We start from the raw sequence: 133,440 nt of genomic DNA, 5'->3' as shown, positions 1-133,440 counted from the left end.
CACTGAGTGAGTGAGTGAGTGAGTGAGTGAGTGCACTGAGTGAGTGAGTGCACTGAGTGAGTGAGTCACTGAGTGCACTGAGTGAGTGAGTCACTGAGTGCACTGAGTGAGTGAGTGAGTGAGTGCACTGAGTGAGTGAGTGAGTCACTGAATGCACTGAGTGAGTGAGTGAGTGAGTGACTGAGTGCAGAGTGAGTGAGTGAGTGAGTGAGTCACTGAGTGCACTGAGTGAGTGAGTGAGTGAGTCACTGAGTGCACTGAGTGAGTGAGTGCACTGAGTGAGTGCACTGAATTTGTGGCTTTCTGCCCCCAGCTGCATGGGTAACAAGGGTCACAAAAATGTACATAACCTCAAATTGAAGGAGAGAGGCAATTTAACCTCATATTCATTGTTTGATTTCAATAGAAATTGTACTATTGTCCAAACACTTACAGACTGCACTGTTGCACAGGGAGTCCAACAGGTATCAAACGTAGGCTATAGTTGATTTAACATTGAACATGTTACGTTCTATGGAAGTGACACTGGAAGTGTCCCCCGCCCCCTTCGTGAGTCAGTCGCCACCCACCCTCCCAGTGAGTCAGTCCCCACCCACCCTCCCAGTGAGGCAGGCCCCACCCACCCTCCCAGTGAGGCAGGCCCCTCCCACCCTCCCAGTGAGGCAGGCCCCTCCCACCCTCCCAGTGAGGCAGGCCCCACCCACCCTCCCAGTGAGGCAGGCCCCACCCACCCTCCCAGTGAGGCAGGCCCCTCCCACCCTCCCAGTGAGGCAGGCCCCTGATCGGAGTGCTAAATGTTACACTCGACTCTCTATGTCATTTTCACGGCATCGGTGCCTCTCTTGAATTCTGCTGGGCAATTGTTGGAATAGAAACAGACTTGACACACCTACTACAGCTGAATGATGACAACCACACCGGGGTCTGCTCCAGAAACCAGCATTTGCTGGTAGTGTAGGAGAATCTCCCTACAAAAAAAAATCTGTACAGTCACTTTTTAAAATCGGGTTTGAATGTCTGCATTTATATAGTGCCTTTTTCCAAAGCACTGTACAATTGATGTGTCTCATTCGCCCATTCACTCACACACACACTCACATTCACACACCAACGGCAATTGGCTGCAATGCAAGGCACCAACTAGCTCGTCAGGAGCAATTGGGGGTTAGGTGTCTTGCTCAGGGACACTTTGACACACCCAGGGAGGGAATCGAACCGGCAACCCTCCGACTGCTCTTACCTTCTGAGCCAATGCCACCCTCTGCAGTAGGTGTTACTGTACTGAAAGCTTGGACATGCATACTGTAGGTATGGTATCACTAGGGGGCGACTTCATATCAATTGGCGTAACTAATACCTCGAATGCCAGCCCCTTGATTTAAATGGAGTGGAAACCATGCCCACCTGGTGCAACCGGTTCACTAGCCGGTGCAGTTTTGAAGCCGACCCAATATTTCTTGTTCACTTGCATTTCTAGTTAAATTTCTCACTGGCCCAGGACTGATAATGAGAATGGAAGCCTTTCACACCAACAGCAAACTGAACATTCCAGGGTAGTTTCTTCTGTGTGAAAGTGGTGTGCGCTTTTGGGTGTATTCCAGGCTTAGATTACACACTATGATAAGACTACCTGTGGTTTGTATCAAGTGTGTCAATTACTGGGCACAGCGACAATGTGCCCACTGACCAATGTATGCACAAAAAAAAGATGGTCAAAAGCTGTAGGTGAATGCTGTAACTTTTAATATGATTAATCAATTTTCAATTGTACAATACAGTTGATTAGAATAAGCAGGGCACAATCCCCCTGGAGCAATGTGGGGTTAAGGGCCTTGCTCAAGGGCCCAACAGCCATACAGATTATCGTGGCTACACTAGGGATTGAACCAACAACCTTCTGGGTCCCAGTCACCTTAGCCACAAAGCCACAAGCTGCCCTTGTGTAAATGTGTACAAATATCTTTAAAAATGTTTTCAAAGTCAGCGAGTCCTCAATGCTACTAAGTCCTACTCTGTTTTCTGGGCAACCAGATAAAAAAAGGGGTCACCATCACAACCCGCCTTTTCTTCTTCTGTTGCAGGCTGGATGTCGACCAACTTAATGGAGAAGCCCTGTCCCTTTACGGTCTCTTCAACCATGCTCTGGGTAAGAACCAGGCAATCAAATCTCTGCTTCCCCACAAAGTAGTATGACTGATTGAGAATACCGGTGAGCATCAGTGTACCCCCAGGTTTGAGGAGTGCCGCTATACTCCCAACAGCACGACGGTATGTTTCCAGATCCTTGCAGGCCGCCTCCAGACAAAGACTAGACGTTATGCAGTCCACCGGTTCCATCATCTCAGGTTGGAAAGGGTTCTCCAGTGTAACGTCACATTTCAGGAACTGCACAATCTTCCTAAGCTTCTGTTCCACCTCTTCTGGTGACCTGCTGCTCCAGAAATGGTGAAAAACACACAAATAACTTTCTCTTAGCACCTAGCCAATATTTATCTATCATCAAATGGCCATCTAAACCAAGGATGGCAAATGATTCACACATTATTAAACATTGCTAAGCATTGATGATCTAACAAAGGTTTAGATGGGACACACTTCCCACAATTACCAGCATACTGTTCTTTTTTTTGCGTCTGACTTCTATAGATTTGTGTCTTGTGATCAGTCAAAAACACACTTTCACTTTCACACACACTTGTTGTAAATAGCAATTTTATTAACTAGGCTATGTATAATGTGCTCTAAATGGCATGCTTTTTTTTTCTTATGATAATTAATATTACTACTACAATTCACAGAGTAGAGTACCTTTTGCCTTCTAGCTCACAGACGAACTTGATGATGGGATGCCAGTCGAAACTGCCTTCGTCGTTTTTCAGCCACTTCTCGATCTCTCTGCGATTTCCGGTGGTGAAGTCGGACAGCACTATTTCTTCAAAGCATTTTCTTGCACTTATTATGATATAGATTGAAGGTCCACTCCCTAAACCAATCAGCTTTTTGCCCTTGAGATCTCCTGGAATAAAAAACAATAATTTACAACAGAACGCAAAAATGTTTGTTAAGGAGAACGCGCGCACCTGTGCTTGTTTTAAGACTATGCTAGATACTTCGGATCAGCAGTAAATGATCGCAAAACACCCTTCTCACCACAAACCAGAAGCTCACTTACCTGTAGAAAATGTATTGTGCAGGTGGCGAAGCACGAAAGGCAAAAATCCATGGCGGGTGCTCGGATCTACGGCAAAGGCCTTTAAGTATTCCCTGCTGTCAAAATGTTTCTCGTAAAACGGGCCATCTGTAAATTTTACCTCCTGTGAATCAACGATAGCTGTCGGCTGTACCGGTCCGAGCGCATTTGGTGCCCTGGGCAAGCTTGACCCCGCCCGACGACAGTAGTACGGTACAGGGGGGTGCATATTGGTGTTGATCGCAGCGTTCGTTCGATTTAACATGCATTTTAAGGCTTGGCATATTATTGGCGTCCCCCTCTTCATGGCTGCCTATGTCGTCTATACCAATGATCGGCTCTGAGTTGTAAGCTTATTGCTTGTTTCTAAGTACCTGTGATAAAATAATAATAATTATAAAAAAACACTGACAGTGATGGTTTGTTCGCAAACTCCGTTGCTCTAATAACGATATGACGCGTTCGTTTCATTTATAGCATCCTGAATCCAGAGGGCTGATACTACAATTCAAAAAGCAGGAAATCATAAGTCCTGCACAATAAATGGGCGAAACGCGCGTCTCAACATTGTTTCGAAACTTGACATTTGAAAAACATCTTCGTTACCCGTCATTATGCAAATCACGTTTCTGGTTTATAGGCTATGCAGCCTATGCAGTACTTTCTATCGTGTTGTTTATAATAGGCTAATCTATGAATCTTAATTATATCATTAATCTGTTTCCCATTACTACCGGGAGCGTAACCCTGCCCCTCCCATTGTCTCCAGTTACTATACAGTATATGCATAGTTTCAACAGAATTTAACTCGCCAAATTAACCGTGTTATGCGGATTATTAACATATATGCGGATTATTTTGGGATCAGTGCATACTGAAATTCCTTAACATGTAAAAAGAAAAAAGAAAAAAACAACCATATCCTTGGTAGTGAGCATATGTTTGGCTGTGGAGAAGACGCTGATTTGTCAAGAAAAAATACGGATCTAGTTTACAAGTGAGCTGATTTACAAGTACGAGTCGAAACTGTGATATTAATTCCAAAAGTTAAAAATGTTGTGAACGTAGGTTTCACCACATGTAGTACTGTAATAAACCTTGTTGCCAATAGGAAGATGTAGAGAGCCAGACCACATAAAGTATTCGGGCTAGAAGCTACAATTACTGGAGGAGAAGGTTCAGGTACAAAGCATTTATCTTTATTATTAAAACACACGCATGGGCTACAGCTCAGACACGACACAGGCATGGGATATTGCGGTGGCTACCTTCCCCACCAGGTCCCCCACAGTACGCCGGAACCACAATAAAGACTCACCCCCTTAGGGCACGGCACACAGGTAGGCTACTCGGCCTCATGCACACTGCACATAATACTACACACAGGTAGGCTACCCACACGGCAACTGCACTGCACACACACCTAAGCTACTTCCACTACAAACCCCCCGTGCGATAATGGGCACACCTGTCAAGAAGCCCCTGGTGGGTGGGGAGCCGACTACTTCCCCCACCCCCGTGCTATGGCTGGGCTGTGCTGGGCTAAAATACGAACACCAATCACACAACAAATAGTGCACAGACATAGGACATAAAACACTTCTTAAAGTCCATTAAAACACTTAACTTGCCCGGGGTTCTAGACCCTCCCACGGGGTCTGGGTTTTGGCACTGGTCCGATCCCCGTCAGTCAACAGCAGCAGGTGACCAGCGCCGCGAGGCGTCTCTACAAACGGCAGGAGAGCCTCTCCACAAGCTGGAGAGCGGACAGGAGCACTCCTATATCCCCGCTATGCTTTCCCCTTTAGCCCTGCCTACCGCAGGAACCTCGCCCTACAACCCGCTAGCTATCTTCAGGCCGGCGGCTCTAGACAGCACGCGAACCTCCCCCCCGTCTATGTGCGAGTGCAATGTTTGTCTTGGTCGGCTGGCTTAGCTCCGTAGCCTCACGTCCTTGCAACACCACTCTCCCGGCCCCCTCTCACGCCCGCTCGGCTCTGATTTATTAGTTCCTCCCCGCTGCAAATCACGTGCAGCTGAGACTCAGGTGAAACCACTAGTCCGTGATTACTGACCCACTCAGAACCACATTCACTACACTCTCCCCCCCCTTAAATGTGACTCGTCCCTGAGTCAACACATCTCGTAGTCTCTGCTCCACACTGGCGGCCTCCTCTGGCGTCCTTGACGTGTCCCTTGCACTGTCTGTTGTCCCCTCGGCCTCTCTCCACCCCCATCCTGTATGGGGGCCGATGTACTCTCCTGGGTTGGTGCTCCTCTGCTCAGTCTCTCTCCTTCCCGGGTGTCCTGGCTGGTGTTCTCCAGGCTCTCTCCTCCTGGATCCGCTGGTTGCTGGACACTCTGCGTCGGGTCCCCAGTCTGTCGCTCTGCTTCCACTCCAACGCAGGGCCTAGGGGGCGTTGTACTCTGTATTGCTTGCTGGGCCTCTCCCTCTCCAGACCTCCCAGCAGGACCTGGGGCTCGCCAACGGACCCAGCCAGTGCTGCCCCTTGCTCCTGGACGTGGGGGCCTGGTCTGACGATTTGGTACACTCTCCTGGCAGCTTGTGTCCGGTACTGGGGAGAGGAAAGGTTTGAGTCTGTTGTAATGCAAAATCACCTCAGGCCATCCCTCCGCTGCCACCAGTGTAATAAACCTTGTTGCCAATAGGAAGATGTAGAGAGCCAGACCACATAAAGTATTCGGGCTAGAAGCTACAATTACTGGAGGAGAAGGTTCAGGTACAAAGCATTTATCTTTATTATTAAAACACACGCATGGGCTACAGCTCAGACACGACACAGGCATGGGATATTGCGGTGGCTACCTTCCCCACCAGGTCCCCCACAGTACGCCGGAACCACAATAAAGACTCACCCCCTTAGGGCACGGCACACAGGTAGGCTACTCGGCCTCATGCACACTGCACATAATACTACACACAGGTAGGCTACCCACACGGCAACTGCACTGCACACACACCTAAGCTACTTCCACTACAAACCCCCCGTGCGATAATGGGCACACCTGTCAAGAAGCCCCTGGTGGGTGGGGAGCCGACTGCTTCCCCCACCCCCGTGCTATGGCTGGGCTGTGCTGGGCTAAAATACGAACACCAATCACACAACAAATAGTGCACAGACATAGGACATAAAACACTTCTTAAAGTCCATTAAAACACTTAACTTGCCCGGGGTTCTAGACCCTCCCACGGGGTCTGGGTTTTGGCACTGGTCCGATCCCCGTCAGTCAACAGCAGCAGGTGACCAGCGCCGCGAGGCGTCTCTACAAACGGCAGGAGAGCCTCTCCACAAGCTGGAGAGCGGACAGGAGCACTCCTATATCCCCGCTATGCTTTCCCCTTTAGCCCTGCCTACCGCAGGAACCTCGCCCTACAACCCGCTAGCTATCTTCAGGCCGGCGGCTCTAGACAGCACGCGAACCTCCCCCCCGTCTATGTGCGAGTGCAATGTTTGTCTTGGTCGGCTGGCTTAGCTCCGTAGCCTCACGTCCTTGCAACACCACTCTCCCGGCCCCCTCTCACGCCCGCTCGGCTCTGATTTATTAGTTCCTCCCCGCTGCAAATCACGTGCAGCTGAGACTCAGGTGAAACCACTAGTCCGTGATTACTGACCCACTCAGAACCACATTCACTACAGTACCATGTAATTCCAATGAAGGGAAGAAGGGGGAAACTGATGTAGGATTAGATGCCATGCATTTTTAAATATGTCGGGTGGTCTTTATTTATTTTTTTTATATGGAAAATTCTACAGGTCCTGGAGCATCTGTTAAGATAGACATTACATTACATTATTGGCATTTGGCAGACGCTCTTATCCAGAGCGACGTACTGTCACGTTTCAGGTCTGTCTCGCCATGTTTTATGTTTATTCATGTTGTCTTAGTCACGTAGTGTCTTATCATGTATTATGTTAGTCTAGGTTCGTCATGTTGTTTAGTTTATTTCTTGTTACGATTTATTTTCTCGTCATGTCTAGTTATGTTTCGTTACGATTATATTACCTTGTTACGTTGAATGGTTATCGTCTTAGTTTCGTTTTGTATTATGTTTTGATTTATGTTTATTGTTTCGTTAACTGGTCGTTGTTATGCATACACTTTTACATGTTTTTCCGCAAACCTTGCGTTCCGCCTTTTCCCTCTCTCTCTCTCTCTCGTTCTGTCCTTCACTCCCCTAGTGTTTCTATTTGTCTATTTACTAAAACTACTAACGCTAGATCAGGATTGGGTAGAAACTAACAAGACTAATCATGTGTTCATGTTACCTTACGTTTCTCGTGCATGTCATTTACTAATTTACTAATGCTAGGGCAGGATAGGTTTATTACTAACGATTACTAATCTCCTTGTTAAACTTGTCATCCATCGCACCTGTTTTCCATTTCCTTGCTACGCTCTAACTATTGTCTACACCTGTCTACACCTGCATTTACAGCCCAGTCGCGCAACTGTTCACTGCGAAATTGTCTGCCTCTGTTTACCACGCAACTCTTGAGCATTATTTACTGTTTGATTACACGTTACGATCCACGCCTGTTTACCGACCATCGATTATTGATTTCTGTTTTGTGACCTTCGTTTGTTTCTTGACTACGTCCCCGCCTACCGTTTTTGTACTTTTGCCCCGCTGATTGTTTCATGGTTTCGACTCCCGCTTCGCCCACGACTACGCCTCTGCCTGCCATCCGCCTGTTCATCTGCCCCGCTGACAGCTCTCCTGCTACCGGACCTCCCTGCACGCCTACCGACTACGAGATTGCCTCTTCCCTCGGCACCGTGCTTTTTGTTTGTTTTGTATTTGTTTGGCTGGATCTTCGTGTATGGACTTTGCTTGTGTTGACTACGCTCCTGGGACTCGTCCCGAATAAAGCCCTAACGGGACTTTATTTTACTATTTACATTTACATTTACATTTTAGTCATTTGGCAGACGCTTTTAATCCAAAGCGATTTACAAGTGCATAGGTTCTACCACAAGTCAAAGCATCACATCCAGAACTAGGAAAATACACCTGGACTGCTGTTCTAAACATATAGTCGTCATCATAAGTGCAATTTATTTATTTATTTATTTTTTGATTTTTTTTTTTGGGGGGGGGTTAGACAGGGATAGGGGTGTCAGAAGGGGGGGGCGGGGTAAATCAGGAGGGGGGACTAAGGTAGAGTTTGAAGAGGTGTGTTTTGAGTCTGCGTCGAAATAGGGGGAGGGATTCTGCTGTCCTGACAGCGGTAGGTAAGTCATTCCACCACTGAGGAACCAGAACGGAAAACAGGCGTGAACGTGCAGCTCGACCGCCAGGTGCCCGTAGAGAGGGAATCGTAAGGCGACCAGAGCTGGCAGACCGGAGTGGTCTAGCTGGGGAGTAGGGAGTGATCAGGGATTGTATGTAATGTGGGGCAGTCCCCTTAGCAGCCTGAAATGCCAACACTAGGGCCTTGAATCGGATGCGTGCGGCAATAGGAAGCCAGTGGAGGCCAATGAGAAGCGGGGTGACATGAGCCGACCTGGGCTGACTGGTGATCAAGCGAGCTGCAGCATTCTGGACCAGCTGGAGGGGCTTGATGGCGCACGCTGGGAGACCGGCTAGGAGGGAGTTGCAGTAATCCAGGCGGGAAATGACGAGCGCCTGGACTAGGAGCTGGGTGGCTTTCTCCGTCAGGAGATGACGGATGCGGCGTATATTAAACAGAAAGAACCTGCAGGTTCTGGCAGTGGAGGCTACTTGTGGAGCCAGGGTGAGGCAGTTATCAAGAGTCACCCCAAGATTCTTTGCCGTGCGGGAGGAGGAAACTACAAAGTCCTCCACAGTCAGTGAGAGGTCGATTGACGGAGAGGACTTAGCAGGGATGTAGAGAAGCTCAGTTTTGGCAAGGTTGAGCTTCAGGTGATGGGAAGTCATCCATGCAGAGATATCAGCCAAGCAGGCAGAGATCTGTGTGGTGATTTGGGTGTCGGGGGGGAAGGAAATGAAGAGTTGGGTGTCATCAGCGTAGGAGTGATAAGAGAAGCCGTGGGAAGAGATAACAGAACCAAGAGACATGGTGTATAGCGAGAAGAGGAGAGGCCCAAGAACCGAGCCCTGCGGGACTCCAGTTCGTAGGGGTTGAGGGTCGGAGAGTGCGCCCCTCCAAGTCACCTGGTAGGAGCGACCAGAGAGGTAGGAGGAAAACCAAGCGAGTGCAGAACCTGTGACACCCATCCCAGACAGCGATGAGAGCAGAATCTCATGGTTGACTGTATCGAAGGCGGCCGACAGGTCGAGGAAGATGAGGACAGAGGAGAGGGATTTTGCTTTAGCAGAGTGGAGTGCCTCAGTGACCGCGAGCAGGGCGGTTTCAGTGGAGTGGCCACTCTTGAAGGCAGACTGGTTGGGGTCATGGAGATTGTTGTGGAGAAGATAAGTGGACAGTTGGGAGCAGACCGCCCGTTCCAGGGTTTTAGCGAGAAAGGGAAGAAGAGAGACAGGCCGGTAGTTGTTCAGGGCAGAGGGATCCAGAGTAGGTTTTTTGAGGAGGGGAGTGACTCTGGCCCTCTTCAGGGAAGAGGGCATGGTGCCGGAAGAGAGGGAGGTGTTGATTAGAGAGGAGAGAAAAGGGAGAATGTCCTCAGATATAGATTGTAGGAGGGGAGAGGGGATGGGGTCAAGAGGACAGGTGGTCGGGCGGTGGGAAGTAAGGAGTTTCAGCGTGTCGGCGTCAGAGAGGGGAGAAAAGGAGGTTAGGGAGTTGGGGAGGGTAGGAGGGTCAGCAGGGGTGGAGGGTTGGGAGAAGGAATTGCGAATAGCATCGACCTTCTTTTCAAAGAAGGAGACAAAGTCATCAGGTGTGAGTGATGAGGGGGGTGGGGGGGGAGGGGGGGCCAGAAGAGAGGAGAAAGTTGAAAACAGTTTGCGGGGATTAGAGGCGGCCGCGTTAATTTTCGAGTGAAAGAAGGAAGATTTAGCTAGAGAGACAGAGGAATGGAAAGATGATAAGAGGGCATGGAAGGAAGCCATATCACTGGGGAGACAGGACCTTTTCCATTTTCTCTCCACCGCCCGCAGTTCGGTTCGGACAGCTCGTAGAGCATCAGAAAGCCAAGGACTGGGGGGGGAGGCCCGAGCTAGTTTGGTGGTGAGGGGACACAGAGAGTCAAAGGAAGATGAGAGGGAGGACATGAGAGTTGTAGCCGCATCATCGGTAGACAGTCGAGAGAAAGACTCCGCAGATGGTAGGGAGGAGAGGATTGTAGATGAGAGGGTGGAGGAAGACAGGTGGCGTAGGTTCCGTCGACAGGTGACAGTGGACGGTGGGAGAGATGGATGGGTGTTAGAGGAGAGTGGAAGAGAGAAAGAGATGAAGGAGTGGTCAGATATATGGAGTGGTGTTACAGAGAGGTTGGTTGTTGTGCAGCTCCTTGTGAAGATGAGGTCAAGAAGGTTGCCTGCTTTGTGGGTGGGAGGGGAAAGAGTGAGGGTAAGGTCAAAAGAAGAGAGGAGGGAGAGAAAGGTAGACTGGGTGGACTCTGAGTTGAGGTTGAAGTCACCCAGGAGGATCAGGGGGGTGTCATTGACAGGTGAGGAGCTGAGGAGGATGTCCATCTCATCCAAAAAGTTCCCCAGAGGACCCGGGGGGCGATAAACAACAATGATAAACAGTTTGCACGGCAGAGTAACAGAAACCGCATGAAATTCAAAAGAGGAGAAGGAGAGGGATGAGGAGAAGACACTAGATCTCCATGAGGATGAGATTAGGAGACCTGTGCCACCTCCTCTGCCAGAGGATCTGGGTGTGTGGGAAAAAGAGAAGGCAGAGGAAAGGGCAGCCGGGGTGGCCGTGTTCTCTGGTGAGAGCCACGTTTCAGTTAAAGCAAGGTTGAGGTGGGAGGCATAGGCAGATATGAAGTCTGCTTTCTGGACGGCGGACTGGCAGTTCCAGAGGCCACCAGCCACACAGAGATCAATACCAGGGGATCTGGGAGGAAAGATGAGGTTAGAGATATTCTGCCCATGTTGGCGGGAGGCGAACCTCCTACCTGACTGGGACCTGGGGAGAGGAGAGAGGACAGGGATGGGAAGGAAACACATGGAGGGAACTAGGGAGGACAAGGGGAATACTACACAGTGGAATGAGGGCAGGCAGCAAAAACAAAATCAAACATCAGGCTCTCAGACAGCCTGGATGGACACCCGCAGATAGACACCCCCGACTTTGTACGCCTGCGACTTCGTACGCCGAGGCAAGTAGCCGAGGCTGCCGCACACAGCTGCCGCTGGTGCGCTACACAACTGCTTAAATAACACTGACGCTGAATACAGAAAATGCAACCAACCCACTGCAGAACAATAATGCACACTGAAGTGAGTTCAGGTGTGCCAGTACTAATAGCCTGAGCAGGGTGCAAAGTATTGGCTCCTCCTACAACAAAAGCTGTGGCCTGCCAGCCAGTAAAACAATAGCCTAACTTAATAGCCTAGCTTACCTGAGAGAAACAAACACCTAACCCAGTTTCACTGAATCTAAATAAACACCACTTGTAATAGCTAACAAACAAACAAGTACACAACAGAACACTATAATGACAACTAAACTGAATTTAGAATCAGCAAGCAAACAAATAATACTTAACTAATCCAGGAGAAAATGCAACCAACCCACTGCAGAACAATAATGCACACTGAAGTGAGTTCAGGTGTGCCAGTACTAATAGCCTGAGCAGGGTGCAAAGTATTGGCTCCTCCTACAACAAAAGCTGTGGCCTGCCAGCCAGTAAAACAATAGCCTAACTTAATAGCCTAGCTTACCTGAGAGAAACAAACACCTAACCCAGTTTCACTGAATCTAAATAAACACCACTTGTAATAGCTAACAAACAAACAAGTACACAACAGAACACTATAATGACAACTAAACTGAATTTAGAATCAGCAAGCAAACAAATAATACTTAACTAATCCAGGAGAAAATGCAACCAACCCACTGCAGAACAATAATGCACACTGAAGTGAGTTCAGGTGTGCCAGTACAGTACAGTACAGTACAGTACTATTGTTTCTGAGTCGTGCATTTTGGGTCCAACCCCCACGCACCCGTCTCACGTACAACAAACCCATACCCATAACCAGGGATAAGTTCGCTGAAAGACCCTAGAGGGAAGTACAATTTCAATTGCTACCTGTACAGCAAAGATAAGGACGAGGGCCCTTTTTTTTTTTTTTTTGAGAACAAAGAAACAAACACAGAGCAAAAGTGACCAAAGTTAACTATCCAAACACTGCTTACCTAGCCAACTAAGAATACCGATACACAAAGCAAGTCACAGAGACAACAATTAAGGTTCACAGGGAGGTAGGGAGGGGTGGGGAGAGGTGCTGCTTGAAGAGGTGTGTCTTCAGCTTGCGCTTGAAGGTGGGGAGAGATTCTACAGTTCTGACCTCAACGGGGAGTTCGTTCCACCACCGTGGAGCCAGAACAGACAGTAGTCGTGAGCGTGATGTGGAGGTTCGGAGAGGGGGAGGTGCCAAGCGGCCTGTGGAGGCTGAACGAAGAGGTCTGGCAGGGGTGTAGGGTCTGATGATTTTTTGTAGATAAGCTGGGGAAGACCCTTTAACTGCTTGGAAGGCTAGCACCAAGACAGAACCATCGCTTGGACCAGGAGCTGGGTCGAGTAGGGGGTGAGAAAGGGGCGGATTCTCCGTATGTTGTATAGGAAGAACCTGCATGACCGGGTCACCGCCACAATGTTCTCGGAGAGGGACAGTCTGCTGTCCATCACCACACCGAGGTTCCTTGCACTGGGTGACGGCGTGAGTGTGGTATCCCCGAGGGAAATGGAGAGATCCAGATGGGGAGAGGTTTTAGCAGGGATGAATATCATTTCAGTCTTGCCTGGGTTGAGCTTTAGATGGTGGTTGTCCATCCAGCTCTGGATGTCCCTCAGGCAAGCAGAGATACGGCTGAAACCTGCGTATCAGACGGCGGGAACGAGACGAAGAGTTGAGTATCGTCTGCATAGCAGTGGTAGGATAGCCCATGTGCAGTGATCACAGGGCCAAGATAGACGTCATCATGAACGCCAGTACTTACCAAGATATTCAAATAACAAAGCAATGGGCTTAATAAAGGGCCTGGGTGCCAGGCCTCAATGGAAGAGACATTTGCACTGAGCACAGCTGCAAAGGTATTAGTCTCCCTGCTAGTTTAGCCTCCCTTTATCCCTAACTGGGAGTATTCTGGTTGAGGCTTAGCTTTTTTTTTTTTGAAGTATTTTTGTTAATTGTTTGAATTTGAGTTGATAAATGGTAAAAAGCTAACCCTTCTTTTGAGCTTGCGTGTCTGTTCACCACGTTAGCCTGAGCCCACTGGTAATTTTCCCAGTTCTGAATGGGTGTGATGTTGGCTTAGGAGGTAAGAGTATTACATTACATTAATGGCATTTGGCAGACGCTTTTATCCAGAGTGACATACAGTTCATTAGACTAAGCAGGAGACAATCATCTCCTGGAGCAGGGGTGTTGCTCAAGGGCCCAACGGCTGTGCAGTTGTCTGGCAGTTGGAGGGTTGCCGGTTCAATCTTTCCCTGGGAGTGCCAAAGTGCCCGCCCCCCCCATGAGTCAGTCCCCACCCACCCACCCGGGGAGTCAGTCCCCACCCACCCACCCGGAGAGTCAGTCCCTACCCACCCAGCCGGAGAGTCAGTCCCCACCCACCCAGCCGGAGAGTCATTCCCCTGATCAGAGTGCTAAATGTTACACTCGACTTGCTTTGTAATTCTCACGGTACTAGCATTGGCATCGGTGCCTCCCTTGAATTCTGCCGGGCAATTGTTGGTATATAAACAGACTTGACACATCTACTACAGCTGAATGATGACTGAGTATCTATTTTTTATTTAGAAATATTTTAGGGAGTCCAACCACGCCCTGGGGTCCACTCCAGAAACCAGCATTTGCAAGTTATCCGGATTTAACTAATCGCAGTGTAGGAGAATCCCCCAACAAAAAATAATCTGTACTGTCACATCGCTTTTCAAAAACAGGTGTTCCTGTGCTGAAACCATAGACATGGATACTGTAGGTGCAATATCACTAGGGAGCATATGAATTGGTGAAATGAATAACTCGAAAGAGTGGAGACCACGGCCACCAAGTGCGATCGGTTCGCTAGCCGGTGCAGTTTTGGAGCCGACCCAATACTTCTTATTCAGTTGCATTTCTTTATTTTTTAAAGATATTTTTTAGGCCTTTTTCAGCTTTATTGGACAGTATAGTATAGAGAGACAGGAAGAATGGGAGCGAGAGAGAGGGGAAGACATGCGACAAATGTCAGATGATCGGATTCGAACCGCCAACATCATGGCTCGCAACGAGCATGCGATCAGTGCTCTACAGGCTGTGCCACCAAGACACCCTCAGTTGCATTTCTAGTTTAATTTCTCAGGGGCCCAGGACTGATAACAATAATTTAACCCTTTCGCACCAATAGCAAACTGAACATTCCAGGATCGTTGCTTCTGTGTGAAAGTGGTGTGCGCTTTTGGGTGTATTCCAGGCTTAGATTACACACTATGATAAGACTACCAGTGGTTTGTATCAATTGTGTCAATTACTGGAAGGCACAGTGTGCCCCCTGCCCAATGTATGCACAAAAAAAGATGGTCAAAAGCTGTAGGTGAATGCTGTAACTTTTAATATGATTCATCAATTTTCAATTGTACATTACAGTTGATTAGAATAATCACATTGCTCCCCCCTGGAGCCACAAGCTGCCCTTTTGTAAAAATCTCGAAAAACAGTTTTCATGGTCATGGGATTTAGGTATTTTTTTTTTACTTGAAGCAATGTATGTTTCATCTCTTGACCCACCCATATAAAGATTCACCCTTAAACAAAATATTTTTGCTTTATTTTTTTTGATTACTAAAATATATATCATTCTGAATCAAGTGAAAGTCGGTAAATGTGTCTTCTTGTAATTTTGTCTGTGCATAGAAAAACCAAATCCTCAATGCAACTAAGTAACTAAGTCCTACTCTGTTTTCTGGGCAACCAGATAAAAAAAGGGGTCACCATCACACCCCACTTTTTCTTCTGGTGTTAAAGGCTGGGTGTCAACCAGCTTAATGGAGAAGCCCTGTCCCTTTACGGTCTCTTCAACCACGCTCTTGGTAAGAACCAGACAATCGAATCTCTGCTTCCCCACAAAGTAGTATGACTGATTGAGAATACCGGTGAGCATCAGTGTACCCCCAGGTTTGAGGAGTGCCGCTATACTCCCAATAGCGCGACGGAATGTTTCCAGGTCCTTGCAGGCCGCCTCCAGACAAAGACTAGACGTTATGCAGTCCACCGGTTCCATCTCAGGTTGGAAAGGGTTCTCCAGTGTAACGTCACATTTCTTAACCTGCACAATCTTCCTAAGCCTCTGTTCCACCTCTTCTGGTGACCTGCTGCTCCAGAAATGGTGAAAAACACACAAATAATATTCTCTTAACACCCAACCAATATTTACTCATTGTCATTTAAACCAAGGACGGCAAATAATTTAATGTAGGTTAGGTTCAAATACAAGCATTGATGATCTAACAGAAAGGTTGAGATGGGACACAGTTTCAACTTACTTCCTCGTGTCTGACCTCTATATATTTGTGTCTCGTAATTAATCAAATACACAACTTTCACTTTCAATGTGCCTGTTGTAAAGAGCACATTTCTTAAATAGGCTATGTATAATTTAAATGTCATGCACAGTTAAGTATGGATTTTTATTCTTTGATACTTAATATTAGTACTCCAATTCACAGAGCAGGCTACCTGTTGTGTTCCAGTTTACAGACGTAGTCGATGATGTGACGCCAGTCAAAACAGCCTTTCTCGTTTTTCAGCCACATCTCGATCTCTTTGCGATTGTCGGTAGTGAAGTCGGACAGCACTATTTCTTCAAAGTTTCTGCTTGCACTTATTATGATGTAGATTGTAGGCCCACTCCCTAAGCCAATCAGCTTTTTGCCCTTGAGGTCTGAAATTAAAATGAAAAACAATAGTAACTTACAACAGAACACAACAATTTATGTTGAGGAGAACGAGCGTATCGCATCTGTGCTTGTTTTAAGACTGTTCTAGATACGGAGCAGCATTAAATGATCATAAAACACTCTTCTCACCACACCTATGACAAGTGTTTGTCTGACAAGGACTTCAGTAGCTCACATACCTGGTGAAAAAGTCTTGTGCAGGTGGTCTAGCACGAAAGTCAAAAATCCATCATGTGCACTCGGATCTACGGAAAAGGACTTCAGGTATTCCCTGCTGTCAAAATGTTTCTCGTAAAACGGACCATCTGTAAATGTCGACTTGACCTGCTGTGAATCAGCCATAGTCTTACTGTGTGTTTATAAATACCTGTGATAAAAAAAACGGCTGATAGTTACGGTTCGTTCGCAAACCACGTTGCTGTAATAACGATACGAAACGTTCGTTTCATTTATAGCATCTGGAATCCAGAGGGCTGGATTACCTTAATTCAAAAAGCAGGAAATGATCATTCCTGCGCCAGAAATGGGCGAATCGCGCCTCAACATTTGTTTCGAAACTAGTGAAGTTTTGACATTTTCAAAACTCCTTCATTACCTGTCATTATGCAAATAACAATCTAGCCTATGCAGTACTTTCTGTCATGTTGTTTATAAAAGGCTAATCTGTTCATTTTAATAATAATATCAATAATCTGTTTCCCATTACCCCCGGGTGTTCGGACCCTCCCACTGTCTCTAGTTACCATACAGTATATGCACTATGGTTTCAAGATAATGTAACTCGCCAAATGTATTGTGTTCCACGTCAGTGATGAGGCATGTGTACCTCCGTCTTGGGACAACAGTTGTTGCTCACATGTTATAATGTAGAATGATTTTACTCAACATACACTCACTGAGCACTTTATTAGGTATTTATTACTCTTTTTTTCTTTTCTTTTTTGAACTTATTGGCCTTCTGTTGCTGTAGCCTATCCACTTAGAGGTTTGACTCGGGTGTTCAGAGATGCACTTCTGTATACTACTGTTGTACTGTCACCTTCCTGTCAGCTTTGACCAGTGTGGCCCTTCTCTTCTGACCTCTCTCATTAACAATGCTTTTCTGTCTGCAGAACTGCTGCTCACTGGATTTAATGGTTGATGTGAACATTAACTGAAGCTCCTGACCCGTATCTGCATTGCACTGCTGCCACACAATTGGCTGATTTGATAATCGCATTAATAAGTAAGTAAGTAAGTAAGTAAGTAAGTAAGTAAGTAAGTAAGTAAATTTTATTTATATCAGCACCTTTCAAGCATAAGAGCACAAGATGCTTCACAAACAGCACACAAAAAGAAAACAAGAATTAGACAAGACTGCAACAATAAAATATAAAATTGATAAAAATACACAAAACATCAAACCTTAAATTTTAAAAGCCATTTTATAAAAGTGAGTCTTGAGCTGGGACTTAAAAGTGGACACGGAGGAAGCTGTTCTGATATCCAAAGGAAGGCTGTTCCAAAGTCTGAGCGCTACGACCGAAAAAGCACGATCACCCTTCGTTTTCAGCCTGGACTTTGGAACAGCCAATAATGCCAAAGAAGATGATCTGAGTGTGCGAGAAGTTTGATATGATGTTAAAAGGTCAATGGTATATTCCGGAGCAATGCCAGCCAGTGCTTTAAAAGTAATAAGTAAAATTTTAAAATTGACTCTAAATTCAATAGGAAGCCAGTGTAACGTCGCTAGAACTGGGGTAATATGGGCCCTTCTATTTGTCCTAGTCAAAAGTCTGACTGCTGCATTCTGCACCACCTGGAGATGGGACATGGATTTATGACTTAGACATGTATATATGGAGTTACAATAGTCCAGACATGAAGAAACAAAAGCATGAATGATTTTTTCTGTATGCTGCAATGATAACATGCATCTGATTTTTGAGATATAAGGTATATAAGATGTAAGTAGGTGTAATAAAGTAAAAATGTTCCTAATAAAGTGCTCGGTGAGTGTATATCTGGATGATGCAGATGCAGGAGGCTGTCTACCCTTTGTCTACGTCTGCTCAAGTTCATTCACATGCCTCCAAAACTCATTGGATGGTGCTTCATCCCACAGCAAGGCAATAATCCCAAACAGACACCGATGCGCCCTTTCTTCTTAATGATGTCCCAAATAGTTTATATTGCTAATCATATTGCTTGGCCTATCTGTCTGTTTTTATTTTATTTTTATTATTTCTCAGAATGGCTTCCTTGCCTTTCATTTGGATATCTTTGGTCCTCGTGTTGACAAGTGCCAATAACAGAATCCACTGGAAATCAAAAGCCTAGAATCAAAATGAGACACTGAAAGATTTGTGTATAAAAAGGGATGCAATTCCTTCACTGATTATTTTATATGGTTGTAAATACCCTCGAATTAAAGGTGACAGTCTGAACTTCATTATTCATGGTATCATTTCAAATCCAATGTGCTGGAGTACAGAGCCAGATGAACATAAATTGTACCACTGTCCAAATACTTACGGACTGCACTGTATGTCGTGTTTTAGACCTGTTATCCTTTAGTGATTCTTGCGAAACTATTGGGCAACCCACAAACTCAGCTCTTCATCCTAACCGCTGAAGAAGAAAAAAAGCTCTTCCTTTAGCTGGCTTGCTAATGTTCCCCGATATGCAGCTTGCACCAGGGAGATTTGTATGTGTGAATCTAAATATAAACCAAGACCACCCATTTCAGAAGAGTAAGCACTGAATCCCTTATTCTCTTGGCGTTCAAGATCGCGGAGTAGTTGGTGAGGGTCGGAGAAAACATTAGTACAGCCTATGCAAATAGTTTTGAATTGATTACAGCAAAATTAAACGTTGCCAAGCTACGCGTTCGGATCACACGAGGAGTATGGAGGTAACGGTCTTCGGTATTTAATTAAGTGAATGGACTGACGTTATGTTCAGTCATTTTCAATGTTTACTTCGGGCACGTCCTGTGACAGGCGGGTACAACTTATGGGGGCTTGTAAACTGTGTTTTTCAGATTGTGCATATAAGCTGGTAGTTTTGGGTACTTCTAAATTGACTCGTGTTCTGCTTTGTTGCAGTAGTTATGCATCTCCTGATTTTCTTGCTTTTTGAAATAACTTCGCTCTGCTCCGCTCTCTCATTTCAAGCCTAGCGAAAATGAATCATGACGCATTTCCTCATAATTATACCGATACAAACAAACAATAAGGCAATGACAGATAAAGTAGCCTACGAAATATTTCAAATGGTAACACAATTTTGGGGTGGTGCCATAGCCTGCTCCCTAAGCATAGCGTGGAAGTGTAATTACAAATAAAACACGCGAAGTTCATAAACCGAAATGTAAGTATTGCCTTATTTATTTATTTGTTTGATTATTTGTTTATGTCTTCATTAAATCCATATCTTACAGCTGCGCTTCGGTAACAGGTATTCTGAATCGGTGTTTCTCGGATTCTGACTCCCGCAAATAACGGTTCATAAAGAAGTAACTTTTTCAGAATGTAATTCAAGTTTATACGTTTATATAAACGTATCCGCGTATAATCTGGTGGCTAGAACAAACAGGAAATAATAAAAACATATTTTACCAAAAACGGCTTAATTTCCGTATTGCGCTGTGGCCAACCACAGTAGCTCTATAGACCAGACCTGGGTCAAATAACAATTGAAACACTTGTTAGACTTGAGTAAAATCCCTGCAGATGATGACAGGTTTGTGTTGGACAATAAGCAACTGGTTAATACCACTCTCACTGTTCTACAAGTTTTAAGACAATATCTCTGCAAAGTCATTAGGTTAACGGTACACTGGGGTAAGGAAGGAAAGATCGAAATCTGGACAATTCTGAATAAAAGATGGCGGGGCGGGGGGGTGAACGTGGTTGTGGTCCGTTAATTGAGTCGACCAGATCATTTCAACCTGAGAGGGTTTCTCCGCTTCCAACATGGCCTCGCCTCGTGTCGTGTTTTTTGCGGAAGATGGTGATGAAACCCCTCAGGGTTCCGGGTGTTTGCTCAGGGTCAGAACTTCTTTACATGTTTTGAGTTATTCTCTTTTTTCCCAGCCTTAACCGTAGAGCTGTGCTGATTGCTGCTGTTTATAATTATGTTTTAACCCTCCTGTTATGTTAAAATTTCATGACACATTTGGGGTGAAATTGAGCCCAACAGTGGAAATAAACACAAAAATATTGTGATAGGAAAAATTTGACACATTGTGTGTCGCCTTCTTATTATCCTATCCCATTTTAGAGCCTTAGGGAACAGTAAGTGAATGTTTGGCACCTGCATGGGAAAGTTCCAGCAGAATAATTCACAAAGAAATCAGAGAAAAAAAAAATACAAATGGTTATATATTTTCTTACATTTTGTACAGTTACAGAGGGCCAGAATAAGACTGCACAACACATTTGTGTGCCAAATTGGTACGAGACTTTGCATAGCATTATGTTTATTGCATTTTTACTATTTAATTCCACCAAATTAGAAAATTAGAAAAATCATACAGTATCAATAGAAAAAAAGGTTTTTTAAGAGATACCAAACACTGAATGGGGTCAAATTGACCCCAAACATCATAGGAGGTTTAAAACATGTCATGGTGTTGCATCTAAATGGTTCTGGAGAGAGCTCAACTAAATCGGATTTTGCATATAGGATAATTTTGGTGAGAAGTGTCAGCTGTAAGAGCAGAACTCCTCTTGAGGGGTTACATAGCTAGCTTCCGCTCCAAACAGCTTCTTTATACTCCAAAAAAAAAATTCTTCCAGATTTTCCCCTTTTTCTCCCAATTTGGTAGCCAATTCTACCCCATCTAATCCAATTAGAGCTAGCATTAGATACACCGCCCACACCCTGTCCCTCAGCAGCCCGAAGGAGAGCAAGACACCTTCTTCAAGCTGTCTCGTCTCATGCTTGTGACCGTTATTCCAAGGCGCCCAAGGTGCTTTATTGTGCGGCGATCTACTAACCCTGCCAAGTCCCTCCCTCTGGAGTAGCGAGCCAATTATGCCATGTGAGCCAGCCAAACTTGGCTTTTGAACCCCGGTCCCTGGTGTGCATCTTAGCCTGTTGCGCCACCGCGGCCCCAGCTTCTTTATACTTAATACTTCCAGAGAAAAAGGCTTGAAAAAGTGTCAAAGTGTCACTGGGGTGGTGTCACTTTTTTGTCACTGTGTTATCTTCCACAGGATAAACATCCTTTGTCATATCTATTTGTATATAAGTTAGTTTGTGTTGGACAACATACTGTCAAGTAGGCTACCTCTAAGGCATAGAGTAGTATTGACATTTGGTTAGTTTGGTGTTATTAAGGAGAGGCCACAACAGCTTCTATATAGAAATTTGTTATTATGGCTGTGGTTTTAAATGTTTGCGTAATTGCACATTACACGTATCATCGCATGTCAGCTCAATTGACAGTGTTTCGTTTTTGTCAAGTTTAGTAAAAATGAAGACATCACTTTACTGGCTGTGCTGCCTGTGTCTGTAGGCCTACATCATCTTGTGAGATGATGCCTCGGAGGATGGAAGTTGCTGCACATCTGACACTGATTGACCTATTGCTGTCTGTGGAGCTAGTTTGAGGTAGATACTGGTTTGACAGCGGGATACACGCTTATGCATGAAGTAGGCTTTAGACTATGTTGTTTTCATTTGACTAGTAGTGGTTCAGACAACGGCGCGTTAGCAAAAAACAAGCAAAATTATCTAGCATAGAAAATAGGTAGGTTAATAGAGCAAACCGTAGAAAGAAAGGGGTGTTTAACCTGCCTCCCAAAGCAGGCCCAGTAAGCAAGTTTGTTTGTTAGCACACTCGTGCTCTCTGGTCTTCGGGAAATTCAGAGCACTGGACGCTCTGAGAGGTAACAATCGAACGTGCCCAACATCTTTGAGCATGCTGCAGTTTGTATTTGTTTTAATTGACCGAGAAGGCTGGAGTAAAAATATGTGACCGGCAGGATTGTAACTAAAAAACGATTGAAAAATCAACATCACATTGTATTGGGCGGCTAGTTGCCATGCATTTTGCTCTTACAAAAACAGCCGGCCTTTACCAGTGCAGTAGTCGGCTATATAGCCGGTGGCCGGCTTTTCTGGAACTCACTGTGAATGCAGTCCATTTCCCAAGCTGACAGGAAGGTGACTCAAATAACCAAATCTTACAACAGTCTTACAATAGTGGTATGCAGAAGAGCGTGTCTGAACGTACAACACTTTGAATGTTGAAATGGATGGGCTACAGCAGTACAAGACCAATAAGTCAAAAAAGAAAAAAAGTAGTTACTGAGTGTATATTCTATGTAATTCCAATAAGGCTAATTTGCATTTGACAGCAACAGAGACAGAAATGGCATGCAGGTGTTTATTGCATAACATGCAGGAAGTTCTAAACCTTACTACTTTCATCAGACATATGTACAGACGAACCACAACTGTTTCTGTCTCTTTTCCAGCCATCACCGCAAAGTTCTGTCAGTTATTTCGCGTGTGGCCGAGATGCACAAATAAGGAGTGAGTGTAAGTCACAGAGATAGTCTTCTAATCCTGGAGTTCTCTGTACACATATCAAAGCCACACTTGATACTGTTATTGATCATTGATTATTTTAACTAAAGATAACTTTAATATGATTGTGTATTTATCCAGATAATCACACAATTCCTCTAAAGAAGGAAGCTTTGTTGTCTCTTCTAAAAACATTCAAAGCCTTCTTATATGTGCCCCACCAAAGACAAACGTTTGTCCTTTATGTAAATCACATATCCTGGAGATATTGGCTACTTGATTCTATCTATGAAAGTAGGACTCATGGTAATTCATATGTAACCGTTCATACTGATTTTGCTTTTTTGTTGTTGTTGAAGTATTATTCAAGGGTCTGAAAAACAGACTTGGTTAGCACTGGGAGACGGGTGGTAACTGGGACCATTTCCTCATAGTTATAAATAAACATGGAGGGGGAATCCATCTTCTGTAGAAAGATTATGCTTTGAAGCTTGGGAACAGTTGTCAGCAAGTTATGGATTGCTTGTGTAACCTCTCAATTAGCCGATGGTGTTCACATTCTGAATCTGAACAGACATGCATTGAAATGGCATGTGTTTTGGATTGAAATACTTTTCTGCATTTGACTAAGCTTGCCCGGTGTATTTGAACAAATGAATTGATCCCAAAAGTGTAAACCCCGCCCATCTCTTCCGCCTTGCATGCTCAAATGCACCAGGCAAGATCAATGGAGCACAGAAAAGTATTTGAATCCAAAAAGAATACCATTTGAACTTGAACCCAGGTCTGGTTCTGAAAGCACTTCTGTTTGGCTTAGATTTGTGCACTGTACTGAAACAACAGTTCACAGCAGTTTTTATGAAACCGAATCTAAAAGGTTAGCCCTGTATATTTGGATTGGGGTGCAGAACCTCTGGGAAGGCCAGGAGGGTATTTAAATGTTCGAACCAAATTCGTCTGCTGACTGGAGTTATGTTTTTTGCTGTAATTTTGTCTAGAAAGCATACTTATACCTTTTTTGGAATGGTTTGTTTTCAGAATTGTAAGTCAGTGTTCTAGAGCTGCTTTCAATTGCCAGTAGTGATTGTGACATCAACATTAGAATGTTCCTGTGAGGACATTCTGATCACATACGTGTGATCGCACACCTTAACAGGTGGTAAAAATGGTAAATGGTTGGCATTTATATCGCGCCTTTATCCAAAGCGCTGTACAATTGATGCTTCTCATTCGCCCATTCATACACACACTCACACACCGACAGTGATTGGCTGCCATGCAAGGCACCGACCAGCTCGTCAGGGGGATCGAACCGGCAACCCTCCGACTGCCAGACAACTGCTCTTACTGCCTGAGCCATGTCGCCCCCAAAAGGTTGAAAGGTTGGCTGCTTGTGTCCGGATAAATAGGGATAAATTGAGCTAAATTAGGGTGGCATGCGTTGGGAATTCAGATTTCCCGTCCGAGGTCAGGGATAAAGATGAGGCCAGTTGAAGGCTGTCAGCCAACTCTCAAATCATACCCAAATCGCCCTGTCTAGCCAGAGGTTCAATTCCCTGGCATGGTACTTCCTGTACTGTGATTCTGCCTCTGTCTACAGCCCTCAATGATTTCCCCCCTTAAATACAATTATTATTAAAATTACATAAAGACGGCAGTCTGTGTGACTGTCTAAGGAAAATTAGCTCAATAGCAAAAGCTTGGCAGATGTACATGGGTGGGCATGTTGAAATGTTGTTCACTGTCCCAAGTTTAATGAACGCCCTGATTAAATTCATTTAAAAAAATCAACACAAACAGACTTACTTGGGACAACAGGCCCCATAAATTGATACTGTGGCTCTGATCAGGGCTAAAAGCAGGCAGGCAGACAGTGGAGAAAACAGAGACGGAGGTGATTACACCCGTTTGTCATGGCCGTGTGATTTACGCGGCGGCTGCGTAATTGAGTTCGCTCCCTGGCCCGCATAGCGCTGGAGGTGCCCGGCCTCCCAGCGATGTGATCTCATTATGTCCCGAATGCCAGCTATGCGCGTCCTCTGCCAGCCCTGACCCCCCGTCCCCCGACAGCTGCAGGGTCCGAGCGCTGCCCCGCTCTGGGCAACAGGAACAGGAAGGTGAGCCAGTCCGGGGGCAGGAGGACAGACGTAAAAACGGCCAGACGTTGACTTTTACAAACGTGTTTATTTTCTACTCGGCGCTGATTCTCTGTCTCTTTCATTCTCGTTTACGGCAGAATGATAATAATCATAATAATGATTTGCATACTAATCATAATCATACTCATAATAATAATAAGCATAGGAATAATCTTCATAATAATGAATCTCATAATAATCGTAATAATAATGACGATAAAAAGCCTCACTGAAATAAAAAAAATCTCTTCAACCGTGTCCTTTCAACAATTACAGCACGTTTTATACATTTTATGCATGACTAGATTCAGCTGTAAATTGTGCTGATACAGTATGCAATACAGTTGTGAACTAAATGGGTCATTCAGGGTCTGAGGTATGAAACTTGCCTCAAACCACTATGCTACCTGTAGATATGTCGGAGACACTACAAGTGTTGTTTCTCCTGAATATTCTCTCCATTGAGTTCAACAGGAAAATTAATCAGGAGAAACCGGCCTTGTTGAATCTACTGCATATCTGGCAACAGCACAATGGTATAAGGCTCATCTGATTCCTTAGATACCTGTATACAAATATCCTTTCAAAACAGGTGGGAATCTGCACTTTGACCACATGTGAATCGTTTTATGTTTTATTTGCTCTCCAATCCTTAATCACTCCCTAATCCCCAGCTAGACCACTCCGGTCTGCCAGCTCTGGTCGCCTTATGGTTCCCTCACTACGAGCACCTGGCGGTCGAGCTGCACGTTCACGCCTGTTTTCCGTTCTGGTTCCTTAGTGATGGAATGACTTGCCTACCACTGTCAGGACAGCAGAATCCCTTCATGTGTATTTTACTAGTTATGGATGTGATGCTTTAAGTTGTGGAAGAACCTATGCATTTGTAAATCGCTTTGGATTAAAAGCGTCTGCCAAATGACTAAAATGTAAATGTAAAATGTACTCTGTTTGTCATGAGTCAGAAAAAAAACAGAAAAGGGCAAGGTGTGTCCTAACATTTTACTGGCACCGTATACAGCACGGTAACATAATAAAACGGCAACTTGTGTAATAACTGACCTCAGAACAAAGTTATTTCGAATGATATAAAATGAGGACATCAAAACCAATGAGGATGAGCGAGAGAAAATAGAGTGCTAAAGGGGAACCAGGCCAAACGGCTCAAAGACACAGCAGGATGTTATGTAACAGGAAAGGCGGAACATGACATCGGACTGCTGTGGTAAAACCTTGTGCTCTTTTCAGCCGGGGAAAAGGTGAATGCAGGCTAGTTAGCATTTTATTATTCTATATTATTATAAATACATATTACATTGGTTTTCTTATTTTTAGATAATATTAGTGTATAATATTAGGGTTGACCAAAACATGTTGCAGTAAAAATATGTAGTGCAGGTTTCAGCATAATAGAATATACACTCAGTGAGAATTTTATTCGGTATTTATTCAACTTTTTTCAACTTCTACTGCAGTAGTCTATCCACGTAGAGTTATGATGCATTATGTACATTATCTACATACCACTGTTGTAATGTGTGGTTATTTGTGTTTTTGTCACCTTCCTGTCAGCTGTGACCAATCTGGCTATTCTCCTCTGATGTCTCTCATTAACAAGGCATTTCTGTCTGCTCACTGGATGTTCTTTTTATTTTTTGCACCATTCTTTGCAAACTCTAGAGACTAATGTGCGTGAAAATCCCTGGAGACCAGCAGTTTCTGAGATACTCAAACCACCCTGTCGGCCACCAACAGTCATTCCACAGTCAAAGTCACTTGGATCACATTTTTCCCCATTCTGATGGTTGATGTGAACATTAACTGAAGCTTCCGACCCGTATCTACATGATTGTATGCATTGCACTGCTGCCACACAATTGGCTGATTAGATAATCGCATGAATACGTAGGTGTAATAAAGTAAAAATGTTCCTAATAAAGTGTATAACTGTAACAATAACAATGTGAGTGGCCTCACTGGTGAATGATAACGTTCCGTAAATAGCCTCTCTGCTGTGTTGTCTGCCGTTTTGAACGCGACCCCCTGTAAATTTGGCTGGATTTTGATTTGCTGTCAGTGAATCCTTCATGCAGCAGGAAAAGATCGCTCTGAAAGTGATGCCAATGACATTGTTTATCACTGTCACTGACATTATACTTGTGGTGTGCACGCCACCATCCATTTTTAAAGCGGAATTTATAGTTATGGGTATAGTTATAGTTCTTGGTGTGGATGAACCTTGAGAAGAGGCAGGATGTTGCTGATTGCCTGCAGAGGCTCTTTGAGAGTGAAACCTCTGATGTGCCCGCTGAGTTTCAAACAACTGGTAGCTGGTTGACCAGTTCAGACCAGCGCCCAGCTTGACATGGTAAATGGCAAATGGTAAATGGCAGGCATTTATATAGCACCTTTATCCAAAGCGCTGTACAATTGATGCTTCTCCATTCACCCATTCATAGACACACTCACCCACCAACGGCAATTGGCTGCCATGCAAGGCCCCGACCAGCTCGTCAGGACATTTGGGGGTTAGGTGTCTTGCTCAGGGACACTTCGACACAGCCCGGGCGGGGGATCGAACCGGCAACCCTCCGACTGCCAGATGACTGCTCTTACTGCCTGAGCCATGTTGCCCCATGGTTCAGCTGGTTGACCAGTTCAGACCAGCACCCAGCTTGACATGGTTCAGCTGGTTGACCAGTTCAGACCAGCTCCCAGCTTGACATGGTTAAGCTGGTTGACCAGTTCAGACCAGCTCCCAGCTTGACATAGTTTAGCTGACAGACCAGTTCAAACGAGCTCCCAGCTTTACATGGTTCAGCTGGTTGACCAGTTCAGACCAGCTCCCAGCTTGACATGGTTTAGCTGTTTGACCAGTTCAGACCAGCTCACAGCTTGACATGGTTTGACCAGCTCAAGCTATGTTTTGAAACAGCTGGTTTTACAGCACTAGCTAGTCGACCAATTCATACCCAGCTAGACCAGCTTATGGCCAGCTTCACCAGCTCAATTTTCAAGCTGGCCAGGCTGGCAAAGCTGGATTTTACAACAGGGCCCAACAAGTGCCCCAGTGGTACAGAATGGTTCAGGAAGGTCTGAAGTTGCCGCGTACAGCTCCCATTTGGACACTTCCCTACAGCTGGACCCCCCCCCAACACCCCCATCTCTTACCCCCCGGGTCAGACAGTCCATCAAGAGTCCAGATTCCTTTCATCACTGTCATGGATGCTCCAGCTTATTGGTCAGAGGGAGGGGTAGCTAGCAGTGTCCGTGTACAGAGCCCTTCAAGTGTGTGTGTGTGTGTGTCTCTTTGTGTGTGTGCACATGTATGCATGCATATATGTGTTTCTGTGTGTGCGTGGCTTTCTCTGGGTGTGTGTTTCTCTGAGCATGTTTGTGTTTTTTGTGTGTGTTTCTGAGTCGTGTGTGTGTGTGAGTTTCTGCTTGTGTGTGTGTTTGTTTCTGTGTGCGTTTCTCTATCTCCCTCTTTCTGTGTGTGTTTCTGTTTCTGTGTGTGGGTGTGTACGTGCATATCTGCATTTGTCTGTCCTGAACTGCTTTAACAGGTTGGTCTTTGTCACTGTGCAAACTGTTGAATTGAGAAGCAAGAGAAGAAAGTGGGATAGAAATGAGATTGCATTAGACAGGAGACAGTTTGCACAAGAGCCACAGAACACTATAGATAGAACGCAATAGAATACCTTCTGAAAGTTTACCACGATCCTTGTTCTTTCATTTTAACCACCGCCTGAGAGGAGAGATCTAACTGATCCAAGTTCAGTCTCTGCCTGTGTGTTTGACTTGTGGTGGACACATTCCATAGCTGCCACACTGCTTACATGCCCTGTTTATGTACAAATAAGTGAGTGGTATATTTGCAAAGGAAAGCTCTAACTGATCCCAGTTCAGTCTCCAGCTGTGTGTTTGACTTGTGGTGGACACATTCCATAGCTGCCACACTGCTTACATGCCCTGTTTATGTACAAATAAGTGAGTGGTATATCTGCTACAGCTACAGACAGGGTGCAAGCAAATGACTGCAGTTATAGAATGACACAGTCCTCAGTCAGGGCCAGCAGAGGCCCTTTAGTGTATTAAAACGCAACACTGTTTATTCTGTTTGTCATTTCCTCTTCCCTGGCAGCCGTTTTATCTCTCTTTCCTGACGCTTATTTTATCCTCCATTTTCTTTCTCTGCCCCGCCTTCCCCCCACAACCTCAACACGAGGCCTTACATTGCAGGCCTGAGTGTTGATGTGTTTGAGGAGGCAAACATGGAACTCTGGGAGATAAACACTCGGCCAAATTTAGAATGCTTACGGTAAATTTAGCATGCTAAGTTTAGACTCTGGAAAAGTGCGATATTAAGATTAGTGTTAGACCATGCGGGTGTCTGTGTGTCTGTGTGTCTGCGTGTGTTTGTGTGTATTTGAATGTGTGTGTGTGTGTGTGTGTGTGTGTCATGGTCTGAAGGGTGGGGAAGTCTGCACTACAGACCTCATATTCTATGCCCAAGTTCCCACACTGCCCAGTACATACAAATCCCAGCTTTTAAAAACGGAACATTCAAAAGGAAAACCACGGGAACAGTGGAATCGCACTCCTCCTCAACATATCTCATAGTTCTCTGGGTCCGTCATTAATACCAAAAGGCCTTTCAAGACTAGTTACGCCTGTACTTTTTATTTTGCAACTTCGCCAGAAAGATCCCAGAGGCAGTCTGCTTTGCCGAATTGTGCAACAAGCTGTTTCACTTCACAGACATGTGGACAATCCCCCGATTTGATAAGAGATGTGTATGGACCCAGCTGTAAATTAAGTGCAAAGTCTCAGAACTATACAAGCCCAGCAGCAAACCCATGACAATGGCCGCCTGTTTTCCTTGTTGCTGGTCTCATAAAGCACATCTTCCACAGCGAGGTTGATGGACTGTGTCACAGCCTGACAAAGAGCCGGTTTGTGGGCTAGTCCAAGGCTCTGAGCAGTCTTTCCTGGGGGTCATCACAAGGTTTTAGCTGACAGTTCGATGACAAGCAGTATCTCTCCCCACCCACACCCATCCCCACCCCACCCCCCCAGGCCCGGCTCAGAGGGACATTACCGGAATATTCCATGGTTCATGTTTAATAGGATTTTTTATGTTCATTAGTATTTTACGGTATGTGGAGGGAGGAGCAGAGAGTGTTATCAGAAATTGCGTAAATACTGCAACAGAATTTATTGCAACAAAGTACTTGGTTCTCATTAAAAAAGCAGACCCAGTTGTAATGTAATAATTCATTTTTAATAACTGTAGTAGTTTTTTTGGCCCTCAGCTTTTGTCAGTATTGTTTTCTTTTATTTGTGTACTTGTTGTTCCTGTGCAGAACCTAGATTAGGCTTAATTTCTAATATTTTAAAGCAGATTGGTAAATTTACACAGTTGAATAATTTACTCTGGTTTCCTATTTAACTGTACATTGAGAGACCATGTAGAGTGACTGCAGTTCAGACACACCTCTCAGTCTCCACCGTATGACTCCCAAATTGTCAGCTGTCAAATGTGCTGTACTGTATATCTGAAAGTTAGTTGCAATAGCTTGATGTTTCATTTCAATATATTGCACTGAATTATATTTCTGTTGTGTTGTGTGCATTTGCCATTGTGTCTAAGTTGTCACATGACTGAAATGACTTCTGAATGCTGAGGTTAGAGTGTTTTAGTGTTTTAGCGCTTTTGCAGAATTGATATCTTCTGCCTCATTATTTCCTCCCTGTGGTGTTTCTTCTGCTCCTCTGTCATAACCAGTAGCAGGGAGCCGGGTGAATTAGGGAGCTTTTCTAATGGGGGAAAAAGTACTCAATTTTCATTTTATTCAGTTTTCCGATTTTCTTCCGTACGCAGACAGCTGCGCGAACTCCCATTGGTCGTCTATTTCTGTCCCTCTTTCCAGGATAGGAATTTGCTCCAGTGGGATGGGAGAGCTGTCTCCCTGGACCGCTCCCCTGAGGGACCACAAACAGAGCCAAATGTTCTGGCTCATTCTAATTGTCCCTGTACTTTTCCTCCGACCGCTAACCCCCAAAAGCAGAGCCGAGCCAAACTGCTCTTATCTCACACCGAGTGCTCTGCTGCTATGCCATGCTCTACACCAGACCGACGGCTTTCCCATCTTCCAGAAAATAGGAAAAGGAGGGGTGGGGTGGGGTAGCAGAGAGCAGGTGCAGTGACATTGCTGGCTGTTACTGTATTTGTTTAGCAAACAGCCTACCCAGATTCAAATTGTGGGTGGAGAGAAGTGAAGCAAGTCAAGGCATCCTGAGAGAAGGAGAGAGACATTTAATTAAGAATTAAGGAAACTAGTGCAGAATATATCTGAGTCAGAAGTGGGCACACATTGTTTAATGTTTAAAGTAGTCTTAATTGATCTAAGAACATCTGCTAAAATGTCAGCGAACGTTGTGTAATGCGGTTGTGTATCAGGGCATGCTGTGCACGCCCTGTTTAGAGCCTGTGAATCCCCTGAGATCTTTAAATAAGTACACTGGTGCTAGTGAGCAACGTCTCTCACAACAGGGCCAGGAAGTGAGCTTCAAAAACAAACCCTTGAGGTCCTGGCTGCTTGAAATGCTCTCAGTTTTACAATTTCTCTTTTTCCATGCTTTAGATGTGACATCATAAATACTATTAAATGAAACGTGGCATTGTAAATAATTTAATAATTACAAATGGCTCCTCCGGTCCGTTGTGCCAAACCACACACATCGAGAACAACATGTCCATCCAGACTTGCTACCTGTCCTGTTCGTGTTCCAGAGACTGTACCTGACTCGTGGAGAGGGTGTGTACTTAGAGGGAGTGCAGGTTTACTTTACCTTTCCCAGATTAGATATCTCAGTTTGATCCATATCCTAGTTGTGTCATGTAATATGACAAATAAGAATGGCTGTTTTTCCTGTTTGACATAATTGTGCTTGAGTAGTTTTGGGGTCAGAAGTTTAGACCTGCTCCCAAAAAAAGGGGAAGTCAGTCAGATAGTTGTGTAGAGAGAGTCTGTATGTCTGATTTTACTTGGTTTTCTTACATTTCTCATGCATTCTGAATTGGCCATGGTAACGCTGTACAATCCTTTTGAGATTACCCATTGATTCTCCTTACAATTCACTCTGAGCATGCAGGCAGCTGATCACTGTTAGTATGCGTCCATAACACAACCCGCAGGTTTCTAGAATGCCTCCATTTTTTAAACATGAAACGGAATGTTCTCTTTTTTTCTTCATTATGTTATATCACAATATCTTGTTTTTCATTGGGGGGGGGGGGGATCTTATGTTTTACTGTCCTCATTATGATGTTATGTGTTGTGAAATAAAAATAAAAAGTAAAATACCAATTATCAATTATATAGTGCAGCCTATGTTGCATGACAGGGACCCTGTAGGGAAGAATACATTTCCTGCTTCATTGTTCTTGGATGGTCACCTAACACCTCAATCTTACTGAATGATCAAGGGGGGTTAGGAAGCCCATACTGAATGATCAAGGGGGGTTCACTGTCTGCTTTGCTGATAATGACAATTTGGTTTCCTTGGTCAGATCATATGCATACAAAATAATGTGTATTCGTCTGCCTGTCCCCCAATCAGGAACAAGTACCTGTATTTTACATCAGGAGGTTTGGGGCATAAAAGCTCATTCCTTTCTAGCATGAGTTTGTAATTGAACTGCCTTGCTTTTACCCGGTATGCTTCATACTGTAATTAAAGTAAAGAGTATTGCTGCTGTATTAATACATTGTTGCTAACCTGAATACCGGACTACTAGTTTTACTTCACAAAGGACCAAATTCCTACAGACCGAGACGTTTGGTTGTTCAAACCCCAGTGTAGCCACAATAAGATCTGTGCAGCTGTTGGGCCCTTGAGCAAGGCCCTTAGCCCTGCATTGCTCCAGCGGGGATTGGCCCCTGCTTAATCAAATTCACTGTAAGTCGCTTTGGATAAATGTGTCAGCTAAATGTAATGTAGTGTGCGTTTCCGTGTGTGTGGGCAGTGTGTGTGTGCTAGAATGCATTGTGCATTCTGTGTGCATTCCTGTGCTTTGCATGTTTGGATGTTCTGTACAATTTGTCTGTACATGCATTCTTACCTACATTATCTTGTTTTCATATCAGAAGAATTCAGTTGGTTCCTCAGCTGCCAACCACACAGGAAACCTGAAAGGTCACAACGTGCTCCCACCCACTGGAACAGAAGAGGTTGTGTTGAAATCTTATGCGCCTCCCCCCGATATCTATCTCTTTCTACTTCTACTTTTATACCTTTGTGATGAACATTTGCATGTGACAAACTTTTTATTTTATTTTTAGTTTCAGATTCACTGGAGTCTGTGTTTATGACTCTCAGTACATATTCACTAGAGTCTGTGTTCATAACTCTCAGTACAGATTCAGTAGAGTGAGTGTTTATGACCCAGTACAGATTCAGTGGAGTGAGTGTTTATGACCCCGAACAGATTCAGTGGAGTGTTTATGATCCAGTACAGATTCAGTGGAGTGAGTGTTTATGATCCAGTACAGATTCAGTGGAGTCTGTGTTTATGACCCAGTACAGATTCAGTGGAGTGAGTGTTTATGGCCCAGTACAGATTCAGTGGAGTGTGTGTGCATGACCCAGTAAAGATTGAGTGGAGTGTGTGTTTATGACCCAGTACAGATTCAGTGGAGTGAGTGTTTATGACCCAGTACAGATTCAGTAGAGTGAGTGTTTATGACCCAATACAGATTCCGTGGAGTGTGTGTTTATGACCCAGTACAGATTCCGTGGAGTATGTGTTTATGACCCAGTACAGATTCCGTGGAGTGTGTGTTTATGGCAGTTACTCTGTCCCAGTGTGTGGGTGCTGTGGATGTGTGTCATGGAGACTGCAGGAGCACCACTAACCTCATCTCCTTTCAGTAGAAGCCTGTGAGGAGGAGACCCCCACGTTCACTCCAGCTGAACATCAAGAGATTTGAGGAGCAGGCAGTTGAAGAGGTGAGCTCCTGTGCTGGCCCCACCTGACTCCTCCCCAGTGCATTATGTAGCAACAACGCTTTACTGGCAAATGCTATGGGACTGATACTGCAACCAGTCAGATGAAGGGCTTCGGAAGGCCAGCATTGCTGGGCTGGATGACCTGTTATCATCGTTATGTGATGTTCTGTTTTGTTATGTTCTGTTTTGTTATGAAATGTCATGGCATGACCTCCAGTTCCTTAATAGTGAGCATTACTGAAGGACTGTCCAATCAAAAAACATTATATATGATATAGTTTAATACTTTGGGATGCAAAGACACCTAAGTAATGACTATAGCAACAAAAAGTCCATAAAGAACTTGAGCATTTACAACCAACAGATGATGACTTTTGTTCATCTGAAAAGAAATGTTCTTCAGGAAGTCATACGCTCAAGTGCCTCAAATGTTTTCACTTCCTGATTCCTTTTCTGTCCTGGTGTTTTTCTTCAGAATCTCTGTCTCTTTCCTTCCCCGCAGAAACCGGCCGTTTCCCCCCGGGTGCTGACAGTGAAGTCCAGGAGCTCCCCCCTCATCGAAAAACTGCAGGTACCCCCCCCCCCCCCCCCCAGACACCCCAAAAATCATTCACAGCTCACTTCCCAAAGTTTCTCTCTTATTTCTCTCCAAAAGTGGTGGTGTGAACAGGGGCTCAGCCAAGGATTTTAAGCCCCAAGTAACACTCTCACATTGGGCCCCACCCCTCCAGGCCACCCTGTCCCTGCAAAATGACTATAAGCATTTTTACACTACACTACGTTACGTTACATTGCATTACATTTTATTTTAACAGACATTTTCATCCAAAGCAACATACAAAACAGGGTCATACAACCGGACATGTCAGATAAGGTACATATCATATGTCATGTCAACCTTTGGGGACTTTAGGGCTGCCATTTTGTCTTCCCTTCTTTTTCTCTTTGACATGGCTGGATGTAGCAGTTACCCAATCTATTCCCGCTCTTTTCTTCCTCTTTTTTTTTTTTTTGGTCTGGAAGGACAGGTTTCAGTTACTTAGTTCCTTGTTCCTTGTTCCTTGTTCATGTTCATGTTCATGTTGTTCATGTTATTGTCTCACATTATTTAAACTGATTAAACCAAACATAAAACTACCCAAAATTACTCAAGTTCAAAGCTATAATATCATAATATAATTATAATTATAATATAACATTTTCTTGTACTTGTTACAGGAGTAGAAAGGGTTTAGTGGCCTGAACAATACAGATTTATTATTTATTTGTTATCCCTGGTGGGTAGTAATCTTTGGCAAACGTAAAAAAGACAGGTCTCTCTCCCGATCAGCTCGATTTGAGCAACCATAAACTGCGCCAAAATTAACCAAACTAAAATGTGTAAAGTGTTTTGGTTGGAATAAATGTCAAGTGTTGCTGATCATTATTAGGAACAACATATTCTCCTTTGTCAGTAAGACTATCACAGTAGGACGTCAGAAAGCTCCCTGTTCAATTCAGTGACATCTCATGAGGAAAAAACAACGGGCCCTTTCATATTGTTTAAAGAGAAATGCTTCCCCCTAGTGGACATACGCGTGGACATACGCAGGAGCTGCATGACTAAATCCCTGGGTCAGTTTATTTCGGGTGGGGGTTGTATCCGCAAACACCTCCGGGATTGGCTCAGGTTAATGAGCTCACCGATAATCGCTCTGCCGTTCTGATGCTAACTCATTAGCCCCAGAGGACACGGTCAGGCGGTTATGGGGCAAAAGGGTTGTCGATTCTCCCTCTTCCTCCTCTCTCCGGTGCAGGTAGGTTTCCCAAAATCTTCTCACTCCTCCACAGCTTCGTGCAGCAGCGATGCAGTGTACAAATGGGGACATTATTTAGCTCGATAAAGAGCGGCAACTGTTTGGGTCACCGGAGGAGAGCGATTATGCCGTTGCTGTTTTTAAAATCCAGGAGATGCGCAGAGCTGACAGCTAATCATAACTCTCAAGTTATTCATGTAAATATATGTGGGAAGCTATCTTTAAGAGGTGTCATATTACTTGTTTCATTAGCTTTCAGTGAGTTTGGACAATAGAAAAAATCTCTACTTTTCAATGTTTGTTTAAAATTGACAGTGGCTAAATCCAAGCCTCTTTGTGTCCATTCAGTCCAGATTACTGCTCTTCTATTGGTTCATCGTGTGAACGGCACAGCTAACCAGCAACAACATTTAACACAGAGCTGTCAGCATAGTGGTTTTGTCAGGCTTAGGTTACAAAACGACAGTACAGTCCGTAAGTATTTGAACAGCGATACTGTATAAAAAGGGCTGCAATTCCTACACAGCTCACACATATGGATGTAAGCACCCGCAAATTAAAGCAGACGGTCTCTACTTTAACCGCATATTGTTTTCACTATTTTGGGTCACGGTCCAAAAACTTGTGCATACACACACAGTTTACTGCTTAACATTGTTAACTACATATTTTACATGTATTCGATTCCCTTTCATACAGAAGACTGTAAGGGTGTATAATGATTAATATTTGTATATATTTTCTCTTTTTCCAGGCTAATCTTGCATTGACCCCTACAGCCCTGCTTCACTCCCCCAAGAGCCCCGAGGTGAACCACCCACCCTCCCCTTTCTCCCCGGGCCCCGCACACAGCCCCCTGCCTCCCCCCAGCCCTGCCCTGGTCAGTGCGGAACAGGCCCCCATCAGCTTTGAGGAACCCCCCGAAGGGGCTGTGCTGCCCAGCATCAACAAGGTGAGGCGCTTACCTCCCCCCGGAACATAAACACATCCCTGCCCAACCCCCCGGAGCAAAAACACATCCCTGCCCAACCCCCCGGAACAAAAACACATCCCTGCCCAACCCCCCGGAACAAAAACACATCCCTGCCCAACCCCCCGGAGCAAAAATACATCCCTGCCCAACCCCCCGGAGTAAAAACACATCCCTGCCCAACCCCCCGGATCAAAAACACATCCTTTCCCAACCCCCCGGAGCAAAAACACATCCCTGCCCAACCCTCCAGGAACAAAAACACATCCCTGCCCAACCTCCCAAGACCAAAAACACATCCCTGCCCAACCCTCCAGGACCAAAAACACATCCCTGCCCAACCCACCAGGACCAAAAACACATCCCTGCCCAACCCCCCAGGACCAAAAACACATCCCTGCCCAACCCACCCGGAACAAAAACAAAAGTGTGTGTGAGTGAGTGTGCGTGTGTGTTTGTCCGTGTGTGTTCCAGGCAGAAAAATCTATCGTTATTTAATGATCTGAATGTGTTTTCCCATCAATGACTTAATTAAGAATTAAGTTTAATATTGGCCACAGGGCCACTGAGCTCTTGCAGGCAACACCAGCAGTATTAATATTTGAATTGTCCTAATGAACCTAATTTAGCTCAATGCATGACTGTCATTCACAGGAGAGTTAACCTAATATTAGCCCAAATCGCACACATAGAGGAGCATACACACTGCGGCTATAGTCACATGGAAATGTGTGTGTGTGTGTGTGTGTGTCTTATACTGCAGGAGCTCAGTAAGCCTGAGGCTATCTCACCGATAATCCCCTTCAGCCATCTTATCCCCCCCCTCTACGCAAGCTTCTCTGTGTCACAGTGCACTCACTGTTACACCCTGCGTTTGAGGCCATTATCGCCATGACCGCTACAACCGCGGGGCTGAGTACGGTGGGAAGAACAGATCCACTCCCAGCGCTTTCAGTTCTAGTTCACTTTTCTGATACACTATTCTGTTACAGCTACCGTGGGAAAATTACGGCTGGCATTAAACTGATGCCGTCAGGCTTTATTTTTGGATGTAATCTGAGACAAAAAATTTGGTTACATTTGAATGAGAAGTTTTTAATATCTAGTATAAAAAACATTCTGCCAAACGCTTGCTTGAACAATCCTAACAGGACGAACTGGTCAGCAGCCCCTGAAAATACTCTAAATAGATCAACTTTGATACATGGAGACATTTAAGTGAGTCAGCAGTGACAGTTGATAATGTAGGGCTGGAGCTGCCCTTGACAGGACAGGCACATCGCCATGACGATAACAGCCTAATCATGTACAGTGCAGTTGCTATCGCCCCGGTAAGCTACATTTAGCCTAACGACCGTGCCTCTGTGCCCCGCCCCACCCCCCCCTCCCCCCCACAGGGCCGAGCGCGGCTATCACTCAAACGTCGGCCGCCCACGAGGCAACACAGGAAGTCGTGCGGCGAGGAGGAGGGGGCCGCGGGGGGGGCAGACGGCCTGCCGCGCAGCGAGGGAGACCAGGACGCGGGCGAGAGCGCGGGCAGGGAGGACGAGGCGCTCGGGGCCAGGAAGCCCTCCGGGAGTGACGCCGGAGGAGAGCGGCCCGCTGGGGCGCCCGGAGCAGATGAGGACAGACAGGAAACGGCGCCTCTCACACAGGAAGTGAGGTCGACTGGAGATAAGGCTGCTGCAGAGCCCGAGGGGGCGGGGCTACCCGGGGAGCCGTGTGCAGGGGACAGGGCCAGAGCCAATCAGAGAGATGGGGCGGAGTCTCAGCCCCAGGAGGAGGAAGAGAAGGAGGGAGAGAGTGCGATTGGCCCAGATGAAGTAACGATCGAATTCTCGGTCAAATGATTCTCCGTAGAGAGATTTGGCTTTATCACGGTGCGAAGTGAAGAACGCCCCAACTCCTCCACGTTGCTGAGATGTATGTTTGGACTTTTTCTTTTTTTTCTATAAAGGCATAACAACCATCAAATAATTCAGAATGAAGGCATTCCTAATGTATGCACCCAAGAGATGACCAGCGACGCTGCAAACGGTCTCCGGCTCATCATCTTATTCCTGTCTGGGGTTCATATATAATTTTGTATGTTGCTAAGTGTATACTGTAATCTATCCGTTGTCCCTTTGAATCTAATCCCAGATAAAAGATAATTTAATAAAATCCTTCACACTGAACTGAGCTTTCCCTTGGTGTAAATGGTAAATGGACTGCATTTATCCAAAGCGCTTCACAATTGATGCCTCTCATTCACACACACGCACACACACACTCACCATCGGCAATACGCCATGCAAGGCACCAATCAGCTTGTTGGGAGCTATTGGAGGTTAGGTGTCTTGCTCAGGGACACTTCAACACACCCAGGGCAGGATCGAACCGAATATTCTGACTCCCAGAGGACTGCTCTTACCTCCTGATGTGACCCCTAGAATTGTGTAATTTAGATTGAAGGTGGGGGGTTTGGGGGGGGGACAGAGACAGGTCAGAGACAGAGTGGCCTGTCTAATCACTGAGCCTGTTTTCCACACAAAAAACATTTTAATGAAGACATCAGCATTTGTCTTTGCTCACTCCACCCCTGCCTGGAGATGGTCAATATGACCCTTCTCTTATTGCGTCATATCATTTCAACACTGCCCCTCCCCACCCTCCTCCTTCCAGAATACTGTGGAACTGCACTGAATTTTCCACTCCCACGTCCAATTCTGAATTCACGTCCAGAATTCCATCAGAACAGTCTAAATGAGATGGTGGGGGGCGGGGGCAGTCTGGAGTTTGTCTCAATAAGATGATGGGGAGGGGGGTTTGGGCATGTACTGTTATCACCGCGAAGCTCGCACCAAGAGCATATGCGTCTGATGCATCCAGAATCGGAAGACGCACATAATTTGACAAACCAAGAATTAAGCTTCATGGACAGGATGCTGTTAAAACACTCCAGCCAACACCTGCAGGCGCTTAGGAAATGCTTTAATGTGTAATGTGCATATTTACAGCATATTTTCAATGGTTAATATTTTGAGTTAGTAGACGAATAGCCTGAAAGCCCTTGGTTTTATTGCTGAAAAGTGGATACCATTTGTTGTACCACTCTGACTCTGACTGTAGTGGGCAGTGGCACCACGTTCGAGATAAATTGGTTGTTGCTTTTATTATTATTATTATTATTATTATTATTATTATTATTATTAGTTGTTGTAGTAGTAGTAGGCGTTGCATATTTAGTTTGTGTCCTGAATACATATGAATAGAAATATACTTACTTTGGATAGTTCCCTTTCTGGGGTATTTTATTGTTTACAGTTTTTGATTGACAGGTTATAGAGTCACAGTCATATAGATTATAGTTGCTTATATATACTAATATATAGTGTTTTTAATTCTAGATCATTACCAAAATGTATAATCAACCATTCTGGTTTGTAAAAACTGAAAATGTTATCATGTACAAAGTATAATTCTCAAATGAGGCCTTTGAGGTTGGGACCTCAAACTTGTCCACAAGAGGGCGACATTGACTGTTTTTAATTGGATTGCAGGGCATATAATATAATTGATGCGGTTGGCCCGATGTTTAAGAACTGTGTTTAATGTTTTAACGTGTGCAAGCTTGTCCCATGGGTGCTACAGCTTAGCTTTACATTTGTGAGTTAACTACCGAGGTATGGAATAGGCTATTGTGGAGAGAACCACATTGTTTGGCTAGTTCTGTTGGTCAGTGAAATGGACTGTAAGCTAGACAGCTTTGACCCTAGTGCAGCGGTTGTTCTCATGTTCTCAAATGAAACTGAACCTGTGGTATTGCATTACATTACATTACATTACATTATTGGCATTTGGCAGACGCGCTTATCCAGAGCGACGTACAACAAAGTGCATACCCATAACCAGGGATAAGTTCGCTGAAAGACCCTAGAGGGAAGTACAATTTGAACTGCTACCTGTACAACAAAGATAAGGACGAGGGCCAATTTGTTTTTTTGTTTGTTTTTTTTTTGAACAAAGAAACAAACAACAGAGCAAAAGTGACCAAAGTTCACTATCCAAACACTGCTTACCTAGCTAACTAAAAATACCGATACACAAAGCAAGTCACAGAGACAACAATTAAGGTTCACAGGGAGGTAGGGGGGGATGGGGAGAGGTGCTGCTTGAAGAGGTGTGTCTTCAGCTTGCGCTTGAAGGTGGGGAGAGATTCTTCAGTTCTGACCTCAACGGCGAGTTCGTTCCACCACCGCGGAGCCAGAACAGACAGTAGTATTGCCTCGCACTTGCGACGTGACGGTCGTGAGTTTTGTGGTAGCACACAACAAACAGCTTCCGTGCCTCGCTCAACAGACAGAATATTCTCATGTAACATTATTGTTATGTAGTTGTCAACGAATTACACTTTATGTGTTTGCACAGTGTTTGTACAGCTTTAGCATTAATTTGTGTCAACAACTACATTGGTTAATGTCAATCACTAGGAAAGCAGACCATTTTTTTATTTTATTTTTTATTTTTACCCTAAAATACTATAAATCTTAATGTATATTTTTTGTGTGTACAAATGAATGGACCATTAAGCGACCTTGGTTTAATTTAGCCATTAATGCATGATAAACAACTAGCTACATTATTTAATGCCACTTTTAATGTAACCTTATTGTAAAGCTTAACCGTTGTTTTGTCTTAAACAGCTGATTTAAGCTACTGCACGAGGCGTTTGGTCTTCTGTGGTTGTCAGCTCCACTGCATTCACGGAGAATACTTGGAAGTCCCCCGCCTAAATATTTTTGGTTCTCCGAATTTCTGGTTCTCATAGGGAAGTTAGGATGCATGGTCTCAGCGCATGTTGGGTGGACCGGGGATGGTTGTCTCACTTGTGATTTACTTAATTTCAGCGCGTAATTTCAACACTAGTGCAACTCACAAAGACAGCCTTTTACTTTGTGACAACCAAACCCATCACAATGTTGATAATTGTTTGAAAATGAATTAATAGCATAGAAGTATAGAAGAAAAACATCAATGAGTTGAAATATTACTTCTTGCTTTTATTATTATTATTATTATTATTATTATTATTATTATTATTATTATTATTATTATTATTATTATTAGTTGTTGTAGTAGTAGTAGGCGTTGCATATTTAGTTTGTGTCCTGAATACATATGAATAGAAATATACTTACTTGGGATAGTTCCCTTTCTGGGGTATTTTATTGTTTACAGTTTTTGATTGACAGGTCATAGAGTCACAGTCATATAGATTATAGTTGCTTATATATACTAATATATAGTGTTTTTAATTCTAGATCATTACCAAAATGTATAATCAACCATTCTGGTTTGTAAAAACTGAAAATGTTATCATGTACAAAGTATAATTCTCAAATGAGGCCTTTGAGGTTGGGACCTCAAACTTGTCCACAAGAGGGCGACATTGACTGTTTTTAATTGGATTGCAGGGCACATAATATAATTGATGCGGTTGGTCCGATGTTTAAGAACTGTGTTTAATGTCGAGTGTGCAAGCTTGTCCCATGGGTGCTACAGCTTAGCTTTACATTTGTGAGTTAACTACCGAGGTATGGAATAGGCTATTGTGGAGAGAACCACATTGTTTGGCTAGTTCTGTTGGTCAGTGAAATGGACTGTAAGCTAGACAGCTTTGACCCTAGTGCAGCGGTTGTTCTCATGTTCTCAAATGAAACTGAACCTGTGGTATTGCATTACATTACATTACATTATATTATTGGCATTTGGCAGACGCGCTTATCCAGAGCGACGTACAACAAAGTGCATACCCATAACCAGGGATAAGTTCGCTGAAAGACCCTAGAGGGAAGTACAATTTGAACTGCTACCTGTACAACAAAGATAAGGACGAGGGCCAATTTTTTTTTTTTTTTTTTTTTTTGAACAAAGAAACAAACAACAGAGCAAAAGTGACCAAAGTTCACTATCCAAACACTGCTTACCTAGCTAACTAAAAATACCGATACACAAAGCAAGTCACAGAGACAACAATTAAGGTTCACAGGGAGGTAGGGAGGGATGGGGAGAGGTGCTGCTTGAAGAGGTGTGTCTTCAGCTTGCGCTTGAAGGTGGGGAGAGATTCTTCAGTTCTGACCTCAACGGGGAGTTCGTTCCACCACCGCGGAGCCAGAACAGACAGTAGTATTGCCTCGCACTTGCGACGTGACGGTCGTGAGTTTTGTGGTAGCACACAACAAACAGCTCCCGTGCCTCGCTCAACAGACAGAATATTCTCATGTAACATTATTGTTATGTAGTTGTCAACGAATTACACTTTATGTGTTTGCACAGTGTTTGTACAGCTTTAGCATTAATTTGTGTCAACAACTACATTGGTTAATGTCAATCACTAGGAAAGCAGACCATTTTTTTTTATTTTATTTTTATTTTTACCCTAAAATACTATAAATCTTAATGTATATTTTTTGTGTGTACAAATTAATGGACCATTAAGCGACCTTGGTTTAATTTAGCCATTAATGCATGATAAACAATTAGCTACATTATTTAATGCCACTTTTAATGTAACCTTATTGTAAAGCTTAACCGTTGTTTTGTCTTAAACAGCTGATTTAAGCTACTGCACGAGGCGTTTGGTCTTCTGTGGTTGTCAGCTCCACTGCATTCACGGAGAATACTTGGAAGTCCCCCGCCTAAATATTTTTGGTTCTCCTAATTTCTGGTTCTCATAGGGAAGTTAGGATGCATGGTCTCAGCGCATGTTGGGTGGACCGGGGATGAGTGTCTCACTTGTGATTTACTTAATTTCAGCGCTTAATTTCAACACTAGTGCAACTCACAAAGACAGCCTTTTACTTTGTGACAACCAAACCCATCACAATGTTGATAATTGTTTGAAAATGAATTAATAGCATAGAAGTATAGAATCAATGAGTTGAAATATTACTTTTTGACATTAAACCCCCCTCACTTCGATAATGTGTGACTTATTCGTGAAATTAATGGGTGGACTCTTACCCAATAACTGAACTTTTTGAGACCAAAAAACAATGCAAGAACGGCCCTTTGAACGTCAGTGATGTGAACTTTATTGATGTTATATCGTGTACAGGCCTCTTATCTCAATACTTACGGTCGTTCATGTGAACCTTTTCAGGAGTTTTACAGATGTTAGTATTTTAGACGGCATTCTGGAAATACATCGAAATGTGTTTGGCAGTAGACTTATTTTTTGTGATTAAATTATAACCATCAGGGATGCTTCCAGTAGGCTAAGTTTGTATGCGATATCACTGGAACATCTTTCTTTGACGTTGACAGAACTTATTTACAGAACTTTTTATATTTTAAGAGCGTTTGGGACATTGTATCATTGTATCATACTTCATAACCACATTTAACATTAAAATCCAAGGTCATACTGTAGTCGCCTCCAGGATCAGATAAGAACAGGATATCTGCGGTTATGGTTAATGGTTAGGTCTATTTGTTCAAAGCAACCGCACATATGTCCTGTTGTCAGTCCATCTGATTGATCATGTTACAGTAATTACGATAGCCACTGCCGAAAAACTGCATCTCCTGTGTCACATCAGACTGTTGCTTCTGTCCTCAGCAAGAAATACACAATCCCAGCGCACAGTTCTGGAAAGACAGTTATGGCGCTGACTGTCGTGTAAAAATAGCAGCAAGCCTACAGGATCTCTGGGTTATCAAATTGCTATTCACCTGTAGGACAATAATCCAGGTAAATCATTTACATTGTAAGGCGTGTTGATAAGGCATACGAAAGGAATGCACCCCCACCCCCCCACCCCCCACCTCCGGGGTTCTGTCTCATGACGGCACAGAAATATGAGAAATAACATTCTTCACAGGAATCGGTTCGGTGTTCCGATGGAAATACAGTAATAAGGGTTTCGCTTTCATTTGTAATAGACTACATTAACAGTCCCTTGAGAGCAACGTTCCCACCAAGTTACGAGGGACACCGCCTTCAGTCCTCTCCGAAGTTTGTGAAACGCCTGTCACCTGGATAGACACAAGAATGAACCCAAAGGCGTATTGTTATTTATATTTTTAACTTATTGGTTGCTGTCCGTCATTGATACGACGCTATTTGTTGTTTTCGTTCCTTGTTTTAAGACATATTTTACGCCGTGACATTTGCGAAGTCATCGTAAGACGCGAAGGATATATTACATGCTTTCTTCCGGGTGCAGGTAGGCTAAACTTGCCAAGTATTGGTGGTTATATTTGAAGTCGACTATATGCAAAAATGACCGAAGACATTGAATTATCAGTCTTAAAAATGAAAATAGAGGAGCCATTTGACATGAAGAATTCACAAAGTGAACATACTGACAGACAACAGGTAAGTTATCTTGCGCCCGCATACCTTTTCATCAGGAGTTCTTTTCATTGGGAGTGGGAGTTGTCATTATCAGCCAAATCTCGATAGAATTATTCTCTTGGATTGCTGAATTATCTTGTTTCTATTAGTGTAAATTAGCCTGCAAGCTGCCAGTCTCACGCCTCGAAAAAGCGTAGTGTTTTTCCATTATTAGAACTGAATATTAATTACACCTGCTAAGTTTTGCTGACGAGTTATACAATTGGCGTCGAACTTTTATGTATGCACCAAACAACATTTAAAATACGTAAAGACAGTTCTTACAGAATGTAACTTACAGTATAGCTATTATTGTTTGTGTAGATTCATAAAATAACCTGTCTCTAAGGACGGAATTAAAACAAAATGAAAGTCAGAAATGCTGGCACAACGAGAGAAAATCACTACATATTTTTATTTATTTTTATTATGGTGTTTCGTAAAACAGGAACGATATTGTAGTTTATGGAATGTCATGCCCGCAAGGAACTGAGAGGTAAATTTAGAGAATGGGATTAACTTCTGTAAAACCCGTTCTATGCAGCAAGTACAGACAGGCCATCTTAAAAAAAAAAAAAAAAGGGATAACAGCGCAGTGCGCTCTACCCTCGTCTCAGCTCGCCGGGCTGCGCATGAATTAGTGGCAATAAGGTTAAGCCAATCCATGTTTCACTTTATTTATGTATTTATGTTCCCCCGAGGAAACGAAAGCCAGGACTGGATTTGGATTTGAGTTAACAATCTCTGCTACACATCCTGAGGAATAAGCAAGCCTCTATGCCCCATTCTTACCTGTCCAGGTGTGTCTCTCCACGCCCCATTCTTACCTGTCCAGGTGTGTTTCTCCATGTCCTATGTCACTGTCTCCCAGGTAACAGCAGAATGTGAGGGCCAGTCCTCTCACGATACAGGTGAAGCAACTGAAGAACATCACCTGCTATCTGCAGAACAGGTGAGGTGTTTTTTTCATTGCCTGCTATTGGAGGTAATCCCTTAAGTCACTCACCAGTTTGTGGAATGTGCACTGCTTTCCTCAGGTGTCCAATCTTATCCCAAAAGGGCCGGCATGGGTGCAGGTTTTTGTTTTAACCCAGCAGTAACACACCTGATTATACTAATGAACTAATCGTGGTCTTTAACAACAACCTGCACACACACCGGCCCTTTCTGGATAAGATTGGACACCCCTGCCTTAAGTAATCACAGCCATTGTGGTATATTTGGCATATTAGTTCATACGACAGCCCTTTGGATATTAGTCTTTCACATTGCTGTGGAGGTATTTTAGTCCACTTTTCTTGGCAGAACTGCTTTCAGACAAATTCATAGGTTCAGTATGTCATGATCAGATCTCCAGAAGAGATGAGAAGAAATGGTTGTTGAAATATATCAGTTTTAAAAGGGTTACAGAGCCATTTCTAAGACATTATTTTACAAATGGAGAACACTTGGAACAGTGGTGAATATTCCCAGGAGTGGCTGGCCAGCCAAAATTCCTCCAAGGGGGACATGCTGGCCTCTCTGGCCTCAGCAATATCCGTGTTCATGACTCAGAAGGAGACTGGGCAAAGTAGGGATTCATGAGAGAGTTGGAAGCCACTACTACATTACATTACATTACGTGGCATTTAGCAGACGCTCTTATCCAGAGCGACGTACAACAAAGAACTACTAACCAAGGGAAACATCAATGCTCACCTCACAATTACAAAAAGTGCCTGGATGATCTCCGAGCCTTTTGAGACAATGGTCTATAGACAGATGAGTCAAAAGTGGGACTTAGGTTCGAATTATGTCTGGCATAAAGCAAATGCAGCATTTCACAAGAAGAACAGCATCAAACATGTGACGTTAATGTGAAGGCATCCATATGCTTTGCTACCTCGGGAGCTAGGAACATGGAATTCAAGCAAGAAACCATGAATTAAGCTCTGTACTGGAAGATTATTAAGGAGAATGTCTGTTTATCTGCCCATGAGCTGAAGCTGAAGTTTAACTGGGTTATGTAACAGGACAATAATCCAAAACACAAAAGCAAGTGCAGTCTCTACTGAAATAAACTCCCAAAACCTCTTTATTAAAGCAGAAGAGTGGGTTACAATTCCTCCACAGTATTGTGAAAAACTATTATGAAAGAATATCAAATAATAGGAATTGTTTGATTGCAATTATTGCTGCAAAACACAAAGCACATTAAAACATGTGTTTTGTGTTCATTCAGGTTCCCTTTGTGTCATATTCCCTTTTGTGTAAAGATCTGAAACCATTCAGTGTGAAAAATATGCAGTAGAATCACGAAGGGGGCAAATACTTTTTCACAGCGCTGTGCGTAAATATACTAACAGGAAGAAGGCGGCAGCCCATTCTGCGTACCATAGCTACCACTATGACTAAAGTGATGAGCTTCCTGTTGTATTGGAATGTGGCTGAACAAAAATAACAGGAAGACGCTCTGACTTATCGGAAATGATGCTGAAGGGAGCATGAACTCATGAACTGGCATAACAAGCACATAATGAGTGGGGCTGTCAGCCATAACACTTGTTTGACCCTTTGAGGTTAAAGTGTGAGGTTATAAATGCATTACGATGCATGACGTAAATGCATGATTAAAATGTTCTTATGCTGATGGAACAATCGCAACCGGCAAATGAAAACAATGAGAGTTCTAGAGTTCTAGAACACTCACCAAAAAAAAACATTCCAACAGAACATACTCTTCAAAGTGAAAAATAAAATGGTTAGCAGTGCAAACGAGGGAGCAACTGATGACATACTATACAGTATCTCCACCCATGGTGATGCCATGATGCCTCATCCTCTCCTCAGCACCTTCAGCGCAGTCTCAGTCATTAGGAACTCAGACCCCGTTCAAGAGCCTGTGTGTGTCTGTATGAATATGCCCCCACAAATATGATGAATCTCCCACAGCCACAGAGCAATGGAGTGCACAGTGTCCAGAAGGTAAGGACTGGATCAAGACGCTACGTTGTGGAAATCACTCTAGAGAAGGACCCACACGTTGCACAGGTAAAGAGGGACCTAACTCTCTTGTGCATGCAATTGATCTAATTCATTACTCAGGAGAAATGAGTAGCAAGGGCACAGATCAATCTAAGTCTAATCACAGGTAATTTGAGAGGTATAAATGAAGAAGTTCTCATTGGTTCTTGCATGCTGCTGTGTTTATATATGTCTCATGTGCTTCTCCTTGGATCTTGCGGTTGTCTCATTCATTTCAGACTAATAAAAAACACTGATGTGAGAGTTAATAAAGAGCACTGTAAGAACGTGTGTTGTTTTCTTAGTGAGACAAGTGAAGGGTTATTTCTCAGGAGCAGAATTTGAGTCATGCTGTAGGAGGGAATGGTCACAATCTCATATTTGGTGTTGAATGCAGCTCATTTTTGTCTGGGGGAAGTAAACGGCATTGGGGAGAGATCTTATATATATATATATTTTTTTCCTCTGGGCAGGAATCCGTAATCCCGCTGCTGGAGAGAAACAACGGGGTAAGTTTCCTTTTTTCCACAGAAAGTGATCGACCATTTTGTTTCTCAGAACATGCTCGGCCATTTTGTTTCTCAGAACATGACTGACGGATCAGTGTGCCTCAGGCCCATTCCTGCCAGGCTGCTGTGAATGCTGGTCTCGCTGGTTACTCAGCACTTAATTGATCAATTAAAACAGTTGATTACAGCTAACTCGCCACACCTCGTTTGAAATGCACTGGCTTCTGATTTTAATGTGGAATGGGTTCACAGCAATAGCAGCATTACTGGCACAAGCAAACCCCACTCTGTAATGTGATTCACTGAATAAATAACTTCCAATGGTTCTGCATGATGGTACCTGTGGAGGCAATAAGCAAAATAAATACAGTTGTGTTCAAGAAAATAGCAGTACAACATCATCAGCAACCTAATGAACCACTGTTATTAGTAGTGATATTCTGTATGGCAAATACTTTACTTGTAGATGTAGTAGTGTAATAAAAAACAACAACAGACCCAACTGTCATGACATGCACGCTGCTTGTTCTGAGTAATTGACTCAATCATTGCTCAGGGCGTGTTCAAAATAATAGCAGTGTGGAGTTTAATTAGAGAAGTAATTCATTCTGTGAAAAAACAGGTGTCATTAATTGTCCTTTATTAAGGAAGAAGGGAAGCAAATGTTTCACATATTGTTATAAACTATATTTTCTACTGAAAGTAAAATGGGCTGTTCCAAACAAGTGCAGCAAATTATAGGATGCTTAGCTAAAATTATCTCAAATGGCAACAAAAACCCAAAACAAGCGGAAGAAAATGAGCAACTACTGTTAAAACAAATTGAAGAATAGTCAGAATGGCAAAGTTTCAGTGTTGGGTTCGTATACCAGGGATCATGGATCAGTTTTAATGCATCAAAATACTTGGAGATTATGTTGCCATATGGGTGTTTCAACAAGACAACAACCCCAAACACATGAGTAAGTGAGCAACAACTTGGTTCCTTTTTTGACAAAAAGGATTGAGGTAATGGAGCGGCCAGCTGAATCCCCTGACGTCGACCCCATTGAAAACTTGTGGGGTGACATTTAAAATGCAGTTTCTGAAACAAAACCCAAAAATTCACAGGAATGTAGTTTGTTCATCCTGGGCTGAAATACCTGTTTCTAGGTGCCAGAAGTTGGTTGATTCAATGCAATGCAGATGCGTAGTAGTCATCAAAAACAATGGTTATGCAGCTAAATATTAGTTCAGTATTTTAAAGTGAAGATAAATCTTGAAAAAATAATTCAGTTTATACAGTTTGAAGAGAAAAATGTTGACTGCCATTTTTTTTGAACAGATTAATATTCCTTTTCTTTGCTTCCTGGAAAAGAATAATGCACACTTGATAAAATTAGCTGGGGCCATGGCCATGGTGGTACAACAGGTTAAGATGCAGCAGACTTGCGGTTGCAGTTCACTGCAGTTGCACACCAGGGACCGGGGTTCGATTCCCGGTCCTACCAAAAGCCAAGTTTGGCTGGCTCATGTGGAGCCGCATAATTGGCTCGCTGCTCCTGAGGGAGTAATCTGATGTTTTGTATTCGCCAATGTTCTCATTGATAACCAGCCTGAAAATAGATGTTCTGATTGGTAGTTCATCTCTAATTAGCGTGTACACCTGGTATGACACTACAGAGTTGGATATTTAAGACTACCATTGGCATTCAACACTGTGCGCCTCTGTTTTTAAAACCAAAGGGTATTATGTTTTAGTCTCTATTTAAGACATATTACTCTCATTTCTTCCTGCGAGTGAAGTACCCATTAATCACCTACCTGAAAATCAGTGTTGGGGCTGGAGGTTAACTTACTATATGTAATTACCAGTTTGCTGGTAGTTCGACTACACTAGAATGTATAAAATGGTTGTCGTAGTTGATTTACTTTGTTGCCATTTTGAGGTATACTTAATGACTAGAACCACCAACTACTTTTGGCCCTAAAATACCTCCATCTTCTCTCACTGATCTCACAGTCAGCTGGTAGTGCTGGTTCTCTGTGTAGTGGTTCTCCCCTTGTGCAAAAAATACTTTTATCCGACATGTCAAGTCTGGGGAGCATGTTGATTATTTAAAAAAAAAATAACACATTTGCACAGTAGCTTGAGCTTTTTTGAGTAATTGTGTTCTCTCAAGCTGCGTTTATTTTTAGGGTAGCTTTGCAATAGTTCATCTGCTTTCAATCTGAATTATTATAGGCCTATTGGTTTGTGCATTCTTTCCATTTAAAAAGCTATTAAAATTCCAAACATATTCACAACGGAAACGTATGGTAGTACGTCACAAACGCACGCATAAGGGATCTTGGAAAATCTCGAAATGTCAAGACGGCAAATTACTTTTCATCTATACACACTTTGTATTTGCACAAAGTTGATTTGTTGATTGTCGGTCACAAGCAAATTAAATAACCAAGAATCTTTTTTTAACCATAGGCTACTTCATTAAATGGGTAATAATGCGGGCAGGCTGGGTTTTGTCATTCACTTTATTTACTGTCAGTTGAAATGATGGCCGGCTTACAAAAGACTACTGTGTACGATATTAAAAATATGTGCTGCCAAATTTGCATACCACACATTGACAACTATGATGTCAATTCAAAGCCAAAAGACCACAGCACACAGTCCAACTGTAGTGAGACCCTATCAGTGTGACAGTTATCCAGCTGAAATCATGATGCTTTGAACATAAAATACACAAACAACTGTAATGGAAATAAGATCTTGGGCTTTATTATGTTTTATACTGTACAAAGATATGATGCCTCCTGGTTGAGGCTGTGCATATATTATTTACTTGTACACGTCATATCTTTTTTATACTGTTAATAAAGAATTTCAATCAAAACCTTCTTTCGGAGGAGATTTTGGATTCTCCTCCAGAGAGTGATTAGGTCATCTGGTGTCATTGACAGACCTTGATGTTGCTTGTTTCCTGCAGGACTGTAATGCTGTTGATGATCCTCCTGATACGCCGGTTCACCATGGTTCTGCAGCCTCCTGTGGGTACAGTCAGGAAGGACCTGGCCAGCAGCCTGTCCAGGAACACGAAGGAAACCACAGCGCCCATCTGGACCAGGGCCCATCTGGCTACCAGGTGGCATTCATGGGGACAGTGCTCAGTCAGGAGCAGGGGCTGGTGCTACTTGTACATGAAGGACATGGTGGGGAGACTCAATTGAGCAGACGTCCGTGATAAGATCTTCTTGCCTGTTTCACTGCAATGATTTGCAATGATTGAAAAAATACCAGAAAATAGTTAATTAGTTAATCAGTTACTCTGATTGATAGTTACATAACATTTTATTTAGCAGACGCTTTTATCCAAAGCAACCTACAAAGCAGTTAAGCTAGTGTTGTTCATGCTACAAAGGCATTAAGGTCATACAACAAACAACACACATAAGATAAGGCACAATTCATATATGAAGTTCCTCCATAATTAACTTGCTCACTTCAAGCTGTAGAGCTTGGTTTATAAGGCCAAGCATCACCAGAAGGCAGTGTCGTCACTAAAGTCTTTAGTCTTATCTTCACAAAAAAGCAGTGCAAGTAACGCAATTACTGAGTTCTTACTTCGAGCTACACACTTCTGTTTTATAATGAAGTAGTATTGTGATCCATTTCTGTTTAATATATTTTACTGGACATGGAGGCTGTTTGTAGTTGTTCTCTAATTAGCTTGTACAGCTGTCGAGTTGCGTGTGTAAAACTGCCATCAGTGTACAGAATTTCACTGAAAGCTGAAATATTTTTAATCTTTTAGTTTCATTTTAACCTAGTCTTAACTGAAACCAGTGAGTGCAAAACTTCCCTGAAAGTAGTTACTGAATTCTTCAGATCTACGGACCGTATATTTTTCTTTGAACCCAAACTCTGTTTAGTGGTGTTGACAAGTTAAATGCATTTCTGATGCAGTGCATGTGCAAGACTGGTGCTCCTGTTCCTCTAGTTCTAGAACTATTGTATCATTACTTGCTTCTTATCGCTGAAGTATGAGCCGTATCTGCAAAAGGCGGAAAGTTCCACAGCCAATCAGCGGGCTCGGTTTCTGTTTGAGCCGATGGCCTATGCCATTACAGTCACCCCTCCTGGTTATCATAATGGCCTGGATGATCAGAAGTGTGGAGATCACTGTAGTCCCACCTGTGTCAGGTTTGCATAATTTCAATCAGTTGTTTAGTTATCTCACCTTACTTGGGTCTGAAGTTGTTGCTGTTTTTTTAAGGTAAACCCATTTTGCCTTTACACCTTGCTGGTCAGCGGTGAATGGTCCGGGTTCCTTTCTTCTGAGAGTTTTTTTCTCACCACCGTTTGGGAGTTTTTCTCCCCACCAGGACGTTGTTTTTGTACCTTATGTGCTATCTGGGGGCTCAGGGCTGGTATTTCTCCCCTTCTGTTGCTCTGTAAAATGTCTTCTGTGAAAAGCGCTATTTGTTCTTTGTTTAACATTCTCTGTGACACATTGAGGTTTGCAATGGTGCTCAGGTACGATAAATCCAAAGAAGAAACAAAAGAATTACGAAAATACAGGCATCAGTTAAAAACTGCCGGTTATACAGATTGAATCGATTTGAAAGTGAAAATAACAACCAGCAGACGATAAGGCCATCCAGGGTGAAAATTGGGTCTACTCCCAGGAGGAAAATGAGGTGTAATCGTAGACCTACTGCAGGTTTGTACCTGGCTTATGTCAGCTGACCCCGGCTGGGAATTTGCAGAATCAGCAGGCAGTGTTGTTTTCATACCAAGGCTTGGGTGGGTTCAGGGTAAAAACTGTAACCTGTTCATCAGGTTATTGCAACATTAGCTCCTAACCAGGCACCTGGGCCTGCAGGTGAGGGCCCCAGTACTTCCTGCCCAGGTGCTAGCTAATGACGGCTGGAAGAAAACCATGCCTTTTTGGTCACAATTTACTATAAGGCTACATGAATTGGCATTAACTAATGTGGTTAACTACAACTGAGAGCACACAAGATGAATATATATATATATATATATATATATATATATATATATATATATATATATATTTTTTTTTTACTTTGGGGGTCAGTACAAAGCAATATTTTCTACTCATAATGTAGGGCTCATTGGCTTAGGTGATAAAAGCAGTTGTCTGGCAGTCGGAGGGTTGCCAGTTTGATCCTGCCCTGGGTGTGTCAAAATGTCCCTGAATAAGACACCAAGCTGGTCGGCGCCTTGCATGGCTGCCAATCGCCATTGGTGTGTGACCGCGTGTATGAATGGGTGAATGAGAAGCAGAAATTGTACAGCGCTCTGGATAAAGGCGTTGTATAAATGCCAACCATTTACCAGAATGTAATCGACATAGATGGTTAGCAACCGTCAAGTCTTTTCAAAGGTCAAACAAGCTGAAAAATTCCCAGAATGATTTCTGGGAATGAGAATAAATATGCAGCTGGCATTATTCCCTGATCCGCCTCTGCTTTGACCAGCCGCCGGTGCGTTGCAGTACACATTGTACTTTCTTGGTCTGGGTGAACAGGGCGGTTTGGGATTACAGAACTGCTGAGGTGCAATAACATTTGCTCACCACTCTTGCAGGATTGTTATTCGCCCATGAGGCCCAAGAGGCAGACATGGGGCTGGGAACGTTTGTAAACACACGTGCAACAAACAATACCTTTGGCCTTCAGCCGTTGTGGATGGTTCAATGACTGGCCAAATGACCAAAATAAACTCATTCTGGTTTTTCAGAATATAGTTGCGTACAGTTAATGACTGCTAAATTTGTCCCTTTTTTATCTGGAAATATGTTTTAAACTTAGCTAAACTTTGTGCCAGAACGTTATTTATGTACTTATTTAATCAATGGTTCTGTGAACCCAACAACCCGTGCATTGAGGTCAAACATTGCCCGTTTTAACGAGTGCCACTCCTAACAATAAATAATTACTTTCTTCTTCAACTACTATAATATGTAAATTCCAGGTTTTTCTAAATAGTAGGTCAGTGTTCTGGAAGTCAGTCAATTGCCGTTCGTGACTGTTAAGTCAGCGTTAGAATGTTCAGTTCTAAAATTGACGCATATCTGTGATCTCACACCGTAAAGGCGTTAGCTGAGTTTTTGTGTTATTAACGCAATCATTTAGCACCTCCATTCAAGCTTTGTGTTCCATTGTTAATGTTACTTATGCCCTCATTGCAAACAGGAAACTGCCATGTGCATACTTGTACCTGACTGGCTCGTCTCTAAATGCCCAGTGTTTTCTAGCTGTGAATGTCCAATGTTTTATAGTTATAGTTATAGTGAGCCTGAAATGAGTAAAATAATATAGCCCTCAGATGGATTCAAAATGAATGTTTTACGTGTGATACCATGTTGTGCTTGTTATTTTAATCTAAGCTGCTTCATAAGTCATGCACCTCAGATCACAGTGCTTTCCTTTATGCATAATAGTAATAATAATAATAATCAAAATTTCAGACTGTATTCATTATGTAATTAGTCTACACAATAGTATGCATACTCAAACACATGCACCAGTGTGTGTCTTTGCTTTTATTTAAGGACAGAAGATTAAGGCCATGATAAACTGCTCCTCGATTGTTAATGTTAATCGTTCTTCTGCATATTTAAATCTGACCACAGGTAATGTTGCCGTTAACATTCCGTGTAATTCCATTGTCACACAGGAATGTTGTAAGTGCCCATTATCATTGAGATAAGTGGGAACAGCTAAAAGCTGGATCATGGCCACTTAAAGCGGTATTTTGTTAAAGCCTGTTAGGTCTCATGATCCCGATTTCACAACCCTCAAATATCATACTAGTGTTTTTTTCTCCATAATGTATTTTTTCTCCATATTGTATATTTACAAAATTCTCTTTATGCTAAAGCTCATAAAACCATATCCAGCAGCTTTCTGTGTTAGGTTTCTTCTGCACAGCACAGGTTTCTTGAGTGGCCTAACATCCTGCAAAAAACAAGCAGACAAGGGTCAAAGTCCCATTTCAACTATATTGGTGGCAGTTGCATTTAAAAAGATGAAGAGGGAAAAGGGACTAACGGAAGCGCATTATCACTCACTCCAGAATGAGAGGAGTTTCTGCCCCTGATTTGTTTGCGGAGCAGCACCTGTTATCCCAGCCGGCTTTTTTTGCATTTTAACAAAAAAGGTTCTGCTATCTCATGCTGTCCCCTCAAACTGGACTGACTGCATACTCTCATACATTCAAATGGAGCCCATAATCTCTCTGTCAGCCCCTACTGTTCTCAAGTGCCAGTATCCACTCCTAACTTTGATGCGAGTGTCCTCTGTAATGACCTTTTGACACCTGCTACTTCTTCTTGAAGAGTATCACTTCTACTTCCGCACTGTCAGTCTGTCACTAGCAGACCAAGCTGCAGTTGATCTTAGATATGGTACGTGCTCTTCTGAACTTTTGCTTTCGGCTTTTCTCTTTCGGAAAATACGGCTTGATCTTTGTCGCAGCCGTGTTTTCTGTGTAGGGTTTTAAAAAAAGCTGTATTTAATTGTAATAGTTTTTTTTAGAATTGGTGGGTAAAAGATGAAATTCCTTTTATTAAGCAAGTCGTGAGTTGAATGAGTGTATCCTTCTTGTCTTTAACTCAGATATACATAGACATGTTTGGACATCAGTGTTTTCTGAATAGTTTTTTTTTTTACATTTATTTTCAGTTATTTTAACACTTTAAGAATTGGTGGCTAAAAAATGTAATGTCTCTTTTAAAGCAAGGTAAGAGTTGGATGAGTGAATCCAACTTGTCTTTAACTGAACAATTTAGATTTGCCATATTCATACTTCGTCTTTGTGTTTTCTATATATTTATAGGATTTTTATTTATTGTTTATTCAATTAATTAGAATTGGTAGTTAAAAAATGAAATGCATCTTATTAAGCAAACAAGTTATGATGTATGAGTGTATGCTTCTGGAGTTTATACGACATCAATGATTAACCGTCTGCTCTTTGACATCACTGTTTCCTGTGTATTATTTTTGAATTATTGTTCCTTTTATTATGTTTAGAATTGGTGGCTAAGAAATTAAATGGTTCATCCAAGTTGTCATACACTCATTCAAGTTATTATTTTGGATGAGCGTATCCTTCTTGTATTAACGCTGAACTCCAGATTTGCCATGTTTATACTATAGCAACAACGGTCAAGTGTCATCTCCCTGACAGCAGTGTTTTCTGTAGATTTATAGGATTTTCTTACTTCTTTACTTTTAAATAAATTCCTCTTATTAAGCAAGCTATGAGTTGGACACATGTATCCATCTTCAACTCAGCAGACTTCAACAGATTTGCCATGTTTATAAAATAGCAACTTCCAGCCTGGTCCGCTGGTGGTCGGAACTGGTTTGAACTGTGTCTTGTCAGCATTTAGCTGATGCTTAGATGCTTAGAGACTTTTATACAGTTTACATTTTTACACAGAATCAGTTTTTGCTGCCAGCTATATGTGCTGAATCAGTTGAGCAGTGACAGTCCCTGTTGTGAGTCACATCTGAATCCTCAGAGTAGCAGGGCAAGCTCCCCTACCACTGTATCACAGCCCCTGCCTGAATTGCACTATTTTTATTGTGTTTCATTGTCCTGTATTTTTATCGTTTACTGTTTTTGCCGCCTGCATTGTGTCAGTGCTCTGTGTTGCATCTGATCCTATATGTACCCAGCCTTATGTGCTTGGTGAATAATGTGGTTCTGACACTGTGTGTGTGTGTATTAAACTCCTAAAACCGTGCCATCTTCCTCGCAGGCCGGGGTGGAGAGCGGGTTGCGGGGAAACGGGTGTCACTCTCGGCTGAAGCGGATGGTCAAACCGTGGATGATCATCGCCCTCGTCCTGCTCCTCATTGTCATCACTGCTGTTACTCTGGGTCTGCTCCTGTGGGCAGGTAATGGGAAGATCCCCTATGTTGCTGGACGTTTAACTTTAAACGCTTTTCGTCACCTTCCTCTTCAGAAAGGGTCCTGGGCGGTGTTTCACCAAGCAGGATTTTTTTTAAAAACTTTTTTCCAGGATTTGGGAGGGTTCTGCGTTTGAGTGGGGCGACATTAGCTCAGGTGCAGTTCAGTCCCCCACCCAGGGTGTGTCAAAAGGTCCCTGAGCAAGACACCTGACCCCCCAACTGTTCCTGACGAGCTGGTCGGTGCCTTTCATGGCAGCCTATTGCCATTGGTGTGAGTGAGTGAGAGAGTGAATGGGTGAATGAGAGGCATTAATTGTAAAGCTCTTTGGATAAAAGCGCTATATAAATGCAAACCACTTAGTGTGGTATGGCTGGGGGGGGGGGGGTATTCATGACTAGTCCATGAAGGTGACTAGGTATTCATGTTATTATTATTAGTCCTAGTCCTTTATATCTGTCAGTAATGTGCATTTGCCTCGTTAAATAAACAAAAAAATATATATTTAAAGAAATAAATGTAATCTATGTATAATGTATTTCTATAAATATATTTATATCAATTAAATATCTTTACATGATATATTTATATATAATCTTCAAGCGCAAACTGAAGACGCACCTCTTCAAGCAGCATCTCTCCCTGTCCCTCCCTACCTCCCTGTGAACCTTAATTGTTGTCTTTCTGTGATTTACTTTCTGTGTATCAGTATTTTTAGTTTGGCTAGCTAAGCAGTGCTTGGCTAGTTAAGGGGTTTGTTCACACTTTTCCATTGTTTGTTTGTTCGTTTCTTTAAAAAAATAAAATAATAATAATAATAATAATAATCAAAAATCTAATAGGCCCTGGTCCTTATCTTTGTTGTACAGGTAGCAGTTGAAATTGTACTTCCCTCTAGGGTCTTTCAGCGCACTTATCCCTGGTTATGGGTATGCACTTTGTTGTACGTCGCTCTGGATAAGAGTGTCTGCCTAATGCCATTAACGTAATGTAAAAAAATGGATTTAACTTACAATATGTTTATATTTAATATTGATTGCAGGTAATCCAGAAATGTGTTGAACACCGTCACATTGCTTGCTGGCAGACTGGAGCCGCTAAGGCTGTTTGTTCCCCTGTGTTACAGCTCTGTACAAGGATGAGGACGACACGTTTCAGCGTGACACGTTCGTGGTTCCGCTCTTCTACAGCGGCTCTCTCCGGCTGGTCAACCTGAACTTCACAGACAACCTGCTCTCCCCCTCCTCCAACCAGAGCCAGGCTCTATCCACACAGCTGGAGGACAAGGTCTGTGCCCTTCTTATATTATTATATATTTTCATACAAAAGCGAAACATGACCTCCTGTATACGTGACTGGTCAAAGGTTTTATTACACAGAGAAAAAAGCCTTTCGCTCTGCAGCAGGATCTAGATCTTAGATTTGTCACAATCAGTTTTTGTAGTAGTAACTGCTCCGCATAATTGGGCGGCCTGTAGCGTAGTGGTTAAGGTAAATGACTGGGACATGCAAGGTCGGTGGTTCTAATCCTGATGTAGCTACAATAAGATCCGCACAGCCGTTGGGCCCTTGAGTAAGGCCCTTAACCCTACATTGCTTCTGGGGAGGATTGTCTCCTGCTTAGTCTAATCAACTGTACGTCGCTCTGGATAAGAGAGTCTGCCAAATGCCAATAATGTAATGTAATGTATTAGCACCCGTTTGGCTGATGACTGTTGTTCATTGCCAGGTTATTTGGTTGGTAGAACCACGCTAGTTTAGGAACATTTGAGCTGGGCATTTATGCACAGCCCCCTTAATTATAAGCACAAGGACATTAACATCATGTCCTGTGTAATGTAAAATCATGTCTGTTCACTTCTTCTCTTGTGCCATTTCTGGTCAGACGTTAAACTGCTTAAAGTTCACTAAAAGCAGAGAACTATAAAGACTTTTGACCTGCATGGCACATGGGTTTCAGAATTGTTAATGTCTCACATTTTGTTACAATGCCTACATTTCTTCTCAGAGACAGCTGAAGCTAGGTGGTACGATAATGTCTCTCTGAGACATTTGAAATTCCACAAAAAATCCTATAAGTGAGTTATGTCCAGGAAAAGAGCAGTTGAAATTGACAGTCAAGCAAATTAACATGCTGAGTCTGTAATAACTTATTATAATACAGGTGTACTTCTTGGAGAGAAAAAAATTGCAGTGGGTGTGCGGATGATATATATCCTTTGGGAGGAAAAGTTATGTGTCATAGTAGCCAACTTTCCTGGAATCTCCCACATGTCTACTGGAGTGTTTGATCAGTGTTTGAACAAGTAGCTCTAACGTGGGACTTGTGTGTGTGCAGTGGGTGTGGGAGGGTCTGTCTGGAATAGAACTGGGAGGCCCTGTTAGAAACCTCAGCCTCTAACCTGCGGTCTGCTCCCAACCCCCAGCTCTCCCACGTCTACAGCACCTCCCCTGCTCTGGGACGCTACTTCTCTGGAGCGGGCCTGTACGCCTTCAGGTGAGAGAAGTTGCAATGTTGTTGTGACCTCAACGTGCTCCCAAATAAAGAATAATTTTTTATCGTGTGGCTCAGGGATGGTTGTGGCCTTAAAATACTGCACAAAGCAGGGCTTTCATTTCAACCCTAATTCGGCTACACCTGATTCTACTAATTAGCAAGGTATTGAGATCTCGAGCTGTTGAGTGAGGTGTACTTTGTTGGGGTTGGAGTGAAAACCTACATGATGGTAGATCTCCAGGAACAGGATTGGGCAGCCCTGCTCTAGCTCAGGCATGTTGTGACGTGTGAGTGTTAGTTTTTACTGTCTGTTTTTACACAGATGACAAGTTCAGCTGTTAAACACTAAAGCCCAACAATTTTCTCAGTGGAGTGAGATTAATGATCACAGAAATCAACTTGTTGTATGATGCTTGTGAAGATTAAAAACAAATTATAAACAAAATCCATGCCTATGAATTTTGTTTGATTGCTTGTGACCAGTGTCTGTGTGTGAATACAGTTTGTGTATAGAGAGTGCATGCCTTGCGTTAGCAAAAATTCGAATTTAGTTTCATTTTCAAGTTTATTTGTCATATGCACAGTAACAGCATACAGTAGCAGCTGCTGACAATGCATAATCTCGGAACACCTCAGCAATTTACATTAAACAAAAGTAAATATGTAATATAATAAAATGAATGTAGACAGTAGGCAACGACTGCATTCGTGAAATAACATAAACAGCGTGACACTAAAAACCGAATGATAGCTCAATCTCTCTTTGCTGTGTTTGGGGAGGATGTGTGGGCGTTAGTAAACTCAATGCCATGTCCCGCTCTCAGAAACGGAAGTGTCACAGCGTACTACTGGCTGAAGTTCCTGATGCCCCTGGACCACGAGCAGCTCTTGCACTTCACGCTGAGTCGTGAGATGGTGTACAACGTGCTCCGTCAGCACCTGTACGACCTGGAGCCTGGGTCCGATCTGCTCTACATTGACCCGTCCGCCATCCACATGCAGGGTAAGGCGCTTGGGTTTCTACAGGTTAAACTGCTGAAGCTAAGCAGCCATATCACCCTGTACCCTTCTCATGGCTAACTGCTGAAGCTAAACAGCCATATGGCTCCCACCTTGTACATGTCTCATGTCAAACTGCTGAAACTAAACAGTCGTTTGCCTACCACCCCGTACACGTCTCATGTTACATCGCTGAAGCTAAGCAGCTATACCAACCTGTACCTGAAACTGCTGAAGCTACGATGTTATTATTGTTTTAATAAGGCTAGGAGTTTTTTTTATTCATGGTTTCCATTGATACATAATACAAAACATTACACTGAACGATGGCTTTTTGGTGTTTTGTTACAGTTGGGAACAGGACATTAATCCGTGACTGAAACCAAGCACAGGTGGGTACACCATTTCAAAGGCTACAGCACAGACTACAATTTTCACATGGTATAGGAAATCAGCTTTTCTATCAGTCTATCAGTAACCGCTCATCAGGCCCAGGAGAGACAGGAGAGTGGGGTGCTTGACTGGGGCCAGTTTGGTCAGGCGGACATAAACTGAAATTAGCAAATTCCTCACAGACATTAGAGAGTGGTCACTGTAATGGTTTGCCAGGACATGTAGTGGGGGTTTTCACGACCATGCTTGATACTATTAGCTTTTAGGCAACTAAGCAGTAGGTACACTTAGGGGTAGGAATGGCGAGCTGAGCTGAATGGCCTGCTCTCAACATTATGTGATGCGATGGTAAATGGTAAATGTTTGGCATTTATATAGCACCTTTATCCAAAGCGCTGTACAATTGATGCTTCTCATTCACCCGTTCACACACCTATGGCGATTGGCTGCCATACAAGGTTATGATATGTGATGTTAGGTACTTTTCTAAATGTATAAGCTAACTTTCACTTTGACTAAGTATACAGCTCAAACCTCTGTACTTTTGTTTTCTGTTTCAGAGAACAGCCCAGGAAGACACTGCCCGGCCAGAACAAACCCATTCTGAGGTGACTCTGACCACTCGACCCACGCACACGGATGGCTTTGTACCCGAGGAGGGGCGGATGGTGTCGCCTGCTGTGCCCTGAATGCCACAGTCTGAGTCACCGGACATGTCCCTAAAATAGGGAGGTATGTGCCAACACCATATTCATTCTGGATTTATCTGGACATGTTGAATTGCTGGAACATTCCGGATGTATGTCCAGGCCTTGATATACATTCCGGATTCATCCGTACACTCCAAACCGTTCAGTTCGTCCTGCACGGGCGGACAAAGCGCAACCAAGTCTTTTGTGAGGCAGCTGGCTTTGTAATGAAGTTAAAGTAAAGCTCCTTTTGTTTACTGCAGCTATAACAATCCACTCCATCAAAACCTGAAATATTTTTTAAACAAAAACAATAAATATACATAGTGTTGGAATCTGTATTGCAGCCTTGTGAATGTAAAATGTAAATATTTATACTCTGTAAACTGAATCATTATTTATTATCCTTTTTTAATGGTTTTATATTGTTTATATTAGATTTGTTTTGTTTCTGCACAGTAACTGCACAATGATTATTTTTGTACTTGACTTTGATAAAGAGTTTTTAATGGTTGTCAGATTGAACAAATTATGAATTTTCACTGTATTTTACACAGTGTGCTTAAGTTTTAAGTAAACTTTTTTTACCCTGAAAACGTGTGAATTATAGATTTAATCTAAAGCAAGGACAAAGCACTGTACGTTACAGTATTCGATTTATGAGGCATTACATGTAGCGTACACTAGAGGGCAAGTTTGCTCTATTTGGTCTCTCCAACCATCATCTGGTCCTGAGCTGAATACGTTATTACAGACAGGGGTTTTATTGCTAAAGCAGAGGATTTAGCAATAATGATATTGATATGAGAAGATTTGTTTTTCACATTTTAACACTTCATACGTGACGATCATTGTCCATTCGTCATGCATGATTTCCTGAGGATATTCTATACTACTGTATGTGTCCACAAAGCACTAATAAAGAGACCAAGCACATTGCTACTGCGGTCACAGGCATTGCATTTCAGGTTGCCATTACACTTCATTACACTCCTTTTTTTTTGTTGCCTTTTGTTTTTATTTTTCCTGTTAAGCTGCAGTCTGCATGAAAGGTGCTATGCAAATAAAGCTATTATTATTATTATTATTATTATTGTTATTGTTATTATTATTATTATTAATAGCTGGCAGATCTAATAACAAAGACCACAATGTTCTATCCTTGACACTCTTTTAATAATCGGGGGAACCATGTATCTGTCCATTTGAAAGTGAATTGTCAAATAAGTTAAACTAAGGGCCTGCAGATTTTGTATTGAAAAATAAACCAAAACCGGCAATCCTTTATGTTACAGCTCACGAATGACCTAGTATTTTGGCAATACTGGGTAAATTCACAGCCACTTGCGTAATTATTAGGTAGCTATTTTGATTTCATTCTAAGTGCCTAAAAAGGTACAAATGCATGTCGCTAGGGCGATACCCTATAGGTACAAAATAATCCCCTAGCCAGCAATACATACGTAATACCTTTTTTGTTTGGAAAATGAACTCATTACTGTACGTTCAGGGTACATTTTGGAAATGTGATTCCTGAAGAAGAACAAAAACTACTTGCACTGTAAATTACATAAATGGCAGTGGAAGTACTATAAAACAGTCAGTAAATACCATGAAACAACTTTCTCGAGCACTATGAAAATAGTACTTACAGCCCGTGTCATAGTACTTACCCCTGAAATGGAAATAGTTCAAATAGCTAGTATTTGTTAAAATGGCTGTAAAAAAATCAGCAACTAGCATGAAAACTAAAAGCCAATTGCAACAAAAATAAACATGTGAATTATGTTCTCATTGAATTAAGATCGTAAGATTTCACATACACGTGATCTGTACAGTGTGAGGTGAAGTTCACGGCCGGGGCGGACATTTTGTCTGGCCTTTGCTTCCGCATTGAAACGGGCTCCCACGTGTAGCTGTTTTTATGGCTGCTCACATTGCGGGTGACTGATTAATTTGTGAAACCTCCAGGAGTTGGACACCATCCCCTGTTTACTTTTCTTCAACAGGCCCAGCAGCCATCCCTCTGCCACCAGCAGTCTCTGTCGTGACTGAGGGCCAAATTTAGGGCACATGTGTACCTTTATCCCTAAAGGTTATACAGTTGTGTAAACTCGGGGCATGCTGTGTGGTGTGTTGTCAAAGCAGCCAATGGTTGCTTTTATATATTTATGGATTTATGCTGAGGGACAAATGATATTCCTGCCCGAATAAAACCAAATAAATATGCCCCAAATAAAGATTCAGAATTCAGTTCAAGAATATAATCCTAGCCATCCACTATATACAGTATGTTCATGGTATGATATGAAAACACTAAAATAAAAGCTCTTAAATGAAATATTGACAAGATACAAGCCTTGGAAATCTGCTCCAATCGATTCACAATTAACCAATAGATCCGTTAGCAGCCTTTTTAAAATAACATAATATTGTATTTGTTTTATGACAAATACAACTATTTTACTTTTAACTTGACTTTGAAGCTGTACTTTTTAAAACTGATCATGGCTTATATACCTTTTGTACAATTTGTACAATTCAAATAATGAAAACTAATACACATCAAGTAACCACTCGTAATATTTAAATATTAATTTAATAAATTCAATATAGTATCTGGTGTAGTCCCAAATGGTGATATTCACACCAAGTTCCAGAAAGTCAAAGTGCAGTTGTATCACTATATATGACACAAATATGGGAGAGTCTATGTACAACAGAAAAGTTACAGAAGGGGATTACTCAGCTCTGGGTTCTATTAAAAGCAAAGCTCCAGTTCTGAGCCTTACGGAAAAAGACACAGCCACATTTCTGTTGACAGAACACTACATTGCAGAGAGTTGTGTAACTTCCTAATTTCTGTGGCCATTACAAAAATAAAAATGAATAAATAAATCACAACGCATTTCATGAATTGAATTTCTATGAAAGCGCGGTTCAGTGTGGAAGCGTAAAAGCTATAGTGATGTCACAAAGGACATTCATCGAGGCTGCGATACGCGGGACTCCCTACTTAGTTTACTGACCGAGTGGAGAGCATTACGACCCTTTATTATCCGAGACGCTCCTGCACTGTATTTATAGTGCTGCTATTCCCGGCACAGGATCACCCTCAGACCGTCTCCAGCTTTGAGCCTATTGACGATGGAATGGCTCTGAGAGCACGCAAGCTTGGTGTTTCCCACCGTCCGGTTTCTCTCAGCACCCGCTGTGAATGAGTGCACTCCCTGCTGAAAAAAAGAAACAACAGCTCAAGCCAGGTTTTCAAACAGCTGGTAGCTTGTTGACCAGTTAGACCAGCTCAAGCTATGTTTTGAAGCAGCTGGTATTTGGTCTTTCAAACTGGTCATAGCTGGACTTTACACCAGGGCTTACTTGGAAAAGTTAGTCTAATAGCAGGTGATCTAAGTTAGTCTAACTTCTACAAAATTCAGTGTCTTCAAACCATTCTAGCAGAGTTAATTTATTTTCAGCTTGCAGTCTACTGTAGCTGTGCGGTGAGCTTGAGTGATTTTAGACCGGTCCAGAAGGTGAGATCTTCCCAATTGTTCTCTGGCAACTGCTCATTTAGTATTTTAGCACGGCACAATTGAAACATGACCTCTGACTTTGCTTAATTATTTGACAGCCTGCTGTGTTAATTTCATCAGCTCCACACACAGAGATGAGGAGCATCTGTCACCAGTAGGTTGCTGGAGGTTCAGGAATGGCACACACTGTGTGCTACTTCAGAAAACTGTCATAAACTCATAACACAGGTTCTTCTCCCCTCAGAAATGCTGACAGTACAATTACACAGAGACAGGGTTTCTGGGAAAAGCCAATCTGTGGCATTTTAAAGCAGACAACGGAATGCAATGAAAGTTCACAGACAAATGAGAACAGATGAAAGGTCCTTGACTGGTTCATGCCAGTCGTTTAAAAAGATGGGTCACATTTGGAAGAGAGCTTGATGGTGTGGATTTAAATGTTTGGGTGAAATCCAGCCAAGGCTTCTCAAAGAGAGTTCACATGAGAACTGAAGCACTCGACAGGATGCATATTTCTTTTGCTGCCATCTGAACACGTAAATATGCTCTGGTTTTGATCTGACTCGTATCCCTCTAAGAATCCCGCTCACATGGGCTGGGGGTGGGGGGGTGGGGGTCTTTGGGGGAGGCGGGGTGAGATGGTTTTAAGAGTGCAGTACAGTATACTAGGTCTTCCGCATGTTCTTTCCTGAAAAATGATCTTGGACTAGAACTCCCATTGATTTCAGTTACAGGAGTAGTGATTGTTACATCAGCATTAGAATGTTCAGTTAAGCACATTCTCATCCAATACTTATTTGTGCTCTTACATTTGAAAAGGTTAAGGAACGGTTAAAGGGGTGTAAGGGTGAGATGGTGGGCCAAAGTCTTTGCAGGAGTGCTACAGCTGAAGGCGGTTTTGGGGTATACGCCGTGAAGGGGACGGGGTTCCTTACATGATCATCACAGTTATTTGCAGCTAACCAGCCAAAGGGGCGGTCTCAAGCGAGTGGACACGTTATCTCATTACGGGGGCTTCTCCTCTGAGTGGTGGAAGCCTTAAGAGGTTTAGAAGCAGAGTGGTGGTCCCTCAGTTGAACGTTCAGAGCAGCCCAGAGCGAGGTCTGTCCCGTGTGGCCGGCAGCTGTCTGAATCCCTGGGCAGGTCAGGAACGCCGGGCCCACGCTAGCAAGCAGCGGCGTTCCCGGAACATTCCCGCCAGGAAGCATGGGAGCGCGGGGCTCCTCCAACCTGGACGACATCCTGTCCGAGGACATGCACCACTGGTACAAGAAGTTCATGAAGGACTCCGCCTCGGGCCTGGTGACGCTGTTTGAGCTGAAGACCATGCTGAGCCTCAATGGCATGACCGAGGAGGCCAACAGCTACGTGGACCAGGTCTTCTTCACCTTCGACATGGACGGGGTAAAGGCCAGCAAGCTTTTCTGCCTACCTCTCTCTCTTTCTGTCTCTCGGTATCTTTCTGTCTCTCTCTTTCTGTATCTCTCACTGTCTCTCTAACTCACTTAATCTCTCTCTCTCCATCATTCTCTCAGTCACTCTCTACCTCTGTCTTTCTGTATCGCTCTCTTTCTGTCTCTCACTTTTTGTGTCTCTCACTCAATCTATCTCTCTCTCTCTATCTCTCTCTCTCTATCTCAAAGAGATTCATTGGCATGACCAAATTAGCATTTGTATTACCTGGCAATATATATTGCATGGCAAGAAAATGGGAAACATCAGAGAACAAAGAATAATAACAGAATAACGTGATTGTATACAGTATATGCATTTACACATACAAACACATGTAAATGCACATACACAGTCATAATAATCTCAACTCATCCACACACTGCAATTATCCAGGACTGGACAAAGATCTAATTGGATCTGTAGAGGTGTATGTATCTAAAGTTTACACACTCTGCAATCATTTCATGCAATGCACAGTAAAGTACTCAGTGTTAATTCAATTGAGATAATTTGAAGGATCTGTACTGTGACAGCAAAATCCAATTCTATCAGAGTTGATTAATACTGAACATTTGAATATGCTGGTGTGAAATGTGTAATATTTTACACTGTAAAATATTACTGGCTCCTGTTGTGCTTGTCCCATGAGCCCGTGGTTCGACCCCTCTGACCAGTTCAGAGGATTACCTTTTTCCTGGAGGAGTTAGCGGGATCAATGAAGCGCTCCCCTCTTCTCGGAACGAAGATACTAAACTGTTCCTCGTACACATCAAACTGGACAACACTATCATCAAGAATATGAAAATGTAAAGGAGGCATATCAATGTTTTTTTTTCTGCAAAAGTCTTTCTAGAATGTTCTATACCCTGCTGAAAAAAACAGCTCAACAGCTGGTAGCTGGTTGACCAGATAGACCACTCTATACTCAACATGGTCTGACCAGCTCAAGCTAGGCTTTGAAAAAGCCTGTAGCTTTTGACCAGTTAGACTAGCTCTATACTCAATATGGTTTCACCAGCTCAAGCTATGTTTTGAAACAGCTGGTCGCTGATATTTGAAGCTGGTCATAGCTGGATTGTACACCGGGGTGTGTATGTTTCTGTGCCTGTGCACGTGCACACTCGCATGCGCACACGCATACACACACACACAAATGCACACACACAAACACCCAAACTCACGCACACAGATGTGGTACTTGCAGAGTTTATCTTCCCTCTTCCTTTCCCCGTTTGGAGACTGTCTTTGTGTTTTTTAATGTTATAGTTCTCATTAACCTTAACATTCACGCCGTTGAAAAATAAGAGAGTTGGGTAGCAGTACTTGTCCTGAATTCAGTCTGTCCCAGACCTGACTGCGACCAGCACCCCCTCATGGCAACATATAATTGCCTCTAGCATCTACCTTCAGCTACAACAGTGTCTCAACAAAGCAGCCGACACCAGGCTTCATTTTTGAAGCTTACTTCCTTGTTGAGAAACATTGCTCACTTGTGCCGATGCGCTGGGCTCCAGTACAGGTGTTTCAGTCACCTGTTCCCATGTCAGTGGTACTAATACGGTGAAAATATGTATCAATATTTTTTTCCGACAAGAAAATGCAGTCACACTAGGTGATTCTTCTTTGTATAATATCTCCCCGTATTTGTTAAGTTATTGTGTTTTTTTGACATTATTTGAATGCTTTGTGGATGAAACAGGGACACTTTATTTCACTGTATCTCACATTCTTAGTGGATGAGTTGCACTGTGCTGAACTTCATGACCATCTTATGTTCTCCCCTTTTCTGGACTGCAGTCTCTGGCTCCAGGAGGTAAACTGTACTTCCACAAAAAAACGCTTTTCACAAGCCAATGGAATGTCAACGGGTGACGGTACATCCGCTTGGTACATATTTCTTATACAGTCTATGGCAGGGATCAGCAACACACAGTCCTTGAGTGCTAAGTTTTCCACCCTCCCTTTACCTGGGAGTCAGGTCCAATCAGTAGCACTTACCAGGGAGAAAATAAAACCAGGGTTGTATTTGGATGTGAGGGCCAGATTTGGTGATATCTGGTCTATGGCCTCAGGATGAATCAGCAAAATGAACACAAAAAAAGAACGCTATTAGATAATTGCACTGATGTACACTTCATACACAGATAAGCTATATATGTCTCTGGAATAATTTTCTCTATATATAATATAAGATATTAGATATATAAATGAAATATATAAGATATAAATGAGGTGAACCCATATCTCCATAATATAGTGCTTGCTGTAATCAGACAGTTCTTGCACATGCTGGGGGGGGGGGGGGGGGGGGACAGCTGGGTGAAATCTGCATCGTCCTGCAGAATTGTAAACTCCAGCTGTAGACATGCCTTTTAATCATTAACAACCAGTGCACAACTGTTTATCTTAAAGTGCTAGTCGTTTAGGGTGTCCTCATGTCGATAACATAAATACTTTGGTCACAACGGTTCGTATTTTATGGATAAGGTTTCCACCTTGTGTAGCCACAATAAGATCAGTGCAGCTGTTGGGCTCTTGAGCAAGGCCCTTTTCTCCAGGGGGGGGGGGAGTGACCCATGCTTAGTCTTATTGACTGTACGTCATTTCACACAAAAGTGTCAGCTAAGTGACTGTAATGTAATGCAAATATAAATAATAAAAAATCCACAGTAGAGTACTATAGGGCCATAGATCAACGGCATACATGGGAATTACTGTAGACTGCCATTATTTGTCTGCCATCAGGATTGCTGCTGTTTTTGTGACTGTTCCTTTCCTATAAATATTGATTATTAAGCACTGATTAAATATTTTCCTCTTCTGTTTCAGGATGGATACATAGACTTTGTGGAATATATTGCAGCACTGAGCCTGATGTTACGAGGGGAAATCAACCAGAAACTGAAGTGGTATTTCAAGCTCTTCGATCAGGATGGGAATGGGAAGATTGACAAAGAGGAAATGGAAACTATATTTCAGGTAACAGTAGGCCAGAAGTAGGCAGGTCTGTCCCTGCCTGGCTGCAATAAATGCAAGAAAAAAAGTCCAGATTTTGTGGAGAGCACTTATTTGTTTATTTGTCTCAGATTTAGTTGTTAATTGCACGGATTAAACACTGTCTTTTGCATTTGAAGCACTTTAGTAAGTCGCACTTAATAAAGGATGTAAATATAAATTGGCATAGCTGATTCCCAGTGAAAGCATGTTTGCCTGGTCAGTGATCTGTATTAAATGTTTCAATAGAGTCTCCCTTCAGAAAGTTGTGTAACTCATTTTACACTGAACACAGAACAGGAATACACTGGCTATGACCATGTCCAAAATAGCAAATCTCATTGAGTACAAATAGTTTTTTTGCAATAAGCTTTCATTTTGAGAGATTATTTCTATTACGTTTGATACGTTTGCCCAAGTGAGCAGTAAATTATGTCATTTTTGTTTTGTCAGTTGTTTTCTATTTCCTTTTACATTAGAGATTTATTTGGTTTGTAGTGTAGATTTATTTATTTATGTATTGAATTAAATTATTTAACAGATTTATTTAATTTACTTGTGTTCCTTTATTCTTGTTAATCACTCTTTTTGTTGATCTCAGAATGTATCATAAATGAGTAAATAATACATAAATAAACGTGCAAGTCCAAAGTACACGACAGACACACTTTCTAAAAATAGGCAGCTGTTTCTGTGATTAGGCCTAAAGTCTAAAAGCAAACTGGAACAGAGCTGATTTTAGACTGGCCACTTAATCAGATCATCTGACTTAGTCCTGCACACAGATCCACTGCTGCACTTTGGTCTGACCCCAGGCACCTACTTGTATGAGGTGCATTGGGTCCTGTTAGATAACAGATTCATATAGGCTACTGCAGAGAGATTGCATGCCCAAAACGTATTTGTATTGCAGGACAATTAGCCAGCATGCTATGTTCACTTCCAAGGCAGATTTGATCGTACATAAATACAGTGCTCTAAATATACATACCACATTTCTATGGGGGCATTCTACAGCATTAGCCAAACTGAAGTGTACAGTATATATATCAGCTTTGACCAGTCAGGCCATTCTCCTATGACATCTCTCATTAACAAAGCATTTCTGTCTGCCGAACTGCTGCTCACTGGATTTTTTTTTCTTCTTTGCACCATTCTTTGCGAACTCTAGAGACTAGTGTGCTTGAAAATCCCGGAGATACTCAAACCACCCTGTCTGCCACCAACAATCATTCCACTGTCAAAGTCACTCAGATCACATTTTTTCCCTGGCACATGATTAGGCATCCCTGCCATAAATTCTATAATCACTTACAGGTAACCAGGAGCAGTGGTCGAAAAAATAATTTGGCATATCTGTTTTCTCCCAGCCATGAGCATCAGGAGGCCACTACATCTATATAATTAGCTAATTATTAACAAATGAGCCACGTGGTTTCTGCCGCAACACAGAAAACGTTTCATTTTGTTTACCTCTGATTGCAGGCGATACAAGACATCACCCGAAGCTATGACGTTCCTCCACAGGATATCGTGTCTCTCATTTATGAAAAGATTGATATCCACGGGGAAGGTAAGAAAGCGAGGCAGTTGAACATGCTTGAAGCAATTCACATATCACATATCACATAGCCAACCGGAAAACAAATGTAACTACCGTAAATCCTCAAATTGTGTCAGGGATTCTATTTGAAGCCAGGCCTCCGATAATAGCCGGGGGCGTGGTCGATTCGGACAAATAAAGGCCGGCCCCCAAATATTGCCTACCAGTCCATGAGCACTAGAAGACATTGTTTCGATTTAACTCAATGAAATAAAAGAGCTCTTCTTAATATTTTATATTGTTGGTTGGTTTAATACTGTTGCCAATGAAAAGTCGTTGCCCTACACCATGGTTCGGGTCTCCAACACGTTGCTCTCAAGCTACCAGTCGCTTGCCGCCCCCTTCTGAGTAGCTTGCCAAAGGCTGAAGCAGTATAAATTTAAACACAATTGTTGACACGAGGCATTCCAGCTTACGAATTTAATAAAAAGTAAATCAGGCAATTTAGGCTACTTGGCTACGCAATAAGGTTTCCATGTATTTACAGCACAGCGCACGTTCAATGAATGAATGAAAGCGGCTGGCTTGGCTCACAATAAACAGACGGGTGGAAATCCCGACACTCTTTCAACTACATAAAGCTTAACACTGAACCATCAAATACCCCCCAGATTTCAGTGCCCAACATTTAGCAATAGAATCAAACAGTCCAAGGGTCTGAGTAAATCCCAAACCAAAGCAAAAATCTTTTGATAGCCTACCGGTATGCTGCTCCAAACAAATCGTATGTCTCACAATAAAACGCACTTTAGGAAAAAAAGATCCTTAAGAATAAAATTCTACAACAGAAGCCTAATAAGAAATAAAGGCCTGCCTCGAATACAAGCCTGCCCCAAATAAAGGCCTGTGCTTTGTGCAGCCTAAGTAAATAAAAGACCCGGGCCACAATTTGAGGATTTACGGAACTCCCAAAATACAGGAATGTGCTACTCACTGGGTATTTTACAACCTCCCCCCTCTCACTAGGTGAGTTAACACTGGAGGAGTTCATCTCTGGAGCAAAGGAGCAGCCAGAAATCATGGAAATGCTGACGAAAATGATGGACCTGACTAACGTACTTGCGATAATCCTCGACGGCCGACGGAACGGCGATTAAGACCTACACGGGAGTGAAGGTGCACAGGACAAGTTACAGATGTGTCGAGAAAAATCCCATTCATGCAATTGGAAGGCTTTCTTTTTGTCTTTCTTTTTTTCAAAGGAACCCTGCCTTAAAATCCAGCTATGACCTGCTCGAAGTGACCAGCTACCAGCTGTTTCAGAATTTACTGTAGCTTGAGCTGGTCAAATCATGTTGAGCGGAGAGCTGGCCAACCAGCTACCAGCTGTTTCAAAACCTAGCTTGAGCTGTTTCTTTTCAGCAGGGAAACATTTGACAAAGACAGTGGAATTTAGCGCACTGCGAGAATTGCGCAATGAATGTGACGGACGATCACGAAATCCCCTTTTCACACGATGACGAAATACAAACATTAAATATCGAAACAAGGCAGTTTTGGCCCGTGTCACCTGAAAGAAGCGTTTTCTACCGGTTGTTTTCTACCTTCTTAGAGGCTTCTCTTTATGTGAAAGCTGTTCTTAATCTGCTCCGCAAAAAGACGAAATGTCTCTTAACAGACCCTGTTTGACCTTACGATCTGGGAAGGTTGTGTAGGTGGTTTCAATCTCACTGAGAGAAAGCATCCATTATGCAAATTATATACACAAACATGATATGCATTCAAACAAGAGAGCCATCGTGGATCACTCTACTTTGCTTTGAGAAGGTTGCTTCTGAAGGTTTCGCAGAATTGTGAGCTGGCTTAAGATGATGACAACTGCATGTCAAATAGACAATTGTTGAAAACAGTGCATTTATACACAGTAAAAAAAGACCAGTGTAAATAAAAATATATCAGTATCAGAGTCCAAAACAAAAAAAATAACACCAGAGTTGATTTAACATTTTGCAGATAAGCTGTCTGCATTCCTATCACTTACAAGAAAGCTGGAGACAAGGCTTTCATTTGACACTAAGTGCAAAGTAGGGTATTTTTGCTTGACCTGTCTCCTTATTGGCTCCTTGACACACCACTCTGCCTCTTAATTTGATGTAATTTGTCGAAATGTGATGCATAGAACTTTCCATGACACTTGTACATACAGTACAGAATAATAATAGTATGGAGGGGGTAAAACAAACTTTCATGGCACTTTTCTTTCTTTTTTTAAATTAAAGTCTCACACCAGGCAATGTATTGTTACTTCTGTTTTGTTGATTTGTTTTGTTCTGTAGAGGTTCTGTGTGTACATAAGTGATTTAAAGTTCTGTGTGTATATAAGTGATTTAAAGTTCTGTGCATACATAAGTGTGTATATGTGTACGTACGTACGTACGTACATATGTATGGGGAAGCACTTACTACAGTATTTTGATTGTAGAGTTGTGAGCTTTTCTTATTTTCTGTCTGAGGGAAAGTTTGTGACAAAATATTTATTTCTGACCCATATGCATTTTCTTTGAAAATGTTTATTTGCTGCCTTATTAATAATGCATATTTTAAACCTCACTGATGTACTGTCCTTTTTAATATTAGTAATTAAACACTGAACAGAACGCACAATTCTACATGAAAGAGTCTGCACCAATCAGTGAGGAGACACTCACGGATTACAACAGGACTCCTAATCCTACACTCTCAGAAATAAACTGACAGTGGAGGTACATTATTGTCCTTCAAGGATCATCAAATTTCCCAAATGTACCCTGGGTACAATTTTATGTACCTATAGGGTACTGCTCCAGCGAGAATCTGTACCTCTTTAGGCACTTTTCAAACCTATATTTCTGAGTGTGGTGCGCTGCTATAAACACCCTATAGAAAGAGTATCCCACTGTACTGTACTCTCCCAATCCTAGAGAATGGAAAACTGGGGCTAGATACTGTAATGTCTAGGCTATTGAGGTCAAGCCCTTACCAGCTGATCCATATTATTGATCCATTTTTGACTTAAAGCCTATTGGGAGTGTTTATGTCAAACACACAAGAATCATGGTAACCTGGGCAGCTTGTAACTTTGCCAGTGCGATCATGGGGTTTCTAATAGAGGACCCAAGGCCCAAGCTCTTTTCACAACTTTATAAATTGATTGTACTGTAATATCTCAATCCAACATTTAGCAGCCAGTGGCATTGGGAAAAGCAATAGGAAATAGTTTCCCACCTAATACACCAAGTATTTATTTTACACCACATATTTACAAAATATTATTGAATTTATATAACCTTTTAACTGTTTGGTTTAATTAATTGGATTTCAATATTTCCTGAACTAGCTCAATATAAATAGAAGTAACCCTATTGCTGACATCCAATGCATATTAAAAATATGTTGATATAATGTACATTACATAATGTTTCCTTGCTAAAGATCTAGGTTAACACTTGGTGCTGCCCTGTTCGTCGTTCCACATAACTTAAGCAACATTAGACGATGATCTTCAGGTCAATTTTATACTCTAGAGCACCCCCTTGTGGTGGTACTGAAACTAACCATCGCGGGATAAACGGATCCTGGGAGACAGAAGATAGAAGATGCTCAGAGATGAAACATGCTCTTTTATTTTGATAATGGAAGTTGCGAAGAGCGTTGCAGAGCATGTAGGTTATGTTTAGCAATTGGGGAAAGCAAAATGGGGGAGGCATTAAAAAACATTAAAGGGGTTTCTAAAGTTAATTTGTGCATTTCTAGTTTAAAGCTCCTTAACGTTTGTGATGCACAAGCAAATAGAAACGTTGTGTTCATTCTTGCAGTCTAATTTTATCTTGCGCAAAGACTGACTCGGCAGATTACTCTTTACTGTTGAATGAACTGTAGTACCCTGTGCCGTGGAAAACGCACCTGACCTTGAACAACAGGTAAATAATACCCCTTGATTATTCTTACTTATAATTTTAGCATTTTTAACTACTTGGTGTGGGCTGTCTGTAATGTTCAGAAAATAAATTTACATTGGAAAATAGATTCAGTGCAGAACCTGCAGTATACACATTATACTTCAGTCAAAAATATTTTTTTTGTTGCCCAGACTGACAGACAGTTAAGATTTTTTTTCACAAACTAATCAAGCGACTTACAAGGGACGTTTGATGAACAGTACAATAATCTAAAGGCCAAATTCCAGTTACAAGGGAAATATACAAATAAAGAGATTGAAATAAAACTTTTTCTTCAAGCTGAGAAAGACAGACTTGCAATCAGCATACAGTGAGGGCAAAGGTGTGCCAGCAGAGCGTTAGCCAGACTCTGAGAGTCTCTGTGTGCTGCCAGGGTGTATGGTGTGATCTGTGCCGATATCTGGTGACCCACCGATTCGCCTCATCGGCCATGCCTCCGCAGTTGCCATGACACCATCAAGGCAAAAAATCAGGGCTTGTGAAAACCAAAGAGCGGAAAGGGCCTTTGTGCCAATCACTGGCAGACACCACGTGCCTGAATGCAAGCGGAGCGCTGTATTGTGCAAACAGGTACGAGCTGAAGCCCCACCCCCCCCACTCCCCTCCCTCCCTGTCCCTCCCCTTGTGTCGGGCCTATAAGGCCTGGAGCATTCCCCCTTGGAGCCCCGCACTGCACCCAGGCAACCTTCCATGAGATCATCCTAAGCTCCCAGCAGCAGCCGTGGAAACGCACCCGGGAAACATGCAGTCTGCCGAGGCCAAGCTGGGCAGGAGCAGCCTGATGGCGGCTCTGTGGCGGTACATCGCGGCAGTGCGCGACATGGAGCAGACCGTCCTGCTGCCCTCCTTGCTGCGCGAGGTTGCCGTGGACGACGACGACGACGACTGCGTCGACGAGGGCCAGGAGGGCAGCGGAGGCAAGGACATGTACGAGTCCTACCTCATGCTGAAGGCCCTCAGGAACACGGCCGAGTCCAGCTTCGCGTCCCACGATGAGCCGAAAGGCCTCGGTCCCCACCACCAGGCCCTGAGCCACACCCTGGAGCCCCTCCTGCAGTCCGACCCCGAGGTCCTCTTCCGCTTCCACCTGCAAGGCATCTTCGCCGTCATGAACAGCCTCGCCAGCAAGTCGCAGAGCGTCACCTCCAAGTACCTGGAGATCGTCGGCGTCGCCAACTAGGAGGGCCAGATGGAGGAGAGCGCCCGGTCCACCATACAGGCAGGGCACGGTGACTCAGGGACCAAGCTTGTGACCGGGAGGTTGCAGGTTTGGTTATGGATCGAACTCTACCATTGTACCCTCAAGGAGTAATAGTAAAACTGATCTTGCTTCAGTATACATCCAGCTATGTAAATCGAGTGTATGTATAAATATAAACCATTGTAAGGTGCTCTGGATAACATCTGTTATTTACCTAAATAGGAAAAAAAAGCAAAACCGCAAAAAAAACAACAAAAAACTGTCTTTGACAGTCATACACTGTTGCTGAATTTAGTGTGTACGGACTTGGGTACAGCATGCGTTCATTAAAAAAACCTGCTGTATGTTGGATTAAAGGTACTTAGTGGAAACTGTGGTACTGTGTGTATTTTCACTGGTTTACTGAAATGTCCTGATGCATGATTACTAGAGGGAATGTGTCATGTGTAATGTGCAAACACCATTCATTTTAACATGCATATAGTGACAGATGAAATACATGCAAGTAAAAATTGATCTGCAATATTCAGCAGTAGTTGGTCTCTGCAGGATGAGCCCAAAACATTTCCCATCAATGTCTCCCTGCATAAGCTTTTCCTGGGTCTGTCTGTCCACCAAACACCCAGGAATAAAGGTCCATGTACTGCAATAAACATTTCAGACTGTTTAATACTTTTACTACTGGCACATACAGTGAGCTCCTGTACAGTCAGGACAAGAGGCTGCGATTATACTTTAACAGCAAGTCAATAATTAGCTTTTTGTTCCAATTCTGCACAAAGATAAATTAGTTATTTACAGGCACACTATTTTCCAAAAGATACAATACTTTTTTGTTCTGATCAATATAAGTATGAAATGATTATGCATTGGCTATTGAACATGACAATGCAACTAGCTTTTGTCAGCTGGATAAGAATTTTGCTGGCGTGCAAATCTGACGGATCATTTGCTTCTGCCCCTGTATTCATGGGGTTACTTGATGAAGTGAATATCAGTTTACTACCCACTTTCCTCTATCGCTCAAACTTACTGTAGGACCGCCTAGATCATTGGTCTCAGTCTTCGGTGTTGGACGTAATGTAATATAAACCTGTCACAAAAATGCAAACCACAGAAGGAGAACAAATATAGTCTACATTTATTACACAATGGGTGCTTGCATTTGTACAGAGAGGTTGCAAGCCTTGATACGATAAGACAGTAAAGGTGCAGACTGAGACGCCCACAGTCACTCTGCACTCTGGCACCAGCTAGTCATTCAGCGAACGGGGTGGAAGTCCTCCAAAACCTCAGCAAATGTCTTCTTTCCTATAATGACAAGAGAGGCAGTGACAGTTATTGGAATACCGCCATTACATTACATTGCAGTTATTTAGTTGACGCTTTTATCCAAAGCAACAGTTGGATAGACTAGACAGGGGCCAGTCCCCCCTGGAGCCATGTGGGGTTAAGGGCCTCAAGGGCCCAGCAGCTGCACTGATCTTATTGTAGCCACACGGGGACTTGAACAACCAACCTTCCGGGTCCCAGTCAAGCAACTTAACCACCATGCTATATACAGCCCACCACACATTAAATGAAAACATTTGATTCTGTACAAAAACTACTGAACACATACAGAATATGATGAAAATGGTATTCATGTTTTTGTAAAGTATCAATTTTGGTTGAAATTGTGTAATATATATTTTTACTGCGAAATCCAATTCAACTTAATCCAAATTCTGTACAGATCATGCATATATTTCACGCGGCTCACCTTGCCCCTGGAATCGCTCGGGATGCGCCCGAATGTATTCGTTCATTTCTCTGTCCGCTTGGGCATAATTATAATTCTCCAATTTTGTAAAGTGATATCCCAGGACCCAGGCAGTGGTGATGTAAAGAAACTGCCGATGAACACCTTGAAGAAAAGTCACAAAAATCAGTCACAGACTAAACAGAGTAGACAAATTTGGTCTACTATAACAAAATGCAGGTAAGGTATCTTACTTACCAATAATGGGACTAACTATTATTTCTAGGGGTTATTTTAACCATTGCCTAAAATGACAATTTCATACACAGTACACCGAGTCGGCAGGTGAACATTTACAGTAGCTAACAGCTAACGTCAAACAAGCTAACTTAGCTATGTGTCGTCAAATTAATACGAGCTACTCGTACTTCTTGTTAATAAAGGTAAACAATATATTTGGAAACATAGCGTTTGTTCTTCGGCTACCTGGGCTAACATTCACGGTGTGTGTTTTTAGCTAACGAGAAGCTTACCAGACATCAATGCGGGTCTGCGGTGCAAAGCATTGCTAATCATTGCCGCGGTCCAGCCACATAACCCGAGCCAAACAGAATTTCTGTTTATTATGCCCGGTGGGGGAAGAACCTTCGCTTCATCGGGTAGCGTCAGTCCCATCTCGACAGGTACAAAACTGGACCAACTCCCTGCATATACGGCTGTATCTCTCTAATTTCACCTCACCTCAACCAAGAGGAAACCACTACACAAGGACGTATCTGTAACCGGAAATAATATGCTGCTGGTTACTTTCCGTGCTGAAAATGCACATTTAATAAACGTTCCGCGTTCAGCGCTGTGTGTTTCTGTTGAATATTTGTTTTCTCACTGTATTTTTGGGACATGCCTTATTGTGTTTTGACTTTCGAGCTCCTCGTGTAAGGGAATAAACGCAAAAAACTCCCACCTTGAGATCTCTTTAATTTTGTCCATTTAAATCAAGAATTCAGGAAGCAACGTTGGAAGTGTGTAACTGCTTTGGATGGAGCTGATTTTAGGATTTTGTTCATGCTGCTGCAGCCGCTACTATTGTTGTTTTTACAACGATGTCTGTAATGGCTTAATATGTGTGTAATTGTGTTTCTTTCTTTCTTTAATAAAATTATATGTAGCCTATGGTTGTGTGTAGCACGTTGATTGTTCGGGTAACTTTACACTGACTGATTTTAAACAGCCTGATTTTCTGTGTGAGTTCTACGACCGTTACACTGAAACTTTTTAAAGTCGTTGCGGATAATAGCATCTGCTAAGTGAATGTAATGGCATTAATATGGTTTAATTTTACCCTTTCAATCATATACTTCTGTTCCCAAACCTTAACCTAAATCTATGAAAAAAATGAATACTGGATTTAGGCATTTTGCCATCTGGTGGAGAAATAAGGTGCTGTTTTTACTTTGGAGCTGCTTAGTCTGGGAGGATATAAGGCTGTGTACATCTGCTCCATCTCTGGTCTCCTTCAAGAAATACACAACTAGAGAAATGTGAAAGGTACAGCACCACAACATTTGTCATATTGCTCCCCACGCTATTATGGAAACATCACTTACACCTGAAGGTAGCCTTTCCTTGATACCTGTACCTATCATTCCTTGATACCTGTAACATAACTCACCTCGTGCAAAATATTTACATGTCTATTCATGCGGTTGTACACTCACTGAGCACTTTATTAAGAACATTCTTACTTTATTACACCTTCTTAATTCAGCCAATTGTGTAGCAGCAGTGCAATGCATACAATCATGTAGATACGGGTCAGGAGCTTCAGTTAATGTACACATCAACCATCAGAATGGGGGAAAATGTGATCTAAGTCACTTTGACTGTGGAATGATCTCCTGGGATTTTCACGCACACAAAGAATGGTGTAAAAACAAAACAAAAATCCAGGGAGCAGCAGTTCTGCAGACAGAAACGCCTTGTTAATGAGAGACGTCAGAGGAGAGAGGCCAGACTGGTCAAAGCTGACAGGAAGGTGACAGTAACGCAAATAAGCACACATTACAATAGTGGTATCCAGAAGAGCATCTCTGAACACACAATGCATCATAACTCTACAGCAGCAGAAGTCTAAAAAATAAGTCTAATGAATGCTTGGTGAGTGTATATTAGGTCATAAGGATGTCTGAAGGCAGCCTGTAGCGTAGTGGTTAAGGCAAATGACTGGTTGAAATCAACCTTTAGGGAAGCCTTAGTTCCTTAGCCACTCCAACAGAATTGGGACACCGGGTTTAGTTTAGTAATGATACTGTATCTATTTTCCATGTGACCTATTCTACACACACAAATAAACAATGAAACTTGTGCATCTAAACTCCCAGCTGTCTTTTCTAAATGGAGCTGAGGGAATTTCTTTATTTGTGGAAGTCAACAGAAAGCAAGGATATTTTAGTCCTACCTCTGACCAAACCAAACATTTTAAATGTGATCCTCAGCTTGCTGCCCTCAATACAATAAACCTTTAATGGCCAGTGCCTGTCCCAGGCACCAAAAGTAAAATTATGAGCCACTGGAATCTATTCTGTCTTCGTATCAAAGTTTTCCCCTTTGACATCCATATCTTCACTAGCCTATACTGTAGATAATGTACAGCAATATATTTGACATTTCAGCAAATTCTTGACATATATGCTTATGGCTTTGCCCCCATTTTTGTTAAAGTCAGCATGATGATGTTCATTAATAAATTAACCTACAAGTTTTCAATTTAACCAATATGGCGTTTAGACACTGAAAGTTTCTGGAAATTAATAATTCACCCCTTTTGTGAGGAAATGTAAGTCGGAAGGCACAATTTGTGGGAATTTGTAACAGACATGCCAATTGTACCATCTGTAGAAGCAACAGGTCTGACTATATTTATTTTGATTTTAGCTAAAGTTACAGTTATAATTCCTTCTTTCAAAAGAAACTAGCATAATGCCACAGAACGAACCAACTTACATTTCATTTTGTAACGATATGTGATGCTTTACTCATGATGATGATGATGATGATGATGCGCAGTGATGCAGCATTGGGATGATCATCGTCAATTATTTTCTGTCAGACCGCAAAAACAGGCTTTTACTCTGAACCACATTACGACGTGGTTCTTGGGGATTGTAGTGCTTAAACGATGCCAATTTTGTGGCGAGTTATTCCAAACATACTATAACTCCCACAATTCCCAGTTTTGCCATTTCTCGGGCACGAGCCCCCAGCAGAAAAAAAGGGGAATGATGTCATTGTTGAAAAGCGGAGGAAACTCCACTGCAATCATTGTGCAACGCTGGAACAAGCCCCTGCGCTGTGATTGAGATGTTGGAGGAAAAGACAAGTTAAATCATTTGTTGCTGCGAATGTCGGTTAGTCAAACAGGTCGAATGAACGAGAAATAATTATTAATCCGGGGATTTCCCCAGTTTTTGGTGAGTGCAATTGAATATGCAATTGAATGTTATAAGCATTTATCCTAGCTTACTTGCTAACTAGCTAGTTATTTTCCGCAGGAAAACATCTGCACATAAGGATGGGAGCTGGGTGGCATAATACTGTTATTTTTTAACGAAATAAATACCGGAAATGTCTGCCTGTTTATGCACCGACATAACGGGAGCCATTATTTAACGCTTTAACGTTACATAAACTAGCAATGGTGTGGATAGCTATCCAACGCTATCTAGATGGCTAAGCATACTAGCTGTTGTCAAGCAAGCAAGCTACGGCAAGCTGTGCCCTCTTCGTATTTAACCAGCCAGTACACAGTTCTTCTTAGCTATCTTTAGTTAAACCTCTGATCATGCTAATGCTTTTAATTACTTGCGTTAAATGGGGCATCTATCCTCTGTACATAATGATCCCAATGCATTTTCGCATTAGCTGTAGAACTCAAATTAGGCTAGACATTTTCCGAAGGAGAATTTCTTCCACCTTCTTCCACAAAATCTTGTGTTCGAATTGAAAGTATGGGATGCTGTATATTAAATCTATTATTTGTGTTCAGTGAAACAAGGTGATGTTGCGGTGTTAGTCGATCTTAATTAAAATGAACTGATTCGTAACCTTGTAGATAGGCTATATTTATGGAGCGAAACCTCAAATCCAAACAAAACCACAACGGTACATTAATACAGAACGATCATTATGTAGAAAAACTGCAGTCCTCCCTATATTTTATGTGAATTTGTTGAATAGGGGGCGTTTTCGCTCCTCGGAAGGGATGCTGTCAGCCATATATCAGTTGACAGCTTTCTTAATCGAAACCGTGCGCAGTAGGATCCTATGTGATAATCTGTTTTATGCCTTCTTTTGACAACTATGTGATTGACAACGAGTTCCTCGAATCACCACCATGTGTGTTTAATTTTACAGTGGAATGTAGTTGAATATATCACCGATCTTTTATTCTCGCCCAGCGAAGCAGCCAGTGTCGGTTCTCTGCGCACTGTAATGTCGCTCTGATTCTTTATGGCAATCCTCACGGCACCTTACGGTGAGCCTTGGCAACGTGAACGCTCACAAAGAGGCCTATACCATAGCAACTTCCCAGGTCCAATAGGAAACTGAACTCTGGATGTCTACTAAAGAAATAGCTTGGGCCTTTTGAACGTGTTAGATAAAGGACAGCACTGGGAAGTAAACACTCACCCCGGGATACAGATTCGAATGTCAGCAGTCGTGTTTTTTGTTCCCTTTGTTAACTTACATGGCGAGGTGTTAATTGAATTTCTGCCTTTAAAAGCTTCTGGTAACATTGCCTCCTTTTTTAATGTGATCTTTGAAAAGAGATGCAGAGGATCCCTGCCTTATTAATATGACATCATCCCTCTGTAGCCGGATGTGTGCTTTTTCTCCAAGCAGCTCTTGGCAGAAAATGGACACGGTTCAGATAAATATCTTAGGCGCACCAAAACGAACTATATGAGTTACATTCACCTCCATCTTCATATAATTGGTTGCACTAAAAAGTATCTGTGGTCACACCTAGTGGAGGCATATCAAATAGTATATTTTTATAACATAACGATTAGCAAAGTGAAATGTGTATGACAATAAACATATTTTAGCAGATCTCAGCAATGTTCCAAACTTTAAGCTGAGGGCCTTTATGTGTGGAGCTTGCATGCTCTCCCTGTGTGGGTTTCCTCCAGGTACTCTGGTTTCCTCACACAGTCCAAGGACATGCAGGTTAGCTTAATTGGGGAGGCTAAATTGTCCTTGCGGTATGAATGCGCAAGCAAATAATGTGTGAGCACTGCAACTGATTGGTGATCTGTCCAGGGTGTATTCCTGCCTCTTCCCAATTGCATGTTGGGATAGGCTCCCGTCCCCCTGAAACTGTTACCAGGGAGTAAGTGGTTTTGAAAATATATGGAAGTACTCATTTTGTTTTAATACAAAAAGTCACCCCATGATTAAGTATTTGGTTTGAATGGAGAAAAGATAGTTCATGCAAGCTGTGTTGACACACAAATGCATAAAGCATGCATCTGCTTAGAACAGAAAATTATGATTTACTGGAAAATCAGAGAGGGTCAGAACAGTTTTATGTTTATCTCATATGGAAAGATCCCCCACTTGTATTACATTGGCATGAATTATAAATGTGAAATCTGTTGTATTCTATATTTAGTTGGTTATTAAATTAATATAATGCATTAATATGAAATTATAATTGAATATCATTTTATTGTTGTTCACATAAAAAAAAAAGGGTGTTGTTTTTTTGCTGTTCTTGTTTTTTGTGGGGGGTTTTTTTTGGTTGGGAAATGGGAAATCCTTGTGCCTGTCATGGAATACCTTAGTTGCAAAAGTAAAAGCAAAAAAACCTAAATTGGATTAGTCAATAAACCATAAACCTCCAACAGTTTTTTTTTCACTTTTTGTTTTGGCATAAAAGGCACGCTGTTAACATTGAATCGACATTGACATTGACATCGTTTATTCGGTTATGTCTAAAGAGCCTTGTTATTCTAATGAGCAAGGTTTCAGCATTCGGGATTCCATTTTGGATTTTCAAGAGCAATCTAGAAGATAGAGGTAGAAAAGTTACGGCATGACTGACATCCCTTCGTCTTCATCTTTTCCTGATTGTCCCCCTGATCTGTTATCTTTCTCTCTTTACAAAGTGAGGATGAGCATGGAAGATTATGACCACCTTTTCAAAATTGTGCTGATTGGAAATGCAGGAGTGGGGAAGACCTGCCTGGTTCGTCGCTTCACTCAGGTTCGTCTGTTTCTCCCGCAGATTCAGTGACCAGTTCAGTGGTTAGGGAACAGGGCTTCTAATCAAAAGTTTGCAGGTTCGAATGCGAGGTGCGATTTTGCCGTCGAACCCTTGAGCAATGCACTTAACCTGACCTGCTTCAGACTTGCTTCAGTATAAATGGTCAATTTATATAACGCCTTTATCCAAAGCGCTGTACAGCTGATGCTTCTCATTCACACACTCACACACCAGTGACGACTGGCTGCCTTGCAAGGCACCAACCAGCTCGTCAGGAGCATGTTGGGGTTTAGGTGTATTGCTCAGGGACACTTCGATACACCCAGGTTGGGATCCAGCTGGCAACCCTCCGACTGCCAGACAACTGCTCTTGCCTCTTGAGCCAATGTCGCCCCATAATACATAAATAAGGAATCTGTTATTTAGCTGAGGCTTTTATCCAAGTGACTTACCGTTGATTAGATGATTAGACTAAGCAGGGAACAATCCCCCCCTGGAGCAAAGCGGGGTCTTTTTTTGTTGTTGACTGCAATATAACTAATCAAGATATTGTACACATCATTTTAAATGTCTCTCCCCCCCCCCCCACTGATTTCACTCTATAATGCCAGGGTCTTTTCCCACCTGGTCAGGGTGCAACTATAGGAGTGGATTTCATGATCAAAACTGTTGAAATCAATGGCGAAAAAGTCAAGGTGAGTTGAGATGTTATTTTTTAAAAATGTAAATCGTTGTCATTCTGGATAAAGGATTCAATTGCATAAAATGTTTGAATAACTCCAGAAATTAGTCACTGCATTGATTCAGTAGATCTGCCAAATATTCGGCTCCGTATCCTTGACAACGAACCCTCTACCGTCCGACTGTTGAAATAATTTCAATTTGAGGCATCCTCTGAAAATTAATTCATGCAGTTTGTCAAAGTACAGCACCGTGAGAGTGGCCATTCCCTACTTTAATGCAGCAGTAGAATCTACAGTTATTAGCTGGAACATTCTGTACATAAGCAGAGAGGGAAGAGGTGTGGAAGACCTGATTATCGGGTGAATTTGTAGAATTCTTGATGACAGTTGATGATGAATGACCTGAAGTCAGATTAAGGCTGCACGGTAAATATACATTTTTCCTAAGTGTAATAAGAATAACTGCCACCACGGTGATCCTTTGTCTTTTTTTATTTCTTTAATCATCTGTTAGTAATCAACCAAATGGCAGAGGCTATATGAAATGCTCCTGGTACTCATCTATTGCATTTGGTGCTCACAAGACCAATCAGCAGCTTCGGTGTGATTAAACAAACAAATCACATGATCACATAGAAGCTGCACAACCTTTCTGCTGGTTGGCTATTCTATCAGTGCCCAGTAGATATCATTCATGTTTTTTTTCCCAGAAGCATTTCACATGGCCTCCGATGTTTGGTTGTTTACTACTACATCAGTTGTGAGTAAATAAAGAAAACAAAAAGCCTTAAAGGTTTTTGTACTTGGTAACTTGCAGAAAAACTTTCAGAGCTTTCTTTTACTGTTGCAGTTTGCATAATTGTTGTCATGGCATTACCGTGCTGTTGTCGTGGCGATACCGTGCCGTTGTCGTGGCGTTACCCTGCCGTTGTCGTGGCGATACCGTGCCGCTGTCGTGGCAATACCGTGCCGTTGTCGTGGCGATACCGTGCCATTGTCGTGATGATACCGTGCCGTTGTCGTGATGATACCGTGCCATTATCGTGGCGATACTGTGCCGTTGTCGTGGCGTTACCCTGCCGTTGTCGTGGCGATACCGTGCCGCTGTCGTGGCAATACCGTGCCGTTGTCGTGGCGATACCGTGCCATTGTCGTGATGATACCGTGCCGTTGTCGTGACGATACCGTGCGGATGTCCCACAGCTGCAGATCTGGGACACGGCCGGACAAGAGCGGTTCCGCTCCATCACCCAGAGTTACTACCGCAGTGCCAACGCCCTCATCCTCACCTACGACATCACCTGCGAGGACTCCTTCCGCTGCCTTCCGGAGTGGCTGAGGGAGATCGAGCAGTATGCCAACAGCAAGGTGGTGACCGTCTTAGTAGGTGAGTGCCTTTTTTTTGGGGGGGGGGGGGGGGTTTAAATTCCCCCATGCGGCAGCACAGACTGACGTTGAAGAGTGCAGATGGATGCATTTGACTACCTCATAAGCAATATAAAAAATCTATATTACACATGATAGTTTTCAGGGTGGGATGGGAGGTATTGGTTCTATAACAAGCAGGGCTTCTCACAAGTATCTCAAACATATTGTAAAATGTTAAATATTGTCAAATGCACTCCATAAATACATTTCTATTCGGTTTATTTGAAAAAGGCATATTATGCAGTACTTATGCAGTCCATAAGTATTTGGACAGTGGATCACCCAATATTAAAGTGGACATTCTAACCTCGTATCCATTGTTTAATTTGTGCTCCAATGTGCTCAAGTACAGAGCCAAAAGAACAAAAATTGTACCCCTGTCCAAATACTGACGGACTGCGCTGTTATCTCGGTGGTGAAGGTAGAGGGGACGAAGGTTTAGATGGTCTCCGCTTATCTTTGACTCGATGGTAACCATTGAAAACGGTCAACGAGGTGGTGGGAGGGGTCAGAAGTGATACAGGTGGCTTTGCCGCCTTTGCTGTCTTGTATGTCTGGCATTAGAAGACCTGTTATTCTTCTTTTAGACTGGAGTGTGAATTAAAGGGTATTCTAACTAATTATTTGTTAAATATGCTGCTTAAATACATTCCACACATTTCAAGCACAATTTGCACATGGGGCGCCAGGCCAAAACAACAGAAATTGTACCGCTGTCCAAATACTTACGGGCTGCACTGTAATGTCTCGGCGACAGGGAATAAGATCGACCTGACGGAGCGGCGGGAGGTCCTCAGGGAGCGGGCGGAGGAGTTCGCGGAGGCCCAGAGCATGCTGTACTTGGAGACCTCCGCCAAGGAGTCGGACAACGTGGAGAAGCTCTTCCTGGACCTGGCCTGCAAGCTGATCCGTGAGGCCAAGCAGAACTCGCTGGTCAACAGCGTGTCCTCGCCCATGCCCGGCGAGGGGAAGACCATCAGCTACTTGAACTGCTGTAGCTAGTCGGGGCCAGGCTACAGCCACAGCGACGGAGGACCACTAGGGGGCGCTCTCCACCGACTAAGGGGGAGGAGGAGGAGGTCTGTGCGCTCCGATTTGCCCGCTCCTTCTCGAGTTCGTAGCGGACAGAGCACCTTCCATGTTCTCGCGGGCCAGTCCCTGTCCCCTCTGGAGCAGAATGTTGTCCGCTCACGTGACTGCTCACGGGGACGGCCACGCCCCTCAGACATAAAGGGAAATGAACCCAGCCTTCGTTTTAATCTCCAGAAGCCAGCAGTGGTGTTGTAACATTAGTTTTTATATTTTATTAACCACTACCAATATTATTACTGTTCATATTATTTTGCAGAGGAGCCACACACATCTATTTATGTGTGGACAGAAACAAAAACTTAAAAAAACAAATAACAATCTTGAGTATGGGAGAATATCCATGACAATGGAGTCATTTCTACACCACAAACACCCCTAGACTTCTGCCCTCCTGGGGACAGTTGTAGCTTAAGCTTAGAATGGCTTATTCTGGTTCCTATATAACAGGAATTAATATTTTAAACCAAGTATTTTGCAAAAAAATTGTTTCTTTAGGTATTGTACAAGTGATAGACCATTAAGTTTTTTAAAATATGTTGTTTCCCCTCCCCTCCCCTCCCTAATTTGTAACACTAAGGCTTCCCATATGAGGATTTATTAGGACCAGCTTTATGCTTACTGTACCTCTGTTTTGTATTGAACGTACTGTAATGTTAACATCAGCAGAGGCAAAGTGACCGCAGTGAGAGGTAACGGCATGCTAAATAATGTGTGCTTTTCAGCTTTCTTATTCAAACGTCAGGCTAGATGGTTTATGCAGGAACCTCGCCTAGGCCTGGCGGCTGTATTTCCCCCTCATATATAAAACTGTCGGAGCTCAGACGTCATGTAAAAGCATCCCTGTCTGTGACTTTGTACACATAAAAAAAAAATCATGACAAACAAGTGCTATAACGCTATATTGAAAGAAGTTAGGATTCAAAATGGAATTCCATCTTTTCTTGTTTGTGAAATATTTTAGTTTGTGTATTCCATGGGTTTTGAATCTTAAAGACGCATATTCGTAACCCCCCACATCTTTTCTGAAAGGGTTGTTTTGATTATGTGATAATTATAACTTTGCATCAGTTCCTAGGCAAGTGTGAGTTCTGTATTGGTGGTGTGCTTGACGATTTACCCCTTTGCTGCGCAGTTGCTTTCATGCAACCTGATCTGCTGTAAAGTTTGTCTTACCCAGAGAGATTGCTTCCCCCCCCTTCCAGTAATGCAAATCCTGATGGGTCAGCTTTCCCTGGGTGAAAATTATTACCCAAACCATTGACCCATGTTAAAAAAAGAAAAAAGAAAAAAAGCTGACTGAAATACAATGCTGCCTCTGGTATTGAATAGTGTTTTTGTAAACAAAAACACTTGGGTTTTGTAGCTATTAGGTTGCCCCAATTTGATTTCATTAATGTATAGCCATTTTCTTTTGTTATGAGGTGGAAAGGCTGGTGATATTTACTTGGTCAGGGTGTGTTTTACGTTTTAGCACGATTTAGCACGTTTTAGCTCAGAAGGAACCAGCTGTCCTTTCCCAGTTTTGTTTACACAAATATGCTTCAGCTGCTTTCGTGCACTGCTTGGACCGGGCCAGACATTTTGAATGTCCAGCTTTATTTTAAATAGCCTTTTTGCATTTAGTATTGTCATACCTATTATTTTATACTAAACCGCTTTGTCATTGTTGGTCCATCTAAAAAAAAAAAAAAAAAATGTTATGTTAAAATAATTTTTTTTGTTGTAACACAATTAATTTACCATTTACTTATTCAGACCTGTTCAGTATTGGGTAAAACCTGTAGTCTTGGAACTCATGTGAATAACTGCTTTACTTTGTGTTGCATCAACCCATTATTTTTAATTGTATTTACGAAATAAGGAAATGTGAATTACCGTAGTTTTCGTTTTAATTTTTGTTCAGTATTTTTCTATTCTAAAATGAGATGCGCAAAAATAAAACCATTCAGAATGTACTTGTCTTTGGGGAGGGAAAGTGAAATAATTTTTTTGTGTACGTTTTTTGTTTGTAATTATTTTACTCAATGCAAAACTGCTTGAATGTGTACAAATAAATGTCATGATAGCCCAAATATACATTAGTACTTACATTAAATATGCTTATTTATTTATTTTTTCCATGTAGTCTTAAACTGTAGCTGTAAACATAAGCATCCTGAAAAAGTCAAGGCCCCTGACTGGCTCATCCAGTAATGGTGGAAACCACAAGAGCAGCTTGGGCCTTGTAGTGATGAGGCCTCTTTAACTGAAATTACTGTGGCCAGGAATCCACGGTAAAACCATCTGTATAAAATCAAGTCCAATAGAGTAGATGTGGTCCCTGTTGTATTATCTCTGTTTGAGTTTATTTAACCCTCAGAATCTTTCTGTATGAAACACCTTTGTTCTCATCCTGTCAACTGGAGGGTGTATTTGAATCTGCTAGGCTTCTTGGGTGACTCAGAGAGTGCCATCAGCTGTCAGAAAGAGAGCCATCTATTCACCAGTCAGCGCTAGCATGTAGCATGTAGCTCTTTCATGTAGCACTGTGTGGGCTGTGCTGCACTAATCACTCTCCTGTAGCGCTGTCTGAGCAGTCCTGGATAAGATGGTCCACTAATCAGTGCTAGCTCTCTCTTGTAACAGTCGGCTGTGCTGGGAATGATAGCCCCCCGATCAGTGCAAGCTCTCTCCTGTAACACTGGGCTGTGCTGGATAAGCAAGCATTCTAATCAGCGCTAGTTCTCTCCTGCATTGTGTGAGCTGTGCTGGGTAGGTTAGCCACAGGTCCTTGGCATGTGCATTATAGGGTGTTTGGGCTCCCGTAATCCTCCTACCATGGCAGTGACTTCCGAAGGCAATGCCAAATCAGCTGAAGAAAAATGGAAATGTAATTTGTTGTATATTTTCTATTGACTTTAAATTTACTGCGAATGTACTTTTTTTGTAACAGCAGACATCGAAAGGAGAGCAGTTGCCACTCTCCAGGTAGAAAGTGCATGCTGTAAGTACACAGCTCTGATTGTGTAACTGCAGCAGGCCTCTCTGCCTGGGAGTTTAATGTATAAAAGAGGGAGCTGCAAGGCAAGCCAGGGCCACCCGAATCTGTCATCTGTAAGAAAGGGCTGTGGCAGCAGTTCTCCCTCGGCAGGAATCTCTCTCTCTCTCTCTCTCTCGCTCTCTCTCTCTCTCTCTCATGCACACACACACTCTCACGCTCTTTCTCTTTTGCTCTCATACATACACACACAGTCTCACACTCCCACATGTACATACACGCACAGACTCATATATGCACTCTCAAGTTCTTTCTCTTTTGCTCTCATACATACACACACACACACAAAGTCTCCTTGTTCTGTAGAGCTGCCCACAGCAGTGAGCTGCTTGCATTGCACAGAACAGTGTATGAAAAGGGAACATTCTGTCAGTATTATTATTACTGAAGTCAACAGACTGATGCAGTGCCTTGATATTCTTAGTTATGTTCCAAGAAACATTTATTTTTTTAAATAACCATTATAACCAAATAACCTTTAGTCAATTTCACTCACTAATGCCCAATAGTATGAAATTAACGATCCTTCACAGCATTCTGTTGGTATCGGCCTAGAATAGCTTACAAGTGTACTGCTATCAGCCGATGAAATAACATTTTGGCCAATATGAATGTGTGAATACGTGGTTGCAGTTAGCATTTGTGCCATAGCCAGCCAAATGGTAGTTATTGCTATTAACCCCATAATTTCAATGTTGTGCAATAAGATAAATATTATCTCATTAAATGTATAATCTTATTAAAATAATCTCTTATATAAATAAAATATGCATGGTCACTGAAATAATACTGTCAGGGCCCAGGGTTTAACTTGCAGCAAGGCTTGTTTAACTTGTGCTGCTTCTAGCATACAAAGCTCGATATTTACAAGTCCCAATACATTTCTCACCGCAAATTCTCACCAATACATTTCTCACTGACAATGTTGTGTTTTCCCTAAGTTTGGGCTTCAGGTCAAGCAGTGGGGACAGTACCCCTTGTGTCAGTAGGATGTGAATGTAATTTTAATTAAATGTGACGGTGCTTTTAGTTTTTAGTCTGTAGGCTTTTAGCGCCTCTGAAGTACAGTCAGGTCCATAAATATTGGGACATCTACACAATTCTCTTTTTTTGGCTCTATACACCACCACAATGGATTTGAAATGAAACAAACAAGATATGCTTTAACTGCAGACTTTCAGCTTTAATTTGAGGGTATTTACATCCAAATCAGGTGAACGGTGTAGGAATTACAACAGTTTCTATATGTGCCTCCCACTTTTCAAGGGAGCAAAAGTAATGGGACAATTGGCTGCTCAGCTGTTCCATGTCCAGGTGTGTGTTATTCCCTCATTATCTCATTTACAAGGAGCAGATAAAAGGTCTAGAGTTCATTTCAAGTGTGCTATTTGCATTTGGAACTGTTGCTGTCAACTCTCAATACGAGATCCAAAGAGCTGTCGTTAGGCTATCAGTGAAGCAAGCCATCATTAGGCTGAAAAATCAAAACAAACCCATCAGAGAGATAGCAAAAACATTAGGTGTGGCCAAATCAACTGTTTGAAACATTCTTTAAAAGAAAGAACGCACCGGTGAGCTCAGCAACACCAAAAAGACCCGGAAGACCACGGAAAACAACTGTGGTGGATGACAGAAGAATTCTTTCCCTGGTGAAGAAAAACCCCTTCACAACAGTTGGCCAGATCAAGAACACTCTCCAGGAGGTAGGTGTATGTGTGTCAAAGTCAAGAATCAAGAGAAGACTTCACCAGAGTGAATACAGAGGGTTCACCACAAGATGTAAACCATTGGTGAGCCTCAAAAACAGGAAGACCAGATTAGAGTTTGCCAAACAACATCTAAAAAAGCCTTTACAGTTCTGGAACAACATCCTATGGACAGATGAGACAAAGATCAACTTGTACCAGAATGATGGGAAGAGAAGAGTATGGAGAAGGAAAGGAACTGCTCCTGATCCAAAACATACCACCTCATCAGTGAAGCATGGTGGTGGTAGTGTCATGGCGTGGGCATGTATGGCTGCCAATGGAACTGGTTCCCTTGTATTTATCGATGATGTGACTGCTGACAAAAGCAGCAGGATGAATTCTGAAGTGTTTCGGGCAATATTATCTGGTCATATTCAGCCAAATGCTTCAGAACTCATTGGACGGCGCTTCACAGTGCAGATGGACAATGACCCGAAGCATACTGCGAAAGCAACCAAAGAGTTTTTTAAGGCAAAGAAGTGGAATATTATGCAATGGCCAAGTCAATCACCTGACCTGAATCCGATTGAACATGCATTTCACTTGCTGAAGACAAAACTGAAGGGAAAATGCCCCAAGAACAAGCAGGAACTGAAGACAGTTGCAGTAGAGGCCTGGCAGAGCATCACCAGGGATGAAACCCAGCGTCCGGTGATGTCTATGCGTTCCAGACTTCAGGCTGTAATTGACTGCAAAGGATTTGTAACCAAGTATTAAAAATTGAAAGTTTGATTTATGATTGTTAGTTTGTCCCATTACTTTTGGGCCCTTAAAAAGTGGGAGGCACATATACAAACTGTTGTAATTCCTACACCGTTCACCTGATTTGGATGTAAATACTCAAATTAAAGCTGAAAGTCTGTAGTTAAAGCACATCTTGTTCGTTTCATTTCAAATCCATTGTGGTGGTGTATAGAGCCAAAATGTCCCAATATTTATGGACCTGACTGTATGTCTGTTTGAAGCTTGGTTAAACGTGGTTAGAGGTGTGAACAGGTGGCTAGACCGCAAGGTTTTATTATTATTACATTAGTTATTTAACTGATGCTTCAAACATGAGAGTTGATTAGACGAGCAGGGGCTTCCACCTGGAGCAATGTTAGGGGCCTTGCTCAAGGGCCCAACAGCTGCACTGATCTTATTGTGGTTACATTGGATCTTGAACCACAAACCTTCCAGGTCCCAGCCATGTACTTTAGCTACGAGGCTTTAGGCAGCCCCATTACTTATTACTTTTAGACCTTTATTTAACCAGGGTGGTCAGTAGAGAACAAATCTGCTGGGTAATGGCTGCCAGTAGCACACGTGAACATGGTCACAGTGGTGAAAGCAGCAGACCATTCATGGACTATAGACCCAATGCTGGTGGTTGCCATGGTGAAATCACATTGGTTTCTGTCTGGGGCTTCACCTCAGTCCCTGCTTTCATTCTGTAGGCCGCCATGTACATCTATTTGAGCCATTAAATGAATTCTGAAACAGGCCAGCTGATATATGAAAATGAGCTCTGTAGAAAGAGATGGCATTAATGTGCCTTTTAAAAGAATATGTGATAGAAGATATCATGTTTATAGAAGATAAAGAAGATTGCCTCCCTGGCTACCTCTGGCACGTTTACAGAAATTTTATTAATGTGCATTTTTCCTGCCAAACAAACAAATAAATTAGATTAGATAAAAAGTTTTTCGGTTCCCAGATGTTAAATCATTTTCAGAATCCAGAGTTCTCCACAGCTCTCGTCCTCCCTTGAATTCCACGATAAGATCAAATGCAAACTATTTTTCTTTCTGGAGAATGCTGACTGTTCATTGTACCAGGATAATTTATTGTATGGAATGACAAAACAAGATGTCCTTGCTAATCTCCTTCAATATTGCTGGTGTATGAAAAGTTGTTTTAAATGGACAATTCCAGTGCACATAATCAGGTACTGTACTGTACTGTAATATGAAATCTTCTCCTTAGACTCCAATGCACATGATCAGGTACTGTACTGTACTGTAATATGAAAGCTTCTCCTTAGACTCCTTAGGCTCTGGATGTAGGTTTTATTTTATTTTTTTATTTTTTTAAACCTACGTACTGCTCTTTGCAAATGTTTTATGCTGCATGACGGACCCGCAAGGTTGGCGGTTCAATCCCTGTAGTAGCCACAACAAGATCCACACAGTTGTTGGGCCCTTAACCCTACATTGGTCCAGGGGGGTTTGTCCTCTGCTTACAATAAATAATGTAATAAAAAGCTACCCAGGCTCAATGGCCAGGAATGAAACAAGACAGTCTGGAGGAACTTCTGGAAATGAATTGCAGCTGACCCTATGACCCCTCACAGTTAACAAACTTCCACTGTAAGTCTATTCCCCCACATTATTTGCAGGATTTGCAGGATAGATGTTTATGAACGGGATGCGGCAAAAAGCCTCGAGCTTCAAACAGACATAAATTCTGTCAACAGAACAGAACTTGAGTAATTAAAAGCGCGAGGATAAGAGGAGCCACATATTTTGTGCCTAACGAGCCCTGCGCTCCTTCTGCAAACTACAACACAGGACTCTAAACGAGCAGAGCATCGCCTCGGGCTGAAACTCTCTGTGCTTTTCATCTGGGGAGAGAGCGTAAATTAATAGCACACTGCTTATTCCTTTCAATTAAAATATTTTAGAGCCAACCAAATGAAATTACTGACACAGTATATTTGTGGTGAAATGCAAAATGTCTCATTATTATAGACCTGTATCTTGCTATTGCAACTTAGTAAAAACCCAGTACTTATTGTCAGCGGCATATTTCTCCATGAGAAGGGGGGAGGGGGGATCTAAAACGTGCAGCTTGCTGCAAATCAGAAAACAACAGAGACAAATCTGCTGTTAAACAAATCACTGCCCTAAACCAGGACAGATTGAAATGGCAAATTACTGATTTACATAATTCTCTATGGAACGTACTGCTCAGTAATTGTTGCTGTAAAAGTGAATCCGAACTGCCAAATGAAGCTCAGCCCGTGATGTCAACTGGTCCAAGCTGCTACAATTACTTCGTGCAGAAATGAGACCTCAGACACCATTTGTGTGTGTCTCTTTAGGGAAATTATGCTCTCTATTTCCGTTTGGATCAGGCAGTGACTTCTGCTGATGGTCATTGTCCATATCCCCATGAGGGATGTACTCATGAAATGTGTTGTTGGTTGCCAATTGTACCCTGTTTATGTCAATCGCCCTTGTTAGTTGAGGAAACAGCGCTACGACTCTTTCCACTGCAGTCCCCCGGCGACTTCCTCAAGCCACATCGTCTCGAGCTCTGGACCATGATTCTGAGGTGATCAGGGCACTTTTTGTATGCACCGAGTTCCTCCCCCATCCTCGGAGCAGCCAATTATGCCTCCCCACATGTGCTGGACAAACTCGGCTTTGGCAGGACCAGGACACGATCCCCAGTCCTCAGTGTGCAACTGCATCGAACTGATGCCTGCACCAAGGTCCGATGCCTTAGCCGTGGGCCACCGCAGCAGGGATGTACTCCTTTTCAATGAGCTGCTGTTGATTACAATCTAAATGTAAAAATGCTGACAGCACACTACAGCATATCGGTTTTTATTAAGACGCACTGATTTTACTGATTTTAGTCACCCCGAACAGCTGTCCTGGCGCTGACTGAACTAACATAGCCCAGGACAAAAAGAAAAAACAGAAAACAACAGAAACAAACTGTGTGTGGCTGTTTCTGCAGTGTCACTTAGGTCTGGATGATGACCGTAAATTTAAACTGTGAATGCGAGCTGACGCTAACAAGCTAAGCTAACATTAGATCATGAACTTAGGTGTTTGTGCAGGTGATCACAGGCAAATGAACTCAACGGTATGGATGCAGCCACTGTAGTACCCCCCAGTGTCCAAGAGAGGGCACTATAGTACACTGTACATCTGTTTCAGATTATTTACTCATAGTAGGATCAACTTTAGGGATCAATACAATATGTTCACAAAAAGTCTGTATTGCGTTTTGTATGTTTGTATGTTTGAAATAATAAAGGGACAAAACCCATACTTCAAATTAAGATCTTAATCAAAGTGAACACAGCCTGTCAGTCAGAAATAAGCAGGAAATGTTTGTGATGTTTCATCCTGTTTTTTTGGAATGTGATATAAATTTTCTGCAGAGACAGAGAGGATGGGAGGCGGAATCTGGAGAACCCGTTTGAGTCCAAGCCCAATGTACAGCAGCTAGGTCTGCTGCACAGAGCATTTCAAAAATCTTAATATTATTCAGCTACTGTCAACATGAGTCACAAAACAGGAAAAAGCCCCAAGATAAACTAAAATAATTACTGTAGAAATGATAAACGTGATGCTTTTTGTCTTTTATTGCCCATTACCTACAATAAGAGTGTCTGCTAAATAATGTAATGTAATGTGTCCATTGTTAAAAGATTGGATAATCAGGAGATGACAAAAAATTGAATATTTGTCATTTGCTGTTATCCGAAGAACGCTTCAGAATAAATCAGAGCTACTCGAGTCTCTTCGGGCCACATTGCTACACCCAAGTGGTCAGGGTTGTCCGTTTAGTCAAACCACCGGTCTGATGCCAAATATATATACATTATGAGGATAGGAAGCTACGGCTACTCATAACGCGTGTTATTTATGTATGTCAGTAGAAACGTGCAGCTTTAAGTGACCGTAGTGTAAACCCAAAGTACATGCTTGACTAAGACTGCCTTAAGGTAAATTCAAACGGGGAGATAGCTAATAGTTGACGTTAGCTCAGCAGTCAGGGGACAACAATGCATACTGCACACAGCGAGTACTGCAGGTTTCCGAAAACCGGTTTGTCCTGACACAAAACGTTGGCAAGGAACACGAACCTCGTGATTTATGTCGGTTATTATGTGTTATGTATAGCATCGCATAGTAGACTAGCTGTCTTTCTAAAGGACTGGCTGATTATGTGGCTTTCATTTCCATTGCTACCTGGCTAGCTAGATTGTAGTTTCCCCGTAAACTAACTTCCTTCCTGGTTGCGTCTTCCCGGATCACGTGAGTCCCTTGAAGTTAGTTCACTGTCGCCCTGCAAAACACCAGGGTCTCGCTTCTTTCACCCGCGCCGCGCATTCAAAACTTATGAGCAGTATGTTCAGCTTTGAATTAAGGACTGCTACAGGACCCTTCATCACGGCCATCGTTTGTGTTGTACTTCTGTTAGGCTCGCTGCATGTGCTTGCCTTGAAGACACAACTGCTGTCTTCACACAGCATAGGTCATGGCATTCCAAACAGCCTGTCTTATAAGACCTACTATTTTGACCAGAAGGTAAGTGCATTTCATGTACAGTAGATTGACAATTCAGCGAATGAAAGACAATTTTACAGCGAACTCACTTAAATTACATCTTCGATATTTTTTTGTGTGAAATAGCTATTAGTTGAACCATCTGTCAGGCCTTTGGTTATTCATTCTGCTTCATTTATGGTGGTCATGTAATGCTTATTTATTTGGTCAGTTCCATATTTTCACAGTTCTCAATTGTATTGTCACATCTTTGTGTGAACCGGCAGTTGAAGATCATTGTGGAAAATGAAGTTGTCACTTAATTCAAACCCTATAGCTGTGTTCTGTTTTCTTTTGCAGAACATAGATAATATCTCAAGATAAGATTTTGTGAATTGCACATAAATATCCAACATAAGCATAATCCACCAGAACCCTCCTATATCTAAAATAATATCTGCTCTCTAAGTGCAATTTTTATTATTATTATATTTTAATATATTCTCCAATAATTGATAATACACCAACTACAGTGCTCACTTCCTGTACCAAATTTATTTGTTTCTGCTGAACTCATTAGTAGACTTCTGGTTTTGAAAGGATTTCCTTAATTTTTCTATATACTGGACCGCGACAGTACTGATTTTGTATTGTCTGCGAAGACGGTCAGGATTTCCTGTTGTACTGTGAGTGGGAAAGCAGCCAAACTGCCTCTCTCCCTGCTCGTAGTATCCCTTCCTCTGTCTGCGGCTTTTACACAGTGTGAAGATTGAGAACAATAAAATAACAACTACTGATCACACACTGCCAGTGGTGGCATGTGGAAAAGGGCTGTCTGCATGTTTATTGAAAGGTCCCATATTGTGTATTTTCCAGTGTTTTATTTTAGGTCATGGTATACATAAGAATGCATTGTGTGGTTTAAAGTACCAAAACGATCTTTACCCAGTTTTAAATGTCCATTCTCTAGCGCCTCTCATGAGCTTTACCAAGAACATGCTGTTTTAGTGACTGTGTCTTTAAGGCTCATTGACATCAATGGACCTCGGTTCTGATTGGCTGGCTAGCTTCAACTAACTGAACGCCGTCTGTGTCGAGCGCTTGGATTTGTTTCGGCTCCAAGGTGGGCTGTGCTGAAGCAAACGAGCGCATAGTTATGATTTCAGTACATCACGAAATTCCAAACAGCTCGTTTAAATGCAAATTTTCTTCATACGGATCGCCTTTATTTATTTGTGGACTGTACGTTATGATACTTTCACAATTTATTCTTTTTTATAGCACCTTCAAATCCTTTATAACCCAAATAGCAAGGGGAATGTCATTTCCCACAATATGGGACCTTTTAAAGGTATAATATGTAATTTCGGACTAACGGTCAAGAGAGGAACATACGCTCAAACCACAACGCTGTTTATCTCACCCCTTCTCTGTGAATGCGCTGTTGAAACGCCATTGGCTGCTGCAATTAGAACCAATTTTCCAACCAATGAGCTTGAATTTATTATTATTGAACTGTGCAGCAATATCAGTATTTTGGGTTTGACAGGTAAAACGGCTAGATGTCTTAAAATGATGTGCATGTCAGCAGAATGAGGAAAAACTAGGCAGTCCACACTCAGAAATAAAGTGACAGAGGAGGAACATTTTTGTTCTTCAAGGATGAAATGTACCCTGAAAGTACTGTAATATTCTTTCTAGGTGCAGAAACAATAATTTGCCATTATTTGGCACTTTTCATACCGTTATTTCTGATTGTATATGTACATGTAAGCCTTATTTTTAGATTTGTGTCTCTAGATTTTAGATTCATCTTCAGCGTAAATGTGGGCCTGCCTGCTTTGTTTCATTCCCTGAGGGAAGGCCTGTTTTTTTTGTTTTGGCTGTAAAGCTGAGTAATCTTAATTACAGCTGAACCTTGGCATGCTCTGCCTAGGCCTTTGTTTTGCAGCAGCACTTCTGCTTGTGCAGGAGCTGAAGAAGAGTGAAGCTCTTTCCTGTCTTTGTGAAGCTCTTCCCCCCCCCCCGTGTTTTTGAACCGCAACCGCAGCAAAAACACAGAATCGCCAGCGAGATGGCTGCCAGCCTTTCCCTTCAGTGATATTCAGACAAAGTGTTACATCTCATTAAAGGCTACGGCTAAATGCAGTCGAGCGAAGAAGAAATTGCATGTTCTCAGGGGTAAATAAGATCTTTTTCACACTTAGGTAAGGAGATTTTGTTTTCTCAAGCATATGATATTACAGGAATTCAGTCATTTTGGATGTGAATGCTGAATAGATTTTCTGGCATATCCTGCTGTCCATTTTTAAACATTTTGGGGGATGTTTCTTTTTTGGGGGGTAATTGCAATTGATCTACCAGTTGTTAAAAGGAGGAAATCCTCTTGGCAACAGACTGCCTTCAAGGCCAAAAGAGAGTGGGAAGTCCCATTGTAGCAGGACTACAAAAGACTAAACCATAACATTTCACCACAAAGATTATTTTGCTTAATTGAATATTATACTCCTTGTGAAAAATGATGTGTTTTCCCCTCTAGCCAGTTACTTATTGTTTATTTTGATCACATTATTCTCAAACCATGCTTTTCATCTTATCTTAAGGTGCATTTTAAAGAAAAACTGAGTATATAATCAGAAATAAAAATAAAAATAAATTTGCCTAGGGAAAAACAGAGAACCTGTCTCATTGCATTATGGGAAATATCGGGGTTTATGGGGTTCTTCTCCCTGCCTAAAACTACAGAGACAGGACTATTAGGCCCTATATGGACAGACTGCCTCAGCTTGTTAAATTCAGTCCTGATTCTGGATTTCCCCTTGGTTTCTACCACATGTCCATGTAGGTTTTCATTTCCTCCTGACACACGGTCTCATGAAGACTGAGCTTTATTTGCATGCTGTGGTGAAAAATACTGTTCAGCTGAAACAAAACCAGAAGGAAGGGAGACGCAAGGGCTGTGAATGCTTTCAGTGGAGCATGATCTGCTCGAAGCGTACGCATGGCTTTTCACTCTGTTTGCCAGCAATGACTCACGCTCTAACCCATTTAAGACATGTTTGTCCGAGTGTACATTACAGATGTTGTAGAAATAGGTAGCCTACAAAAGAAATCAGCAGGAAATATACATTTAAAGTTGTTTTAAGTACGTTGGGTCGACAGATTTTTCCAGTGCACCATTGTAGAGTCTTAACAACATCTGGAACATTTTGGGAGGAATATGACACCCCTCTGAAAAAAGGAAAGTGTGTCAGTTCAGTCTTGGGTTGATAGAAGTGGAACATTTTTGAAGAATGTTCCATAAATGCTCCAGTGGGTTCAGATCTGGTGACTGAGAAGGCCATGACATAATGTGTCATGATCCTCATACTAATGGCGTGACTATTTGTAGGCATAGTCAGGCTCCTATCTGCAGGAATGACTTAATGTGTGGTGAAAACTACTGGGTAACATTTAGCAGTTGTTGACGTTGAGCTCGACTTACAAGAGTACGCCAAACTTTGCCAGGCCAAAAGTGTGCCCACACACCATGACAGAACCACCAGAATTCTTAACGGGTGTTTTTGACTCTGTTTCAAGTCCCTTTAGCGCCCTCTACGGTCTGTTGAAAACATGGACAAGTTGCGGTTTCATTGTTCACCACCAGATGGCACTATTACAGCCCTTTTCAGAACTCTTAGAGGAGGGGTCCTTTGGAAGTTCATTCTCATGATTAGACTACTAAGAAAAGAGTGAACTCTCTCCCTGTTTAATTTGTGGTGATCAGTTTTTTTCTCTTCTGCAAGCCCGATAACAAACACAAATTAATATGTAAATGACATCGTAGCTTAGAGAGAGTAAGCGGAAAGTAATATCTGTGTGTGTTACAGATATAGGAACGGTGTTGTGTAACTTAAGTGTCTTTCAGTATTGATTGTATCATGTGGCAAAATGCATGATCTCACATGTATTCATATGATTTTCACATGACTCTATAGTCTGCTGGCACAAGCAAAAATGAATGTATGCCTAAACAGAGCTTTAGGAAGTATGGGGGGGGGGGGGTATGGATATTACAGTTACAGAAAAGTCACCGGATAAATGTAGCGCAAAGTACAGTGCAATAGAAATCAGTTTACATAATGTCTCTTTCGAGCAGTGCACACTGGTTTCTGTTTGACTCGATTCCAGGGATTGATGCAGCAGGAAGAATGAACACATTCAAAGTTTGAAAATCTTTTTTGTTGTCATTGGCTCATAAAAAAATCTGGCTCTTGAGAAGGGGGTTTGGGGCCTTTCAGTAGAGGCTATTGGGTGGATTTCAAGTGGGGGACGTCTCCTTAGTGCAACACAGCGGTGTCTTTGGGCTCGCCGCTCTGTGAAGTTATCTGTTTTTTTCCCTTCCTTCAGAAAGCCAAGGGGGGAAGATTATTGCGGAAAGGGAAGACACTCGGTAATTTGATGAAAGGATATTACAGAGCTGTTGCTAAAGCGGAACTAATGCGCCTTCCCTCAAACTGGCTCCGGAGTTTTTATACAAATTGAGGCTAATTATCCTCCCGTCCAACCGTGGGGTCGCCCTGACACAATGCGGGCGTGGCGCAGGGCCAGAGGACCAAACACACATTGCGATTGGCTGGATCTCCTGCAGGTTCCCCTGCGATTGGTTGGGTCCCTTGCAGGTTCTCCTATGATTGGCTGGATCACCTGCAGGGTCCCCTTTGATTGGCTGGATCGCTTGCAGGGTCCCCTTTGATTGGCCAGATCACCTTCAGAGTCCCATGCGATTGGCTGGATTCCCTGCGGGTTCCCCTGCAATTGGCCAGATCTCCTGCTAGAAACCACACTCAATGTCAGCGCACAGTAATAGTAAAGTATAGTTGAGTCAAAGAGGCTTGTTTTGGATGCAAAATGTGGCAAGTGAAATATGAGGATGTCAGAAATGTTATCCCCTCAACAGTGGTGTGATGAGTAAAATATGATTAGACTGTAATAGGGTGTAGTTTTCCTTTGAGATAAATCTAATACTTGCTGTACAGATGGCATTGTGAGTAATGAGCCCTGTTATGTCCAATATGAGGAAATACTTGGTGTATTATTGGATAAACAGTCATGTTCGATTGTATTTGCTTTTGTCGGCCACAGTTTATTTAACACAGTAGGCTTTCAGATCAGCCTGTTTGGGCTTGTCTGTCTATCTTGTCATCAGTTAATTAGGTGCTTTTTTGTAAAGTCATGGCAAATTGAATTCAATATACATAAGTCAATGTTCTACATGTGGGAAATAATGTTGAAAAATACTTTTTGTTTATCAAAGCCTTTCAGGTTCAAGTCAATGTGCAGTAGCAGTAAAAAAGGCCAATGGGATGCAGGGATACATAGCCAAGAGTATTTAGTTTAAATCTAAGAAACTTATACTCATCTTATACAATACCTTTATCAGACCACCCTTCAGAGTATTGTGCAGTTCTGGGGACTGTACTATAAGAAAGATATAGAGGCCCTGGAAAAGGTTCAAAGAAGGGCAACCAGATTGATCTCATGAATAAAAGATTATGAGGAAAGATTTAAGATGCTTAATCTCTTTAGGCTTAGTAGAAAGGAGACTTAAGGGAGATTTGATTAAGGCTTTTAAATTCATTAAAGGGATAAAGAAAGTGAACTAAGTGTAAATTAGCAAAGGATAAAGTCTACACAGACCTTAAGTATTTTTTTCAGATGGAGGGTGGTCACTGTATAGGAAAATCTTGTCTTTTCAAGACCAGGGTTGATAAGTCAGTGGTTCGAAGGGGGTTTGATAAAAGCATAGGTATATATATTTTTTTCCAATAAAATATATACCTATGTTTTGAAGAAATCATATTTTATTTTTCCAATTACGAAGGGTTCGGTGAATGCACTGATCAAGCTTGCAGGGTTCAGTACCTCCAATAAGGTTAAGAACCACTGTGCTAGATACTGTATTAGACAAACTATGCAGTAGGTACAGATTTGTGGTAGGACAAGGCAAGCATTGCTGGGCTGAATGGCCTCTTCTCATCATTATGTTATGTTATGTATCGATACATCTATGCTTTGCTCTGCTGTAGATCGACCACTTTGGATTTCTGGGTGATGCCACATTCAAGCAGAGGTATCTCGTCAGCGACCAGCATTGGCACCAGGACAACGGCCCAATCCTGTTCTACACTGGGAACGAGGGGGACATCACATGGTTCTGCAATAACACAGTAATGACCTCCTTCTGTCCTTCAATCACTGAACAAATAGATGTACACGGCTGGGACCCATTCAAGGTCAAATCCAGAGGAAACATTACCTCATGGGGTTCAATAAAGTATATCTTCTTCTTTAATGTGTCCCCTGTTAAAATGGTGGCCTGGGATGCTCATTGGGCTAAAGCACTGTGCTGTGGTGCATGGATGAGCCTCATGGTGTCTGATCTGGCCTGCTTGTGTTCACAGGGCTTCATGTGGGACGTGTCAGAGGAGCTGGGTGCCATGTTGGTGTTCGCTGAGCATCGATACTATGGAGAGTCCCTGCCCTTTGGACAGGAGTCCTACAGCGTAAGTACAGTCACCACGACCATAGAGGTAACATTACAGAAGATTATGTTCACCTCTGTCACAAAGTCATTGACAATAATCTGAAATTCACAAAGGTCTTGTTGTTATTTGCAAATTGTTGCCCAATTCCAGCTAATTTAATTTCTATTTCTTTCTGGATAAGCTTGTGCTAAATCATTACATTTATGTGGAAGGTGTTGGTCTGGGCAGCAGAATTGGGCTGATTAGGGCCTGAGCTAGTTCCCCTGCCCAGACCAGCCATGTCCACAACTACATTTACATGACATTATATGGATTTAACAGAGGCTGTTATGCAGAGTAGTTTATAATATCAGTTCTCTCATTTCTCTTAGAAATTTGTTTTGCTTTAAAGGCAGTTCTCATTTCTCCTAAACATTTGTGTTGCTTTAAGGGCAGTTCTCTCATTTCTCCTAGACATGTGTCTTGCTTTAAAGGTACTTCTCTAATTTCTCCTAGACGTGTGTCTTGCTTTAAAGGCAGTTGTCTCATTTCTCCTCAACGTTTCTGTTGCTTTAAAGGCAGTTGTCTCATTTCTCCTCAACGTTTCTGTTGCTTTAAAGGCAGTTCTCTCATTTCTCCTAGATGTTTCTGTTGCTTTAAAGGCAGTTCTCTCATTTCTCCTAGATGTTTCTGTTGCTTTAAAGGCAGTTCTCTCATTTCTCCTAGATGTTTCTGTTGCTTTAAAGGCAGTTCTTTCATTTCTCCTAGATGTTTCTGTTGCGTTAAAGGCAGTTCTCTCAGTTCTCTGAATCACTGAGTGCTGCTGCATTGTGGGTGTTCTCCTCTTCTCTAGGACGCTAAGCACCTGAACTACCTGACGTCGGAGCAGGCCCTGGCGGATTTCGCGGTGCTGATAAAGGCGCTAAAGGGCACCGTCCCGGGGGCCCGGAACAGTCCGGTGATCGCCATCGGAGGCTCGTACGGCGGGATGCTGTCGGCCTGGATGAGGATGAAATACCCCCACGTCGTCGTTGGGTGAGAAGCCACACCACTGCTGTAATAAACTTCTGCTTCTGCAAGTAAACATCAACCACGTTACATTTAATCATTCACTCTCACATTGACAGCCACCTAAACATGCTCCAATTCATTAGGCTTAAAGATTCTCAGCTTTGTGTTTGTGTTTGTGTTGTGTTCAGTCAGAGTGGTCTTTTCATGTGAAGGCGTTATCGTTCCTGATTATGGGGTGAATAACCGTGGCACATTTTGTTTCAGTGCTCTGGCTGCCTCTGCTCCTATCTGGCAGTTTACAGACATGGTGCCTTGTGGCGCCTTCCACAAGATCGTAACGGATGACTTCCGCAACGGTGGAAAAGGCTGTGAAGAGAGCATCCGAAGATCGTGGAAGGCTATCGACAACGTCACCTCCACAGGTGCGTCGCCCTGGATCATGGGACATTCTGTGGAACTCAAGTTGTCTTGAAATCATTACTTGTGACAGCCATTTAGATTTACTGCATTGTAATTCATCACATTTTAGGGGCAGCCTGTAGCAGGGAGCTGTAGCCTAATGGCTAAGGTACATGACTGGGTAAATCCCTGGTGTAGCCGTGATCAGCTGTGAGCCCTTGAGCAAAGCCCTTAACGCCACATTGCTCCAGGGGGGATTGTTTCCTGCTTAAGTCTAGTCAACTCTAGTCTAGTCTAGTCGCTGTGGAAAAAAGTGTCAGCTAAATAACATGCAATGTAATAATTTAAGAATTTCATTCATATACTATGTTTCTGCCTTTTACTACAAGCAAAATATATATATAATATATATATACTCTGTTTGTTGTCATGAAATATTAACTTCAGCTATGTCATTAGCTATTAGATAATACTAAAAAAGTGTAAACTGATTGTGAACCAGAGTCACTGTCCGGTGAATCTAAAAGTGAACATTCTGAACATTCTGAAGGCATTTGCCCCTGTACTTATATTTGGAAATAGCCCAGTTTCATGGGAATCTTTCTTCCCTAGAAGTAAAAAATAATCCTTGAAAATCTCACCTTGATCCACAAAATATTTTTGGAATGTGATCAAAATGTAAATATGATTTGAGCGGGAACCCTCTGTAACCCTGAGCACTTGGAGTATTCATAGAATTTACTTTCCTTGCCCTGTCAGCGGACCTCAAGTTCATATCTAGGCCAAATATTTAATCTAAAATACTTCATACCCTTTCGACACCAGTACAATCCCTGAAAATTTCTGACAATTCATCTATACCCACAAAATATATAAACTTCGTATTATGATGATATTTTTACATTACATGTTATTTGGCTGACGCTTTTATCCAAAGTGACAATGTGGGGTTTAAGGGCCATGCTCAAGGGCCCAGCAGCTGTGCAGATCTTATTGTGGCTACACCGGGTTGTGTTACCTCCTTGAAAGCTCTTGGGCATCTATGTGGTCCTCAGATGTTAGCATATTTCAGACACACACATACCTGGTCTGTTACCTCTTTCCCTTCCCCCCCCAGCCGAAGGCCTCCAGTGGCTGTCGAGCGAGTTCAGCCTCTGCGTGCCTCTCAAAAACAAGATGGAGGCTGCAGCTTTCAAGGCCTGGCTCCAGGAGACCTGGGTCAATCTGGCCATGGTTGATTACCCGTACGAGGCCAACTTCCTCCAACCTCTTCCCAGGTGGCCCATTAAGGTAAATTAAGCTAGAGCTACACACAGTTTCAATGTGTACACTTTTGTTTATCAAAAAATGTATCATGCTACATAATTATTATTTTTAAAATAAATTTATCATTACATTTTTGAATTATATAATCTAGCATTTCTTAAAGTAAAACTTTTTTGTTGGTGTGAAAAGCCCAATCCTGCTCCAGGGTTGCAGTTTAGGTAAGACACACAGAGGTGTGGTGATTTCGTGCTGTTGGGCTGGGAGTGGAGATACACAGCGGAGTGGTGATTTGGTGCTACTGGGCTGGGAGTGGAGACACACAGCAGAGAGGAGATTTGGAGGTGCCAGCCTGGGAGTGGGTAGTGTATGCAGGCTGATGGGTGGTGTAAGCAGTTTAGGTAGGAGGAGTGTTGATTTGGAGGTGCTGGGAGTGGAGACACAGAGGAGTGGAGATTTGGAGGTGCTGGGAGTGGAGACACACAGAGGAGTGGATTTTGAGGTGCTGGGAGTGGAGACACAGAGGAGTGGTGATTTGGAGGTGCTGTGCTAGGAGTGGAGACACAGAGGAGTGGTGATTTGGAGGTGCTGGGAGTGGAGACAGAGGAGTGGTGATTTGGAGGTGCTGGGAGTGGAGACACAGAGGAGTGGTGATTTGGAGGTGCTGTGCTAGGAGTGGAGACACAGAGAAGTGGTGATTTGGAGGTGCTGGGAGTGGAGACAGAGAGGAGTGGTGATTTGGAGGTGCTGTGCTAGGAGTGGAGACACAGAGGAGTGGTGATTTGGAGGTGCTGGGAGTGGGTAATGAATGCGGCCCGATGGGTGGTGTAAGTGGTTTAGGCCGCGGCGCACAGAGGGGCTTTTTAATGACAAAGCTAATGTGATTATGTGAGTGGCTGAGAGAAGGGGGCAGCGGGGGCTCGGCAGAGGGGATCTGTTGGCTGAGCTGAATGTATGGGGCTTAATCCTGCCTGAAGAGAGGGGGAAGATGCCTCACGGAGCAATGGCTTTTTTTTTTTCACTGAGTAAATCTGGGGTAGGACATGTCTGTAGCTCTCCTCCCCCCTGCTCCCCTCCTCCTCTGCAGGACCTACACAAAAAAAGGGGCTTAGTAACAAATCTCTGTCCTCCCAGAGAGCCACGCCTCGTTCCAGCCAACTGTGAAGAACCGACTCAGCTCTGAAAGACCCCAAAAATCGAGAAACCGCAGCGCATCATATACCATCATGACATTCACAGCTGTAGCCAAAGAATCAACTACACGTCAAATAAACATAATAGTCTAAAGTAAAGTGGTGTAGAGTTTGCCCACATGTATTTTAAATTAAATGGCCCATTCATTCATTAACGTAATCTTTAAGCAAACCTGCCTTGTTCTTTGCCTGATTTCCTTACAACGCGCTTTGCTCAATTCCATTTGCAAATTGTAGTTTGATGTCAGAATCACCTTTATTCGTCAAGGTAAATTACATGTACTCGGAATTTTAATTGGTGTTCTTCGTGCAGCTCAGTACAGTACAATAACTGAACAGAAAACGCCTATAAACAGAATACAGTGTGAAATACAGCAGTGAATGCAAGACGTGCAATACAATATACAATACATATACAATATACAATATACAATAAATACAAAAACACAACATATGTATGTTTGGAATGCCAGGAAATGTGTCGGAAACGGGTTCGAATGTAAACAGCCCGTATCAGCTTCTGCCCGAAAACATTGGACCAGTGTTGTCCAGGCCCGTTTCGGGGATCATGGACATCTGAAAAAGCAACACTCAAATATTTATCAAATGGCGAACATGCGTCGGGTATGGCCAGAGTTAAAGACTCCCTATCGTGACAACACCACTGTCCACAAACCGCCTCCCTAGCAACACCCAACATGGCGATGGCAACAAAGAAGAGTGTATTGTCTCTTGTGTGACATCATACCCAATAGTAAATTGATGAAGTGTCTTCACTATTTAATTTGTAGATGGTCCCCCATTCACCTTTTGGCACAGTTTTCAATCTGGCATTGTTTCTGCCAATAAGATGCAGGCCTGCATGTGCCGACGTGAAGGGGGAGGAGCATAATGAGCTGAAGAGGAGAGGAGAAAGTGGTTGATGAAAAGACGAAAGAAGTCCGATGTGATAAGTGTTTGGAGGGTCACTTAAAGCGCACAAAGGGTCTATTATCCTAAAAGATTAAACTCACGGAATGTATTTGGTTGGACCTACCGTGGGTTTGTAAATCCGCCTCGTGAGGGCCCTCTGCTTTTGTCTGCTTTGTACATCCAATCACTTTCCCTGAGTTTGATGTTTTCCATCATTATGTGTCTGTGGAACATAATGCATGTTTGTTCACACGAGGTCACATTCTGCCAGCGAACATGGTTGTAAAGGGAAAAAGAAACATTTTCATAATTTGAGAAATCAGGCAGTTTCCCTGAGAGAAACTTGCAATCAACCCAGTCCATTACACTCACTAAGCTCATGGCTACTATTATGGGTGTCACCAGGGATTTTAGGCACAATGAAAATTGAGCTCCACCAACCCAGAAAATCCTGTATTTTAATATTTTAAAATTATGTAATATCTAATTTTTTTTTCTCCGGTTTGGGTCCCTAAGCCGATTTATACTTCGTCGCATACCCTTGCGACAAGTGTCATATGATGAAAATTACACATTTTTAACTGAAACCTTTTCTCAGTGTCTTGCACCTGTAGAATCTTGTTATGTCATGGACCCAGTCATACTTTGTCACGCAGCGTTGATTGTACAGCCATCTTGTAGAGACAACAGAGCCCTTATCACCGACCTTCACCAAAGTATAAATGCTAAACGTCCTGCGCCACTTTCAATTTTGTAGTGCGTCACAAGAGCTGTGCAACAAAGTATAAATCAGGCTTTCGAATTATCCTAACTGCCCTCCTCCGTATATAAAAAGTAATTTCATCCAAAGAGACTTACAGTTGATTAGACTAAGCCGGTGTCAGTCCCCCCAGAGCAATGTGGGCTTAAGGGCCATGTTCAAGGGCCCTACAGCTGCACGGATCTAATTGTGGCTACACAGGGGCTTGATATGACCGTGTAGTGCCGTAGGCTGCTTGTGATCCTGTCTGTCTCTACTCGAGTCAATGTAAGGGGTTTTTGGTCTGTGTGTCTGCAGGTGGTGTGCCAACATCTAACTCACCCAACAGCCCCAGAACAGCAGCTTCTGCAGGACATCTCTGGAGCTGCGAAGGTGTACTACAATTACACAGGAGACGCTCAATGCCTCAACATGTCTCAGACAGCCACAGGAAGCCTGGGTTTCAGGGGCTGGTACTACCAGGTATGGTCATCCTTCTGGTGTCTAAACCAGGCAGCGGTTTAGTGCGTATTTGTTTTTGGATTCAAATGTGTTTCTATTCTTTACTGAGCTTATCTGGTGTATTGGAACCTATGATATACTCAAAAAAAAAAGAAAAATGAAATAACTCCTCCTTCTGGTACTCTTAGTTAGCTAAATTGCATCAGGTAAGATCAATCAAGCACAGAAATGAATTTGAATCCAAAATAATTACGTCATTGACCTAGGTTTTTGTTGAATTATGTTTTCAGAAATGATCTTGGACTTTGCCAGGTCAAGTGTGTGTGAGGAAAATGTCTATAAATGGCTGGCCCAGAGTACAGGAGGACCTTTTTTGAAGCGAGGAGAGACAGACCTGTTTTTATTGTCCCGTTTCCAGGCCTGTACGGAGATGGTTATGCCCATGTGCACAGATGGAGTTCACGACATGTTTGAGCCCCAGGGGTGGGATTTCGGAGCGTTCTCCGAGGAATGTCAGGCTCTGTTCGGAGTGAAACCGAGGGCGGACTGGGCTGACACCGTCTATGGGGGAAGAACATCAAGTCTCACAGCAACATCATCTTTAGGTAAGTATCAACTCACAACAACATCTTTAGGTAAGCGTAGACTCACAGCAACATCACCTTTAGATAAACACCCACTCCACTCTGCGATTCTGTAATGAACCGGCTTCACTTCTTTCTTTGTTTACTTCTTAATCTCCCAACAGCATTCTTAGACGTGAAAAAACATGATTATTCAATTATTGGGTTTTTTTTTCTTGTTGAGCTGAAAGTGGTCGTGCTCCTTTACTGAATTAACTGCCTCCTTTGGAAACTTAGTTTGCTTTTATGTGCTCACCTTGTTCTGAATGAACAATTTTATGCAAATGTATTCAAAAGCACTTCCGTTTACGTGCTTCAGTTTACAGACTTATTCCTCTCTGGATAAAAGATGGATCAACTGGGTGTGGGGACTCTGAAAATATTCCTGAAACGACAAAAGCCTTTAAAAAAAAAGATGAAAAAGATCCTTTAAAAAGCAGAGATTTTCTTTTGTGAATGTGGGAACGTAAAGGGGCGGGTCTTGGCACGCCTGCGCGTTTGATTGGCCCAGAGCCCGAGGCTCTTTTTTGCTGGGGTTTGTTTTTTGGCTCTTTCAAGCACAGCGGGAATGATGCTTCATGTTAGCGGGTCTGTGTTGACATTCAAAAGGCTTTCTCCATCGCACAGAGGAAGCTAAAACGCTTAAAGGGCGCCGTATTAAAAAAATATGAACGCTTCGGAGACTTTGCAGAGACTCAAAGCTTCCCTGAAATTAGAAGACAAAGAAGTTTTTTTACATTCTCACCTCTCACATCACTAATTTGAAGAGAAAATGTGGAACAAAACTAAACTTCATTGTTAAATGGGTGTATGAGCTGACTAAGTCTGCCTGGGTTTAGTGCTTGCATATGAGGGTATTTTGAAAACAAATTCTGATATTGTTGCCTGGAATATCTTCAGCAGAGAACATTTTACACTGACAAAACACCTTTCCCCCAGTTTGGGCTCATAAATTCAGTTACAGTTCAAGTAACACTGAAGGTATTATTGCTGGTTTAAATGTATTAGGTTTAAATGTAACTGAAACTAAAATTGCTGCTTGCATTTTGTACATTTTTTATTATCCCACAAGAGGTGTTTTTACTTCCTTGTGAGACAGAAAGCCAAACTTGCCCATTATGCATAATAAAAATATAAAGAAATCCCCACTCTGCGATCGCTTCTCCTCCCACAACCCACGCCCCATCCATTCATGATTAGGGGCGACATGGCTCAGGCAGTAAGAGCAGTCGTCTTGGCAGTCGGAGGGTTGCCTGTTCGATCCCCCGCCTGGGCTGTGTCGAAGTGTCCCTGAGCAAGACACCTAACCCCTAAATGCTCCTGACGAGCTGGTCGGTGCATTGCATGGCAGCCAATCGCCGTTGGTGTGTGTGTGTGTGTGTGTATGAATGGGTGAATGAGAAGCATTAATTGTACAGCGCTTTGGATAACGGCGCTATATAAATGCCAACCATTTACCATTTTACCATTTACCATTACATTCGCCTCAGTCTGGGATCAGTAACCTAGTGGCTAAGGTACATGACTGGAACCTGGAAGGTTGGTGGTTCAAGCTCCGGTGTAGCCACAATAAGATCTGCACAGCTGTTGGGCCCATGAGCAAGGCCCTTAACCCCACATTGCTCCTGGTGGGATTGTCCCCTTGCTTAGTCGAATCAATTGTAAGTCGCTCTGGATAAAAGCGTCAACTAAATAAGAAATAAAACCCTGGAGCCAAGCCAAACTTCTCTTACATATTATGACCCATGATGCTCTAGGTGGACGTCGATGCTAATGCAGGTCGAGTTGCTTTTCCTTGACGGCGACTCTGCTTAATCACTCCCCATCTGGTCCTGATGTAAAGGAGAGTCGCTGGCTTGTTAGCGCCCGTTAGCTCCCGTTAGCGCCAGCAGGTGCTCCCCTGCTGCGTGGGGTGTGAGACCCCAAGCGCGTGCCTCCTGTTCGCCTCACCTCTCCGCTAATTAGTTATTAGCCACATTTACATTGGGCCATTCCGCAGCTGCTCTGTCGCAGCTACGTTTGTTTTACATGTAATCTTTTTAATTTTTATGCAGCTGGGTATTTTACTGACACTTTTTAGCTCAACTAGCTCACTCAAGGGTACATGGCTAGTGTTTCTGCTGCAGGCATGAGCTGTATTTAATCAAGCGTATATTTGAAATATGTATTTGCATGTCTGCAATATGGATTGCTGTCCTCGTTTTTGTATTGTTTCATTTACTCCTGTGATGGTAGTATATAGGTACATTTTTGGAGATGTTTTTTAACAAAATACTTTGTTTGTCATCCCTGCCCAGCTCAGAATTGGCCACTTTTTGAAAGAGTTTTCATCAAAATCCTACATCAGTATTTTGAATGGAATAGAATAGAATAGAATCCCACTGCTTTCAAATACCAGTAGTGGCTGTTACATCAGCATGAGAGCATTCAGTCAAGAACATTCTTGTGAGCTCACACCTTAAAGAGTTAAACCTGCAACCTCTTAGGCACAAAGCCAGTTCCCTAACCACAAAACTGCTCTGCCAACTGCGTATCCTAGCAACGGCGGCCTGGACCCTTGGTCGGGTGGTGGAGTAACCAAAAGCCTGTCGGACTCCCTGGTGGCCATCTTGATTCCGGATGGGGCCCATCACTTGGACCTGCGATACAACACAAACTACGACCCCCAGTCCGTCCTGGATGCCAGGGCCCTGGAGGTGAAGTACATGAAACTGTGGATCAAGCAGGCCGCAAACTCACCGTGAAATCATCCCTCTAATCATTGGATCACTCCTATCACTGCTCCCTGCTATCATAACCCCTCCCCCCAAACCCTGAAGCGACTTTCACCACCCCTCCCTGCGACCATAACCCCGCCTCCATGACACTGAGGCCACTCCCACCAACCCTCCCAGCCACTTGACCCAGCCTCCCACGTGCGGCCACACCCACCACCCCTCCCATCTACCATAACCCCACCCCCCTGACATTGAGGCCACACCCACCACCCCTCCCATCTACCATAACTCCACCCCCCCGACACTGAGGCCACGCCCACCACCCCTCCCATCTACCATAACCCCACCCCCCTGACAGTGAGGTCACACCCACCACCCCTCCCATCTACCATAACCCCACCCCCCTGACATTGAGGCCACACCCACCACCCCTCCCATCTACCATAACTCCACCCCCCCGACACTGAGGCCACGCCCACCACCCCTCCCATCTACCATAACCCCACCCCCCTGACTCTGAGGCCACTCCTACACCAACTATAGAATCAAATCTCGATTGTCAGGCTCCAAACCTTCCCTTCCCCTACTCTGAGCCTGACCAGACCTGGGTTACACTTTGATATGAATCGCTAATGTCCAAATCTCGGGGATGTGCTTTGCTAATAAACTAGCGGTCAGTTCATTCTTCTTATGAAATGGGATCTTGATGGTGTCGTTGGAAGCTGCAATACAAGTTAATCACAAAAGCTGTCTAAAATGTGGTCGAACCAATCAGTGTTTTATGATCCGCATCACATCTCATGTTTTATTGGTATTGCTTACAGGATGGTTTCTCTTGGCTCTTTCCTTGCTCTGTAGATTTCCGCATGATCTATTGACTCATTGGAACAGATGCGATGAGTCATCGATGATGTCAGATTTATTTACAGTTGGCTAGTGTAATAGCTAGCTTAATTTTCCCTCTGTTTTTACTTTTGTTTTAACATTTTACTTTTGGAATCTTTGCACATTTTTGAATTGCACTAGGGTTAATGAAGTAAGAATATTATCATATACTGTACATAATGGTTTTTGGATTTATCCTTATTTTATATTGTTGCAAATTTATTTTCATTTTCAGTGAAATTTTTACCTCTAAAATGGTAGTATTCTCAAAATTACTTTATTTTGATTTTAGTTTTTGTTTTTCCCCACTTCAGTATATGTTGACATGCTGAAATGTATGCATGATGCAAATCCATGTTTGTCATCTTCTTAATGCATAGTTTACATTTGAATTGTAACCATGTCAAATACAATTGAAAACTTCAGGGATTTTGGAAAAAACTAAATCAACGAGTATTACAGTTACAGTAAGACAGTTGTAACACATATTTGTCGCTTTTAGATGTGTAGATTCTGTTCTTTGTAAATTGTGTGAATTTAGTCATTTGAGATTCTGAGAGCTACCAGAAATGTTCTGTTCTGTGAGTCTGTATCTTTCTCAATGATCTTCAAATTAATGTGCTGTTTATATATATGAGCATTTCTGCTCTGGGGCTGGACCCAAAACATTTTTTTTACACTCTTTGGCAATAATGAAGTAATTTGTTATTCTGACAGATGTGATTAAAAGAACCATCTTTCCTCTCTCGTTCGCTTGTTTTAATGCATTTGTTAGAGATTGGTGTATTTAGACTTCAGTGTGAAATTAACCTGCTAATTCTAGTTAATTACCTTAAAATGACTGTTGTTCTAATGCCTGTCCTCTGCACACTTGATAATTTTATCTTCAGGTTAACAACACTTTTCTTCTCTTCTTGCTTTTGGGGATTTTGTTCCTCGTCTGCTGATGTTTTGTGTTTGCTTTTGGGGATTTTGTTCCTCATTTTGTGTTCTTCATCGCCCTTAACAATAGGAGTGTGGAAAACAAAGCATTGTGTGTGTGTGTGTGTGTGTGTGTGGCATTTTGATTTTGCTAGCCACCGCGTGCGCACTGCGAGCATTCTCCATGGCGATGGTCGTGGCGGTGAAGTGGAAGAGGGGTTTTTCCCGCTGATAAGCGGAGATAAAGCGGCACTAACATTGGGATGCGCTAATTGTGCTAAATGGTTTTGTGAGCCTATTGAAGCCCGGACAAAGGGGTGTCGCCCGTCTCTCGGGAATAACTTTTCACTGCTTCCCCACCCCCTTTGTTCCCGGGATAATGACTCGGCCCGGCGCAAACACAAATGTGCGGGCCCGCCATTTTAAACCATTAACCCATTATTCTGGGAGCCCCCATGGCATTTGAATATGGTATGTCATGTTTTTTTTTTTAGTTTTTGAAATACATTACATTTCAGAATAATACAATCCATTATGAAAAAGTAAAAATATATCAGTGCAATGTTTATGTATTGGACATTCTAGCCTTGGCCAAGAGTTAAATTCTGATCCAGAAAACCTTCTCTGCTGAAGAGTTTTCAATTTTCCAGGAGAGCCACCAACTCCCCATATCCACCTTTTTCTTCCAAAATGGGAGTTTTAAATAGTTTAGCTGGCTGTGATTCATCACGGGCTGAATTGAAATGTCTTATTGGGCCACTGAGTCCAGCTGTCTGCCTTCCTGGAGCTGTCACACAGCTCTAATATACAGGGTGAGGCCTGTCCTCCCCAGGGAACAGAGGTACTCACTGACCAGCTTATTCATCCCTTTACTTCCTTGTCCAGGCCTTGGGGTCATGTGCTGTTTCATTATTAGGGGAGAGGGTCACATGACCATGCCCATCGTCGGGGCAACCCCCGCCCATGGAGGGCGGCTCGGCCAACCACAGGTGATGTGCATATTCTGCTTCGCAGGCAGCTTTTACTTAATGTTTTTTTGATCAAATATATCTGTATCTACGTCACCGCGCAAGCTAGTTTGCTAAATCCATCGCGATTTGTTTTCTAGTTCTACACCCTGGTGCAAAATCCAACTACGACCAGCTTGAAATGACCAGCTACTAGCTGTTTCAAAACCTAGCTTGAGCAGTATTTTTTTTTTTTTTTCTTCCGGGCTTCACTGAGGGAGGGACGGTGCCGGGGCGGGGGTGCAGGAGCGACGCCCTCGGGCGAGGAAGCGGAGGCGCTTTTAGCGAGAGCGCCTCTGACCTCCCGTGTCCTTCCGAGGTTAGACTTAGTGCACGGCCCCTCCCACCCTTCTTGTGACTACAGCAGAAACAGGGTTCTGCGGAACAAGCGGGCGCGCTGCACAAAAGGGCCCATTGTTCGGCTGAAAAAAGCGGAGGAGTTCTGCTGCGTGTTCGAAAAGAAAAGTTGACTCCGGCAGCCTGGCAAACGCATATGTTACTGAGAGGAGTACGCAGCAACAACATGTTCATGGGACAACCTCGTTAATATTTAGGATTTTATTTATATTCCAAAGTTTTAAGGAACAGCATTCCATCACATCTACTTAGATAATAACTTTATCGCTATGTTATGTAAAGCACTTTACAGTAATTTTAAAAGAATGTGAAATAATAAGGCAAAACAAATACAATATATTCATCATAGAAAACACGAGTGGAGGATAAGAAATGGATGAGAAAACATTTCAGCCACGGCTCTCCTAAAAACAACAACCCAGATAACAAAATGTCTCTTGCGGGAACACTCACGTGAGAACGGCAGTGGCCCTGCAGAAACGTGTCTGCTCTCATGTTCCCCGGGCTCATTCACAAACCGTTTGTGATTTAATAAAAAGCCAATCGTAGAGGAGCAATAAAGAGACTAGTGGGAGGTGAGTGCAGTAAAGCGGCTGTGTCAGTGTGCCTGTGGATAGCCTGCGGGGGACCGCAGTCCTGCGCTCCTCCACTGACAGCCGTGAAGCCCCTAAATCGCGCTACCTAGACAGCCAGCGCTCAGTGATTTGGACCCCCTGCTACTATTGTTATTAATACCATAGACTGGGGGGGGTGGGGGGCTCGGCTGGGTTATGGCTCGTAGACGCAGGCTTGAAGTGTGAGAGGACTGGATAAAGTCCCCTAGATTTTGCGGCTGTAGATTTCTATAGACTGGGTGAAGTCTCATAGATTTTGCTGCTGCAGTTTTGGTGTTTGGAGTTTGTATGTGTTTGTTTTGTGCATTTGTTTTGCAGGTGTTTAGGTATGGCTAATAGAGGGATAACCCAGGATTCCTTCTGTAGTTACAGTAATTGGATGTTGTTGTTGATTCACATACATACATCCTCATTTTCATTCATTATTTGGTGGGAAAAAATAATGCAAAGCGGAAAACAAGAACCTGTATCGATATGATTAGTTATTTTTGTTTGTTCCTTTTCTCATAAATGACTGAAATTACTGCTGAAAGATGCACTCGGGCAGTCTCTCTCTCTCTCTCCATTGTCAGTTACGCACTCTCCCCTGTGGATGTGCCTCATAACGCTTCATATCAAAATGGTGTGTGAGGGAGGGAGGGGGGGTTGGGGTTTGGGGGCTGGAGGTTGAGGGGGGGCGCCCCTAGTCTGCCCTCTCTCCCTAACATTTCTCAGGACTTTGAGAAGTCATTCATTTTGTCACCATCAGCCCCCCTCCCCCGCCCAATTCCACCCTGCCATCAATCTAGTTTGTTAGTGGTATTGGGGGTGACCCTGGGGACCTGTGTGTGTGTGTGTGGGGAGCTGCCTATGTGACAGTGCTCACACACACAGACCACACACTACTGGGAAGAGATTACGCCTCGCCAAGTGTCACATCGCGTTCGTCCAGGACAGGGAGCGAGCATTGTGGGATTTCTTTTTTGGTTTTCGGGGGGGTGTGGGTTTGTGGTTTTGGGTATGCTCAAGGGTGATGCAGGGGTGTGTGGTTTGTAACTTCCCGCCATAGAGGGTGTGTGGGGGATTGTGAATTCTCTCATAGGGGTAGAGATAGGCTCTGTGGTGAATAATAGATAGTAATAAATCCATGATGAATTTGATGGGTGTTTGTCTGTTCAATTGATGATGCACTGACTAGCAGTGCTGGTAATCACTTACCAAAGATAAAATGTTTGTGAAATGAAACTACATCCTTACATTACATTACATTATTGGCATTTGGCAGACGCTCTTATCCAGAGCGACGTACAACAAAGTAGTGGCTGAACTCAGTTAATCAGTTTGACCAGTGAAAGGTCATCCACACCTTATTATGTTTGGTTCATAAAAAAAAAGAAGAAGTAAGTATTGGCTTTTACCGATTACCTTCAATGATTGAGAAAATGACAGAGGACCTAAATGCGAGTGTTGCAAGAATAAAGCAACACTATGAATACAAGTCCGTTTCTTCAGTTTAACAGGACTTTAGACAGGACTGCTATGTGAAATCTACGAGTTTGGGTGTGTCAAAATGGGCACTCTCACTTTAATGTGACGCGCCCCCCCCCCCCCCCCCGCCCGCTCATAGACTTGTTTCCGGAATCTGGTCATCAGACCCTTTAATTGGAAATGAGCACAAGCTACAATAGCCCAGCGTCTGGGTGTGAGGCAGGGAGAATATCAGATATTTCCCTGATGATGTCACTTTTCCAGAGAAGGGGACATACGTGGGGTTTGTTTTTCTCCAGGGTGACGAGACCGAGTGGCAGTCACCAGTCCTGATCAGTGCCCCAGAGACCATCTTCACTTATACTTTACACACTGATATTTATTATGTATTATGTATTTAGAAATTGCTATGCTAAACAGCATCCCTTTTGCACATTGAAATGTCTATTCAGACCAGGCTTTGTTTTAGCAAATTTTATGATCGTGTGTTATGCATTTAAAGCAGTATTTCTTAAAGTGAACATAATGAATCAAATATGGGCCGTTAATGAAGATAAATGGGTCAACTTGTTAAAGGTGATAAACGACTGATGTTTATTTTTATCTCTCCTTTGTGAAAAGGAATTCCTTGTTAAATATAGGCCTTAAAAGAAGTGAAATAGGAGGGGAAGCTATCAATATTTCTTCTGCTCTTTCTCCTGTTCTGCTGGGGAAGAAGGCAGTAAAAAGAGCTGGGAAAAGCTTGTTTTTGCGCTGTTGCTACGTTGCGTATTGTTGTGCGACTGTTTATTGTGCGGCCCTGGCAGTGGTTCTGGGGTCTTTTTCAGGGCAGGGGCTTGTATTGGGCTACAGATAATTAGATCAGTGCTATCACTTTCACTGTCCCCTTTCTCTCTGTCCATTTACATGACAATGACAGGCTCTGACGGTCCCCTCTTTCTCTTTAAAGCGCTTATACTCCACCCCCCACCCCCCACACCCCAAAACCACCACCTCCCAGCGCTAAATGATTCACTGCCTCACCTTGAAATGCACTTTTAAGGAAGAAAGAAGATTCCTTGGGAAAACTGTCAGAGCCCTGTAAAAAGAATCTGCTTCTCTCTCCCTCGCTCTCTGACTCTCTCTCCCTCTCTCTCTTCTTACCCTCTCTCTCCCTCTCCCTCTCTCCCTCTCTCTCTCACACACACACTTGCACTCCCTTGAATCGCAGACAAACATGGCGTCCAAGTACATTGGCTCACCCAGCATAATTAAGAGCACTTGACTATTGCCCAGTTCTGTGTTCAGAATTTTAAAAACAAATATAATTTACTGTGTCATCCCAACCGTGTTGGTTCAGGGGGGAGAGATATTTGGACAACTTCAGCAGTTTCTAGAGAGATTTTCAAAGATGGAGCTGCTAGCAAACAGCTAATTCCTCTAGCGTCACGGTTGTGGCTTTAGGTACAGGCGACGCCATTCTCCGTTGGGTCGTGTTCTTTCTTTATAAAAGAACGAGTGATCGAGATGAAAGTTACTGCCGTCCTTTTTCTGTCTTCTTGACTTTTTTCCCAGAAACTGGCAAAGAGGAACCCAGTCCTCAGAACATTACGTAGTCAGATGGCTGGGTTTGTGTGCTCCACTTCAGAGAATTGTTAAGAAAGGGATTTTTCTTCGATATTTGCAGCGAAAATGAACTTTTGGTCTTTTTGTGAGGATTATCTGCATCAAACACTTTGGATAGTTTATGACCCAGACTAAAATCTGTACACAAATACTGCTTATTGCAGATGCGGTGATATTCATGCTGTTGAACACAGCCAGCCACAATCTTATTAGCATAATGTCAAACACACTTTCTGTTGTACATATTGCGCACACACACACACACACACACACACACACACACACACGCATATTTGTTTTGTCTGCAGGCTAATATTATGTATTTTAGTTATACAGATACACTGTGATAGTAGTTATTTAAGATATTAAATATATTAACCAAAATATTAATTACTACACTAAAGTTTAAAGGCAGTATAGTTTGAATAGATTTAAATAAAAAGAGGCCCTTTTCTTAAATGATTTTCTCAAATAAAAATAAAATTAATTTGTTGATTTGTCCTTGCTCTTCGCCTCACATCAGTTACTGGAGGTATTAGTCATGGTTTTGAAAATGTCCTGACAAACATTCTAAAACTACATTTAATAGTGGCACGAGAGCAATTTACAGTTCCTGAGGGAGCGCTGTGGAATCTCTGCTAAAGTTTCTGCAAACATTTCTCCTGCACCAAACGCATCCTGAAATAGATATGTTGTTTCTGGGTGCCTTTTCCCGAAACGAAACGGGGGTAATCCGCAGCTCCGCAGACCGTCCCGTCTCAAGCGGTGCTCTCCATTGTATTCACCGCTGGCCAAGAAACTTCCTGTAAACGCTGCATTGTTTACGGAGGTACATTTCAGTCATACCCAGGATTTCTTAAGGTCAACATTTCTTCTGCCACACTGAGTTTGAAGCCCACTTTATTCCCCTTTAATTTAACAGCGCCGGCAGCTTTTCCAGTTAAATCGACTGTTCATTATTGAGTTGTGTTTTACGGAGGGTTGTGAGGTGCAGTTTAATGAATTCCTCGCACAAAGCTCTCTTTCACTGCACTGGAAGAATAGAAGCTATTTAGACCCTGTAGGGCTGTATGTCAAAGGCAGACCATAATAGTTGTCAGGCAGGGGCAGAAATTCCCACTGGTGCGGGAATGCACAAGAAATCAACTTTCACCACGAGCGGATTAAGACACAAGCAGGAAGTTGGGGGAAGACGTTCACAAACAGTGGCACCTGTTTGGGTAGAGATTTTCCCATAGAAAACGGTCCTTCCACATGACTGTGTAAAACTCCGCCATTGATATCTGCTGTGGATTGAGGAGGAGGAGGAGGAGGAGGAAGATTACCACAACGCTCTTGGTTTTTCCGTGTAAACATGAAGAGGAAGTCCCCCTCGGAGGCGTTGGCATCGTACGAAGGGCGATTACAGAAAGCAAAACACTGAGATCCCCTCTCCGCCAATGAACTTTGGACTAAAGTTTGAGGAACACATTTTTAGAAATTGTTAGACATTTATATTTCTGAGATCCTCAGTAATGGAAATAAATTATATGTGTACTTCAAGGAACAAAATGTAATTCCTGTGTGATTTCACTTATTTAATTTAAGAACACCAGTCAGATAAGAATTGTTAATATTTTTGTGCAATGTATTTCTCCTTTTTTACCTGAGAATGTACCATTTTGCCATTTTGTAATACTATATTGTAAATTCGTCATGTCCATAGATATTTCAGTTTCATGAAAATAGTTACTAGTTAATACTTAGTTTTTTATTTTATTTTAAATAAACAAAGAAAAAAACAGATACACTGGGTCTATGAAGAAAAGGATATCTGACTAAGTTGTTTGGATGTTTGGATAATCAAATTAACATTTGATTTTCTGCAGAATTGAATATGAGCTACAAGACTGGACCTATGCTCGCATGAAGGAACATATGTTTTGGCAAAACAAAATATGTTCAGTATCCAAGTTATATTTGTAAAACATCTGTAGAGAAATTATCATTAACTGTGTCCTTTCAATTCAGAATTATAAGTTTAGTTTACAGAGAAGCACATCCAAAGGGTATGGTACATATGCAAATGAAGATGTCTCACTGAGGCTGAAGTACTGTAGCAGATAAAAGTTGTGGTCTGTGGTTGAAAGCCATTGAGATAGCTGGCCTCTGGGATGCAGCACTGTTTAACTCTTAAACCTCTGTTCCTATTCATGGGATAAGCATGTACTCATAAAGTACATACCCTGGCACCCCATCCAATTTTGAACACAAAACCTTTCTGGGAAATTAGTGCCTACATGCAAATATTCGAGTCAAAATATTTGATCTAATCATATTTTCTATAACTATGCATATAGAAGTTATACTATGGAATAATATTTTACAAATAGTTTTGAGATCTGTAGATATTGAGTGGAAAAAAGCACCTAACAGAAAGATTACATGGGCTGTTGGTGAGATGGTAAGATCCCACAGTTTCGTGACAGGGACGTACATTGCAGAGAAACTAGGCGGGGGGGTGGGAGGGGGCATGGGGAGTTTGGGAGGGGGGGGGGGGGGGGTTAGGGGATTCTCCTAACAGGCATTGTCCCCCCACACAGTGGGATACTTCAGACAAATCCCTCATAGTTGCAGGTGGTCAGGCGTAAGCAAAGAGTTAAGTCTCAGGGTCTCTCAGCCCCTCCCCTTTGATGTTCTGACATCATTGGCCCCACCCCCCTTCAGAGCTCTCTCCCCTTCCCCCCAAAACACTGTCACTCAGTTCAGCTTTCGGAGAGAGCGCTGCTGCACGAACGCTGTTCGGAACCGACCAAGGGTTTGCTACGCCACCCTGGAATAGGACAAAAACGACCAAAGAAGAAAAAAACAAAAAACGACATGTTTTCTTGAGGGCCTTCTCCCTCTCCGATGTGGACTGTATGTAGGCGAGTGTCGTAGGCGAGACAGTCACGAGTGTGGCCGAGTTAGACATGGCTGTGCAGGCTGCCTTCATGAGCTCCCAGTTCATGAACCTCTGTTTCCCCGGCTCCGTCATGGAGTACGGAGCGGAGAAAAGTTTCGAGGGGCGCCTCCTGGGGGAGGCGGATCGGGAGGGGGACTTTCGGGAGACCACCCGGGACCTCCTGAGCTTCATCGACTCTGCCTCCAGCAACATCAAGCTGGCCCTGGACAAGCCCGTCAAGTCCAAGCGGAAGGTCAACCACCGGAAGTACCTGCAGAAGCAGATCAAGCGGTGTACGGGGATCATCACGCCCCCCGCGGCGAACGTCGCCCCGGATACCGCCAAGCGGCAGGGCTCCCCGAGCTCGCAGCAGCCCGCGTTCCCGGCCGGAAAGACCGCTCCCAAACGGGACGGGGTCCAGGCCAACCTGCAGAGCAAGAGCCTGGCGGCGCTCTTTGACCCCGCGGCCAAGAAGGACGCCCGGGCGGAGAAGGCCAAGAAGCTTCCGCTGCGGCACCGCAACCTGCCGCCGTCCTTCTTCACCGAGCCCGCCAACTGTGCCAAAGTCACCTCCACCTCCGGCATGACCCTGAAGGACCTGGAGCGGGGCAACCCAGAGGCGGCCGAGTTCTTCGAGCTCCTGGGCCCCGACTACAGCAACATGCTGGCTGACCAGGACGTCTTCGCCCACGGGCTGCCCCTCAGGGTGCAGCAGGAGCCGGTAGGTGGCGGGGCGGACCCGGGGGGCACCTACGACCCCCACCACCTGGTCGGGGGCTTCCTGTACACTGAGCCCTGGGGTCCCTGCGCCAGCCCAGCCAAGAAAATCTGTGGGCCGGGCGAAAACGCACGGACTGTGCCGTCTGGGACGGGTTCGCTGTACTGCCATTCGGAGTCTTCGGCACCCTCGCCTCTCGAGGAGAGCGGGCCCTGCCCTCTGGCCTTCCCAAACTTTTTTACGGATTGCTCACTTCCACAGGTCGCGTACGATTTCACTGCTGGATACAACAGGGCCGTTTTTCCCACACTCTGAGAGAGAATTCCAGGTTTTCCCTACACTCTGAAAGAGAATTCCAGGTTTTCCCTACACTCTGAGAGAGAATTCCAAGTTTTCCCTACACTCCGAGAGAGAATTCCTGGTTTTCCCTACACTCTGAGAGAGAATTCCAGGTTTTCCATTTGGACTACATCGCTGTGTACTTTTGACACTGAGGACAGGAGTTGCTGTTCGTTTGCATTTGTTTGTATTTGCTTTGTAATTCTTTTGAGGGTTTTTGCATGCCATGTTTCACATTGCACATAGTATTGTTGTTCTCCGAACATTATCCTAAGTTGATTATTGTTAGAATCTTTTATTTCACTTTAGCAATATGAAATATTAGCATAATGTCCTTAACAAAAAAAATCTGAAAAGGTTACAAAACATATCTTGTTTCTGCAGCTTGATTGTGGAGAATGATTTGACTTTAGTGTTGGGAAGGTCATGGGCGTATGTTTTTCCTCAGGGGTTTTCAGAGGTGAAGGTGACAACATTTCCAACTACCCTTAACTGTGCCTTCTGTACACAGGGCTAACACATCACCTGGACTGGTGCAAGAGATGCAAGATCACAGTTATATGATTTGCATGTTCTGAGCTGAACATTTTAATGCTGATGTAACAATCACTACTGGTTACTGCAGTCAATAGAGTTCTTGAACACTGACTTTGTGGAGAAAAAAAAAGTAAAAAAAAAGAAAATCCAAAAACCTACACTTCAAAGGGTTACAATTTGGGGATTATCTTTATGTACCCTCATGCCAAGGCTGTGGCATGACATTTCTTTTTATAATTATTGTAGAAATAATTCTGATCAATTTGACCTGGAAATATTCTCAAAAGACCTTCAGAGAATTCAAAGTTGCAGAATTAAATATATGCTTTGATTCAAGCATATAAAAATATTCATGCGGATGACTTTACTGGAGATGACAAAAATACAACTTTGAAAAAAAGCAAGACAATAAATATGCTTACGGTAAATATTTTACCATTGGCCAGGATGCAAATTTAGAAAACAGCTACTATTGACTGAGATAAAATATATTGTTAAATTTGTAAAATGCAGATTTGACAGGATCGGCCATGATACACTTTAAAACCTCTCTGTGGAATACCATCAATATTCTCTGTTTAATGTGCAGTGATGTGGCATGAGATCCACCTAGGCCAATCAATGAATTGAAAAAACTTACAAATTCTGGCCCCATATTTGTTTAGAAACCACTTGACAGGGATTGATCCATTCATTTTCTTATAAATGGCAATCTACCCGTTTTACATGTAAGAACAAAAATGTGCTATAAAGAAAATTGCTACAAAATGATGTGGTGGTAATGATTTGTTTTGCCTTTAGATAATCCTGAGTTTGTCCTTTCTGTGTAGCACAAATTCCAAATTATGATATTCATCACAAAAACAGAGATAGGTTTTTACATATTTAATTAACAAAAACAGAGACAGTTGTATTCAATAAATAAAACTAAAATGACATAACCACTTAAAAAAAAAAAAATGTTTGCAATACTTTTGTGTTTACTAAATGTCTGCCCATGGTCGTAATTAGCTAGATATTATTCCATTAAGAGCAACTCCTGTGTTGATGAAAAATGTACCATTGAGTATCTTTGAATTTCAGAGTAACAGTAATGACAGTTACAGTCAGGAAAAGCATTTAAAGTTTCTGTTCAGCACTTACAATGCTCTATAACATTAAAAGACAAGGTGGATTAATAGTCAAAGTTAAAATTGAATATTAGATTTTAGTTTGGAGGCAAACAAATCTGAGAACATAAAACTGTACATAATATGTATGTTTTAACTCATGAATTGGTCTAATGAATACAAGAAAATGCATACCCTCGCTTACAATTATGCCTGTGTATCATGTGTTGTAGTGTATGCTGTCACAGTTAACTGAACTTTAGGAAAATATGCCCTATGGTTCACATACAGTGTAATGATAAAAATCTGTAAAATTGTCTATAATGACTGTGGGAGGATGAAAATAAAGCTGGTCTTTATTCCTGTCAAAAACAGACACTGTTGTTGAACTGCAGTATATTTAGAGGAATAAATAAAAATTGTGGTAAAATTGTGGTATTTTAATATCTATTAGAGATTAAACAAATTCATTTGGAATAATTCGCCAAATTCTTAATAGTGCTGGTACAAATAGGAGATATTAGCCTACCAAATTCAATAGTTTTGCTCATTCATTTGGATAATACCTTGTAGGGTATATGTATTTTCAGTGAGGAGTAACTACTAAGTTCATGGTGAGACTGAATCTTCGGTGTTGTGGTTTTGTGAAATGGGATATTGACTTTTCACAACACACTTTCCAAGATTGCAATCCTAGGAATGCTGAATTATTTTAAGTATAGTGACATGTTGACAACTGATTTGTAAATCTAGGCCGATGTGCATCTCTTCTTGGATTATGAAAGTATGAAATTGATGAGCAAAATCCATAATGGAGCTGTCTATGTGAAGTAAAGATTTATCACCCTCATTCTGAACACACAGCTTATTTATACAGTATTTTGAAATGTAGTGGTGGGATGTTTGGGTGGTCTGTACCCAGTTCCACTTAGAGCTGAAATTTGGCCAGCACTGCCCCCTATTGGTATTATATGACCTAGAAACAAGATATCTGCTTCTGAATAAGAGCAATGAACAACAATAAGAACTGGTGCATTGTTTTGCTTCGTACAAGGATAACTATTTCTATAGGGTGAGTACCTCACTCTGTACATTCAAAAGTTATATACCCAAAACAAGGAGGATTTCAATTCTCAAAAGTGAGAAATAAAAAATATATAATTGTTTCCATCAAATTCATCAAAGGTTTACATTACAGGTGGGGCAAGAAAATATATTATGGCCACCGGTGGTTTGGCAGAACTGCTTTGAGGAGACATTGATAACACGGTATAAATAACTTCTTCCAGACATTTTTATAAGGTGCCATTATCATAGCCCTCCAGGTTAAGTACTGAATTTACATAACTATAAAAGAAGGCTGCTTTATTGGCACCACTCACAAATGGGCTATGAAAAAATGTGCACATTACCCTAGAATGACTGCAGGGAGGAAGGCTTATACACTCACTGAGCACTTTATTAGGTATTTATTACACCTATTTTTTTTACTTATTGGTCTTCTGCTGCTGTAGCCTATCCACTTGAAGGTTTGATGTGTTGTGTTTTCAGAGATGCTCTTCTACATACCACTGCTGTAATGTGTGGTTATTTGCGTTACTGTCACCTTCCTGTCAGCTGCAACCAGTCCGGCCATTCTCCTCGGACCTCTCTCATTAACAACATGTTTTTGCCTGCAGGACTGCTAGTCATTGGATGTATTTTGTTTTTCGCACCATTCTCTGCAAGCTCTAGAGACTGAAAATCATAGGAGATCAGCAGTTTCTGAGATACTCAAACCACCCTGTCTGGCACCAGCAACCATTCCAAGTCACTTTGACCACATTTCTTCCCCATTATAACATTTAGTCTGAACAACAGCTGAACCTCTTCAGACCACGTCTGCATGCTTTTATGCATTTAGTTTCTGCTACATGATTGGCTGATTAAATATTTGTTTTAATAAGCTGGTGTACAGGTCTACCTAATAAATTGAGTGTATATAGTAGATGGCAAGGATTCATTGAATTCCCTGCCATCTATACATTGGATTCAGTTAGCAGATGCTGAACCTATACTGTAGGCATGTGTAATCTAAATATAGCTTCATTACACTAATGGCCAGCTTCACAGACCGAGATTAAACCTTGCCATAGACAATATTTAATTTTCAATGAGGATTCTCCATGCAAAACCCATTTAATCCAGGACTAAGCCTAATCTGTGTCTGTGAAACTGGCCCTGAATGTGCTATTTACTGTGGTGGTAAAATCCCAGATTTGCTTCCCATTTGCAACTATAAGCCTGGCCTATTGGCTGAATGTCTTCCACATAGTAAATTGTTCAGTGATAAACAAACCCTGGCAGAGTGGGATACATATGGCCCTACTGTGGTCCCTACTCGACTCATATGTACTCTGTTAGAGTTGAACTAACATTTAAATAGTAAATGGTTGGCATTTATATAGCACCTTTATCCAAAGTGCTGTACAATCAGTGCTTCTTATTGAGCCATTCATACACACACTCACACACCTATGACGATTGGCTGCCATGCAAGGCACCAACTAGCTTGTCAGGAGCATTTGGGGGTTAGGTGTCTTGCTCAGGGACACTTCGACACACCCAGGGCTTGTACCAGCAACCCTCCAACTGCCAGACGACTGCTTTTACCGCCTTAGCCAATGTCACCCCATTATAGTAAATATATATTTTTTACTGTGCATTATAGGGGTGGTTCACCCAAACATTTTATTACCTACCCAGAGCACTATCCAGATGAGATGAGTCTAATTTGTGGACACAATTCACCGTGATATAATGGGCCCCCTGGAACAAATCTTTTATGCTCTTCATTGTGGTTTCCTTTAGAAAAACTCCAGAACCAGAAACGCTTCTCCCCAGACATATACTCTTAGACATCAGCAGAGCTCAGAAAATGCACATTTAATCAAGAACTAGTTAACTGTCCATGCAAGCAAGTGCAAGTTTCCACCGAAGCACACCAGTATTCTGGGCGAAGTGTGGCATTGTTTTGATCAGTAACTTGCCAAACTGTGTATCTTCAGTGTAAACTTGTGTGTGCTTGCGTGTACTTTAATTCTATTTTTGTGTCATTAATTTGTGCAATAGCTGCGCAGTCCCCCAGCAGAGCTGCGCAGTCCCCCAGCAGAGCTGCGCAGTCCCCCAGCAGAGCTGCTCAGTCCCCCAGCAGAGCTGCTCAGTCCCCCCAGCAGAGCTGCACAGTCCCCCAGCAGAGCTGCTCAGTCCCCCAGCAGAGCTGCTCAGTCCCCCCAGCAGAGCTGCTCAGTCCCCCAGCAGAGCTGCTCAGTCCCCCAGCAGAGCTGCTCAGTCCCCCCAGCAGAGCTGCACAGTCCCCCAGCAGAGCTGCTCAGTCCCCCCAGCAGAGCTGCTCAGTCCCCCCAGCAGAGCTGCGCAGTCCCCCAGCAGAGCTGCTCAGTCCCCCAGCAGAGCTGCGCAGTCCCCCAGCAGAGCTGCGCAGTCCCCCAGCAGAGCTGCTAGGGGACACACGGGAATGTTTACCTGGGCAAAAATGATGATGCACTGCAAAATAATACCTATGGAATAATGTTTCTCATTACAAGGTTATTAATGCATGCAATAATGCATGAAACACTGCTTTTTGTTTTCTCTTCATGAGGAAAAAACATTGGGTCGTTGTCATAGTAACTATCCACAGCTTTTTCTTTGAATTATTATTTTATTTTTTAAATACCCCGTGGAGCTATATCCAATTTGATATTTTATGAGAAATGATGTATTAATGACTAGTAGGCCTTAATGACTTAATATCTAACAAATGCCTTAACTTTCAAGTGAAATTCACGTATGCAAATCATTCGCAGTTTTTATGTTGCTTTAACGCGATACTTTCCCACTTATTTTATGATTTGTATTCTCTCTCATGCACCTGCTACAACACTTAAGGTTATGTCGTTTGTTTATGTAATGACAATTGGGTCAAACGTAACGATTATTACCTGGCCCTCGTAAGTGCAGCACAAACGAGTTTTGAACGTATGGCTCATAATATACGTTTATGAAACAAAACATTTACGCAAAATCGTCTTCATCTTGATATCGCTTATGCTCGGTGAATCGGTGCCTTCCTTTTTTTCCATTTAACAATCGTCAGGGCAAGTATATAGCAATTAGTCATTACAATTGCAGTTTACAATCAAGTGAACATAATACAAACATAATTCAAACACACACACAAGGAAAGATCATTCACTACTTGTGGTTTCTTCAAAAATATTTCGATAGTAATCTAAGAATCTAGTACTGTTCTTATTTTTGGTGAATTTTAGAGATTGGAGAAGTAAGTTGATGTCAGTTAAATGGGGATAGTATGCCGAGAATTTAAACATGTAACATGTAGCGTATAAAGTTAACGAATTCCAGGGGCTTACTGATTGCAATCGGTACCTTCACGACTGGCTCAATTTCGATTGGACAAAACGGTCGATTGGAGTTTGTGAAGGCGTAACGTGTGGCGTGAAGATCACCAAACAGCTGTCAATAGCATAGAAGTGGACAATTGGGGTAACCGGGTAAAGCGAAGAGGAGTGCTGACAAACAGGGTTAAAAGTCCCTTGACAGTTGCGGCCAAATGTGCAAGAATCACAGACACGTATTCCCGCTAGCATATAAGCAGGTCAACTGAGAAAGCTTGGAAGTCAGGGAGAGGATGTTAACTGCTAACTTCCTGGCGAGCCCAGAGACGAGGTACGAGAATACTCAATACCTTAGAAAAACCTTTGCAATTGTCCAGAACTGTGTGAAGGCCCGTGTGCGGGGAGCGGTCTCAATGCCGGAAACAGACTTGTTGATCGACAGGTTGCAGAAAGTGTATGCATGCGACGCCTGCTGGCTCTACAAGGTAGGACACTTTCTTAATTGTTTTTGCGTCTGAAATGTGCTGCTTTTTTATACTTTCGGGTTGCTGTTATTTTTAACAAAGTAAAAACTTTTTCGATGTGTTAAGCAAGCTTTGAGCAGTTGTAGGCGTTTGAGATATTATAACATATTGTTCCTGACAAGACTCTGCCTGGGGCGGTCTGATCGACTTCACTTTGTGTGATTGGTCAGGTGTGGGTTTTAGTGCGAGTGTGTTTCAATTTAAGAAAATAAATTCTCTATTGTGCATTCTGGACATGTTTTGTCTGGATCATCTGGGCGGCCCGTAGCGTAGTGGTTAAGGTAAATGACTGGGATACACAAGGTCGGTCGTTCTAATCCCAGTCTAGCCACAATAAGATCCACACAGCCGTTGGGCCCTTGAGCAAGGCCCTTAACCCTGCATTGCTCTAGGGGAGGATTGTCTCCTGCTTAGTCTAATCAACTGTATGTCGCTCTGGATAAGAGCGTCTGCCAAATGCCAATAATGTAATGTAATGTAATGTAAATCTGGGTCATGATGAATGAATCTTGAGAAATGTGAAACAGTTTCTTGAAATATACATTGGCGGCACGGATGGTGCAGTGGGTAGCACTGCCGCCTCACAGCAAGGAGGTCTTGGGTTTGAATCCCCGTCGGCCGGGGCCTCTCTGTGCGGAGTTTGCATGTTCTCCCGTGTCTGCGTGGATTTCCTCCGGGTACTCCGGTTTCCTCCCACAGTCCAAAGACATGCATGTTAGGCTGATTGGAGAGTCTAAATTGCCCATAGGTATGAGTGTGCGAGTGAATGGTGTGTGTGCCCTGCGATGGACTGGCGACCTGTACAGGGTGTATTCCTGCCTTTCGCCCAAAGTATGCTGGGATAGGCTCCAGCCCCCCTGCGACCCTGTTCAGGATAAGCGGGTTAGGATAATGGATGGAAATGTACATTGACCATTTCTTAACATAATTTACTTTTTTGTGTGCGCTAATTTTGTTTCACTGCGACTTTTTGTGTTTTCGGGATTTGAAAATCTTGATTCATGTTAAAATTAAGACATGAGTAAGAAAGGTATTCAGATGGATTCGTTGTTTGGAATGGCGCTCTCTGCTGCACAGAGAGTGTATTACACTGCAGTTTGCTTCTGCCTCCTAACTCCTCATTATCTCTGCCACTGTTCGCAGGTCATTTATTTAATTGATGCTCCCTGGAACTTGAGCATATGTTGATATAATCAGATCTATTCCCCGCTGAAAGACATCAAAATAAAGTATTGAAGAGCGAATCAATCACAGTGACGAATCCTTTTTATCGTTACTATTTTTGGAATCCACTAGATGGCAGTGTTGCTGTGTAAGTCACTGCTGCTTTGTTTTAGAAAAAACAACAACTGGAAAATGGGTATGGAGGGAGAAAAACCCATCAAAGTAAGACCAATGTTGTTGAAATTCACACACACACACACACACACACACACACACACACACACACACACACACACACACACACATAAATAAATAAATAAATAAATACACGGTGCATGTATTCGTAGATAAGCCATGTTTATGATGTGAGTACGTTTCTGAATTGTGCGTTAGTTGTGCGATTGCAGGGGGTGAGGTGTAACGTGTGCTGCTCTCCGTTCCCTGCTAGCACCTCATAAGGCCTGATTTAAGGTTCTGGCTCATAATGAATCCCACTGAGCGATGTGTTTTCCTGCTTATTAAAGCCTTCTGATTGAAGCAGAAACATCATGTCACGACGAAGATAACATACATTCATTTATAGAGTAGATGATGATGATGATAACAACAATGATTGCTGTGTATGGAAGCTCTGCATATTGTCAAACTCATAAGCTTGCTCCTCACTTTCCTCTGCAATGAGTCGTCGCAAAATGGCTGCAGAATTTTGCCCATGGGTGAGGTGAAATGGGAGGGGTGGATTGGCTTTAAAAATCACAGAGAGTTGCCGAGTCATTGCGCTTTGCCACTTAAAGCGCGTGTTATGAAACGCATAATTGACCTTTTCCCCAGTAATGGAGAGAAGGTGGCAGTGCGTAGCCGTAAACGTTGCTGAACACGCGGGATCTCTGATGGCTCTCCCCATTTTCACTGGCTTGGCATGAGAGAGACTGATTGATGTGGAAATGAAATGAGTCGCCGGGGCCTCTGGGGGGCCATTTTGAAAAAGTCGCCAG

The 133,440-nt window shown here is 42.7% G+C and overlaps 11 protein-coding genes across 12 annotated transcripts; 8 read left to right on the top strand and 3 right to left on the bottom strand.

Annotated features, from left to right (window-relative positions):
* Positions 1 to 1,720: 1,720 nt before the first annotated feature.
* LOC133108342 (indolethylamine N-methyltransferase-like) lies at positions 1,721 to 3,742 on the bottom strand. The gene is made up of 3 exons (XM_061217821.1): positions 3,173 to 3,742; positions 2,809 to 3,016; positions 1,721 to 2,431 (listed from the first exon to the last, which is right to left on the bottom strand). Exons 1-3 carry the CDS (start codon positions 3,495 to 3,497, stop codon positions 2,008 to 2,010), a joined length of 957 nt encoding a protein of 318 aa, XP_061073805.1. The 5' UTR covers positions 3,498 to 3,742; the 3' UTR covers positions 1,721 to 2,007.
* An 11,121-nt stretch (positions 3,743 to 14,863) lies between these two features.
* LOC133108109 (indolethylamine N-methyltransferase-like) lies at positions 14,864 to 16,664 on the bottom strand. Its single transcript, XM_061217534.1, has 3 exons — positions 16,405 to 16,664; positions 16,005 to 16,209; positions 14,864 to 15,640 (listed from the first exon to the last, which is right to left on the bottom strand). Exons 1-3 carry the CDS (start codon positions 16,565 to 16,567, stop codon positions 15,220 to 15,222), a joined length of 789 nt encoding a protein of 262 aa, XP_061073518.1. The 5' UTR covers positions 16,568 to 16,664; the 3' UTR covers positions 14,864 to 15,219.
* A 2,179-nt stretch (positions 16,665 to 18,843) lies between these two features.
* zgc:153184 (uncharacterized protein LOC751652 homolog) lies at positions 18,844 to 38,840 on the top strand. Of its 2 annotated transcripts, none has more exons than XM_061218289.1 (6): positions 18,844 to 19,118; positions 33,039 to 33,119; positions 33,823 to 33,897; positions 34,400 to 34,468; positions 36,448 to 36,645; positions 38,061 to 38,840. In XM_061218289.1, the coding sequence occupies exons 1-6, from the start codon at positions 19,113 to 19,115 to the stop codon at positions 38,511 to 38,513; spliced, it is 882 nt and encodes a 293-aa protein (XP_061074273.1). In that variant the 5' UTR covers positions 18,844 to 19,112; the 3' UTR covers positions 38,514 to 38,840. The 2 variants fall into 2 exon arrangements, with proteins under 2 accessions (XP_061074273.1, XP_061074272.1); XM_061218288.1 differs by having other exon boundaries at positions 18,846 to 19,118; positions 33,036 to 33,119.
* A 5,680-nt stretch (positions 38,841 to 44,520) lies between these two features.
* LOC133107190 (uncharacterized) lies at positions 44,521 to 63,149 on the top strand. Its single transcript, XM_061216106.1, has 11 exons — positions 44,521 to 45,025; positions 45,915 to 45,995; positions 47,975 to 48,073; positions 48,520 to 48,555; positions 51,525 to 51,680; positions 57,336 to 57,474; positions 58,614 to 58,774; positions 59,914 to 59,984; positions 60,809 to 60,987; positions 61,335 to 61,375; positions 61,937 to 63,149. Exons 1-10 carry the CDS (start codon positions 44,930 to 44,932, stop codon positions 61,361 to 61,363), a joined length of 1,047 nt encoding a protein of 348 aa, XP_061072090.1. The 5' UTR covers positions 44,521 to 44,929; the 3' UTR covers positions 61,364 to 61,375; positions 61,937 to 63,149.
* A 3,655-nt stretch (positions 63,150 to 66,804) lies between these two features.
* On the top strand, positions 66,805 to 72,803 carry LOC133108640 (guanylyl cyclase-activating protein 3-like). Its single transcript, XM_061218264.1, has 4 exons — positions 66,805 to 67,002; positions 69,883 to 70,032; positions 71,533 to 71,620; positions 72,617 to 72,803. The coding sequence occupies exons 1-4, from the start codon at positions 66,805 to 66,807 to the stop codon at positions 72,745 to 72,747; spliced, it is 567 nt and encodes a 188-aa protein (XP_061074248.1). The 3' UTR covers positions 72,748 to 72,803.
* Positions 72,804 to 76,263: 3,460 nt separating this feature from the next.
* On the top strand, positions 76,264 to 77,160 carry thrsp (thyroid hormone responsive). The gene has a single exon (XM_061217446.1). The coding sequence runs from the start codon at positions 76,331 to 76,333 to the stop codon at positions 76,766 to 76,768; it is 438 nt and encodes a 145-aa protein (XP_061073430.1). The 5' UTR covers positions 76,264 to 76,330; the 3' UTR covers positions 76,769 to 77,160.
* A 752-nt stretch (positions 77,161 to 77,912) lies between these two features.
* ndufc2 (NADH:ubiquinone oxidoreductase subunit C2) lies at positions 77,913 to 79,335 on the bottom strand. The gene is made up of 3 exons (XM_061217447.1): positions 79,064 to 79,335; positions 78,552 to 78,695; positions 77,913 to 78,100 (listed from the first exon to the last, which is right to left on the bottom strand). The coding sequence occupies exons 1-3, from the start codon at positions 79,203 to 79,205 to the stop codon at positions 78,051 to 78,053; spliced, it is 336 nt and encodes a 111-aa protein (XP_061073431.1). The 5' UTR covers positions 79,206 to 79,335; the 3' UTR covers positions 77,913 to 78,050.
* Positions 79,336 to 81,816: 2,481 nt separating this feature from the next.
* rab30 (RAB30, member RAS oncogene family) lies at positions 81,817 to 89,956 on the top strand. Its single transcript, XM_061216899.1, has 5 exons — positions 81,817 to 82,000; positions 84,701 to 84,798; positions 85,410 to 85,493; positions 86,685 to 86,868; positions 87,667 to 89,956. Exons 2-5 carry the CDS (start codon positions 84,706 to 84,708, stop codon positions 87,909 to 87,911), a joined length of 606 nt encoding a protein of 201 aa, XP_061072883.1. The 5' UTR covers positions 81,817 to 82,000; positions 84,701 to 84,705; the 3' UTR covers positions 87,912 to 89,956.
* A 7,681-nt stretch (positions 89,957 to 97,637) lies between these two features.
* On the top strand, positions 97,638 to 115,507 carry prcp (prolylcarboxypeptidase (angiotensinase C)). Its single transcript, XM_061218445.1, is given in 10 exon segments — positions 97,638 to 98,095; positions 104,122 to 104,262; positions 104,497 to 104,598; positions 105,413 to 105,594; positions 105,835 to 105,992; positions 107,087 to 107,259; positions 110,395 to 110,559; positions 110,957 to 111,107; positions 111,110 to 111,143; positions 113,701 to 115,507. Coding segments are annotated over 10 exon segments (1,500 nt in total). The 5' UTR covers positions 97,638 to 97,906; the 3' UTR covers positions 113,906 to 115,507.
* Positions 115,508 to 123,494: 7,987 nt separating this feature from the next.
* On the top strand, positions 123,495 to 126,790 carry LOC133108552 (protein FAM181B). The gene has a single exon (XM_061218132.1). It carries the CDS (start codon positions 123,686 to 123,688, stop codon positions 124,688 to 124,690), a length of 1,005 nt encoding a protein of 334 aa, XP_061074116.1. The 5' UTR covers positions 123,495 to 123,685; the 3' UTR covers positions 124,691 to 126,790.
* Positions 126,791 to 128,718: 1,928 nt separating this feature from the next.
* LOC133107364 (putative small proline-rich protein 5) lies at positions 128,719 to 129,861 on the top strand. The gene is made up of 2 exons (XM_061216355.1): positions 128,719 to 128,751; positions 129,472 to 129,861. The coding sequence occupies exons 1-2, from the start codon at positions 128,719 to 128,721 to the stop codon at positions 129,859 to 129,861; spliced, it is 423 nt and encodes a 140-aa protein (XP_061072339.1).
* The last annotated feature ends 3,579 nt before the right edge of the window (positions 129,862 to 133,440 follow it).

This window comes from Conger conger, chromosome 13 (genome assembly GCF_963514075.1).
Source record: "Conger conger chromosome 13, fConCon1.1, whole genome shotgun sequence".
Lineage (NCBI taxonomy): Eukaryota > Metazoa > Chordata > Actinopteri > Anguilliformes > Congridae > Conger > Conger conger.
The sequence above is the reverse complement of the archived record's forward strand: the minus strand, read 5'-3'. Positions and strand labels throughout refer to the sequence as shown.

What these genes read in the sequence shown, in the direction of transcription:
- LOC133108342 (XM_061217821.1), bottom strand. Translation starts at nt 3,497, where the DNA reads ATGAAGAGGGGGACGCCAATAATATGCCAAGCCTTAAAATGCATGTTA. An exon ending in GCACAATACATTTTCTACAG is followed by an intron (nt 3,017 to 3,172) that starts GTAAGTGAGCTT and finishes TTTTTATTCCAG; the next exon opens with GAGATCTCAAGGGCAAAAAG. An exon ending in TGTGAGCTAGAAGGCAAAAG is followed by an intron (nt 2,432 to 2,808) that starts GTACTCTACTCT and finishes TTTCTGGAGCAG; the next exon opens with CAGGTCACCAGAAGAGGTGG.
- LOC133108109 (XM_061217534.1), bottom strand. Translation starts at nt 16,567, where the DNA reads ATGGCTGATTCACAGCAGGTCAAGTCGACATTTACAGATGGTCCGTTT. An exon ending in GCACAAGACTTTTTCACCAG is followed by an intron (nt 16,210 to 16,404) that starts GTATGTGAGCTA and finishes TTTTAATTTCAG; the next exon opens with ACCTCAAGGGCAAAAAGCTG. An exon ending in TGTAAACTGGAACACAACAG is followed by an intron (nt 15,641 to 16,004) that starts GTAGCCTGCTCT and finishes TTTCTGGAGCAG; the next exon opens with CAGGTCACCAGAAGAGGTGG.
- zgc:153184 (XM_061218288.1), top strand. An exon ending in CACCCACTGGAACAGAAGAG is followed by an intron (nt 33,120 to 33,822) that starts GTTGTGTTGAAA and finishes TCCTTTCAGTAG; the next exon opens with AAGCCTGTGAGGAGGAGACC. An exon ending in TGCTGCCCAGCATCAACAAG is followed by an intron (nt 36,646 to 38,060) that starts GTGAGGCGCTTA and finishes TCCCCCCCACAG; the next exon opens with GGCCGAGCGCGGCTATCACT.
- LOC133107190 (XM_061216106.1), top strand. Translation starts at nt 44,930, where the DNA reads ATGACCGAAGACATTGAATTATCAGTCTTAAAAATGAAAATAGAGGAG. An exon ending in GCGGGCCTGTACGCCTTCAG is followed by an intron (nt 59,985 to 60,808) that starts GTGAGAGAAGTT and finishes TCCCGCTCTCAG; the next exon opens with AAACGGAAGTGTCACAGCGT. An exon ending in GTCCGCCATCCACATGCAGG is followed by an intron (nt 60,988 to 61,334) that starts GTAAGGCGCTTG and finishes GTTTTGTTACAG; the next exon opens with TTGGGAACAGGACATTAATC.
- LOC133108640 (XM_061218264.1), top strand. Translation starts at nt 66,805, where the DNA reads ATGGGAGCGCGGGGCTCCTCCAACCTGGACGACATCCTGTCCGAGGAC. An exon ending in TCACCTTCGACATGGACGGG is followed by an intron (nt 67,003 to 69,882) that starts GTAAAGGCCAGC and finishes CTTCTGTTTCAG; the next exon opens with GATGGATACATAGACTTTGT. An exon ending in GATTGATATCCACGGGGAAG is followed by an intron (nt 71,621 to 72,616) that starts GTAAGAAAGCGA and finishes CCCTCTCACTAG; the next exon opens with GTGAGTTAACACTGGAGGAG.
- thrsp (XM_061217446.1), top strand. Translation starts at nt 76,331, where the DNA reads ATGCAGTCTGCCGAGGCCAAGCTGGGCAGGAGCAGCCTGATGGCGGCT.
- ndufc2 (XM_061217447.1), bottom strand. Translation starts at nt 79,205, where the DNA reads ATGGGACTGACGCTACCCGATGAAGCGAAGGTTCTTCCCCCACCGGGC. An exon ending in CAGACCCGCATTGATGTCTG is followed by an intron (nt 78,696 to 79,063) that starts GTAAGCTTCTCG and finishes CTTTTCTTCAAG; the next exon opens with GTGTTCATCGGCAGTTTCTT. An exon ending in CGAGCGATTCCAGGGGCAAG is followed by an intron (nt 78,101 to 78,551) that starts GTGAGCCGCGTG and finishes TTGTCATTATAG; the next exon opens with GAAAGAAGACATTTGCTGAG.
- rab30 (XM_061216899.1), top strand. Translation starts at nt 84,706, where the DNA reads ATGAGCATGGAAGATTATGACCACCTTTTCAAAATTGTGCTGATTGGA. An exon ending in TGGTTCGTCGCTTCACTCAG is followed by an intron (nt 84,799 to 85,409) that starts GTTCGTCTGTTT and finishes CTATAATGCCAG; the next exon opens with GGTCTTTTCCCACCTGGTCA. An exon ending in GGTGGTGACCGTCTTAGTAG is followed by an intron (nt 86,869 to 87,666) that starts GTGAGTGCCTTT and finishes TCTCGGCGACAG; the next exon opens with GGAATAAGATCGACCTGACG.
- LOC133108552 (XM_061218132.1), top strand. Translation starts at nt 123,686, where the DNA reads ATGGCTGTGCAGGCTGCCTTCATGAGCTCCCAGTTCATGAACCTCTGT.
- LOC133107364 (XM_061216355.1), top strand. Translation starts at nt 128,719, where the DNA reads ATGGCCCTACTGTGGTCCCTACTCGACTCATAT. An exon ending in GGTCCCTACTCGACTCATAT is followed by an intron (nt 128,752 to 129,471) that starts GTACTCTGTTAG and finishes TTTGTGCAATAG; the next exon opens with CTGCGCAGTCCCCCAGCAGA.